The following is a 143221-nucleotide window of genomic DNA, read 5'->3' as shown; positions in this document are numbered from 1 at the left end:
CAGTGCTCCTCTCTTCTTCGAGGGTAAAGGCTGGGAGCAAGCAATGAAATCCTCAGGGATTTGTTGCCATTAAAGCACATAACTGGAAGGTCTCAGCACAGGTCACTGTGTCAAGAAGGCGTCAGACAAAATAATGAAGGGCCCCTGCATCACAGGGATCAAATCTCAGGGACCAAGTGATGAATCAAAGACAGCTTTTGGCTTAGAAAGGCTTTACCCTGCTGTGTATTAGAAGCAGAAATCCCGTCCTTTAATGTTACACTTAATTTCTTACTTCTCTTTTCCTAAGCAACTGCTGCTAGCCACCAGAATCCTACTTTTTGGTCAAAAAGAAACCCAAAAAACAAGCCAACAAAAAACACCCAAATAAAATCAAATCAACTAGACAGCTTTCTTTATCCTATCCCAGTGTGCAAGAAGGCATGTTTCCGTGTTTTTCCACAAGTGAGATTCAAATTCACTTTCCCATTACAGATCCAACAGCGAAACAAAGCAAAAGGATCAGGAAAGGGGCAAAAAAAAAAAAAAAAAAAAAAAAAAAAAAAAAAAAAAAAAAAAAAAAAAAAAAAAAAAAAAAAGGGGAAAAAAAAAAAAAAAAAAAAAAAAAAAAAAAAAAAAAACAACAACACAAAAAAAAAAACCACAACCCCAAACCACCAGGAAAGGGGCTAAAGCTCTAGTTCCTATGAACTAGAACTCGCAGGGGCTTTAGTGCATTTTGGGGGTAATCAGTGCTCAGCTCCTTTTCCTGGCACAGTTAACGATCATGGTTTAAAGAAAGACACCCCTCAGAGAGGATGGGAGGCACTAAGGGCCCTCACTTAGCATTTGAAAGCCCCCAGCCTCCGGACATCCTTCCACAGGCTGGGAAGTTCACACGGCAAAGCCAACACTTGAACACTCTCCCTCCCTCCTGAACAGGGAAGGGCATTATCCGAGATAATCCTTTCTACCAATTTAAGTCCTTCCCTGGTGGCAAGCTCACAGGATTTCCAATTTCCCAGCCCTTCCCGGGGTTGTGACTGGAGTCAGCCGAGCCGCAAGGACCGCAGGCTCAGCGGGTGAAGCGACGCTCTTGGCTGCTGCTCTTCAGGCTCCAAACCTGCCAGGTGGCTTCCCGACCTGGAGTTTATGAGCCAAGGTGCATCCTGCAAGCTCTGCGGTCTGCAGCATCACATCAAAGCAAAATACCCCTCCTCTATATGCAGGGAATAAGGACACTAGAGCTGCACAACATAATTTTCAGCTGGTGCCAGCTAGTACTGCTCTGCTGAAGTCAGCGGCACTACTCCGTGCTGGCCCAAGAGCCAAAAGCCTCACAAATTTGCATTACATTACAGAAATTAAACAGAAGGGCGGGGGGGGAGATGATTTTTCGCCTGGTCTGTGGGCGATTTCTTCCTTACGTAAGTGAGGTATCACCTCGCCGAGATGCGCCCGACTTCCACGCGGCAACTGCGCAGCATTCCCGGGAAGGGCGTGTGCTCCTAGGGCAGAACAGCATCGCCCACTTCCAGCCTCCTCCTGGAAGAGCTTGGAGACAGGCGGTCACTGCTCCCTGTCTTTTGCTTGTTAATGTCTTGTACCTCCACCCCGGGCTGAAATTCCCTGCATACAGAGAGCCAGCCAAGGCCAGTTCAACGATTTCCTCCCCCACCCCTGAAATGGTGTTTTTCCTATTTCCAACCCCCCCCCCCCCCCAACCCCCCATTCCCAACTAGTTAAAAGTCTATAATCATATTGGTTTATAGGGTATATTTATAGACACAAGATTTTGTAAGCAGGGTACCCAATACATGCACGTTATTCACAATTACCCTGTGGGAGGTTTTGGAGCCTGTTCTGGAGAGAGCAAAACATTTCATTATCTTTGTTATAATTTAACATCAGCACTGACATAAGACACCAACTACTTCACCACCACAAAATCACCATCAGGCTGCTGAAGAAAAAAAAAAAATCAAAACATAAAATGCAAAGGCATTTTTCCATTAATATAATACGAGACAATGAGAGCCTGTATTATGCAGCATGATATCCGGTCAGTTTTCCAACTCCGTGCTTTAAAAGCAGTTCATCCCTCCCCTTGGGATTAAATTTGTCCAAATGCATGGCTGCTGAAATGTTTTCAGCTGAAACCATGTAAATAATGAGTAGCCAACACTTCTGCGCTGCAGGTGTGTAAAACAGTTCCAGTAACAATTCACCTTGTGACTCCTTGTAGATTCAGTAGAATAATTAATTACTAAATGAGCCAGTCACCCTCAGATACACAGAGCGATAAGAGATCTCCAAATCTCAGATAAGAAAAATGTCCTCAGTTGGCCTTTTAACTTTTAATCTGAGGTTTAATCAAGCATGATGAATGCATGCATGTGCAGATATACACCAATACCTGCACCCACCTGCATATATCCACTAATTAAATTTGTCCTGACGGGAAAATATCAATATACTGAGAAAGGAGGAAAAATAAACAGGAATAGCCAAAAGACAGGAAATATCCTCTTAGTGTGGGGAGATGGATGAAAAAAAATAGAGGAGGGAAGCCTTCTTTCTCATGTGTGTGTTCTTACCGAAAAAAACAAAGTTCTGATTTTGAATCATCTATCTCATAAGTGCCTGTGACTTTAGTCCTAAATCACAGCTGATCATCATCCAAATGAACCCAGAAATTTCAGCAGTTTTGGCAACTGAAACAAGAGCAACAGTTTCCCAGATGAGAATTTAAAAGCCTGAGTGGTTATTTTTGCAGAGCGAGGCTTTGACATTACAGAAGGGAGCAAACACAGACCCCGTGCTGCTGCTTTGAGAAGCAATTTCACCCCTCTCCCCCTTCGTGCAGTATGACAGAAACAATACTTTGTATATTTGCATCACAAGCATGTAAGCAAGATAAATTAATTAACATCCTCTGCTCCACACACAGGTCTGTTCTAGGGCCCTGGGAGGTTTACTAATTAAGACATTTGCTAATGACAGACTTCCTGAGATGCTCCTGAACAAGCACAGGTTTTCTTCCAGGGTCGCAACTGTTATAAAATGCCCAACTCGGGAGCCAGGTGGAACTTCTGTGTTCAAGGCTGACCCCTGTAGGTTTGTCCCAAAGTAATTATTTTTCAAACAAGAACAGCACCAGGAGTTCATTTAAAATTTCAACACAACTGCTAGCAAACTGTTCTGACAATTAAAGCCACACCATGTTAAAAACACTCGCTCCAGCTTGGGTTTCTGCAAGCCTAAGCTTCAGACAGCACCTTAACAGAAATTTAAGAAACATCTATTACCATGTTTTCTCTACATCCCTTCCTGGATAATGAGTTCAAGACAATTCTCCATCATCCCTTGTTTAAGTTCCATGAACTGAGCTCCCAGGCTGCCTCTCTAAAATGCATTACTCTCCATGGCTCATCTCTAACTTCAGAAACCAGAGCTAGGGCCAGGTTTAAATATTTAACACTGCTGCTATTCCTAGAATGCAGCATCGTCCATATCCCTTCCTCCCTTCACCAGCATCTCCTACCACTTCAGCAGTTTAAATAGCACAAGGCAGAGATGGATACTATCAATAATCAGAAACAAAAGGGTAAATTATCATTTGGCAACATATAATCAATGAGATGAGCGCTCAGTTGTTGGTGTGTTTTCTACTCATCTAAATGATGGTATGTCAAATCTTAAAGGTGCCTAAACACCTTTAGGCATCTAATGCATGCATAATTGCATCAATACAATTTACTAAAGTTGTGATTTCACTAAAGAGCTATAAGATTTGTTATACACTGTGTTTTTCATAAACCCATCAAAATTCATTAAAAAACCCTCAAGCAGCATAATGTAAATACTAATCTATCAAACAAAACAGTTGAAAAAACTTGGGAATAGTGCTATGAATTCCACTGAACTGCAGGGAGATGCCAGTTCCCATTGAATAATAGGGTGTTTCTGAAAGTCTTCACCAGGAAGAATGATCTTGGTCCCCTAAGACTGAAATTTGGCCTATGGAAATTGCATGCATTACCTTAAACATTTATAGCATGATGTTAATCACTTTTGGAAAGGAAAGAAGTCATATCCATGCAAAATCTATTTCACTCATTTTTATAATGCCAAGGAAGAACCAACTCCAAGAAAAAGCAGATCACTAAGACAAAAATCACGTGTTTCTCCATCTGAAAGGCTGATTTACCCCAGTACAAGACAGAGCATGTTACTCATTGTGGAGGACAATTAAGTCCCAGAAACATTCACTGCTCTGCTGAGAACAAATGACACCATTATGTGATCAACAAATCTGTGTCTTATGCACATTCCCTACCACCACCCTTTTTTTTCCTGCAGTCATCCAATATAAGCACAAGGAATGGGGGTGGGGGGGAAGGCAAAAAGCTCAGATGGTGAAATTTTCCTCCAGTTCCTGCTTTTTCCTCATGTATTGGTATACAGTACATACCCTAAAATCACAAGAGAAGATATCAATCACAAGACATCAATACAAGGACCCTGAAATTCTAGAATATTAATTGGCTCTCTCATATGCCTTTTGATTTTTTCTACCATCAAAGATTAGCACTTACAAGATTTTTCTACTGAAATATGAAGGGTGGAGGCTTCAAGATGAAAAACAAAACTGAGACAGTCACAAGAATTCCCAATCCCCACCTTTAACATCCAAATAAAAGATAAAACTCTCCAAATATTCCACAATTCCAAAACATCATCAAGCAACTTGACAATACAGATAATACAGGGATTTGGAGTCATAGAATATCCTGATCTGGAAGGGACCAAGGATCATGGAATCAGCCTGATGTCACCCTAATTCCCTATAACCCTTCATGCCCAACCCATCAGACAGGTACTCACCCCTCACAGACAGGAGGTAATGGACAATGTGTGTATGTTTCTCCACTGGACTCTCCCTAGAACTATGGAACTTTATAGAAATTGCATTAAAAATTAAAAATACCCTCTAAGTTTGACTTGATTTAAAAAAAAAAAAAACCAAAAAAAAAACACCACACCAAGTAGTCCAATCTTTTTCAATTTGCCATGGGATAAGAACTGTACAAAACTGCATCCTAATAAAAATTTAGTTTCTGAACATCTCAAAGCTGAGAGGTGCCTTGAGCTCACTATTTTATGAGCCCATTGCCAAAGATTTTATCTTTAGAAGCACTATAAAAAGACAGGATCTTGTTTGTGTTTGAATAACAAAATCATGGCCATAAATTGTTCAGAAAACACAAACCAGTTAAAAATTAGGCTTCCTTTCTTTGTCAAACAAAAGTAATCGGAACAGATTCCTTTCTCCTTCTCTTGTTCAGCAGAAAAATTCACGGTATTCAAAGGAACAGTGCCTGAGGATATTAGCAAGCACAAATATATCTGTATATTTTATTGGCTTTTTATTTCTGTTTACATCCTTCTGGTCCAAACAGTTCTTGAAATCCTCAGGCCCCAAGGCATCTACACACCTGAGCTATGGATCCCAGCAGTCTGCCAGGCTTTCTGGAAGGACAGATTCACACATGGATATCGAGAGATCTCAGGAACGTTAAGGCAGATTTTACAGAATACACAGAATGGCAAAAGTCAGGTTTAATTTGAAGCTGGCGGGAGGAGAGGAGAGTGCACCCCCCTTGGGACTTGGTATTCTGGTGGATTACCATGGTGGCTGCAGTGCCTTTCCTGCTTTTTCCCATCCCACCTTCCAACACTGGGCATGAAAATCATCTTCCCTCAAATTTCCTTCAGAAAATGAACACCAAAGGTTTCCAAAAGTTAACTCACCTGCAGCCATTTTACTTTAATACAAACTTTTCATTAACGTGCTGTGACACCCATGCATTCATCATTCCATGTATTATTCTTTTTTTCCTCTCCTGGTTCTTCTGATTTAGGAATCACATCCCAGGTCATGTCATCATTCTCAGGTGACAGAAGGCAGAAATGCACAGTAGGCACTGCTAGAGGAGGTGCCACACTCATTGCATAAAGACAATTTTATAAGTCATTACAGTGATAGCAGAAGTGCCAAAACTGCTTCCTCACTTTTTCCTCGCTTACAAGCCACTAGTTTAATTACAACTGTAAGCCATAAACTAAAACAAGTTTCACCTCAGAATTTTCCAGTGATAATGCTACAAAGCCTCTGACCAACTCAGGAACCACAGCTCCTCTCAAGCAGTGTCCCTTCTCAGCAATTAATTTGCTTAACAAGTAATGCACCAGGAGAACAAGGAGGCCATTTGAAGGACTCATGGTGGGGACAAAGAAAGGCTTGCGAACTTCCCCAGAAATGAGGGAGAATTTCTTTATCTTGGAGGTGGCAGAGCACTGGAAGGTGTGGAGTCTTCCTCCCTGGAGACATTACAAACCCACCTGGATGTGTTCCTGTGTCACCTGCTCCAGGTGATCCTGCCTGGGCAGGGGTGTTGGACTGGATGATCTCCTGAGGCGCCTTCCAGCCCTAACTATCCTGTGATTCTGTAAATAAACTACTTCTTTAAGATGCAGAGCCATCAATTACTCTACACAGGATGGTGGCAAAAATAGAACAAATTCTCTGTAAATAAAAAACACTGAAAATACTTTATAGCCATTATAAAACATTATAGTATAGTCATTTCTTTGGGAAAACAGAAAAAAGAAAGAACAATAGCTTTTAATTCTCTAAATCAGGACCACAGTCACATCTTGTTTATTGAAAGACGTGGAACTTAGTTCTCATAAACACACACTGATTTTCCTCCAAACTCAAAAGCAGGGAGCCGATTGCATAAATCTCAAACTGAAAAAAACTTCTACACTACATTTTATTTATAAAGAGGAAAGAAAAGGAGTTTTATTTATTATTTTTATTACAGAGTTTCATTTATAAATAGGAAATAAAAATATCTCAATTTTAGACCTCTAGGAACACCTCCAAGACCTACAGCCCAGCATCCCACTATGTTAAGTGCTGCACAAACTTAGGACAAAAAACTGTCCAAACCAAAGCACCAGTAGGAGCACCACAGAAAGAAGGCTTGAGAGAGGAAGTTAGGCTAAAAAAATTACACAGATCATTGAGCAGACCTCAGCATGGCGTGGGAATCTACTGGCTTTACAAGTAAATTAAGCATTAAATATTTTAACACAACTTTCAGCTATTTGTAGCTTCACAGTCTAAAACATGTAACTTGAGTTAAAGCAAAAAGGACTGTTCAGAGAAGGCAAAGCAAAGAAAGCATTCCTCAACGAAAAGCTGAAAAGCACTGGAGCCTGAATTTCCAGTAACTAGAATCAACAAGAATCAGCCTAGTGTTGAGAACAACAAAATTCCTAAATCACAGATTTAATCCCTCCAGAGACTTAGAAACATCCAGGTGTAATATTTGTTAAGCAGCAGAAAACATCTCATATGACGTTTTGTTATGCCCAAAGCTCTGTGTGCCACTAAACTATGGAAGGGCTCAGCCGTGAAGGTGGTTCTGGGGCAGTGAACTCAAACTCATGCTGAGCTCCTCACGTGGGACCAGGTTCTTTCAAATCTCTTGGGCTCCTGTCTGACAGCTGGGAATTAACAGCACTGGAAAGTAATATTCAAAATATCCTGAAGATATGTACTTAAAGCCTAGTTTAAACTTTATTTATATACATATTTTAATATATATTTAATTCTTCAGCCACTTCTGACCAAATCATGTGCTTTATGTACTCCCTCAGCAACCTTGAGGAAAGAGGGAATCTTGTTCCCAGAAAAGGAAAACTGAAGAACCCACTCAGCAGTTACCAGCGTTGCCTCACTACAAATCAGTCCATGTTTGGGGTTTTCCCCCTGACTGAAGCTTGTAAACAAAGAAGGGATATATAACTCTGCTACTATTTCCAAAATTATTTATATATGAACACACATTTTTTAGTGCTCCACCTGGAAAATCTGACATGGGATTTGCAAAGTTCCTGTCTTGCCTCCTGATCAAAGAGGAAGAAGCATGGAAGCACAAAGTCTGGAAATTCCCATTAGACATGTAAAACTCCACAATCTGGTGATAACTGAGCTAAGTTGGGGGGCGGGGGGGAGGGAGAGAAAAATTAGGTAACTTTGCATTTCCAGAAAGTTTTCATCCCAGTTTGGGAGGCCTCCCGAGATCCTTAGGAGTCTAATCAAACGGTGTGCTGAAAAATAAGGGAACTAGGCAACAGGACAGATGGATACCTGAACCAAAGGTGCCACAGGCACATTGTACCCGCTGAAGAGCTAGAATTTTCCAGTGATAATGCTACAGAGCCTCTGACCAACTCAGGAACCACAGCTCCTCTCAAGCAGTGTCCCTTCTCAGCAATTAATTTGCTTAACAAGTAATGCACCAGGAGAACAAGGAGGCCATTTGAAGGACTCATGGTGGGGACAAAGAAAGGCTTGCGAACTTCCCCAGGAATGCCACTCAGCCATGCAGGAAGATAAATCTGATACTGATGTTCTGGACAGAATAATGCTTCCAGCTGTTCTCAGTCTGGTTTTATCTGGTCACTGCTGAATTGTACCAGAGCTGAGCAGTCCAGCGGCACCAAAAAATGCAAATACTACTCAGAACATTGATCCTGACAAAGATTAAAATGTGTCATGGCAGGGCAATCTGCTCAGACCATCACCTCATCATGGCAAAAGGATAAAACAGGACTGCAAGGATATGTACAGTATTGGTTCACTAATTTCTGTGGTCCTCCTGGCTACCATGAAAATTTGTTTTGTGTTTTTCATACACTGCAAATGATTTGAAGCTGGCACCTTGGTGCTGTTTTCAGTTTGTGCAGCACTTAAAGTGGGAACTGGGTCCACAACTCTGCCTTACATCAAAATAGCAATCAAATATAGCATCAAACAATATATAATCAAACAAATATAATCAGCACCATACTACACGGGGAATAAAAAAAAACTCTAGAACAAAAAGTCAAAACTGAGCTCTGCCACATGCACTGAACCTGTCAAATTTAATCCCATAGAATGGAGTGAAGGTAAAGCCTTCGCAAGTGATGAAAGACACATTCATACCTAGGCTAGAGTTTATAGACACAAAGGAGCTAATCACACAAATGACATAAATCCGAGTCTAGACAAAGCTTTGTACACTGAAAGGAGTAAAAATACAGTGCTATGGCATGCAATACAGCTTCACACCCTTCAATAACAAATGCTGTAACTATTTCAGAGAAGACTTTAAGCACCAGAGGCTCATGCTGGCTTCCCCCCTCCTTGTCAATACACCAAGAGCCCCTCAGATAAGAATCTACCAAGGCTACCTCAGTTATTTACAAATAAGTCATTTACAAAAAAGGTCATTTTGCATATTTGGGCCCCAACACTTTGGGACACTGCATTTGTTAGCTATTGCAGTGAAAAGATGATGGTCCTCAACCATATTTTCTAAAAGTCCTTTATGGCCTCATTGCCAGACCAGCCCATGCCCCTGATTCTTGCTCTCTTTGACCATTTTAACCAATTAACACAACCTAGGATGCCCCATGTGGGAAATAACAAAGTGTTGCACTAAGCCAGAAGAGGGAGCATAACAGATCAAGAAACAGGAAAAAAATGAGCACAAAGATAAAACACTGTGTGTCCCACACAGTCACTGCCAGGAAGCCAGAGACTCCAAAATAGTCAGCCAGGGTTAAAGAAGTATCCTGAAAAGCTCCCTTCAAAAAATTTACACGCCTGTACAAAACAGCAATTTTCAAAAATCCTTGTTCACGGAAAGGTAAGGATGGGCAGCAGTAAGTTTTTCCCAGTGTTAAAGAAATCTCCAAACCCAGGGCCTAACAAGATGCTATAAATGCCATCTGCTGAGAAACAAGAAATATGGAGTTAGATATTGTTTTGTGGGGAGATGGGTACTTCAAATCCATCCTGCTCTATGGGAAGCAGAAATAAATTTAAACTTCTCTTGCTGGTGTTAGAGAGGCTGCCCAGCAGTCATTTCTGGCCTTAATAAACCATTTCTACCAGAGTAAGAGCAGAGACAGAGCAGGAGAAGCCCAGCCCCAAGCACCCTGAGCTTTCCAGACCAGCTGTGTTCACTGGCAGAGGGAGGAGGGACAAGGTCTGAAGGCTTTCCCTTGCTCAGTGCCAGGATTTTTCTCCCTGACTCCTCACTTTTCCTACTCTTCAGCAAGTGTGTACACTTCTGCAGCTCCTGATGCCACAGAACCAGTCTTGCTGTGGGCAGGATCTTGGCACATCTTCAGATACAAGGAAAACTCCCCTTCTGACAGGCACAAGCCCTGCAGCATCATGAGACCAAGCCCAGCAAGGGCCAGATTAAACCTGAGGTTTATTAATACCAATTTTGAGCAGAAGCTTTGCTCACTCGACAGCACTAACTTTGCCAGCCCAGGATGTGCCAGCGTGAGGTTGTTCTGAAGCACGACTGTATTTGCTATAATCCCAGATCACATGCTGCTGTATTAAGATAAAAATGTCTTTGAACTTTTAAATTTATTTCCCTGGATTTCTTTTTGGTACTGATTCAACACCAGCACTAGGATCACTGTGATAAGAGAAGGCAAGTTACATTATTCTAACTGTGCAAATACAATTCCAGCTGGTTTGGAGGAATATTTTATCTGCACTTTTAATTGTGAAGTTTTAAAATTACAAGAGCACACCTGGATTTAGATCCAGTGGAAAAGTACCTACTGGGCTGCTGCTAGCTGTGCTGAGGAGCATTTGAAATGAAAACAAACCAACCACAAATCACACTAATGGGAAGGCTGTCACTTCTGGATTCAACCCTAGGAATGAAATATAATAGGAGAAAAGAAATATTTGCTTTAGTCCCAGACACAGAAAGTAAATCATCTGCAGAGAGAATGACATTCCTCTCCTCCCCTTCATCCCAAACTAGAGATCAGGTCTATTGATGTGAATAAAAGAAAGGAGAAAAGAGAGAAAAGACAAACCCATAATACAACAAACAGAACAGCTGTATATTCCTTGCAGACTATACATAACCATTATATCTATTAAATACATGAGACAATTAACCAGAAAATCAGACACCTCAGTTTAGCTGCAAGTTTTCCACACATTCCTTGGAGGAACTGGGGTGGGGGTGTTCCATATAGAAGGCACTTTGTGAAATTATATACATAAACATCTGAGGATTGAAATAGTCTCAATTTCTTGATCTCAAACTGGAAACCTAAGAAATAGAAAGTCTCCCACCCTGGGCCTGAAACTCCTCAGAAAGCAGAACTCCCCCTCTCCATTCCCCACCAATTCCTGACCCAGGTCACAGCAGCCAGGGCAAGGCAAAGAGCTGCCACCACTTAGGTGGCATGGCCCCTGACTTTGAAAGGACCAGAACATATTGAATGGCAAAAAAACTACTAATAAAATCCATCACAAATATCACATCATTGGCAGTGTGGTTTCTAGATTATCTAACCCCAGGCTTGAGCCCTGTCATATCAAGCACTTGAACAACACATATTTAGATGTCAAAATTAACAAATTATATTACATTAATGTAATTTGAATTACATGTGGAGACTTTTTGAAATATGCATTTCTAATCCAGGTACTCAAATAGGATGTGGGACTTTCCTAAAAGTTTTGCTTCCAAGTGGCAGCTGAGCAGTGAAAAACTCAGCTTTGACACACTTGTTAGTTCTGTGGTTAGAAAAGAATAGCTGTGTAGTCAGACCTCACAGCCTTGTGAAGAATATATTCCAGCCATCCAGAGCTCTGGCATCTGGCAAATCTTCAATATCACATACTTGCTGACTATCCTAGTGTGCTCCAGGATAATGCTGAATTATGAACCCAGCCCTTTGCACAAAGTGTTCCTGTATTCTTTTCAGAAGACTTCCCTCCTCCACCCAGAAAGTTAAAGAACCGATTCAAGCCCCGCTGTGGAAATACAAAGTTTGTGGTTTAGCTAAGAGAAGTGTAAAGCAGGGAGAACAGAATTTCATAGAGAATAAAGGGATAAACCAGCAGCTCTGATGAGAAATTAGAGCAAGGAGGGTGCTGAGGCTACAAGGGGGAAAAAAAAAGCTATGTCTCTCTTTCTTTCCATACAAAGAATTGAGAGTGAAACGCTCAGGAAATGACAGTTTCAGGCATAGTGACAACTGCTATGCCCTAAACTGCAACCTCAAGCCATACTCACAGGGAATATACCTACTCCTGAGATATGACAGGCATCAGGATATCCATGCCAAGTAAGAGGGTCCCATTCCAAGTAAAAGGGTCCCATTCTGCAGGTCACTTAATTTCAAGGTGGAGTCACAGTAAATCCATTGTTACAACTCATACCACACTCCATTCATTTCTGATCTATTCCCATTCCTGTCTCTCCACTACATTTTACGATTGCTAAATTCACAAAGGTAATCTGAAAGAAAATCAAACACCCTTTTCAGATTATTTTCTGTGATTTGCTTCTGAATAAAGATACTTGGCAGAATCGTCAAGTTTAGCAATTCCAGTTAAGCCCTTAATTCCAAGTATAGAAACTTAAATTCAGATATCCACACACTGAGTCATTGCTTAACATTGTTAAGAGACCCTTACTTTTAATGAGAGCAAAACCCTGTGATTTGAGGACATCTGAGCACTACAGCCTAAAGTCAATACCAAACTCTGCAACTCAACAAAATAAACCCTTTCTTGTTTTATATAGAGCTGGCAGATTAGAAATTCCAGCCGAACATTCCCTCAAGTTTCTGTGATGAGTCACACCAAACACTGGTTACCTTCATGGCAACAAGTTTTCATGCAAGTAATGAAAGGCAATAATGAAAGCACTAGAAAAAAAATCACAAATCCACAGTATTTATACAAGACCTGTATCCACACTTAATATTAACTGGACATATCAAGTTTTACACCATATTAAAGACCACACTTAGGCAGAACTAAGTATGAGGTTTGTTTTGTGTACAGGTGTGTCCAGGTTCAGATACACAATAGGTTATTTTCCATTTTCAGGAACAAGTTAATTTGCTAAAATCAAACTGTAGTATCAAGGTACTCACAAGGAACCACACAAAGCCCCCAGACAAGTAGGACCACAGTATTCTATTAGAAAGCTGACTTATTACTTGGCATTTCTTGAAAATTTTGAAGCCATTGATAGACTAAAACCACATGCCAGTTTTGAGACACACCTCACAGTCTGCCTCTGCCTGCTGGCATTGAAGACTTGGTTGTTAGAATTAAAAATTCCAGTCCTCTTTTTCCCAAGGCTCTCTAAAAGGTCTACTGCTCCTATATTTTTCTTTTTCCTCAGGTCTGGATTATCCAGCTCTGGGTCTATTTTATTTCAAATCTTTATCCCCTCTGTGATCTGAAGAGACTATCCCTCCTTCCTCAAGAAGAAGTTTTCACTTATTTTATCAAAGCAGCCAAAATATTTTTAGAAAATAAGAATACCTAGTGTAGTTCTGAGAAAGCACACCTTCATCTATTTCACAGGATTTCTGAGGAGGGAATTATTCTCCCCGCCTCAGTTATACTAATTATTAACATCTTTCCCCCTCCGTATTATAGTTATACACAGTATAAATATAATTTCAAATTTAGTAGCAAACTGAACAAGATGACTTCTTAAACCCGAAGGATTTTAACTGTGTCAATGCAAAAATAACCAAAATAATATAATGATGCTTATTTACAACCTCTTCAACTTCTCAGGTGGTGATTTATTTCAGAAAATATTACAAGATTTAAGATAAGAAAATAAACAGAACTTCAGCCCAGAGAATGCAAGGCTACCTCCTTGCAAAAGTGAAAAGAAAAATTCAAAAATTTTTGGCACATGCCATTTCTAAGGATGCTTTCAGCCCTTACTTCATTTGATAGCTATAAAAGGGATGATCTTTGATTATACCTTATCTTGACCCTTGTTTTTATCCACCAGTTTCATCAGAGGTTTAATCAAAGGAGGTTGTGGCACTGCAGTTATTAGTGCCAAATTTAAACCCACCTATGGGTTCACCAAACAATCAAAGTCCAATAGTTTTACTCCTCAATAAGAAAGCTTCAACATGCTATGCCAGCATAGAACATAAATAGAGCAATAGCCTTTACAGGAAGATTTTCAGTTTAACACAACTCAAACTGAAGTTGCGAGAGGAAGAAACACAATGCCAAAAGCTTTAAAAACATCCCCTAGCCTCTGAAAACCTCCCCATGAAAACAAACTTTCCCAAAGGATACCACAGGGTATATACAGTCCCAACTCCCTTCAGGAGGGTTTAACTAATCATCATTTAATTACTGGTGATTTGGAGCACTTGGAGAAGTGTGTCCATCATTTCAAGGCAGTTCTTTCTTGAATATCATGCTTAGTTGCTGGATTTAATGAAAATACACTCACTGACAGGACACTGAGCAATCAGCTGAAATTTGGTGTGACTTCCCTTGTCTAAACTGAATCACAACATCCAAAGTTTCCCCATCTTGGCTTTTACGCTTTTTACCTATTCTAAAGAGCAGCCCCAGTACATGATGTATTCCTTTTCCACGCTATTTGCTGAACTCTTAAGATTTTTACCAGGAAAGGTGGGAGTTGTTGCCATTTTACAATACTTGACACTCACAGATTGACTGTAGCAGCCTTATTTCTCACTTCTGCTCTGGAAGACACAGACTGGTTTGCCTCAAGCAAGTTTTGATGATCTGTGCTTCTCTGTTTCCATCACTGAAATAAAAAAATAAATGCCCAAGGAAGCACAGGCAGCAAAAGAATCAAAGCAGATGGATTTCAGCTGGTAAAATCACATCCATCACCTGTACAAAGTCTCCTGGAAGAAGTTCCCAGCTGATTTACATTTGACAACAACAATTGTGATTGTTCAAAGGCTCCGAAGTGCTGAGAGCATGCTTTTCATAGCAGCTAGGGCTAAATAAATTACATAACATGTTGCATATACTCCCTGGAGGCCTGCCCACTACACTTTGCCCTCCACTCTGACAGCATTAGAAACAAACAAATGTAAAGATGGCAGCACTGTGTGACATTGGCATTATTCACCAAAGCTTGAGAAGGTAGTCAAGTACCTCCTGGTAATTTCAGAGATGAATGCTCACCTGCACTTTAAAAGATGGGCTCACAAAAAGCACACTCTGTCAGCTCCTATTCAACATGTAAAAGAGGTGAGATGGTTAGAAGCCTCTCTTCATTAAAAGATAAGCTGCAGCCCAACACCACTGGCAATTAAAGCTCCGTTAGCAGTTTTCTTATGGATAATAACAGGTCTCCTGTGACACCAGCTGCGATGACCCATCCACTGTGGTCTAAACGGCACTTCCCACCTGAAAACCCTGAACATCGTTCCAGGTCTGCAGGAAAAAATTTATGAAGTAAAAAAAGAGATCCTGGTGGAAAGGGGAAGTGATTTTTCACAGGCTTCCCAAGCTATGGAGCAATCTGTGGTGTGATCAGCAGAAAATGACCACAGACCTCACGAGGAAACAAAGACTCTGTAATCAGAAGTATTTGGAAACCCTATTCTTGCTCATTTGACCATCTCACAGAAGCTATTAAAGTCAATGACCTCACTAGAATGGCAAAAAATAGACAGTTCATTTTGAAAAATAGTTCCATACCATTTTTTTTTCTCAGACACCTCGCAGGACGTCTTAAGAACTGACAGCTTCAAAGGAACAATATTCAATACTGCAACTTCTATTCAGCAATATTTCCTCCTCAGTTCTCAAAACAGTTAGAAGAAACTGAAGGGAGAAAAGAAAAACCACCAAGAAGAATTTAAGAACTGAATTGGAGTGGGGAGGGTAGGAACAAGAAAGAAAAGTCAATAGAATAAAATACAAAGTTCAATCCTACAAGCAGCTATTTTTTAATCCACACACTTTAGGCCATGCATAGCTGCTTTAATTACCAAAGAGTGAAATGCAATCTTAAAAACCAAATCCATGTTTGGAAAATGAAGTTGAAAACAAACCCAGAAAGCAAAATCAACCTTATCTACTCCAACATTATTAGACCTGTGTTGGAATATATGTTTAGATCGGCTCCCTCAGATGAGTGCTAGTTTAGAATTAAAACTTATTTTATTTCATCTGCAAGTGCTATGTGGTTACCCAGAAATAAAATCCTCTCCCTTGCAGACAGGGAGGAGATTACTCTGTGACAGCTTATCTAAAATAGCCACTAAATAATTAAGTTCTGCTAATTTTCAGCGAGGACAGAGATTAAGGAGCTTTTTTGTGTACCAAAACAGATCCTAATATTAAACCATTACTGCTAAAATTGAAATGCATTTAGTGATTTTTTTTTTTTTTTAATTTTCATGTATGACTTTTTGGGTTTTGGATAATTTTTTTAGTTCTTGGCATTTGCATAAAGAAAGCTTATTTTCGTTCTGAGAGGACAGGAGGAAAAGTGTCCTGAAACACTTTTGGATAACTGAAAAACTGGGGGGAAACATTCCCCCTTTCTCCATTGTTGAACATCATTACTTTTCCTGCTTTATTAAACTGACTGAAAGGTAACTCCCCAGCATTTCAAAGCTCAGTTCCATAAGTAATGTTTCTAGCTAGGTATGAAAAATATTTATACTTACACATACAAAAGGATTTATAATACAGTTAATTGAGACTCTGCCAGAGTGTGCAGATTACTTAGCCCCAGAAATTTAAATTGTAAAATTCTTAATGGAACCATGAATCTGATTTAAAATAATATCTTCACAATTTCCTAGTCATCCACCTGACAGCACTGGGAAGAACAGCCTGAGAACCCCCTTAACCTGCACTCTATGGATCCATGAAACTGGGACTGCCAGCGGAATTTAAGGAAAACACCTGGAAATCCACCTCTGGCTGGAACAGAACAAAGACCAGAAATATTTTCAGATTTGGGACCATTGTTACTAAACATGTTTAGGAGGCATTTGGACAGCACCCTTAATACCATGCTTTAATTTTAGGTTAGCCCTGAAGTGCTCAGACAGATGGTTGTTGTATGTCCCTTATAAATGAAATATTATATTCTATTATATTCTGTTCCTTTGAAGAGGGAAATAAAAGCATATCTAGAGAGACTATTAAGACTTGGCTATCAGACACAAACCTAAAGCCATCTCACTCTTTTCTGATGCTGCCTGCATTTCTCTCTCGCATGTGCTAGAAAAGCCAGGATTATTTTTCCACAACAGTCATAGCTGAGCCTCACATAGCTGATTTTTAATCTGGCACCTAGAAAGGTTTGTCCTAAGTCCCCACACACATCACAGTGCTGTATGGTGGCAAGGGAGATGTGTTACATCACAGTGCTCTGTGCACAAGAACCTGCCTAACCTGCCAGCACCTCCCTCGACAGCAGCCACAGCCTGTGGCCCCACTCCTGTCCCCTGCTCCTAAAATAACTTCACCCACACAGAAAGGTCTGACACTTGCAAACATCAACATAGCAGTTAGATGAATCACCCTTGGAGCTGCACACGTGTTACAGCCATGATTTCCAAACAGGCATTTTGCAATATTCCAGAGTCGCAGCATTTGTTTGGGGAAGCTTTGGTCCCCTGTCCTCCAGTCGTGAGCCTGCTCTCACACTGAAACCAGGTACAAGCACTGCTATCTGTAGCATGAGGAGCTGAAATGGTAATTTAACTTGAAGTTAAACCATGGGCTACACTTCCAGTGATGTCAAACTGCTGCAGTGAAAAATTAAGGGGCATCCAGACTATTTTTTGGATTTCACAACAATTAAAAAAGCAAGTGTGTTTCCTTCTCCCTAAGTAATGATGACGTATTCCACATCCCAGAATGGGCCAGACTGGAAGGGACCACAGTGACTCATCTGGCCCCACCTCCCTGCTCCAGCAGGGCCATCCCAGAGCACAGGGCACAGGATTGTGTCCAGAGGGGTCTGGAATATCTCCAGTGAGGAGACTCCACACGCCACTCTCTGAATAATCTGTTCAGTGCTTGGTCACTGCACAGAGAAGAAGTCCTGCCTCCTGTCCAGATGGAACTTCCTGGGCATCAATTCCTATCCATTCCTTCTTGTCCTATTGCCCAGCACCACCAAGCAGAGCCTGGTTCCATCCTTTTATCACTCTTCCTTCCTGAAGGAATCTACTTTCATCATTGGTAATAGTAAGGATGTCTGAATTGTTTTGAATGGATGCTTTGTGGAATTTTTGGAATTTTTGCTTTTTATCCCATACATTTTATCTCAAAATTTGAAAATTATAACTGATTACAAAGCAATTTCATAAAGGTTCTTAAGTTCACGCTGAGATTTTCCAGTAAAATTATAACTGATTATGAAGCAATTTTGTACGGGTTCCTAAGTTCTTATTGAGATTTTCCAGTTGCTCTCCTGACATCACTACTCATGCATCATATACAAATGTCTTATGCCAAATATTTGCAAGGATGTGCCCAAATCTCTTCTAAACTTCTTCAATCTCAGTTTAAAAAACCAAAAAAGTGTTTTAAAAACAAGGAAAATGAAGAAGTCTGGCTTTGAGTTTTCACTTCCAGATACACCTCCAGTTATAGCGGAAGACCTAATTTCTAGTGAAATGCCCCAGGGCTTTGTGGTTTCTTCAAAGCCTTTCTCTCTGGCGGAAAGCAGACACACTTCCAGGATGCACAGATTTACTCCCAGCATGAGTTCTTCCAGAATCTCTCTGCTGTGGATACCAAACACCAAACACATTTCTACCCGCACTGGAAAAAAGTGCCACATAGTGTTATCAGTATAAGTGACCCTGTGAGTCATTTTTGCAGTGACTCATTCCATTTTGCAATGAAATGCCAGTCCCTCCCTCACAGCCCCAGATGTGGAAGGAACCACTCACCCATCACCATTCCAAAATATTGCTGTGTTGAAATAAACCAAAGTACCAAAAAATTTGTTTGGAAAGGTGAGACCAGAAGTAAGGCACTTCGTGTTATGTTCCGTGGACAAGCTCAAGAGTTTAGGATGACCCAGATGACATCAGCATTGGGTCTGTGACTTCCAATTTCCTCTTTCCCCTCAAAATCCATCCCCAGCTCCCTGACAGCAGAGAATACATGTGTTTGTACAGCTCCACCCTTCACCACATGGACAGATTCAGCCCAGCATCACAGTCACTGCTAAAAAAAAAAATCACTGAAGCTAAAAAGCAAGCAAAACAACCTTTAGGTTTTTTTCTCTTGTGTCTGGCTTGTACAGTCAGAGATGTTATTTCTCTACAAAGAACAAAATATTGTTATTATATTTCTCCTTTAACAGACACTCAAGAAATCTGTTAATCCCTGTCCTTTGGTGGGGAAAGCTTTGTACTTTATCTGTCTGCAGTTCCAACCATTTATGCCTGGCTTTTTAAGGAAGCTGAAACCTTTTAAAAGACTTGGAATTGTTTACGCAAAGAAGGCTAAAGGCCTCAAGCCAGCTGACACTGGTCCTTCCACATGTTCTAAAGGTAGTGATACGGGGAAAACAGGTCAAGGAGGCAAGAAATGCTGCAGTTCTTACCCGAGAATCCCACCATCCTTTAAAACAGACAGGAGAGAAACCCCTACTCTCCTCTGCCTTCCTATATTAATCAAAGGATCAGGGTCCTTTGGATTGTGCAGTCTGAGGAGAAAAACTTTCCTGGTGAGAAGCAAATGCTTCTCCTCTTCACTACTGGCCCAAACCAGACATTCAGTTTCACATTTAAACAGGATAAAATAACTCAGCCTACCTGTAGAGAAAAGCTCTACAAATAGTTAGTGCTGTGTCTAAATTATTAAAAGTGTAATTTTAAAAGGGTTCTGGTAAACTCTGATTTCTTTTTATCAGCAATATTCTGAATTTGCTTTGCTTTGTGCCAGGAGGACAAAATAACTCTTTAACCACCCAGGGCAATTTTAAGTGCAGATAATAAATATTTCATGCAAAATGCCTATTATCCCATGAAAAGACAAAGTTTCAAAATAATAAATCAGTTTGAAGTACTTCTACAAAGGTCATGAATTTCCATTAGTGATTTCTATTACGCAAAAATTTGGTTGATTACTATCTCATTCCACTAGTCAGAGAAATTCAGGTGTGGTCAGAGAATTGCATCTATCAGATTGTCACACCCTGGAAGAGTGAAACATAAATGTTCTCTACAGATCCTTCGCATGGAATAGGAAAAAAAAAAAAAAAAAAAAGAAAAAAAAAAGCCACAGCAATATTTTCCTTATTATTTTCCTTCCATACTCTCGAGAATACTAAAGATGTACAAACACATTTCACTTCCTTATAACTTAATTTGCCAGGTGAATGGGGAGTGCTTAATTTTTTACAAACTCACTGGAGGTTTTTATTGAACAGGTCCATTTCTTGCCTCTGATCAAAAGGTTACTGTCCATGAATTTTAATGAGAGTTGCTTTAATGCAGTATAAGCATAAAAAGCTTAATAATACAAAGGTAGGAGGGGAGTTATCCAAAGTTCTTCTGTGATCCTTAATTTTAGAAACTTAAGGGAAGCCATATTACTGATGTTAACTAACAGCACAAATTCTTAATGGCAAAGAGACAAAAGAAAACCAAGCCAAAAGTCACACAGAAAACCAGTCTGAGCTCAAGACTGAGACACAGTCAGTTGCTCAGTTTCCAGTTACCATGAGAGTTTAGTCACATGCATTTGTTAATTCCATCCTTTCTGGATCTATATTGTTGTGGCCAGCCTCCGTCCCTCTGCTTCCCTTTATTATATAGGAAAGGTATTCCTGTTTTGTAACCTGCTCTGGGAAGCAGCTGCCCAAGCCAGTGTCTCCCCATATTGCCTCTGGAATGTGCTGCATCTTGTAATTTATTTTGAGAACAATATGTTTTTATTTGCACTTCAGCATGGATTTTCTGTTTTTACTGTTCTGCTTGGGTATTTTTTTTTTGACTCTTGATACCTGATTAATTTCTAATCCCACAGTATGAAATTAAGGTGCAAGCCCTCAGTTTTCATCCCTGAGCTAAAAGGCTCAGAAGCTGAGTGCTGAATGCCCTGTTATGATAAAAGGGAAATTCTGAGTTGAAATTTAACATGTTTTTTCTCAAAACTGTGGTGACCTAAGGGCACGTGTACAAACAGTTACCATGGATCAGCTGGTGGGCTGAAACTTATCCCGCCTTATTTTCCTAAAGTGGATGTTTGTAACTTCATACAGACATATTTGAAAGATTAAAGGAATTAAACTATGCTCTAAGTTTATCTTGTATGAGAAAACACCAATTTAAGCTAGACTGATGCATTCATTTTAAACTAAACATCCAGCAGAGGCCACAAAGGTGATGAGGGTTCTGGAGCATCTTTGTGGGAGCTGGGCCTGGTTAATTGGAGTCGTCAGAAAGGGGATCTCATTAATGCATATAAATATCTCAAAGCAGGTGTCAAGAGGATGGTGCCAGACTCTCTTCTGTGGTGCCCAGTGACAGGACAGGGAGCAATGGCCATAAACTAAAACAAGAAGCTTCACCACAACACGAGGAAGAATTTCCTATAAGGCTAAGGATGGCAGAGCACTGCAACGGGCTGCCCAGGGAGGTTGTGCGGATTCTCCCCCTCTGCAGACATTCCAAAGCCACCCGGAAACATTCCTGTGTCACCTGCTCTTGGTGAACCTTCCTTGGTAGGGGGGTTGGACTAGATGATCTCCAGAGATCCCTTCCAATCCTAAGGATTCTGAAATATATGCAAGAGCAGGTCGGGTTGGGGTGGGGGGGCGTTGATTAGACATTAGGACGAAGTTTTTCACCCAGAGGGTGGTGGGGCACTGAACAGGCTCCCCAGGGAAGCGGTCACAACCCCAACCCTGCCGGAGCTCCAGGAGCGCTTGGACAACGCTCCAGGCACAGGGTGGGATTGCTGAAGCGGCGCCGTGCAGGGCCAGGAGCGGGACTCTGACGTTCCCCGTGCTTCCCCTCCATGCCGGGACACTCCGAGCCCCGAGGACGGCCGTGCCCGGCCCCGTGAGGCGCTGCTGGAGCGCTGGGAGCCCGCCCGGCCTGGGGCGGAGCGGGGCGGCCGCAGGTGCGGGGCGCGGCCGGGGGCGGCCCCAGAGGCGGGCGGGGGAGTCCCCGAGACACCCGGGCAGGGCCGCATTTAAGGAGCGGCGTCGGAGCCTGGGAGTCTGGTCGCCGTGTCTACAGCCGCCACCATGCCCGTCAAAGGAGGCACCAAGTGTATCAAGTACCTGCTCTTCGGCTTCAACTTCATCTTCTGGGTGAGGCGTCCCGGGCTGTGTCCCCCGCGCCTCCCGGCGGGGAGCCCTCGGGACAGCGATGGAGGGGAGGGGAGGCGCCGGGAGCCGCGTTTTGTTTGCTTTTCTGATGCGTGGTTTTGGCTGTTTTCTCCACTTGCTGCCCCCCCCGAAAGGAGAGGGGCGTGGGCCCGGGTGCTCACCGCTTTATTTTTCATGTTTTTGGGGTTTTATCGTAAAGCGGGTTGAGGGTGCTGCCAGGCAGGGAGGGGGTGCTGGGTTTGTAGCTAGCCCGCCTCCACTGAGCATCCCCCAGCACTTCACACAATCCTCGCCCTGAAACTGTGTGCAGGTCGGGCTCCCTGCTGGTTTTCCCAGTGTCGGTATGTGCTCGTGGTGAGCCGGTTCCTCGCAAGCCCGCGGTTGTCGTGTGTGTGAACTCCTCGTGTTGGTGGGAACTGTGGCTTCCCTTCTGGTTTAATCTCTCGGAGCAGACCGGCACCCCTTGAGATCACGTCTCCGATGTGCTTCCTGGCCCCACTACGCCTTGTTGGCCAGGCAGCGTGAGAAAGCATGGCTGAGCCGAGTGGTTGGGTCTGTCTTCAAGCACTCGGGGCGTGGGCACCTGGATTTAGCGCTGGCTCCTACATGGAAAAGTAATACGGGAGCTGCTTGTGTGCCTGATGGATAGGAGCAAAGTGTGCATGGTTTAGAAAGCTGGATTTTCTCTGGGCTGTTTGCCACGGTGGCGAAGTGCGTGTGTGGCTGTGATGTGGAGGAATGAAGTCGGAGCTGCGGGAAGAAGCCGCGTCTGGAGTCAGTCGCAGCACTGCCCGTGGGACGAGTGGAAGTTGCCGTGTTAATAGGTGAAGTGCTCGGGATGTCTCGATGTCGAAATGGGTTGCAGCAGAGTTGAGAATACACAGCTGGGCTGCAGTTGAGGGACGTTGTGCAGAACTTGACCCAGGAAAGCATACATTGCCACCCGGGACTCGCTGGATCGTGAACAGGGCTGTCGCATTTGCAGGATTAGAGCTGATCAGAAAGAAGAGCCTGATAAAGCACTGCCTGAAACTTACAGTCAGTGAGGTTCTGAACTTCTTGTTAAAAGAGGCTGGAGTACTCGTGCTTTGCCTTGTGCTTGTTTTGTTTGTTTATTTCAAAGCTGCAGACTTTCTGCAGAGTATTTTATGGGACAGAAATTCTTGTGGCAACGGCATTGCCTCAAAGAAGCTCTTAACCTGAGCTTCACCACCTTGTTGTCTGGGGGTAGGCTGAGAATCGGGAGAGGGGTCTTGTTTAGCTCGGGATGTACCTGTTGCTTGGGAGTGTCATGGTAATAAAGTGCTGAGGCTTTACTCCTACCTTTAGGGGTGCTCGTGAATACAGAATTGTACTGGTGACAGAGTGGATGGAAGAAAAGTGGTGCTGCTGCCCAGAGGAGCTGAGAGATGTGGCTTTTCAAGTTGGCTTCTTGAGGCTGGCAGTATGCAGCTAGGATGTGGGAAAGAGGAAGAAAAAAGAATTAAAGGGAGATAAATAAATACATCCCAGAGATGGATTTCTCTGGGATGTATTTATCCAGGGGTTGGAGATCCCAGTAAGTGTCTGGAGGCCCCAAGAGGTAGTAAAATGCAAGCAGTTTGGCTCAGCCAGAGATAAGTGTGTGTTTGACCAGCTGGAGTGATCCTTGGCTCATGGGGACCACCACGTCATTGTGGCCTGCTGAAAATAGTTGGAGGGGCGTTTAGGGGGTGCAGTGTTAGCAAACCTTGTGTCCTCTATGGGGAAATAAAGTAGCTGTAATATCTTGGGTTATTCCACACTGAACAGCATAAAAAGAAAGGTGTTCTGGGTCTGCCAGCATTAAAAGGCAAGAACCACCCTAATAAGAAAAAAGGCTTTAATGTTTTTTTTTTTTATGGCTTTACAGATGTGAAAAGTCTGTGAAGTAATGGAAGTATGTTGACAAAACTTGTGCCCAAATGCAATTCTGTACCTGCTTTGTTTTGAAATAAGTTGACTCAAAAGGATAGGTCAGGAACTTCAGTGGTCTGCAGCAAACCTGCAGATGGCTGTGGTTGCCACGTTAGGTGGAATGTATTTACTTCCATCGGAGGCTTGAACAAGGGTAAGAGGAAGCAAAAAGGCTCAAACAGCTTGGTAAAGGAAGTTATTGAAATAAAAAAAGAAACTCTCAAAGTTGAAGCTATATCCAAAGGAAGGAGATAAAGGTTCATAAATGCTGGTGAGCCTAATAAAATAACAATAACGTTAGCCAAAGGAAAGCTTTAGGAGTAATTTGCAAAAGCAAACCCAAGTAACATACCCCTCTTCAGACACATGATGGAAAGGGGGTTTCTCAGGGAGTCCTTCCAGGCAGTAATAGCTCCAGGTATAAAAGTTTCGTGAGCCATGTTTGGCAGGACTTTGTTAAAATCTTCCCCAGTAAAATAGAGTTCTATGCCATAACCTGTCTTTGACTCGGAATTCTGCACAGGCTTGAGCTGACCTCTTGATGCAAGGGAGGTGAAACAGGAGGAGCAGCAAATGTTTGATTAACAATTCTCCAAGGTCACAAAACACTTCAGAACTCTTCAGTGAGTTGTGATTAGGTAACTCCCCCTGCTCACCATCCCTTTTCCTTGCTGGAGGGCTGGAATGCAGCAAATTGGAGGCTGGGTTTTTGCTTTATGGTTGCCTGGGATACCCAGAGAGTAGCACATGTGGAGTATCTGAAAAGAGCCTAGGAGAAGATTTTTTTAAAAGCTGGTGTACATGTACAGGAGGGACATTGGCTACTGCAAGGGGAAGTGAGACTTCATGAAGCTGCTGCCGTGGAGCCTTTAAAAGCCTGAATGTTGGAGAAGGCAAGAACTGAGTGATGTTGGTTCACTTCGTCAATGTCTCTTGGAAATCTCAGGCCTGTCGTGAAAACCAGGTTGTCCTGGAGTAAGATCCTGGCAAGAATGAGATGGCTGTTGGAGTGGAGGCAGGCCTGTGGTGAGGTGCAGCTCTGCTATTGAAGAGAGAAGCAGTGGTGCTGGTACAAACTCTGTGGTGGTCAGGATAGCCCTACCTCATCTGGAGGAGCACAGGGGTGCTGGCTGGCACCCATTGTCCAGGGTGATGAAGGTGATGGCTGCCTGCTGACACAGCAGGGTGAGATTCTCACCAAAGGCAGGCATCAGGTAATTCCCATGGGAAGCACCAGCAGGAAGCTGCCTGAAGATAGGAACTAAATGATTCAGGGGCAGCTGCTGCCATGGAGCAGTGAAGCCTTAGGAGAAAATAATATATGATGGCTTTACAAAAGCACCAGGTGAGTGCTTAGTGTCAACAAAGCAAAACCAGCCTCAGAAATGGACTGAGAGAAGATGGAATATGGTGTGTAAAGCTCCCAAAATCCATGGCATGCTGGTGTCCCGCAGTGCTGCAGGCTGCTCTGGTCATCTGCCTGTCTTGAGAGGATCACAGTGAAACTTCGTAATCTTTGGGAAAGAAAGAGGAGGGTTTCTGTTATCAGCAAGTCTGTCTTCAGCATGGAAATGTGCTAGAGATCCTTAGAATCAAGATTGTCCAGGCAGTAGGTAGGGCCTGACTGTGTTGAAAGAGGCAGTGAGCAAGAGCTATGGGATATTAAGCCAGGAAAGAGGACATTTTCAGAAGAAAAGTATCACTGTGAGGACAGTGGTGATACTGTCTCCTCAGCAGATGCTGAGGAATAGGTTGGTGAAGGGATACCTGGCTAATCACAGATTGAATTAGGTTGGAAAAGACCTTTAAGATCATCTAGTCCAACCTGCTAACATGGAGTTCAGCAGCCTTTTGTTAATTTTTCTTCTCTCAAGATGCTGTGTCTTGGCACAATCTTGAAGCACTCGACATGTAGCCCAGGAGGTTGGTCCTGGGAAACACTACCTTCTGTTCTGTTCTTTTAACCCTTCCTGAGGATCTTGTGCTTGATTGATCTGATGGCCTTTCTCCAGCTGGGAAGGCTGGGCACTAACACTGTATTCTCTGAAACTTTTGCGGCTTCAGAGTTTAGCTTAAATTGTGCTTGTGGCCTAAATGAAAGGAAGGGGACATCTTTGGATGTGTGCACCAAGTCCAGTTAAGCATGGATCTGTAAGTTTTGGGGTTCAGTCCCCTCTCTGAGGTGTAGAAATTAGGGATGGCTGTGTTTTCTCTTGAGATGGAGTGTTGCAGCAGGCACGAGGCTCCTTGCTGCTGTTGTGCTGTCCTTGCTGGGGCTGGTGATCTCCTACCCAGGTTTGCTAACAGCTCTGCTGTCTTGGCATGGCCAGTGCTGGCCCTGGCATCCCTGACAGTCTGCTTTCTAATAATACAAATTTGGGGGCTGTTTTGGGGTGTGGGAGGGAGGTGTCAAGCCTGATACAGAACTAAATTTTTTTTTCCCACCAGGCTGGCTTGAGCTTGGCAAGAAGTCAATGGAAACAGCACATTTTGTTCCTTAAACCTGAGCAGTGGAGTGGTCTTAGCAAAGTTGCCTTGGACCAACCTTAGTGTGAGCAATGCTGGATTGCCTTGAGTTGTGTAATGAGTGACTGCCTTTAGCTGTGCTCCCTCAACTCCCTGGGTTTGCTCAGGCTTGTTGGTTCTGGTAACGAAGTCTTTTCCTAGGAAAACTATGGGCTTCTGAGCAACTTGGATCACACCAGGCAAGTGCCTGCCTGTTCTCCCACTGGCTTCCTGCTGCTGAACAAAAGCAAGGTCTTGCATTGGTAAACTTCAGTGCCAGGTTTTCCCCTTGTGGATTTGTGGAGTATGAAGATATCTGCTGCTAATATTTATGGTTTGATGTATTTTAGGCAAGCAAGTGCTGTAGCACAGAGGCAGAGTTCATGTTGAAGTTTGGAGCAGTCATTTTCTTGCTGCTTTCCACTATTGGGCAGCTCTGTTGTCCTGACTTCCCACTCTCCAGAGCTCTGTGTGTTTTATGAATAAAATGCATTTGTGTGTTGTAGTGCCTGCTAAAGTAAGATCAGCAGAATTAGGCCTGAAGAGCCCTTTTCCTTCTGTAGCTTGAAGATAACTTGACTTTGTTTTGAACCATAATCTCAACTGCTTTTGTGCACCAAGAACAACAATTCAGAGGGTTTTTTCTCCTCCAGCAGAGGACTTGCAGGATGGGCAGGGAAATATGCATGTGTCAGTTAGTATGTATATATGCAGGTGCATATGAAGAACCCACAAATTAGTTGCTTTTGCTTTCTGTAATGAACTGATGCAGTTGCTGGCTACAGTGTGATAATCTAATGCTGCATGAGCTCAGTGTATATTGACTCCGGTAAGTTCTGTGGAGTCAGGAATTAAGTTTGGAGTATGTTGCCTTGAGAAATCTGATGTGAAGCTACTTAGAGTTCCAGCACTCCTGGATCCTATTTGCAATTCTAATTGCAAATATAGCAGACTGGTTTCTGAATAGGAACGTGTATGAAATGGGCACTAGTCTTGGCAGTGGTTCAGGAATTTTGTAATGCTGCTCCTACTGTACTGGAGCACCATTTTATTACAAAAAGTGCTGTGGCATTAACGTAGGCCACAACATTCTTGAAACTAGCTAAGCAGAAAAAAAATTCTTCCTTTCCAATCCACTATTTTCCAAACTAATTTGAAAATAGCTGCAGTTTCTTATATAACTGCAAGCCCCCATAGCACAAGTGTTAGGGGAGCTGTTTCAAAACTCTGAAAACCTGTGCTGTTGTGGATAACACTAATTCTGTAATTGAGGGTTTAGAGTGATGTTGAGCTTCACTTGTAGTTACTGTTTATGGGATTTTATTTATGGAGTACCAGCCAGTAAAAGGACAGAAACAGTTCATTACTACTCATAATGTTCTCAATTTCTTTGCCTGTGCTTTGCAACGTTATAGATCTGATCCTGGCTTTCTTAGTTCAGTCTAAAACAGTGAGAAGTAAATTCTTATAGAGTCAGATTTTTAGCTAAAAGTTCAAGTGTTTATGAAGATTATGACTTTTTGATGCCTTCTTGTCACATCCTGGTGTAAACCTATATATTGAACAGTAGTGTTGAGCCTGACATACCTTCTTACTTGAAGAAAAAAAAGAAAGTGTTGTGTTAGATACCATACTTAGCTGACAACACTGAAAGTAGTATTTATGACTGACTTCTTTATTTTCACATAATGACTTAACCTTCTGCTGGAGGTAATGCCATGAACTTGGTAGAAGTTGTATGTAAACTTGGCCTAAAGGTGTCAAAATGGCCAGACCCACTTTTTTCTGGGTTTTTTTTCCTGTTTTTTTTTTTTTTTCGGGGTTTTTTTTCGGGGTTTTTTTCTGTTTTGTTTGTTTGTTTTTTTGGGTTTTTTTTTTTTTCTGGTTGTTTTTTTGTTTTTTTTTTTTCCTTGGTGTAAGGGCTTTTTTTTACAGGCTTTGAGCCACTTATCAGGCATTCTTGAACTGTCTGATTTCTTCCCTATCCCTGCCTCTACCCTGTGGAAATGGAAAAGGGCTAGGGGAGGGTGTCTCCTTCCCAAAGCTTTGTTTGCCAGGACAGACAAAGGACTGTCTGAGGGCTTGGTAAGTGCTTGGACCTTGAGCTCCTTGAGAAGTGATTCTGCCTGTGGAAAGGTAGGATGCTGTAAGATGTCCGAGGCAACTGGGGTGCTTGTCCCTTGTCAAGGTGATTGTCTCTTAACAAGGGAACAAGGTCAGAAGGGACTGAACAAAATGATCCTTGCAAAATAGTGGTTAAATCCAAAATAAACTTCCCAGCTTTCCAAAATAGTGTCACACATTGTGCTGCTATGGGATGCGTTAACACAATTGCTGTTCTGGGTTTTTCTTTTTGTTTAAACCTCAAGGTTTTAATACGTGTTTACGGCATTATCATTAAATCTAAGGGTTTCCGGTGCAAGCCTTCTGCTGGGGGAGCCGTATCTGCAAAACCTCGGGTGTCGGAGCGGGGCAGAAATCCTGTGGGAATTTTGGTAGTGTTCAACGCTGAGGCACACTCTGAACTCATACGCAGGTTAGCCAGGGACTGTGAGGGGAGGAAGGCAGAGTGTTCTGTGTGGCGCCTGCCTCCAGGATACACAGGTTTTCTCTTCTCAAGTGTATCCTGACTGGTTCAGGTCCTTTGTTGGTTGTATCTTCTCACATGGAAGGCTGGGACACACTCTTAGATGTACCCAGAGGCCAAGCAAGGGGGACGCACCAGAGCCGTGGGATGGGTGAGACGAGGGAAGTCCTGCACAGGAGCCTCACGAGGGAACGTGCAGGGCTATGTAAGAAAGGAAGGTAGACCAAAAAAAGCTGTTTTTCCTGTTGCAACAGGCAGAAAGCTGCATGCGGGAGTGAGCTTTAGGGTCCAAGGGGGTGTGGTTGCATGTAATGAAAAAAAAAACAACCTGAGGAGCCTCCACAGGGCTAGGAGAGGAGTGGCCAGGTAGTTTTATCATTGTTGCAGCCGTGCAGCTCGAAGCAGAGCAGGAATGAGCTGGGAGTAGTGGTTGGGGAAAACAAGGAAGCCTGGTCTGCTGGAGTGGGAAGCCAGTAGTGTAATTGTGCCAGGACATGCCCTTGCTGGAAAATCACTGCCACAAACTTCTCCAAAACAGCGAGTAAGCAGTATCCCTTTAACTTCACTTTTTGTCCAGAGTGGAAAAAAACCCCAAACCTGAGCTCTTCTGAGCTCTTTTTGCTGTACTTGCCACTATAGAAACATAACTACTTACCTGTCTGATAAGCACACAAACCCATTCTCTTCTTTGTGTGTGTGAAGCCAGACAAAATGGACTACTTTCAGGAATACAGTGTTGTTCTTTTCCTGCTAAGTTTCTCTTTCAGCGCAGGATAGAGCTACTTAGAAACGTATTGCTCATCTCCTGTGATAAAATAGGTCTGTTAGGTGGGGAAGCCCCTTGGATTACCAAACAAAAACCCAACAATTAGGTTATCTGGTGATTTGCTTCCATGCAGCCGATGCTGGGGGCCTTGCACCCCTTTCCCAGGAAGGAAAAACACAGTTCCCAAACCATCCCAGCACAGATCCCATCTTGCTGGCATAGAGTGGGTGAGCGGGGAGGTGACAGTGCCTCAGCCTCTAGTGTGCCACACTGGCCACAGGTGCTGGCAAGTGCCCGTGGGGCTGTGCTTTTCTCTTCCTCAGAGGCTGGTGTTGCTGTGTCCTCGTTTCTCCCTTGTTTTGATGGAAACTTGAAGCTTCAAGTTTCTTGTCCTCTGCTTTTAAAACTGCCTTTTTTAGTTCAGTGGTCAGTCTGGGTAGGAAGAGCACAAACTGAGAACATAAGTCTGCTTTCCTTAAGAAATGGAGACAGAAGGTCTGTTATTCTTGCATGAAGGAGCTGCATTTTATTTCTCATCCACCATGCAGAGAATTATCACTCTGTTTAATTCTACCACTTTTTTTAGTGCTGTGCAGCAGTTCACTGGCATGAAGTGTTATCACTTTTCTGTGCTCCTGTAAGTCTCTTGTCTCCCTGGCACGTTCTTAATCTTTCCCACAGAGTGACTGCTTTTCCAAGGAGAAAACCTGCCGCGTACCTCTGTGTGGTGGTGGGGAAGAGTTAAATTTGTGTTTTGAAAGGAGCTATATTAGGTATGTCTCTCTGCCCAATGTGAACAGACCAGTTTGTTTCTGGAGGGCATTAACTGAGCCTTCTCCTTTGCTTGGAGTTTAAAGATTATGTGCATGGTTACAGTATGGCTTAAGAGTTTCTTTAGTTTTACAGTCCTTTTCTGTGCCCTGCTCCAATTGCAGAGCTCTCTACTCAAGCACTGGAACTTGTCAAGCTGTAAATAAATTTGGTAGGTGAGACGAGCTGGGTGTTCAGGCTTGTGGCTTCACAATTTGTGAGTTCCTGGCAAAACCAGCAGAGGCTCTAGGCTTCTTCTAATGATGGGGATCTGAATCAGCTATAAAAGCTGACGACTGCTGGACGACCAGGAACGGGAGCCTCAAGCAGAGTGTTATTAAATAGTGGGTGACTTAACAGCAGTCTCAAAGCAGAATTTTTTCCATCACTAAGCCTTTTTGATGTTTGAACAGAGGCACTGAGGTGAGATGAGGTGGCAAAGACTTTTTGAAGTGATGCTGCAGCCAGGAGAGCAGGTAGAGCAGCAACCCTTCTCTCTGTCAGCTCCCCTTTGCGCCTCTCCCTCCCCTCGGGGTGCAGCTGTGGCACAAGAAATTGAAATAATGATGCTGTTGTGGCATTCTGTGTCGTACCAAGGTGATCCAGCATAACTTAATCATATTGTCAGGGTAGCCCTAGCAAGGCAAGCAGGAGGTGTGTGCGGGTGTGCCTTGAGAGTAAGGGCCAGAAACACCAACAAGGCCTTTTGCTTAGGTCTGGAATCCTCCAGGTGGGTTTGGCTCTTTGGGTTGTGTGTCATTTGATCTGTTTTCCCAGCTACAGCCCTGCAGCTCCTCTTGGAGGCAGGCCTGGCACTCCAGTTCCTGCCGTACAAGAAAAGCTGGTTTAGGAAAGCTGGGGCTGTCTGTGAGCAGGAACTCTTCCTCAGCAGGGAGAAGGGGCTCACGGGCTCCCACCTCTCAGGTAGGCTTGGTGTGGAAGGGATGTGGCATCCTTGGGTGCTCACCAAGGGAATGCTGCCCATATTCCCACTAAAAATTGCCATTATTAAGCAGTTTCCAGTTTCTTAGAGGTAAATCAGTAATGTTTTTTCTTTCTGCAAGGACCTTCTTATCAGAGGTCAGGCCTTGTTGGGATTTTATTTTTGCTTTTCATGTGTGCTTTGCCTGGCCAAAGCACCAGACTTCATGAGCTTATTGCTCAATCTTAAGTTTAAATTTTTAATGTCTGCTGCAGTGTTTGAGATTTCTGTCCACATCTCACTTTTGTAGAGCTTTTTTTAATAGTTAAATGGTCTTCAAAGGAAGAGCTGAGAAGCACACTCCAGCTTTATACTTTGTCCTGGTTTCTTCATTTTTTTACATGCAATAAAACCCCTGCTTTTTTTTTTTTCTTTTTAAAGGAGGATTCAGTCTCTTCAAAGCAAACTCTTGCCATTGGCCTTACCAGAGTGCAGTTCCCTCTTTCTTGCAACACTTTCGGTGGCTTTCACCAGATGTTTCATCCATAGGCTAATTTATACACAAAGTGACTTGCTGCAAACACAGGCACCAATGTTAAGAGGACCCTGGAAGTATGCAGGCAGAGATGATAATGAAATAAAAGTAAATATTACCTAAAACTTGATTGTATTGCTCCAGATCAGCAACGTTCTACTGCTGCAGCTGGTATTTTCTTATTCCTGTCAGTGTGGTCACTTAATGGGTTGGTTTTATCTTGTTTGGCAAGAACAGCAGTCTGCTTGAACTCCCTTCCATGGTACACTGAACTCTCAGCAGTCTGCTTAATACGCTAAAACTTCCAGCTGGCCTTACTAGGCACTTTTCCTTGTGATACACTTGCTCTTCAGTATGAAGCTTTAAGGTCACTAAGCCATGCAGTGTCTGCATCCACCCAGAATAAAACAATGTGTGTAAGGATCAGTGTCAATACTGACACTTGGCTAAACCGTGGATATTTTCAGAAAGGAACAAGAATGGCATTGTTCTCCTGTGGGATTGGAGTTTATATTATGTAAATAGCTCTGTCAACAAGGTGCCTCATGTCTGGGACTTTGTTCATGTGTTGATATCCCCATCCTTTTATGCTTGTCCTTTGTCACCAGCTCTTTAAATAAAAGCTGTATCCTTTGTTTGCTTCTGATTTTGTTATTAATGCAAAGCTGGGTGGATTAGTTGGTATCCTTTAACAAGCCTTCCTTTTTCTTACAGCTTGCAGGGACAGCAGTGCTTGCAGTTGGACTATGGCTTCACTTTGATTCACAGACCAAAAGCGTCTTTGAACTGGAACCTGACACAAAGTTTTACACAGGTAAGCTGGGGGATCACGCAGGAGATAGGTCACACTTTTGTGCCATGATTTCCAGGCTGCTCAGAAACCTTGGCCTTTCTTAAAGGATAAAAAGGCAAAACAGCCCTAAACAGCCAAAAAGCAGCTTCCCCTGGCTGGTGTTGGGGGCAGCTTCCCCTGTGAGCTCTTGTACAGACAGCAGTGCTGCCATGTGAGTGGTTTCTTGGCTCTTCAGCCTTTTTCCCACAGTAGTTTGTCTCTGCTGCTGTCAGTAAACATTTTGTAATCCCAGGGGCTCCTGGAAGACACAGAGGATGTTTCTTCCTGATGCTTATCACCATATGCGTCAGCAAAGTTTCACGCTAAACTAATTGAGTAATTAATATTTTTTCTCCAGAGTGACCAGCCTGAGCTTACCCAAAACACAACTCTGTTGCCTCATCTCTCAGAAGGAGCACGTGCACTGTTGTCTAACTCTTAAAGCCCCACGTCTCCTAATACATCCTGAGCTGAATGGGAAGAATGCACAAGTATCTTGGTATATATGAGAATTATTCCAGCCAGCATGGATCAATGTAGCTTTAGCTAGACCATGTGGAAGGTGTTTGTAAGGTCATTAATTAGGAGACACACACATTTTTAGTTTGTTAATGTCACAGGAATTCCTAAATTAACTGGATTTTATCTGAACTTCGATTTTGATCTCTACAGTCACTTTTAAGGTTGGGCAGGGGAACACACATAATTTGGTTATTGTCACCTGTAGGTGCTCAGACCCTTGGAGCACCTCTGCTATGAGGAAATGCTGAGGGAATTTGGATTGGTCAGCCTGGGGAACAGAAGATTGGGGGTGACTGGACTGTGGCCTTCCAGTACCTGAAGGGAGCCCACAGGAAAGATGGAAAGATACTCTTGACAAGAGCCCGGAGTGACAGGACAAGGGGGAATGGCTTCACACTGGTTTAGATTGGATATCAGGAAGGAATTCTTCCCTGTGGGGGTGCTGAGGCCCTGGCCCAGGTTTCTCAGAGCAGCTGTGGCTGCCCCATCCCTGGAAGTGCCCAAGGCCAAGCTGGATGGGGCTCTGAGCAACCTGGGATAGTGGAAGGGGTCCCTGCCCATGGCAGGGAAATGGAATTAGGCAGTCTTTAATTAGGCACTCTTTAAAGTCTTTAAAGGATAGCTTCATCTTTCTCTTGCCAAAAAACTGGCTCCTGTCTCTGGTTACTCAGCTGTGACAGCTCCCAGGCTGGAGTCTGTAGGTCACTTGCAAGGAGGTGCAATTTAACGTTGCAGCCTCTTAGTCCTAGGGTGACCTGTGCCTGCAGGGAGTACTGTTAGAAATGGTGTAGAGGCCATAGTTAGGAATAGTGAGATGCTCGTGGGACTTCACAAAGAAGCTGCAGGTATGCAGACAGGTTATGTGTGAGAAAATTCGTGGTTTATACTTGATATGATGGCATCTTAGCAAACTGGGTGGTTCTTAGAGCTGCCAGGGAGATTCCCAGACACTTCTAAGTGGATCTCAGAAAAAGAACAGAAATCTAAACTTGGCTGTTGAGCTGAATATTTAACAAGTCTTATTTTGGGTAGTCTAAAACAACTCTTTCACCTCCTAAAACATAAAATGTTTATGGTGTGATGCTTAAGCTATTGGCTGGATGCAGCCAGTGGAACCTGCTTGAAATCTCTGTAGGTTCAGCTGAGTTTTAAAAAAAAGCTCAGTAGGAATTTCTGCTTTAACATAATTTTCTGGGAGTAATTACTGACTGCAGTAAGCTACAAAGCAAATTACCTCAAAGGCTTTCTGTACAACTCAATTTGGAATAAGTGGTACTGATGGACTCTTTCCTATTTTTTCAAAATGGAAAAAGGTTAAGCTGAGGTTAAAAAGTCCATATTGGAATTTCCTCCTGATAAGAAATGTCAGGCTTAATCCCTTACAAATGCTGCATCAATGAGCTGTTTATTTTGGCAGCTAATCTTTTTGGTTTGCATCTAGAATACCTAATTTGCAAAAGCTTACATCTAGCTCCCTTTAATTGGTATTGAACTGTTTTTATGTCCCCATTGATAGAAGTGTCCTGCTTGTTTCATGTGCCTTGTGCTGATTCTTTGATGCTTCACCACCCCTGTAATACCATCCTTTGGGAGTTTTGTTGCTCACCATGTCTTGCTGCTGTCTCCAGCTCACAGCTGTGATGATTAGGCTGGTTGTTCCCAAGTTCAGGATCCAGAGGCTTTGACGTAAATGGAGCCTTTTACCTCAGAAATGTTGGCTTTTTCTTCTTCAACATACTACCTTATTTCTGCGTAGAATTGTTTACAAGCTCTGACACTTTTTATAACCTGAAGAAGCATCTGCTTCAAGACTTTGCAGTTGTTGATAAATCACTATTCCAGTTGTCTCTAATTCCAGTTGTCTCTGTCTTCACCTGAGGAGAAGTTGATAACTCTTGGCTCTGAGCCTGTTGTAAAAAGTGTCTTACAGGTTGTCTTAGATGGCTTTATCTTGCCCATTTTCTAAAGCTTGTGAAACTGCAGTAAGGGTACACATTAATTGTGTCAAAATGAAGGTTTTATATATCAATTTTTCAGATGCATTTGCTTTGAAAATTAGGCACAACCCCCTTTTTTTTTCCCCTTGAAACACCTCGGTAAAGAAACTTAAACCTTGGCAAAAGCTATCAATGCTATTTGTGGAGCAATTAATTTCATACCTTGCTGCTGAGACCTCAATGACCTGCACACCTTTGTTTTCCTCCTCCCTAGGTGTTTACATCCTTATTGGAGCTGGTGCCCTTATGATGCTGGTTGGTTTCTTGGGATGCTGTGGTGCATCCCAGGAATCTCAGTGTATGCTTGGCCTGGTAAGTGCTCAGGGTAATGCTTAAATTCTTGAGCAGCATGATGAGAAAGGAAGGAAAATACTACTGTGTAGTTCAAGGGCAGCAGATTGTGGACCCTGAAAAATTAGAGTGTTTAAACTCATGGCCACCTACATAATGCTAAAGTGTTAAATAATAGTTCTCATTTCTGGCCTGAAATCCAGATGCTCCTGCTGCATTTGAACAGAGGATGATATCAAGAGGCTGGATGTGTCTGACATACACTGAAGTGTCAAGGCTGGGAGTATTGTGAACACAGAACTAAAATATTGATAACAGCAGTGCTGTCGTTGCTAGACAGTTCATCCTGGACTCTGACGGTGGTGCAATCTTTAATCTCTTGAGACTAGAACTGTGGTATTTGGTGCTTGAAACAGCAAGACTCTACTGTTCATAATCCCAGGCAGGACGAGCTCTTCTAGTTGACAACTGCTCTGCAAGCCAATTACTGGAGAGCAACGTCCTTGTTTTCAGACGAGGCGGGAGGCAGTAGAGCTTACTGGGTTCATGCACGTCTGTGCACTTGCATAACTACTCATCCAAATAACCAGAAGACTTAGTTAATAAAAGTCAACTACTATATGTAAAGGCTGATCTCTCCTGGGCATTCAGGTCCTATCCAGCCAGCTCTGGACCCTTGGCCCCTCGCAGCCTTTACAAGGACAAAATTAAAAGACTGGAGGCGCTCTTCTCCTCGGGACCAAAGTCCTACTTTATTCCTTGATAGGAGTCACCTCAGGATCCAGGCAGTGTCCCAGGGGGAAAAGAGACTTGGGGGTCTCCTCCTGAGCGATTTTAAGCTCAAGGGAAGGAGCCAGAGCCAATGGGATACAAGTGAGGAAGGGGCGAGGGGAGGAGTAAAACTGGGACAAACCATTACCACTGGGGCTTAAGGGGGGAGGGGGGAAATGGGACAAACCATGTGATCAGTGCAAATTACCAAACACTCTGCAAAAACAACAACTAGGTAAACTATTTAGTGCAATACAACAACTATAGCCACTGAAAGAACAACTCCCCTTCTGTGTCACAGAAGAACCTAAATTCAAGTATTTGTTGCAAAATTATACCTCTGGCCCTTTCCAATTCTGAGTATCTCTTTAAAGTGCTCCTGAATGATACTGGTGTTTTGGATCCGGTAATCAGTGAGAGACAAAACACTTTCATTTGTGTTTTATGGGATATACAACAAAATGACCATTAGCACTCTGGGAGTTGGTGGTAAGCTAGGAATTAAGTAATGACTCCTAAAGCAACAGGAGTGACAAACCAGAATAAAGAATAGGTGCCAGCTGTTGTGGTGTGTCTGAATGACTTATACAGCTTCAAAGTTGAAGTTAACAGATGATTGGCTTTAATTAACACTGATCAAAAAGCAGGTCTGGTGCTTGGAGAGCGCTGCCAGACTTTCCGACGCTCCTGGGAAGAAGCGCTGACCCTTTTTCCTGGTGTTACCAATGTCTCAGACTTCCAACTGCAACCTGGTTGAGTGACAGCTCCCAGAAGTCTGGACGAACTTGCAGCGTACATGTGTGATGTTGGTTTGTGGTGCTGTGGCCTTCACGAATAACGTGGTCTTTCTTTTCTAGTTCTTCTTCTTCCTTTTTGTGATTTTTGCCCTTGAAATTGCTGCTGGGATCTGGGGATTTTCAAATAAAGAAAAGGTAGGTTGCTCTTAAAAGTTGGGAGTGGTGGGATGCTGGAACAGGTTTCCCAGAGAATCTATGGATGCTCCATCCTGGTACTGTCCAAGGCTGGGTTGGATCGGGCTCTGAGCAGCCTGGTCTAGTGGAACATGTCCCTGCCCATGGCAGAGGTGCAGGACTTAGGTGCTCTTGAAAGCTCCTTTCTGACCCCAATCACTCCATGATTCTATGAGTGTGCCCACAGTCAGCAGTCTGCTGACATCTGTACCAGTACAAGTCAAATCCTTATTACCCAGGGAGTTTGGGGGAGAGGGAAAAAGGCTGATTCAAGCAAAACAACACAAAAAAAATCTAACTGTAATATTTAAACACAAGACTGTAGCAGGGAAGCCAGAGTCCAAGAGGCTGTTGCATGCTAGAGGTGCCCTCCAGAGAGTACCTGACTGAGCTGTGAGGTGAAGCAGGCTGGCTGGGAGGCACTACCACTTCCAGAGAGGAGCTGGGTCAGCTGACAGCTGCATGTATCTGCACCTGAAGCATGACTGATATGGCTTGTTCCTCCCAAGCAGTCAAGATTCTGTCTTGTTTCAAAATCCCATGCTTAGTGACCAGGGTTGCTTTTCTGCTTGCATTGTATTACACAATGGGGAAATATAGAAACTTCAGTTTCTATACAGTACAGTAGAATAGGGAATATTTTTGGGCAGCCAGTGGGCAAAGAGTTGGTTCTCTCACTCCTCTTAGAAGGTCAGAGATTTGGAAGGGGAAACAGTCTTACCTCTTTAGGTGTGGCTGTTAAAGTGAGTGTACAGTTATTTCTCACCTGAAACAAGTGAGCCTTCTGTCCACCCTCTGTTTGTACATGGCAGAAGAATGGGTGTTGTAGGCTGCAGGAGTTTTGATGACTGACTTGCTGAAAGCAAGTTTTTCATAATTAATACAAGGTATGACATTAACACACAATTGTTAGACAAATCTTTGCTTTTCCTTAGATTATTGATGAGTTAAAGGAGTTCTACATGGACACCTACAGAAAGAGAACTCAGACAAGTGCCAGAGACACCCTGAAAGCATTTCAGTTTGCTGTAAGTATATGGTTCTGCTTAACCTAGACAGTAATGCAGCTGTTCCTCACACTGTTCTTCATGCTACCTAGTCCCCTGTACAAATTTTTTACTAGTTAGAAGAAACCAAAGATTGCAGAGATGGTTTTGTGTAGTATAAATAAATTCAGGATATCTTTTTTTGTCCCTCTGAAGTGTCTAGAACTAGGTGGTGGTGGTTGTGTGAGGGGTTCAGCCTTGTGTCTGTAAGGAGCATAGGCTGTTGCCAGAATGATTTTGTGTGTACTTAAAGAGGTCTAGCTCCTCCTTTCAGAACCTTGTCCTTTAATTTAAGGCTTGTTAAAATTTGGTTTATAGCAGTCATGTGACAGGACTTGATCTGTAATAAAAACTAATGTAAATTATTTCCTTTTTTTTTTTTTAACAGATTGCTGAATAAAAATAAGGATTGTTTAACCTGAGTCTCTTTTTGTGTCTTTTGTTGTAGCTAAACTGCTGTGGCCTTACTGGAGCTGTGGAGCAGCAGTACATGGACACCTGTCCAGCAAAGACACTGTCTGAGTCATTCTCTGTCAAGGTAAAACTTGATGTAATTCTCCATCAGCTCTGCCCAGTGGGTAGAATGAGAAACGCACTTCAGGAAACCCTCCCAGTCTGTGGGAAATGCCCATGTCACACTGGTGTGGCAGTCTGTCTGTGATCAGGCTGGTTATGGAAAACAAACCCACTATTACCATGGAAAGAACAAGCAGGAAGTGTGACCTTGCTCAGGAAATGTGCAGTCTGTGTGTCACAGACTCACTGCTGGGGTGGGCAGTGGAAGAGCAAAAGTTTGCCTAAAAAATACCCTCACAGTGCCTTGAGAGCTCTATTCTCCTCAGTGCATTTTCCTGGTTCTTGCTTGGAGCTGTCAGCTCCCTCCTGGTTAGGGAGAAGTAAGAGTTTGGGGTGGTAGCAAGTCTAAAGCTTCAGCAAGGACAGGGAGCGGGGTAAGGCATTGGTAGCCTGCTCAGGTGAGTTGGTGACTGTGAAGGCAATTCTGTGAATGAGGTTTCCCTGTTGGAGTATTGCTGCAGAGGTGCCTGTATAAATATACAAATAATAGGAGAAAATACAAATAATAGGAGAAAACAGCTTTTGTAGTTTTGAACCACCCCTCTTCCTCTTTTCCTTACAAACATCCTGTGCTCTTGCTTTATGCTCCAAGATGATTTGTATGAGTCCTTCTATGGTTCTTAACGTGCAGGAATTCTGACTTGAGTTTTTTCAATTTAATTGACAGTTCACGTATCTGCCCACATGAGACTGTTCAGTCTGTATCTTTAGTCCTGTCCATGCAGTCTGAGTTGGAGTGTGTGGGAGTAGCTGAGACTGCGCACAGGTTTTGTTTCTTTTTATTCTGCTGTGTATTTTAGCTTTATCTGTTGATTTCATCTTGTGATGCCCATTCCCATTTTCAGCTGTAGAAAAACAGTGGATAGATTACAAGATCAAAGAAATGTAGTGGAGTGTACCTCTAAGAAGCAGTGCTGTTCTGATTGAACTGGCTCATTCTTACCAGTATATCCCTTTACTCTCAGATACAGTCTTTCTTTCTAGACTGGATAAAGAACAACAACATAAAAAGGTAGCTTTCAGCAGCTCACTGATGTTTGCTGCTGAAACAAGTAGGACAGAAGCTGGGATAAGACTTTGACCAGCTACCAGGCTCTTAAAGATTTATACCTCTGTAAAAGTGCCTTGTTCTTCTTATTGGCCAGCATGTATGTGTCTGTTCTGGGAAAAGGACTATACTTTCTCTTTTTTTTTTTTTTTTTTTTAAGTTGCAAGGGTAATTCTTTGTCCAGGGAACATTAAACTGGCCCCTCTATGAATCTGCTCCTGGCATGGATCCTAGCCTAGGTGTCCTGCTATTCCCATGCACTGTGGGTTCATGAGGTATCTGCAAAATTACAGTAGCAATTGGCAATATCAAGAATGGCTTTAAATCTGATTTGATAAGGGATGAGCATCATCTGAAGTGCTGACAGCCAGATTGAGAGGGGAATCCTGCTGTAGTCAAGGTGCTGTTAACAAGTCTGAGGTACTTGAAGAGTAGATTTAAACTTCTCCACCAACTCTTGTGTAGGACCATCCCTGGCTCTCTTTAAGGATGTGACAGTAAAGGCCAGATCAAAGCAGCTTTTAAAAGATGAGTCTTCAAATGAACCTTGTGCATGTAAAACACTAATGAACCATCTGTTCCATTTCAGTCCTGCCCTGATGCCATTGATGATGTCTTCAAATCCAAATTCAATGTCATTGGAGCAGTTGGCCTTGGCATTGCTGTAATGATGGTGAGTTTCCAGTTTATTTAGAGGGTGGTCAGAGGATACACAGAGCAGAAGTCTTGTAGAACAATGCCTGGCCCTGCAGCTCACAAGGCCATTCCACTGAGGACAAGTCACAGCAGGATCAGGGTGTGTGCTGCAGGGCCCTGAGGCAGTGCAGAGGCTGGGATGTCTCAGGCTTTCCTGCTTCTGTTTTGGATTCAGATCTGCCTCCTTGCACTTTCAGCAGTGGTGAAACCTTATCAGCAATGTGTGTAGATACGGAGTGAAGATGTATTGGTCATGTTGCTGGCCCACATCTTAATCCTAATATCTGTTAGGGATTCTTCTTCTCTTTCCTTTATAACAATTACAGGCTCTGCTAGAGGGCTGAAATAACAGGGCTGCTAAAAAAACTTGCACTTGTTTGACCTCTCTGGAGAAAAGCACATGTTGGGATGATCAAACCTTTCTTAGGAGATATGGCAGTGGTTTATAGCTGCTGGTGCTGTGCTAGGGCCACAAGTTGGACCTGAAGATCCTTGTGGGTCCCTTCCAACTTGACATATTCTGTGATTTATTTTCAAGTACTGAGGTGAATGGGATTCCTGGGAATGAACTTTGGGGATTGGGGGGTGGGGAATGGCAGAGTGAGGTGTAAAAATACAGAATAAATGTGACCTCTGGGCTGTGAAGAGCAGCTTGTCCTCATGCTGATGAAAGCATGTTTGCTTTCCTGATTTCTAATCTGTTTGCTTTCTTTCCAGATTGTTGGCATGATATTCAGTATGGTTCTGTGCTGTGCCATCCGCAGGGAAAGAGAGATGGTCTAAGAGCTGTAAACCTGAGATTCCTGCACTATAAAAATCCTCACCATTAACTTCTGCGTTCTGAGAGCATTTCTAAAATGTTATATATTTGTTACCTTTTTAATGCTTTATTTGGTACTGATGTAGGTTTGCTTTTTACGTTACAGGTTAAAACGATAAAGGTTTATCTGACTCAAGACAAACATTGTACATAAAATATCTGACTTTATTGAAACTTGCATAATTTGGATGTAATTTATGTTGGAGACAATTTGATACTTAATAAAGACTAAGATGTATTGTTTGTGGGGGAGAGAAGATGTTGCTATGTTGATTAATCCCACTGTTCGATGCATAGCAAGGAGTTGAAGTTGTATAACATCTTCAGTGTTTTTGGGATAACGCAGGAAAGCACTCCTATTCCAATGCCCCATGTTGGAAGGGAATGGGAGATGCTGTCAGAGCATGTCAGGGAAGGTGTGGTCATTCCTCTTTCCTTGGTGTGTGTGAATGAAAGCAGGTCTTAAATACATTCCTAAAATGTCACTGCTGTAACACTTTTACTGTCACCTCCCTGGAGGGTGGAGAAGGCTGGCTGTCACACAGGTGATGTGCAGGCAGTGATAGCTCGATGCAGCCAGGCTGGGCTCTGTCTTGGGGCCAGCTGGGCTTCCTGACATCAGCCTGTCTGCTGCCACAGCTGTCCCCAGGCATGGCCTTGGGCCCTTGGCAGGGCACATTGCCTAGTGAATGCTCAGGATTTTTTCGCTGGCCGGCTTTTGGCTTTGTTTTCCTAAAGCCAGTGAGGTGCAGTCTCAAGGGCTTACAACAAGTGTGCCAAATCTCAGGTTTCCAAGTGAAATAAACCAAAGTTGCATGAGCAGTTATATGTCCAGCTCTGCAGTTGCAGAGTTGAGGCTGTCCTGTTTCAGTTTAAATATGGGTATGGGAGAGAGCAGAGACACCAGTGTGGAGCCCTTAGCCTAAAGAATTACCAAGTTGTCCAGTATTTCTACTCTAAATGGCTTTTAACTGCTTTTTTTTTTTTTTTGTCTTTAAAATACTTCCTGGTGGGGGCTACATGTGGGCTTACCAGCAGATTGATGTGCTTTTCCTGTACCTGGTGCTCACTTACTGTACAATCTCATATGTGTTCTTGGAAGCTTCTGGTCTCTGTCCTCTGGGTAATACAAATGTCTCTGAGTAGTCCTTGCTTGTTCCCCTCTTTCTCCTGTGAGGAGGTTGGTATTTATTATGAGAAATACCAGAATTGGTGGGTGTCAGGCTCTGCTGATGCATGAATGTATTGTCACCTTTGTGTTACCTACTGTCACTTGTCTAAGGGAACCATGCAACTCTCCTCTGTAACATGTTGCACTGTTCTGTGTTCATAGGCCTTCTTTAAAAAAAAAAAAAAATTCAAAACAGTCAAATGGTAATCATGATTTTGTGTGTCTTGCAGAGACTGAAATTACTCCAGAAAGGAGTTGGTCTGATTTTCTTTTGTGGCTATACGTGACAGCCTGGAGGGGAAAATCTCTCATGGGAATTTGAGAGCAGCCATGTCACCACTGAGCTCTTGCAGAACTGAGAAGTAGCATTTTTGTCAGCTGGATAGTTCTGGGGATGTGAATGAACCTGGCACCTGGAAGAGCTGGAGTGAGTTGCTGTCAACCATCAGGAAAGTTTACTGCTGACATTTTACGTCTTGTTCACAGAATCATTTAGGTTGGAAAAGACTTCCAAGATCATAGAGACCAACCTTTGACCAATCACCCACTTGTTAACCACACCAGAGCACTGAGTGTTGTGCCCAGTTGTTCCTGCATGGGAACACCACTCCTCCCTGGATAGGCCCTTCTAGTGACTAATCACCCTTTCAGTGAAATTCCTCCTGATGTCCAACCTGAACCTCCCTTGGCACGATTTGAGGCTGTTTCCTCTTGTCCTGTCCCTGGGAGCAGAAGCCCAGCCCACCAACTTCCCCCCCCTGCCAGTTCCCTCTGTTGCCCCTTATCACAGTTTTGTTCCAGACCATTCCCCAACTGTTTTGCCCTTCCCTGGATGTGCACCAGCACCCCAATATCTTTATTGAACTGAGGGGCTCAAAATGGATGTGGGATTTGAGGTGCCAAGTACAGAGGGAAAATCACTGCCCTGGTTCTGCTGGCAACACTTTTTGATGCTGGTGCATGCATTCAGATTGCCAGTATCTGCCGAGGCTGAAGTCCAGCAGCTTTTGGCAGAGTCCAAGAAATTCCAGTAGTTTGTAACTAGGGGGAAGAGAACTCAGCTGTAGGCTCAGCACCCCAGATCATGAGGTTTGGGCAGTAGCTGCAGAGGCAGTTCTTGAGCTGGCATCCAGGTCAGCTGAAGATCCAGAAGTGAATATCTGCCCCTGTTCTTGTGTTCCACAGAAGCTGAGGAGGGGTTTTCTGGGATTTAGTCTTTAGCTTGCAGTGCTGCTGCCTTCCCCACACTGTTTATGCCACGCTCTGCCTCTCTGATACCTGCCCTCAATCCACATGTGGTTTTTAAGTGCTATAGCCCAATCTTTTACTCTTCTTTTGAACATCTCCTGCGTGTGGGTGGGTGTTTTCTGAGGAATCAACATATGGTTAAGTCTTACTTTATGTGAGAGGGAAGAACTGATCTTTATTACTCAAGTATTACTTTCCTTTAAGCAAGAAGTAATACCTGCAAAACATGGATTTCCTTTAAGCAAATCATGGATTACAGATGCAAAAACTTGGCCTCAGACCTGCAGGCTAGTCTGGAATGAGTACTGCTTCAGTAATGAATATTGATGATATCAAGTTTCACCTTACTGTGATGAAATTTACTGAAGAATTGGGATCTAAGGAATGGTAGCCCTAAAAATCTGTGTGGCACTGACTGTCTAAGCAGGGAGCAAGTTCCTGTCTTTGAATTACATCAGGAATAGAATGTGATTTGTGAGGTTAATACAGAGAGGCAAAAGGAGCAAAAAATAGATTGTTCTGGAAAGCAGGAATGGGGGGATCACAATATTGAAGGGGAAACAGTGCTTAGGACAGTGTCAGAGCTGTGGCAGAAGTGACTGACCCTGGTGAAATGCTTGTGGAGGGCGGGAGGGAGGGAGAGAAGGATCCCTTTGAGGAATACATCTGCTCGGATTCAGAGGGTCAGCAGAGAAGCAAGTATTGATGCTGGGAAAAAAGAAGGAGCACGGAAAAATTATTCTAGAGATGGCATGTCTGTTGGGAGGAAAAGATAGGATGGAGGAAAACATACAAAAGTAAAACACTTTGTCTTTTCCATGTCATCCTTCCCCATCAGTAAACAAAGGTGCAGCTGTGTCAAGACCTTAAAGCCTGCCTGGAATGTGAGAAACCACTCCAGAAAGAAAAAGGGGCTTAAGCAGCTTTGTTTCCAAACAAAAGCAGATTTTTCCTTTACACACAGGTGCTGCTAATTCTTTGTTGTAAATGTGCTTAAAATAGTTGTGGTTTATGGCCAGATGTGACACTGTATATTACAGTATCTATGGGATGTGTTTTGTGGATAGCAAAGAGCTGTGGGATATGAGCAATCCTGGTCTAGATATTTTCTTGGATTTGGATGGTAGAAGAGATAACTGGTAATGTAAATCCTGTAATGGACTAACATAAAACACTGCCTGTAAGTCTGTTAAATCATGAAATCACAGAATGGTTTGGAGTGGAAGGGACCTTAAACATCTTCCAACCCCCCCTGCCATGGGCAGGGACAGCTTCTGCCATCCCAGGTTGCTCAGAGCCCCTTCCAACCTGGCCTTGGACACTTCCAGGGATCGGAATTGCTCCGAGGCTGCTCTCAGCTGTGCCTCTTGGCTGCTGGGAGGAAAATAAGAACAGATAAAACCAAAACACTAAAAGATGTGGCTATTTGTTTGTTGTAACAGAGCACCATGCAGAATATGGGAGTTTGTGCTGGGAAACAGCTGGTACAAACAAGCTTAAGAAAATAAGTGTTTGACTAAGGGGAAGGACATAGTAGTGGAAGTCCTGAGGAAGGCTGTATTTGGTTATCTACAAGGTAATTTTGCCACAAGATTTTTAGACTTATTTTGGAAAACTGGAGCTAGCCTACCTCAGGAATGGAGGGAGTCTCAAGCTTGCTGCATGGTCAGCTCCGTGAGAAGTGTACCAAGGCAGGGAAAGACTGGTTTTCCGGGGGACAGAGTTTATTGCTCCTTTACAATGGAGGTGGGAAAGTCATCTGTGGTACAGCACGTTGTCATTTTACAGCAGCCCTGGCACATGAGCACCATAATTGATTACAGGGTAAAAATGACAGTGGGCCCATGAAGTGGAGGGTGTGGGAAGCAGCTGGCTACAGTAGAAAGAGAAGGGTGGGCCTGACACATTGGGAGGGTTGGAATAAATGCTTTCCTCATGTACACTTCAAAAACTTAAATCCCTATGTTTCAGCAATTAACAGTCTTACTCATAGAGGGTGTAGAGAGTGTTTGCAGAAGGGGAGGATGCCATTATCTGCAGGGTGACTTCCAAAAGAGTTCCTATAGGAACTGCTCCAGTTGGAAAGAAAAGCCTGGATTTATTTGACAGGCTCTCTAAGTCATGACTATACTTCTCCCTCTCTACCCACCAGGAGAAAATAGCAAGTGCTTGCAGACAGCTTTTTAGGAACTCCCTGTACCTCTCCACTATTTTTCTTCAGATGAATCTCCAAGCCCAAGCAAGCCTTGCAGAAGGTGTGTTCAAAGCAATTGCCCTGGAGGGGGAGGGGAAGCAGTGAGGCCTAAAATCCCAGTGATAAATATGAGTCAGGCACCATTTCCATGGGGGATGTGCCTGAAGTTCAGGCTGAGCCCTGCTCTGTTCTCTTGCAGGCATTTGCAAGCCTCTGCTGCCTAGCCAGCCTCCATCTGCAGGCAGTGATTAACACAGTGCAAAGGCTCCCTCCGACTGCTCCAGCATCTTTTTCATCCTGAACTGCCTGAGAGGGATCTGAGAGTCCCATGAGGGATGTCCCATGGGGACCAGTGCCTGCTGTCCCTGGGTGAGAGATGCTGCTCCAGCTGTGGAGTGCAAGAACAGCCCAAGCTGGGGTTTGTTTGGTTTCTATGTTTAGGGGCTGGTTTATATTTCTGGCCACTGTATAATTATGATTATAAAATAGCCACCTCTTCACTTTCTGCCTCTTGGCAGCTCTCAGGAAACGACCTAATTTGAACTGCCAGCAGTGAGGACCTTGAACCCTGTCAAAAGTCATTTTTAACTGAACCTAGAACCTCTAGACATTTGCCACACTCTGCTGGCAGTGACAAAGATAGTTAAGTGAGATTTTTCCAGTGCTGGACACAGGCTTCCACATGCGTGGCTCCCGCAAAATGAATCCACAAGGCAGCCATTCATGGCATCCTGAATGCCTCCTCTCACTGCTGATTTTGGGATCAATAGAAATTCAGGCTGGGGCTGAGAACTGGCCTTTTATGCCTTGTTCTAATGCTGGCCTTTAGTCCTCACCTTGCCATGCATTGGGCGGCTGCGCTTCTGCTCTGCCCCACCAGCACCACCCCTCCTTTGCAACACCAGCAGGGCAGGTCCTGCTGGTTGAAATGAGCTGCCATCTCCAGCTGCTGCTCCGTGGCTCTGTGTGGGGAAAGAGCAGGGTGGAAGAGAGCTGAGGAAGCTGCACCACAGACAGGTTTTTCAGCTTTGGGCTGGCTGCACCTCCAACTTACGCCAGCATCGCCTCTGCTTGTGGAGAGCTGGGGGAGCCCTCAGCAGCCCTTTCCAGACCCACAGGCTCACCTCAGCTGCAGGTCCGTAATTAAAAAAAACAGCTTTAAATATCCTGGAAGTGGAGATGCAGGGCAGAGCGAGTTCTCAGCAGGGACTTTGGCATGGCCATAGCTCAGGTGATGTCCCACCATCATCAGCAGCACAGCAGAGGAGAGATGAGGCCAGCGTTCAGCAAGTCAGAATTCGTGGCTTGGTCCACTTAGTGCGAGTGCAAACAGATGGGGAAGGCTGCAGTGGGTGTTCATAAAAGCTCCTCTTCTTTTGTGGAATAGCCACTCCTTTGCATCTCTCTGTGACTTTATTCTGTGTGGGAGTGAATGCAGAAAAATCAGGGGTGCCATGGGGTCTATCATTGTTTTCAGGTAGAGGCCACATAGCTGTGCTGTGCCGTTGGGTGAGATGGCTGCTCCACAGGTGGGGAATGGCTTTATTTGCAGTGTGAGTTTGAGGGGCAGCTGCTTATCCTGAATTTTAATACAAGGGGATTCTGCCCTTGCAAGGTGGTTGCTTTGTAGCTTGGGGCCATTCTGATTTGTCCACCCTCAATCATTAACATCACTAGACCGCCAAGAAAATTATTTTCATTGTGGTTTTACTACTATTTTCCTTCCTTTTAAAAATTTACTGGAAGACCTATAAACATTCAGCTGTTAGGTGAGGCACAGAAAGGGACTTTTTCCCCTCACACCAGTCTGTGGTTGCAGCCTTTGTCCTCAGCGCTGAGCTGAAGGTTGTGTGTGGTGCGCACATCAAAAATGCTCTAGAAAAGAAATCAGGGTGGCAAATATGGTGTAAATAGATGGAAGAGGGAAGACTGAGTCAAGTCACCCCGCTCCTGATTGTGCAGATCATGTTTTGATGGCAAGTGTGTGAGGTGAATGAGTGAGGCCTTTCCTCCTGTTCATAGCAGGGTCAGCCATGAAGTCAGAGCAGGTTACTCAGGGCTGCACCTAACCCGCACTTGAAAACCACCGAGGATGGAAACTGCACAAGCTCCTGGTCCCCAGCTGGGTGGTGTCCTGATGAGAAATTTCTCCTCATGAGTTTGAACTTCTCTGGTTTCAACCCATGCATGTTGTCTTGCCTGGCTCTTTTTGGTTGTCTCCCCACAGCTACTGGAAGGCTGCCGTGAGCCCCCTCCCAGCCAAACCCCCTGTTTTCCAGGCTGGACAAGCCCTGTAGCCTGATCATGGTAATTCAGCCCAGGCTCTCATCATTGCTTGGTGGCCCATTATTAGCCAAGGCCAGAAGAACTTTATCAGGGGAAAACAATACGCAATTCCTTTGGTGTTTTATGGCTTGGTGAAGGAGAGTGTGTCCTCTTCCGGACTTAATTGTGGAAAAAGAAACAAAACTGAAGGTAAAAATGGGGCAGGAAAGCTGAGCAACCAGCAAACACCACTTGGCAGGTTGTTCCCATCAAGGACTGTTAATCCCACATGCCAAGATCCCCTACACAGAGTGAGCTGCTCCTCCTTGTGAGGGCCAACCTTGCTCCACCCTTGGCTTGGCACTCAATTAGGAAAAGCTGATTTTTGCTGCCACCAGTTCCCCTTCCTGAGCCTGTTAGTGCATCTCGTGAGTGCCACCTCTGTTTTTCCAGCCCTGTAGACACAAGTGACCACATCCCTTCCCAGAACAGCGAGCCTCCTTGTTCACTGCCGATGGCACCTCCTCCCTTGGGTCTGCTGGCAAACCTCCCATCTCACTCCTGGGGAATATTTCTATATCTGTAAAATTAGCCCTGCAGCCAGTCCTGGCAGTTCCTCCCTGCTTTTTGTGATGGGACTCTGTTGTCAGCACCTCATCGTTTCCAGAGTTCAAGTATCTGGGCTAAGACTTTCTCTTCTGCCCTCTTCAAGTTGAGTGGAGGACTTTTTTTGTATGTACTGAAGTATCTTTGGTTACTGCCAAAAATTATTTTAGCAGAAAAATGTTGTTTAGCCTGTACCAAAAAAAAAAAAAAAAAGTGCATCAGCCATTTAATTGAAGCTCTGTTTTGGAAGCAGTGCAGTGCCTGAGAGTTGTGGATGGTTTCTGCCTTCTGTTAGAGAGGTGCCTATAGTTTTTAGAAAGAAAAAGTCCTGGAAGTGTGAGCTTCTGGGAAACATCTTCATCCATACAATCCTCATGGACCAGGAGGGGAAGTCTGATCACCTGGGCACCTAAGCTCGTCCTCAAGAGCTTCCCCTACACTCAACCTCCAGGCTCTGGAATGTGCAGATAGCCATCAGGCTCTGCCTGGGAACAGCAGCTGTTCCCTAATGCAAAACAAATTTCCTGAGCCTGGTCAGAGCTGAATGGCTCTTGCCTCAGGCTTGCCCTCAGGAGGAGGGGCAAGGTGAGGCTTGTCCTCACTTACCTCCCTGGGAAGTCTCCCTGTGTATGAAGGTGCTTCCTAGATGCTTATGGATTTGCCTGGAGGATGGGATGTGGTGTAGATGCTCCAGAGGCAGATTTGCTCAAGGACATGGTCGGAAGAAGTGCATTTTATAGAGCAGATTCCCCTTGTCTGCCTAGGGAGTACATCCCCCTCATCCCTGTATACACGAGCACCCAAATCCCTTCTCCATGTGCAATCAGTGGAGGAGACCAGGCTTTTTTTCCTTTTTCACAAGGGTCTGGTTCACCCAGGTGCCCTGCACACCTCTGCTATCAGCTTTGTGTGGGGGAACACAAACTCTTCTGGAGGAACACCGTGATGAACAACAACCTGAAAGCACCAGACCTGGCACAGCCCAACAAGCAGTTGGCCTTCTGCAACATATCATGAGCTGCCAGTCTCTCAGGCACACCTGGAAATAGCCCTCTGCCCTGGGACAACACCCTGTGGATTTGCTGTTTTCATTAGGATTTGCCCATTTTCCTTTGCCACCCCCAGGCTTGTGAAACACAAACAGAATGGATGTAGCAAGACTTAAAGCAGGGATTTGTCCTTAGGAGGAGGAGTGTGGGAATGTGAGGTTTCACGAAAGACAGTCCTGGTTGGTCACTAACCTTTACCTCTCCTGGTTGGGAGTCACCTGGTGCCAGGCATTGCCCCGGACCTGGGTGCCTCACTCTGGGCTTTTTGGAGCTAAGGCCATCCAGGAATATGGGCTTTGGGGATCCTCACTGGTATCCCAAGTGCTCAGCTGTCCATCTCAGAAGGTGCATCTGCTGTGCCAGACCTACTGGTCTGGTTTCAGGTGACCTGGTAAGGCAGCCTGGAAGCTTTCTCTGCAGTCAGCCCTCCTGGTTAACTGGTTCATATCAGTTCTCTCAGCTTGATACCAAACACTTCACGGCAGCTTCCCAGAGAAGTAAAACTCTCATTGTTTTTCCACAGAAAAATACAAAATCCCATGGTAACCAGTGACCCCTTTGTTTGTGCCAGTCCCTAGAGCTACCAAGCAGCAACAGAGCCATTCCAAAAATCCTGGGAGAGAGCCTTAGCCACTGTAACCCAAAGAGGATGAGCAGGGGCTGAGGACACCACATTGCCCTTCCACTCCTACTCCCCTTTCTGGCACCATTTTAAAATACAGCAACACATCATTCCCTGTTTTTGCTAGGAGCAGCATGGAAAGCTTCCCTCAGGTGCCCTGTGCTGGGACCTGGAGCAGGATGTGTTGGGAACAAGGTGGGACTTAGATCAGGGGAAAAGAAGCTGAGACAGGGTCTTGGAAAGGGAAGGGAGAAAATAGGAGAGGGTCAGTTCTAGAAACAGAGCAGGGAAGGCAAATGCAGATCACAGATATGAGGATAAAAGTGAGGGAAAACAGCAAGTTGTGAGAAATAACAGGAACAGGTCACATTTGGAAGAAAATGTAATGGCCTGGGCATACAGGAGGTCAGACAAAGTGTAAAATACACAAAGGGCTCTCCCAGCTTGAAATGCTGGCAGCACAACAGGATCTAACGAGTGGTTCTTTAGTTTAGATGATGAAATCAAAGACTCCAACCTTCTGATGGTCAATATGTGGCAGCACAACCCCACACGACAAACTAGCTTTTTCCATTTATTGAAAAATAGAAAACCAAAAAAAAACCCCAAAATCAAAACCACCAAAAAACCCCAGACAGAAGCAGACCACAAGTGAGATTAAGACTGCAGTCTCAGGTGATGCTGGCATGAAGAGGAATAGGAATGTGCATTGCAATAAAGATCTGCAAGATCTGTGCTTCTCTTGTGGCAGGATCTTGGAGGCTCTATGGAACAAATCTAGGAATTCAAGGAAGAGAGAAAATAGTTTTGTGATGAAGGTACATTGATGTTGTCCTGCTTCAGTCCCAAAGTGATGCAAGGCAAGTCAGAGGTTCTTGAGATAAAAATAGTCTTTATTTACCAGACCAAGTGTGCATAGGCACAAAAGAAGCTGAATAAGAAAAAAAAAAAAAAAAAAAAAAAAAAAAAAAGTTATCCCTTCCTTGCAGCCTTTCCTTAATTTATTGACTGATTTTCTGCATTTTTTTAAATGAAACATTTACACTTTTCAAAGTGCTGTTTTACCCTCTAAAAAGTGGCTGTGTTAGGGCTTCCTGTCACTGCCTGCTCCATGGAAAGTCTCTAAATTGGGTTTTGTGTGCTGCCTGCCAGCTCTGTTCCAAGCAGGATATTTTCTATTTTGCACGCAACTGCCAGTAAAAAAGTCCCAGAGAATTCCACGCATGCCTCTGCACCTCTCCAGATAACAGCTCCTTTTTATGTTAGTGCAACTATGTTGAAGCTAATTTTGTGCAAATACCTTTGAGGCCAAAAAGTGCTCCTGAACCAGAAACTTAATTGAGTTGGTGCAGTGTGGGCTCAAGTGTTGCTCAATCATTTTCCTCTGGCTAGGCTGGGTTTTGCAGATCCAAGAAGTTAAACAAACAATTCTTATTTTACTATTTTATTCGGCAGCATCACATTTATATAGTCACTTTTCAGAGCAGAATAGGGAATTCCCTCTTTTCTTCTTCTTCCTCCTTCTCCTATTTTTTTTTTCTGTGCTTACAGTCCCTGAATCAGGGCAGGACAGAGGATGTTGGTCCAGCACTTCATTGACCGAGAGTTTTGCCCATGGGAGGAGTCCTGCCACCAGCCTGGAACCTGCTCAGGCTCCAAAGCAAACACTCCTAAAAACAGCTTTCACAAAAGCCAAGCCTGATGAAAATGCCATTGCCAAAACCAGCAAAAAGATTCTTTAAATCCCTGTAGAACTCAGCAACCTTCCTCCAGCCTGGAGGGCAGCACCTCTGTGCTCTCTGTTTTCACAGATGCCATCACCTTCTGCAATGCCAGAGGTGCTGCTGGAGACTCTTTGGCTCCCAGCAGCCAAGCACAGGAACAATGTCACTGGAGTCTGCACACACACCTCCACAGAATCCCAGGATGGCTCAGGCTGGAAGAGACCACAGTCACACAGGGCTGGGCAGAGGGGCAGGATCACTCCCTGACCTGCTCTTCCCAATGTACCCCAGGCTGTGTGTCCTGTCCATCCACCCAGGGAGGCTCAGTGTAGCTCAGCTTTGGGGCACAAATTATTTCATTGCACAAGGAATTGTCAGAGAGAACTAAACCCATTCCTGCAATTCTTAATTTGTACTGTCTGTGACCAGCCACATGCTGCCCACTTCACCCTCATTTTCCACCTTTACCCAATTGCTTCTTAGCCACAGTACAGAGAGAGATATATATTCCTTCAATTACTCACTCTTTCCCAATGGAGAGGCTCTCCCATGGGAGCAGCTCAACACCAAGGGGCAAGTCTCACCTATAGGGAGGCAGGGAGATGGGGATTCCTGTTCCATTTCCTCCCTTCGTGCAGAGAGAGTTTAAAACAGTGTTTACAATCAGTGGAATGACTCAGGAAAGCAGTTCTGGCAGGGTGGGGAACCTAATTTGAAAAAATAAATAAAAAAAAAGGCAATGACTTCTGCTTTATACATTGGCTGATATTCAGCCATCAGTACACAAAGGACTTTTCTTCCTGAGCCATTAGCTAAATGAATCAGCAGAGATTTCCAGCAGAGTGTTTCTCCCAGCAGAGTCCCATCTCCTGTTCTCTGCAGGCTGGGAGGGCAAGTATCCCTCTGCCACTGCAGAGACAAACAGGACACAAACAGGAAGGTGTCTTTTCAAAATGTGAGGTTACTGTAAAAATAAATCATGACTCTTCTGCAGAGAACAGCAAACACAAATTATGGGAAATATTTTCAGCCTTTGCTGCTGCAAAGGGAGCAGATGTAAACAGCAGATGTAAAAGGCTGACACCAGCTGCATGGCTCACAGCCCTGCAGCTCCAAGGCTGCCACAGCTTTCCCAGCTGCCAGTGCTGTGGTGAGGACAGCCCCCTGTGCTCCCCAGGGCTCTGCTCCAACCAGCCCAGCACACCCACACCAGAGCACAGGACCCAAACTTGGAGTGGGGATATCCCCGTGAGGGTCTCCAAATAATCTTAATTTCAGTTCCTTTGTTTCCAACAGAGGCTGAATGACACAGCTGTCCAGAAGTCATTGGAGCACCTTCCCTATGGAGACAGGCAAGTAAAGCTGGGGCTGTTCAGCCTGGAGAAGGCAAGGTTGGTGTGGGGACACCTCACAGAACCTTCCAGTAGCTGAAGGGGCTACAGGGAAGCTTTTCATCAGGAACTGTAGTGAAAGGGCAAGGGGGAATGTCTTCAAACTGACACAGACTAGGTTTAGATAGGATATCAGGAAGAAATTATTCCCTGTGAGGATGCTGAGGCCCTGGCATGGGGTGCCCAGAGAAGCTGTGGCTATCCCATCCCTGGCAGTGCTCCAGGCCAGGCTGGATGGGGCTGTGAGCAACCTGGGACAGTGGAAGGTATCCCTGCCCTTGGCAGGGGAATGGAATGAGATGATCTCTAAGATCCCTTCTGACACAAAGTCTTCCATGTTTCTGCAATTCTAAGGCTCCCAAGGCACAAGGAAGGTTTGTGCACCTTCTGGAGCATTGGGTGCTGCAAGGAAGAGGCTGTGCAAAGGCAGGTGGGATTGACATGGGAATATGAAGGTCTACCTCCCCACGCTCCCAAAAAAGAAAAAAAAAAAAAAACCCAGAAAACAACACCCAACTTCCCAAAGCAGCTGGGTTGAGAAGGAGTGGCCATGTGACTTCCCTGCTAAAGGTGAGAAAGGCAAGGATGAAATCATCTTCCTGCAGAAGAAAGGGAGATTGGCTCCCCTCCCCAAAAACTAGAGAGGCTTTTATCTGTCAGGGAGTGCTGAAGGATCTGGGTTCCCTCTTTGCCCCAGCACCAGAAAGTGAGATGGACCCAAGTGGCACTTTGCTCCAAATCCCTGAAAACAATCAAGGGACAAACTTCTCCAGCTTGTTTAAAGTACTGTAAAAATCTACAGTGAGCACAGAGGGCACAGGAAGTAAGAAAGAGGATGGCTTCTATAGTGTATATAACTGGAACTTTTAAACTCCTGGCTATTTAGAGCTACCTTGCTGTAAAATCAAACACTTCTCAGCAGTTTTCTCCAGCAACAACCCTTGGGAGACAGTTATCACAGCCCTGGGCTCTGAAAAGCTATTGCCTTAATGTTCAAAATTTACCAACCCCTTTTTCTGATGGATCAGGCATACATGGGATGTGGGACACACAAGATCAGGAATGTATCCCTGAAGCTGGTTTGATGACTAAGCCGTGCAGGCTCACCTGGCAGATCCATTATCAGTGCTGAAGGTGTGATTATCATTAAGCTAAATGAGGTCTCACAGGTGTTTCCATGCTCAGCACTTACCTATGGAGATGGAGGGCACTGGCAGGCGATTGACTTGGGTTTGGTTTGGTTTGGTTTGTGGGGGTTTTAATGTGTTCTGCTTAGCACAGCTGCATGAAGGGGAATCAATATTTACCACCCAGCCACAGATGATTGTCTCATCTGATTTGTAGCAATCTTTATAATAAATGCAAAAAATTATTCCTGCTGTTGAACTAAATTAATGCTGATACTTTCTAATGTATCCCACCTTACAGAAACTAAGAGGCCTGTAAGGAAAGGTTTCTCGTAAAACTGAAGAGTTAGTTCACATGAGTTCATGTACTCTCATAACATAAAACAGGACTTGTTTGTAGAAAATAGTGCCTTTTTGCTGGCCAAGGCACACAGGAAAAGGTTAATATACCAAATTTACTGGGTTACACATCAGCTATTTAGAAGTAGCAGGAGTTTAAAAATTAATTATGCTAAAATATGCAAATAGGAGATAGACACACACATATATGCACTGTCAGCTTAACAGCCACAATTTCAGCAACTGGACAAAATTTCACCATGCTTTTCTTCTGTGAAAGTAAGTTTGTGACAGTAACCTCACTCCCATTTCCAGTCTTAAAGCCACAGTACTGCATGAGTCCAACAGAAATACATCTACAATCTACCTTGTCAACTCAAAAAACAACCAAAAACCCAACAACAGTTGACAACACACAGAACTTTCTCTATTTGCACCAAGTCTGACTCATTTAAAAATCCTGACTGCCTGGCACTTCCAGTTCAAATGACAATACAGAGGCAAAACAATTCTCCACACTTCAAGGGAGACTCCAGTCAGGCAGCCATGGAATTTGGAATTTTGATCCTGCTCACCCTAACAAAATGAGCCTTCTTGACACTTAACATGAAAAGGGAATAGGTAATTGTTAGGAATGTAATTAGTAATTCGTCAGGGAAGTGCATCGTTCTATTCCCGGATGAAGGCTTTGTGCAGCCCAAGCCAGAGAAAGATACCAACATGAATATGAAGAACTCCGAAAGAAACAAAGACTTTCTGCTGCGGGCGAAATAAACCCGTATAAGAACTGCTGCCTCGAAGCAGTTGGTGTGGACGGGGAGGTCAAGGCACCAGCGAGGGGGTGCTTTCCTCTCGTTCACCCGTATCATCGACCGGGGGTGATACGCTGTCCGTTTTTGGTGGTGGCTATCAGACTGTTATTACGGTCGCGAAATAAATTTTATTTTTCATATTTTTATTAAAATTGGCTGACTCTCAATTTTCATTTATAACAGTAATGAAAGTACCTATGCTGTCTTGTCCAACACACACCTAATTCCACTACAAATTGCAGCAGGGAGAACCGCATGAGGAGCCTGGAATGCTGGGATTCCAAGACACCAGTGCAGCGTGGATTGCAGATGCAATAGGGAGGGTCATATAAGGATGGAAAGCTCTTCACCTTAGTGGGACACCTGCCACATGATCAAGGGCTGTCACTGCTTCTTCTAGAGGCAGCACTGGGAAAAAAATCCTGCCTGTGGTTAACTCTGGTTTGGCTCCAAAGCCAGCAAGAGCACAGAGAGGATGAATCTGGCCATCCATGTGTTCTGAGGTACCCACCCTTTCCTCCTCTTTCAGATAGGAAAGAAATCACCATTCAAAAGTCCAAGCCCAATTGTACCTGGCAAGTTTAACGCATGAGCATGGAAATAAAACAGACCATTCCCAAAAAGTTTATATTTTACCCAAAAGCTTAAATGCAAAGGATTGGCCACTTCAAAAATTTCACTGTGCTCATTCACTCCTCAAAGCTTTTGAGATTGCAGCACATAAAACTCAGTGTTCATGTCACATTTCAACTGGGAATGCTGTAGACAGATTATGTGAGCTGGGGTGGGGACTGCCACCAGACCACGTACCAAAAGCCTATTTCTGAAAATGTGCATTTCTCAAAAAGCACACTGAATTATTTTCTTCTTCATTCTAGGAGAAGGGGCAGGTAGGGCTGAACAAGCTGGCATTTTGTTAGTTTTGTCCTCTTCCAAACCTGGAAGGGCTGGTTTGGGATCCAGGCAAGATTCCCAGCCAGCCCTCACTATGATGAATTTTGCAGTCATCACCAGGAACAGCTTTCAGAGTGGCTCGTAATTGCAATGAGAACTCCTATTCACACGTCTTGGAAATATTTGTTTAGGCTGTTCAGCTGAGGATGAGTGAAGCAAGTGTGAACTAATGAACATTCCCAACCATTCTCAGCTTATTACAGGTAAGAACTAACTTTTGCTGTAGGAAATGGAAGTTCTGGAATAGCCACACAAAGCTGTAGACTCAAAATCTGTCCCTGTCTATACTGCTTAGTCTTTCAGTAGTGTAAAGCACTGCCAGACATAAGCCAGTGTTCTACAGGAGGAAGAAAAAGGAGAGGAGCTGCAACATCCAGTTCCTGCCAGACGTTCCATGGCGAGACTGAAACAATAGGCAGTACCAGGTCTTATTTCACAAGGTACAAGAGGGACACCCTCATCACAGTAAATATAAAAACTATTTGGGCATTGTCTGTGTCTAGAAGCCAGTGGAAAGACTCAGGGTTAAACACAGCAAGTAACAAAGGAAATGCATGGCCCTCTTCCTACAACATGATGGTCCTTCCTCACAAGAACAGAGCCTGATATCCATTTTAGCCACTCATATTACACATCCAGGTGGTTACAGCTCCTCTGGGAAGCACAATTCCTGGGGACTGCAGCTCTCAGAATGAACAATCTCTTCACTGGAATCCTCTGCTGCTTACCACTGATTTTAGAGAAACAGATGAAATGTGTCCCAGGCAAAGCAGGAGCCAAGATGATCAAGCCAAGTTCAAACAGATCAATTCAAATGGGATACTAAAGCAATTAGTAATAGACAGGGATCTGGTTACACTGCCAGCATTTATAGTTACAGTGCTGCTGTTTATTGTTATAGTTTTACAACAAAAATAATTTTTTAGAAGTAGTTCAAAGCTAGTACCAATCGGTGGTGGACTTCCAACAACACTTTTCTGCTGTCTGGAGCCCCAGTTGCTGGAGTTTCTCCTCCTGTTTTGCATATATCTCATTCCTTCTGGTTTATCTTCCTGTGTATTCCAGAACAGCAGCCAGACCTTCTGACACTTGCATGATCTGGAATTTTCACTCATGGGACTCTGGTTCCTGTATCAGCTCTTTCCCGTCTGAGGGTTTGAGGGCTGGTCAAGACTAGAATTTGTTAAGAAGGATAAAGCCAGGAGATTTGCAAAAAAACCAGAGCAGGAACTTTTATTGAGCGCAATATCCCTGCTTCTTTCTTCAGCAAAAAAATAATCATGGCAACAAGAAAAAAAATACAACCAAAAAAAGCAATAAAAAAGTGCATCTGTTGCAAATATTATCCTTGTCTCTTTTTGACTCTTGTTTTGCAGAGTTTAAAACAGCAATTTTTCCTCTTCCTTTTTTCCTCAGAGTGCAGCTTCAGTCATTCGTTTCTTCTTTAGTTTCTGAAAAAACCCCAGATTCGTAAGAAAATGTGACACAAAATACTGTGAATTTTTCAAATGTTTTACATCTCGAAATCAGATACGCACCCCCCACAAAGACATCCTTTCAAAGAATATTTATGGCATATGACACCTTTCAACAATTCTAGAGTAAGGTAATTCTGTTTCCAAGACAGAAGCCTGAGAATCCAAACAGAAAACCCTCCCTTCCTCTTCTCCCTTCTTGGTGAAGTTTCACCTTGAAGAGAAGTGTCCATGCCTCTGGAAGTCTTAGAAACAATCAGTTCTGTGTAGCCATACAGCTCACAACAAATGATGTCTGAGAAAATACAGAACTTTACCACCTATTTTAGTGACTTTTCTGTCACCATTTCAAAAAACAGATGGATCTAAGAACTAGGTATAAGATAGGTGTAGCATCATGGGAACTGGCTCAGGCAGCAGCTCACAAAAAATATTTGCCAGAGTTTTCATCCTACATTCAGGGGAGCTACTGCTGTCTTGGAACTCTTTCCCCTCCTCTTTCTCCAAGAAAACATTTAGCTGATTACCAACAACAGTCTCTCCTTTCTTGCTGCTGCTCTCTAAGTCCTCTTTTTCAGCGAGTGCTGCCAACTCTGGCTCTGTTTGGTAGCTCTGGTTGGAACTTTGCTCTGGTGGTGTCACTCCCTTTTGTCTTCCAGTCTCTGGCATGGATTCCATTACTGTTCCATTGGGCACTTGAAGGAGATATGGCTCTGTGAAGTATTGCCCTCCTGCCACACTAGAAAAAGGCATTTGGGAATGCAGCTGATTGGAGAAAGGAGCTCCCTGCATGTAGAAATCACTCCAGGGCACAGCTGGATAGGCAGGGATATCTGCTGAGGAAAAAGCCACCAAGAAAAGAAGAATAATGAAAATAATGCCTATGCACAAGATGTGTGCGTTGTGCTTTACTCAGCGCAAACACAGCACTGCCGTGCAGCAGACACCACACACACAGAGCAAGGATCACTTTGCTCTCTACGCTGCAGTGTATTTAACCAAAACATGGTTCTTAGGAAGAAAAGCTTATGAAGTTCATAGCATTGTTATAATCTAAAAAAAAATCCATGCCACTCAGCACTGATCCTGAGTGTATGTGATGATAGTAGACACCCCCTCCATTTTTTTTTCCCAGTCCCATTTTCCAAATTAGCTCTGCCAGGCATAAGATGGATACTTAATCTTCACTTTCATTTATAAAAGCTGTAAACCAGCAATATTTTTTAATTAATATCCATAATTCAACTAAGCTGCTCACTTGCTTATGTGCTGATGTAAGACTCACAGGTGTGTCTGCACTGATAGACTGCCCTGCACTTTGGGAATCCTGGAACCTTTTCAGAAAGAAATTCTTCCCTTGTGAACTCCTCTGGAACTCAGAGGAGTTGTGGCTGCCTCATTCCTGGAAGTGTTCAAGGCCAGGTTGGATTTGGCTCTGAGCAGCCTGGGATAGTGGAAGGTGTCCCTGTCCATAGCAGAGGGTTGGAACTGGATGAGCTTTAAGGTCCCTTCCAAACCAAGCCATTCCAGGATTCTATGATTCTGTGAACTTGGTCATCCCCACTGCATAACAGAAAAGCCATTCACTGTTGATTGTGCTCTGGACAAAAGTATGGAGTAAGAGAATATCAACTCTGCCTCTGTTCCTTCGACAACCTTCCAACTTCACCAGCTTGCACCTTTAGAAACCCCTTGATGCTCATACAACATGCCCCACACACTTGGGCATCAAGCTAGAAACACATTTAATTTGATGCACTTTGGGGCACAGCCCTCTTATTATTTCTGGCACTTCAGACTGAAAAACCACAGAAAATAATAATTATACCTTGGAAATAGAGCAGGCAAGCAGGGCCACGTGTGTTAGATAGTATGGGTGCTGCCAACCTGTCTTGAACAATGTCAGCACTGAAGAGTGGGGACAGGAGCCAGCTTGCAGCCTGATGTGAGTCAGACTGAGTCAGACTTGCCTCCCTGACAAGGTCCACAGAACTGGTACAAAAACAGCAGCAGTATCTGTGGGCTAAAACTCTTTGTTCTCTCACGTCATAAGACAAGGGATGGAACTTTTGGAGCATGACCTTAATTTAATAAACCTGTCAGTCCAAATGAATTAACTACAACAGTTTGTCATTTGATTATACTTGGGCCTGAATAACTTCAAAATACAAAGCCCTAACACAAAACAAGGAGATCAACAATGCCATTTCTACCTAGGAGGTTTTTTTTTCAGAAAACTATGCTGGACTGCCTTCATCTCAGTGCTGTTGCAAATTCAAGTCAGAGGAAGAATCTGTGTCCATACTCTGTTGGCTCCTGTCTCTCTCTTATTTTGCACTACCCTAATATACATAACATGATCTCAAACTGGTTTCTGCAGAAGCCAAACAGAGAAGGCTGTTGGCTCCAACTACCTCCAACTATCCCATCTGCTGTAGCACCTTTTCCACTTTGCACCCTTGACTCTCACCACATGCAACAAAGGGATGTTTGTGTACACAACAGGACACTCCTGAAAAACTAAAGTTACTCTCCAGTGCAGCCAAAACTTCTGCACTGTATGACACATTCACCTTTTATGCTCTTCCTGACATGTGCAGTCTGGGTAGTAACTTTTGATTCAAATGAACACGTTACTCAGCACTTAAAGAAAAAAAAAAACAACAAGCATACAAGGAAATTAAGTGAGAAAAAGATGGCACATCTATAGATTTGTGCAGGCATGTGGACCATTCCTTCTTTCTGTCACAGTCATCAGTGAACCCACTGATCATGCTGAATGTTTCAGGGTATTATTTAGTAACTCCAGAGGAGCGGGATGCCAAAATAGTTCAGAAATTTACCTGAATTGTCACTTGGCTGCTGTGGCATGACTCCCCCCATGTGGTTTTGTACATAGCCTTGTGTGTCTCCATAGGTTATGGCTCCACTGTTGCCAGGTAAGTCAGGGAAAGCTGGATGGGACTCCAGGGGTGTTGGAGGAGGAAAGTGGTCACTGGAGAACATATTGCTGGCCAGGTGACCTTGGTGACACAACTGGGAGAGCTGATAGATTCCCTCCTGGCTGCTGTACTGAGAGTAGGTGGCCTCCAGGTTGTCTGCAGGCTCCAGCTGCTCCGGATAAGGGCAGGAAACTGGTGAACTGAAGCTGCAGAAGCAAGGAGAGAGGCAACCCAGAGATTAAAGGAGGGTCAACAGCTACATCAACCTATCCAATTAACAACTTTTTTATTGCCAACCCTTCCTCCCAAATGCCAGGCACAGGACAAGGGCAACAAAAGCCACTTGATCGAAGTGCTTTCACAGCAGGGTCCCTGAACAATGGGAATCAGTGGGTATTATCTTCCCACTCTCCAAAGCACCCCCAAAGCTTGAACACCCTCACTTTCACTTGACAGGCATGCAATTCTGAGAGCACTCTGAGTACAGGTAGCACCTGTCTCATAGTAGGCATCCTGTCCTATTATGCACTCTATACAGCTTTCCATACTCCCTTTAAAGGATATCGTCACATCTGCCTCTCACTTTTCATTAATGCTCCCACCTAATTCCTCATCCCCCGTCCCACGTTCACCCTCCCGAGGCTTCTCCCAGGGGCTGCTTTTTTCATCTCTCTCAAAGACACTCTCATCTGCCCCTACCCTTGATTCTGGACGCTGTAAGAGAAGGCTTCCCTGGAGCCATTTGCCTGACGGGCCAAGTTGCACTCACTGCTGGGCGTGTCCAGCATCAGGGGAACAATGTGGCTGTGGGGGTCAAAGGCCAGGCTGAGCGACAGGCTGGCCCTGCGGATGGGAGGAGGGCTGGGAAGATTAGGAAAGCACTCCACACCGCTGGTATTGAAGAGCAGCTGCGGCAGCACCTTGCTCTGCGCTTGCGCTTCACAGGGTGCCACCATTCCTGCCACCGAGGAGGCTGTGAATAAAACAGACTGTCACACTGGGAATCTGCAGGAGCAAGCAGAGGGAATGACAAGAGGAGCAGGACAGAAAAGCAAGATGCCAGTGAAAGAGTGGACGTTATTGATGGGAATAAAAGTAAATTAGTACTAGCACTGCTGTTGAGAAGCAAAAGGGAGTAGTAGCAAGCTCTCTGGAACACAGAATGATGTTTATTGGTTAAATAAAATTACCTTTGTGATTTCAGTCTCTGCATACTATCTTTATCCAGCTCTCAAGAAGGCAGCCAAATGAAGCAAAGTACTTTTTGGAAAAGAGCCAGGAACAATCCCCCAGTCATCTTCCATTTCTACTGTCCTCTGGGAGGAGTGTGCTGCACAGATCACCCTTTAGAAAAAATGAACTGTGCTTTGAAAGAAACAAAGCTGTGCCTTTACAAATCCACTGTCTAGGCTGTTTTGAAACACATTTTCACTCCCGGTTTGGCCCCCGATGAGTCACGCCAAAAACAAAAATTAAAAAAGTAGAAATGGCAGCTGAAGGTCCTTGGGAAAAAGAAGATGGGAGATGGGAAACACCTTTTGGTTGGCAGAATCTTGTTCAGTGACCTGTCTCCTCAGTGACTGCTGGAAAAGAGAGAGGAACAGTCTCCTACAGAACAGCCTGTGTGGAAAGACACAACAGAGGAAACTGAAGATCAGAATCAGGTATGCTGGTGATCCAGAGTAGCAATTATACTCGAAGCTCAAGAAGCTTGGGCATGGTGCAAGAAAATGAGTTTCTCTCTTATTATGGCAATTAGCAAATGGTTTCTCTCTTCACAAATGCAGTCATCACGTGTGCAGGAAGCTGCAATGATTTCTCCAGTCTAGCTAGGCTGAACCAGCCCAAGGATGAGGAAGAGAAGAGAAAATATCACCAGCTGCTCAAGTGAAGCTCTCCCACACATGGCAAAGCTTTCATGGAAAGTCTCAGCTGCACTTCACCCCTGCAGGCATAGAGAGTAACATCAAATGCACTCCACCAGGTGTGACTCAAAAGGCCTTAAACACAAACCTAAACATAAAGATGCCACAACAAGTATTAGCAGCCTTTAGAGAATTTTGGAACGCATGTCCAGAGAGCTGATTAGGAGTTTCCACTTCAACATCTTGCAACTTTTCATCAGCAGTTTCTCAGACTGCCCAGTGTGCTGGGCAGTTTTGTGCCTCTCATTGCACCTTCCCACATTCTGGTTTTTTTCCATCTCTCTGCAGCCATGGAGAGAAGGAATCAAATGTTTCAATGAAAACTTTTCAAGTTTTCAATAGCCCTGATTTTGGGCTCAGTCAGAAAACTGAAGCAAAATCTAGGATGGCATCTCTAAAGCATTCACATGCCCAGGCAGTTCTCAGTCGTTTATTTTTTCTGTTTGACCACACTATTTATCCATGCCAGGCAGCATCTCGGATGTACCTGTTGCATTCCTGGGGTTTGGCTTAGTTTCATTTCATTTCAGAAATGAAACTGAAGATCTCTTTTGATTTTTTTTAAACCCTTCTTTAGCACTGGTTGCCCTGACCACTGTGCCTCAGAATGTTCACACAAACATTATGGAACAGCAGCCACGGGGGGCACAACTTACCTGAAAAGCAGTCTATATCCAGATAAAGCTCCAGTTCAGTAATGACAGCTGTTCTGCAGATGGCCCTGCTCTTCCTCAGGATGAACACAACCAGCCCAGGAAATCACTTCTAAACCCACTTCCATACCTACTAAGAATAATTTAATTTTTAAAAAATATTTGCAACACTTAGTGCAGGTAATCTTTGTGGATCATGGCAATAGGATCCTCAGGCAGTGAGACTGTGAGACAGCACCCTCGATCTCCAAAGAGCTGGTTCAGCCTTTTCTAAAGTTTCCTCTGCTTCTCTGTCCTTTCAAAAAGACACTGACATTTTGCCTTCTAAATAAAGTCACAAATGCAGTAAGAAGAAACAATTCCCAGAGAAGTCATATCTGCTGAATCTGACATATCTACAGAAGCTTCCAGAGTTGTTCCATGAAGAATTCTGACCCCTGGTTTGACAACGCTTACATTGTACAATTCTGTGGCTCTTCCTGATGCTGATGTAGAGAGAGAGAGAGAACCTCAGAAAGCTTTCCAGTGAACATGGGAATGTAACAGTAGGACTTTTATTTCTTGCTTCCATTACTTCTGGGTTCTCAGTCCATGAGACAACCTTGGGAATTTTTGGAGACCAATTTAATCATTTACACCTTCAGATCTCTGAACCAGTCCTGGCACTACACTTGACTTAACTCTAGAATGGTTATTCTGTTTGCAGCCTTTACTGGAACATCAAGGGCCATCACAAAGCTTTTGACAGACTCACCCTTGTCTTGAAATTATAAGAAAAGAAATTTTTTCAAAATTTGTTTGAAAGCCAGAGTCGTATTAAGTCAAGTAATTGGACCTTGTAATTATTCACTGTTCTTTGACAGGCCATATCCAGCTTCATTTGCTTTCATTGCTCCCAAGATTTCCATTACAATCCCATCTCTGCCAGTGAATTTAATCACCTTGCTATTTGCTTAATAGAGTAACCTGCACAGGCTGGGCTCCTGACAGGTGTCTCAGCAAGGCAAACATGAAACAAAGGATTTCCTGCAAAAGCACCAGTGGGACAGAAAAATCTCCTCCCACAAAAATCTCTCTACCAGAGGTACAGAAAGGAACTTTTCTTTCTAATGGGTTAACTCTAAAGAAAACATAAGCCAATTAATCACAGATACATATGTATCAGCAAGAAATCTCAGAAGACCAAGCTTCAAATAATTGCCAGCGTCTAAAAATGCAGCTATTAATTTCAATCATGCTGTCTAGCAAAAGTGAAAAAAAAACACCAACAAAACATTTCTAAGATCAAAGCAAGCTCAAAATTGAAGTTTTGAGTCACAAAAGGCTCTTATGGCAAGTAGTGTGGCTACTATATCCAAATCAGAAGCCGTAACTGCCAGCAAGGTAACACACTCCTTAAATACAACTCACTGACATGTGAAATTAGCTTGTTTGGGGAACTGGTAAAAACAGTGAGACATTAAAAAAAAACCACCAAACCCACGCACCAACAGTCAGAACTACTGGATAGAGCAAGGAAAAACAATGGAAATTGCAGCACTGAACACTCTGCAAAGGTCTCATGCACTTAAGTAATTTTCTTGTCCTGGTGAAAGTGGTTAAAAAGGAAAGCACCTGAATAGCCACTCCAGCAGGCCACACTCTGTGGGCCCAACTGCACCACAACACAGAAATCACAGAGGCTTTTGCTGAAACCATCCATGAGCTGTTTCCACAAGGGACGCCATTAAGCAATTGGTTTTGCCTTGTAAATTGATAACCTTTTTCATTCATCTGTTTCCTCTTTTGTTTTGCTCCTGTTAATTTGGATTTTATCCTATCCAAGTTTTGTCTCCTTCATTTTCTGAGATACCCTAATAAAGAAAAGGGGCAGTCCATGGATGGCCCTATTTCTAGGCAAGCTCTTTTTTTCTGAACAAGGATGCTGAATGGATTCAAGTCACATTGGCTTTCATTTTCCTTCTGTTTCATTTTTTGTTTTCATTTTTAAAGAGAAGAAGTCTGACTTTGCAATGGTAATCAACAACAAAAAAGTGAGTTTTGTTTCCCATAGCTGTGTTATCCTGCACCTAGTAAGGCAAAACTGCAACTGGAGCTTTCCAGGTGTTTGTGCCACGCAGATCTCTCTTCTACAAGGATTCTCTACAAGTAATATCAGTCTTTTCTCTCAGAGAGGACACTTGCCCTTTTTCTTCCTTACACATTGCACCAAGAATTCAGATGGGACCTTTCTTTTCTATCAGAAAGAATTGCTTGTGTTTTCCACATGGAGAGCTGGATCCCAGTGCGCAGATTCCCCAGAAGGAAATGGATCAATGCAAGCTGAGGACAAGATCATGTCCCTGAATTAAACTTTATTTCTCTGACAGACATTATCTAACAGGGCAAATAGCTTCATGCTGAGAGACAGTAGGTTTAGGTTGGATATTAGAAGGAAACTCTTCCCTGTGAGGCCCTGGCACAGGCTGCCCAGAGCAGCTGTGGCTGCGCCATCCCTGGCAGTGTTCCAGGCCAGGTTGGATGGGGCTCTGAGCAACCTGGGATAGTGGAAGGTGTCGCTGCCCATGGCAGGAGAGATGGAATGAGATGATATTTAAGGTCTCTTCCAACCCAAACCATTCTCTCATTCCCTGATATTCTCTCCTGACTAAACAGTGTGTCAGCAGAGGTACTTTAGGAACCGGGAGAGGTTCCTAAAGCATAAAAATCACATTTGGTTTGTTTCCTTTAAACAAACTGTTTCACAAAACAATTGGTTTCTATCCAATTAAATACAGGGCTCAACAGACTTCACCACTTCATCACTCTGAAAGCAGTGAATTACTCAAACATTTTGACCATATACTCAAACATTTTGACCTCTGTTGCAAGAAGTGGAAAAACTGGAACTGACTGAATAACAGTTAAAAAGGTCATTGGATTGAGTAAAAGAGTCGTTGCCTTGGGACGATGGCAGGTAAATTTAAATGACAGAAGTACTAGACTAGGTTATAAAGCAAGTATTTCAATTACATACTTTTAGCAACACAGGAAGCATTCTAAGTTTACAGTTGATTTCCACCACACCAAAATACCTTTAAGGTAAAAGCACTATTAAAAAATTTGAGTAATTCTTAGAAAATGAGTTGCAGGAACTGGCCTTAATACTTACAATTAAATACTGATATATTTAGAATACAACGAGGGGAAAGACATAATGGCATGACATTCCAAAGAATTAATTATAGTGGGAAGCAGGAAAACACACACAGCAGTACCATATGTCAGCATATCTACTGCTTGGGATATCCATCCCTAAGGAAGTGGCGGAGTCCTCATCACTTTTGTATTGTGCCAACTTGGAAACACAAATATATCTAGGAAATGCTTTAGGGAGCACTCCTGACTCTAGGGAATGCTCTTGGACTGCACACATCAATAAACAATTAGACAAATCCTCTCTCTTTCGTTGCCATCAATCTTTTAACAGAGATCGGGTAGAAAACTGGTTGAACAGCACACCCCACTGACTTAAAACTCCATTGCAACAGTGATTAAATTCATCCCTCAGCTTTGGAACTCAGCTACTCTCACTCCCTCAAGGTCTCGCACAAAATGGAAACCTGCCCTGCCTGGAGAAGCCAAGGAAGCCCCTTAGGATGTTTTAAGGTGTGGTGTAGCTGATGGAGCCTTCACAACAACAACAGTTCACAGAGTTCCCCTTCCTTATGCAGCTCACGTGGCTCAGGCTGTAACCAGAATGTTTCCATCTAAACCACAATATGGGGAGTGCGTATCTGCCATGGAGAACATCAGAACCAGAACAACACTCCCCTCATCCTTTACAGCAGCAGGACCAGGGTCAAACACCTGTTATAGAAGAATGCCCTGCTCACTTATGCTTATGAAGTCCTACTCAGAATTCCTTGCTGCCTTGTGCTAGGACAGAAACAAGGACCGCAAATTTGCCTCACAGAGGGACCACCATGCTGGTAGATAACTGGTTGAGACTCAATCAGCAGTGAGCTGCCATACCTGCAGTCACAGAATCATTGGAAGAGACCTTAAGGACCACCTCATTCCTCCCCCCCTGCCATGGGCAGGGACACCTTCCACTATCTCAGGTTGCTCAGAGCCCCATTCAACCTAGCCTTGGACACTGCCAGTGATGTGGCATCCACAGCTACTCTGTGCCAGTGCCTCACCACCCTCACAGGAAAGAATTTCTTCCTATTATCTAACCTAAATTTCCCCTCTTTCAGTTTGAAGCCATTCCCTCTTGTCCCACCACTACAGTGTCTGATGAAAAGTCCCTCTGCAGCTTCTCTGTAGGCCCCTTCAAAAACTAGAAGGCTCCTCTGAGGTCTCCACAAAACTTTTTCTCCTTCAGGCAGAACAGCCCCAACTTTCTCAGCCTGTGGAGTGACGTGGTGCTGCTTTTTGCACTGATGGCATAAGGCTCTGACATGGCCTTTCCTAAAGCCTTTGGGAACCTCCCAGCTCCACCAGCTAATGCTGCAGCTGTGCAAAACACACATTCTGGTCAGGGTCTCACCTGAGGCAGAGGTGGGTGATGGAGGGTGTGTGCTGAGCAGGCTGGAGGAGTTCCCAGCTCCAGGGTCTCCTCCCAGCACACCAGGCTGGTCTCCAGCAGTGTCAGTCAATGGAGGCACAGGCAGAGGAGGTGCCCTGCAGCAGACACAGAGGACAAGGCAGGGCATTATGACCAGTCGTGCACTCCTCTATCTGACAAGGGGCAGATCCTACATCACCAGCAGGTGCAAAGGGAAAGCACTGGCTGACTACAAGTGCAAGGAATGCTGTATCAAAAGTCTTTGGGGAAGCAGCCCCAAGTCACTTGAATAGGAGAGGCAGCAGAAACAGTGCAATGGAGTAATGTGCACTCCAATCTTCCACTTTAATTTCTCCTCTTCCACTTAATTTTTCCTCTTTTCATTCTGTTTTCTTCATAAGAAGACACTCACTCCAGATTGCCATAAATACATCCCCATGGAGATTGATTTCTCCCCTCAAGCATTCACCATCCCTTGAAAGACCCTCTTAAATATTCCCTTTCCCCCTATTAATGTCCTCTGCTCACATATGAGAAGTGCTATCTTGGATTTCTTCAAAGAAATCTATGACTTTCTAAGACTGATGTAATCAAGCAGCATTTCCATCACCAAGTGAAAATCCATGGAAATGGAAAGTAGTGGTGGGAGAACCAGGTTAAAAGAATCCCCAAGCACACCCAAAGCACCTGGCTGATGCATTCACAGACAAACTAAAAATGAAGAGATGATTCCATAAACTTCTCCACCTCATCCCTTGCTCTTTACATGATTTCAGCCAGAGCAATTTCAATTGTTTTATTTCAAAATTAATTTGATTAATCTGTGTTACAGGTTAATTAAAAGGACTTTTAAGAGGGTTCATCACAATTTGCCCAGAAATCTGACAGGCTACTTAGATCCAACTCAATGCTCAGCTGTTCACTGTTAAAAGGTGAAGGGGAAATGGCAGAAGAAAATATTTAATTGCTTAGGTATCAGTTGTGGAGAAATGAGAAAACAGAGTAAGTTCCTTACCCATAGCCCTCTGATCCAAAGGGGACAGACAGAGCTGATGATACTGGGTATTTTCTGTTGCCTTTTATACTCAACTTCTGCAATTTCCGCCACTTTGCCCTGCGATTCTGAAACCAGACCTGAAAAATGGGAAGAAAGGAATGAATTCAGGGAAGAAACCATCTACAAATGGGAACTCTGACAATATCCCAGTCCCTGCCCATCCCTTTTCTGCACAGAACCCACAGGCAGCACTGTCCCCCAGCAGACATTACCAGGATACGCCGTGGTGTCACACCAACCACAGCTGCAATCTCTCTCCTCTTCTCATTGTCAGGATAGTGGTCTTCCTGGAACATCTTCTCCAACTCTTCTAGCTGCTCTAGAAATGATGCATTGTCCAAAGAGAGAGAGAGATGGGAAGTATGTGACAAGAAAATAAGAAAAACAAAATTAAAAAGAGAGGGAAACAAAAACAAAAAAAAAAGAGAACATTTTTACTATACTAGAAATACATGAGTAACAAACGATTTTTTAAAAATAAACCACAAAAATAAACAAAAATCTTCGGTTGTTTCAAAAGCAAAGAGCATTGCTAGTGATGCTTCAAATGAAAGACACTCAGCAACCTTTATTAGTGGAAGTCTTCACACACTTAATGGTGTGGAGTGCAGTGTGATACTAGTTAGAGCAGATCTGCACGGGGAAGGGAACACCAAGTGCCACTGGCACTGCCAATGTCACTGTGTGCCCTGGGATCTACCTGCACTATAGAAGGTGCGGGGTTTCTTCTTGACAGGTAAGGATTTTTTTCCCTTGGCCACATCACAGCTGCCTCTAGACTCCACGACTGAAGAGCCCTTGTAGGAATTCTGAGCTGCAGTGCTGGTTGGAGCACCTGTGGATTGGTGAGGGGCCAGGCCGATCTCCTCCTGCCTGCAGGCAGCTCCAGCCACTCCACTGGATGCTTGCGTAGTTTTTTCCTTCTTTGCCTCCTTTTCAGTCCCAGCAGGGCAGTAACTGTCAGAGTGTTCTTGTGACCCTGACTGATCTGTGGGCTCCTGTGCTAATCCAACCTTCGTGTCACCGCAGAAATCCAATGGTTGCTCACAAGCCAAGGCAAAGTTGTGCTGGCCATCAAGGCCAACAGAGCCTTTGGAAGACAACCCAGTTGCCTGCAGGGTGCTGCATGCCCCATCTTCTTCCACCTTCTTTACAGAGCTATTCCTGTCTTCTATTCCGAAGTTATCCTCAACTATTTCTTGTCTGACTGTGCCTGGGAATGCAGGTAGCACACTACTCCCTGCACCAAGGCCACCAACAGCATCAGCATCCACCACAAGGTGCTCTGTATTCAGCAGCATGTTCTCCTTCTCATCCTGGCACTCTGCAAGGCAAAAATGAGGGAAAAAAACCCCAAACCCCACCCCACATGCCCATTGCCTAAGCTGGATGTGGCTGTATCGGGAGTTTCAGTTATGGGGGAAGGAAAAGCCCACACAACAAAACCCAACAAGAACCAGAGAGCTGAAATAAAGACAGGTGCTGGCAGGAAAGCAACAGCAAAGAACCTGATACGGTCAATATATGGAGATATTCAAACGTGTGATGAGAAAAGACTAATTTTAAAAGCAAACTGTAAACTACAGAAGAGGGTAATTCCAGACACAGAGAATAAAGGGAAGCTTGCACATTACAAATATAGTAGTGGGAAAACAGCCTCAGGGGTAATACAGGTCTCTGGAATAAGCAACAGAACAAAAACCTGACAAGATCCTGCCACCTTATTAAAATGAGCAGAAGAAAGAAGCAAAATTCTGGTCTGCTGTGTCAGCAGGGATTACCTGACAAATCTCATCACTTTTTTACTTTTATAGAGTTCTATCATACCAAAGCTGGCCAAGCAAAAAACCATTAATTGTACAAACTTCTAACAACTGCCTTAAATTACTTCTCTGAAGCTTCAGCCACACTTCTGAATAGCAGACTTACGGGATAGAGAGTGAAATAGGGGGATAAGGACAAAATTAGGTACAGAAGTCCAACTAAGTTTAACAAAAACCACATACTGTGTTACAATAAGACAGACTAAATAGTAGAAGACAGGTCAGAAAGAACACAGCAAAAGAAATAATTAAAATAGGCAACAGAATAATACAGAAGCCTTATACTTTCCCAGCTGGCACATACATTTCCAAATAAAAAGTTCAAAAAATCTCACAAGTGGCTCAGAATGTGTGAGTCTGCATGATTTCTGCTACTTATTTTTTTTTTTAAAGTGATGGTTTCGTAAGAATGGGAAGTAGAATAATAAACCCAAACCCATGTATTCGCCTTTGTCTGGAGAGAAGAAAGTTTGAGCAGACTGTTGGCAGCATTTCAATAGCACATGACAACAGATAAACTTGATAGTTTAATTTTTTGGCGAAAAATATAAAAATAATTTCATTTCACTGTGCTCTGCTTTTGATATATATTAGTGCAATGCCAAAATAAAATATTTGCTTCTGCCTCAATGTCTCTTTCTGAAACAACTGTTAATCAAGGAGGAGCCCCACAATTCCAAGCAGACCAGAGAAACTTCACAGAAGTATGAGGGAATGGCAGGCTGCTCCAAGAGCACCTCATTTGCTTTTTATAGGATTAAGTGAACCAAATTAGTTGCAGGGGAGAGAAACAGAAGCAGGAAACTATGCAGCTATAATAATTAGCTCTTGTTAAGCAGCAACAAGTTTCCACTGCAGTTAAATGAGATTAAATATCCTGATGGGGAGGGTCAAGAATTGAATGAGGAAGAAGATGTCTCTGGTCTATATAACTCCTTTTTCCACCATCCTCCTGGTTGCATCTGAGCTTATCTCACTCATTATATGAAAAAAAAAGAGTATGTGCCCATTATTTGAGCAGGGTTTTTACTTGTTTCTACATAAACCCCTGTATGTGTTTACCGCACAAGTGTCCAAGTCTTATGTGGGTACCTTGTATCTGTAGAAGAAATGGATACCTGGGAATTTAATATTCTTTACAGAAACAGTCCTCCAAGTGAAAGTAAACTGCTGTGTTTTATTTCTAGAACAGATAGCAAAAATCTCACAACCATTTGGGACTGCCAAAGAAAAGAGATTAAATGAAAACCAAGTTTGGAGAGAAAGATGGGCCTTCCTGGTAAAAAAGGGAGTTGAAAACCACTCCCTTCTCCCCTCTGTTCAGAGACCAGACTGAACATCACTTTGTCCCACTTTTAGAAAAACAGAATGTTAACTAGAAGGGATTTTAACGAGTGGGAACATCAGGAATAGGTAGTCTAGAACACCTGGTGTACTTGCAGCAAGTCAAGTCCCCTTTTCCATCTCACAGCCACCTCCTTAGACATTCCTCGGAAAAAGCCAAGCACTTGAACCGCAAGGTTTTTAGGGTTGTTTGGGGCATTTGGTACAACGCCACCTGAACAGACACACAGCAGGCGAAAAGGAACAGCCTCAGAGGTCCCTCCACACACGGAGGGACAAAACTGGACAGCGGGGGAAGGTGCAAATGAGAAACCCCGAGGCAGCGGGAGCCGCCCGGTGTGACACAAAGGAAAGACCCCCTGCCCCTGGCCAGGTGCTTTTACAAGCAGGAGCCACGAGTGCCGGAGAATCCACCATTCCCAGCCGCGAGGCCCAGGACATGGAAGGCTAATGAGTGCCCAGATAATATCGCTGAGGAGCGATTATCCTCCCCTGGGGTTGCTCATTAGGCTCATTGCCGGGTGCCTCCCCCCAGTCATTAAGTCGAGCCAGCATCACTCATCCCCCCTGCCCTCATCCGCACCCTTACCACAGCCCATTCCAAGCCCTCCAGCCGCCCGCTGCTCCGGCTGCTGCTCCTCGCCCGCCCCGTCCATGGCGGCTCCGTGGCGGGCCCGCTCCGGCCCGGCCCGGTTAATGCCCCGCCCGGCGGCCCGTGCCGCCCGGCGCCGGCCGCCTCATCAAGGGCACCTGGGCACAGCGCGGGAGGCCGCCCTGCCCCTCACCCCCACCACGGGAACCACGCTGGGCCCCTGGCCTCCACACGGAGGGAACGGGACTGTTCCAGCCTCGGTGAAGAATGCTCCTCGTGAGGAGCTGGCCAATGATGTCGTTCTGTGCACCTTGGTGTTTCAAAACTCGCCACCTATGAATGAGGGGAACCTCCTTGTCAGGACTGCTAGACCCGGTCTGGGCTCCTCAGTACGAGGATCAAGGAGCTACTGGAGAGGGTCCAGCGAAAGGAAACAAAGATGATGTGGGGTCTGGAATGTTACAAGGAGAGACTGCAGGGTCAGGGTCTGTTCTGGCTGCGGAAGACTGAGAGGGGATCTTGTAATCCATGTAAATAATCTTTAATGGGTGGCATGAGGATGGTGCCCGACTCTTTTCACTGGTGGCCAGCAACAGAGCAAGGAGCAATAGCCATGAACTAAAGCACAAAAAGTTTAATCTCAATATGAGGAAGACCTTTTTTTTCCATAGAGAATGGCAGAGCCCTGGAATAGCTGTCTAGGGAGGGAATGGAGTCTCCCTCTCTGGGGACATTCCAAACTCATCTGGACATGTTCCTGTGTCACATGCTCTGGATGACCCTGACTAGACCATCTCTAGATGTGCCTCCCAGCCCTAAGAATTCTGTGATTCTGTTCTTTTCCTGTGGCCTGGCAGGAACGCATTTGTTTAGGTGTCCAGCAGCTTCTGGTTCTTCAGCAGCTGGAGGCTGCAAGGAACAAATGGCACTTCCTGACTTATGGGCGCTGTAATTTGTGTCCTTTCAATGCTTAACAATTCTTACTAAAAAGAAGGCTCCTAAGAGAGCAGCACCAGGCATTGCTTGCATGAAGAATGAGACTCATGTTCTGATGCACCAAAACAGAATATCCTTCATCCTCCTCCTGTTTATTAGCTCATCATCGTGTTGCTGGCACAGTGCTGTTCTCCTCCTGACTCAAAATTCCTGTCTTTATTTCAAGGTTCACTTTTGGCCTCTAAGGCCTTGCTTCTGCACATGCTTTCACCTGAATCGTTTCATCAGGTTAAACGAGCGTAAGCTGAAAGATCTGCGCCAACATTTTGGAGCCAGTATAATTGGTCTAACAGTGCACCTAGTTCAGCCATCAGCTGCAAGAAGTTGGGACTAAAATGGCATTTAATTTGTTAACAGGATTCAGCTGACAAGACACAACGTGTTGGAGGGTCATGGGACCTCTTCAATATTAGAAAAAAATGCAAATACAAAAATCACTATCTGCTTCAAAAGTTGTTTCTGAGCAAGGTTGTGTTTATTTACTGAACTCTGGTCCCAATATCACCTTTTTTGTGAAAATAATAAGAACTGTGGAAAATGCTTTCATTTATTTTCCTTGAGGAGGGACCAACACAGGTCTCCAGCACCAGGAGTTTTTGGGGTTTTTTTGAGCCATACATATATGTTTGTGTGTGTGTGTGTGTATATATATATGTATATATAAAACCACATATACATATACACATACATATATTAAACTACTTTATACTTATATGTATTTTAAACTACTTTATATGAAAAACGTCAGCCATCATAAAATTTGATTTTCAGACATACACCCTGACTTCTCAGCTTCTCAACAAAACTTTTTAAATGCAGCTCGTGCTTGTACTTCACTGCTGTCCTTTTCACAAAAAGAAATTAGTGTAACCGCCCTCTGAGAGTTGTCTGTAATTATTTCTTTTTTTCGGAAATCCTGAATTTGTTTTGTCCATATACACTGTGTCAGTCTCCACAGGTTCCTGGGGAAGATACAGTGGCACCTCTCACAGAATCTTGGCAGATAGCAGGAAAGTGTTGGGATTTGCATGACATACCCTATGCTTCTGTTTAATACTGATTTTCTGGTAAATCAGGTAATCCACATTAGATAATGTGGGGAGAAATTGTGGCACAATTAAGACTGTCATAGGACACAGTAGGCACTCCGCTAACTTGATTCCTGTATTGTGAATGTGCAGTTGGGAGGGATATTGTACTAGTTTAATTAAGTTTATACAAATCAAAGATACATCAATCAGTTTCAGTGTAGATTTGTTTATGGATTTTGGTGGCAGGATGGTGCTGGGGCTAGAAGTTCAACTAAATATTGAGACGTTGAGGCCTGTCTGAAATGGTAAGAAATCAAAGTAACCTGGTGTATAAGCATTTGTTCTTAGAAGCGTAAGCTGACCTTGAAATGCTCCTCAACATACAAAGGCCTGACATCAGGAAATAAAGGCTGTACCTGTGACAGGGACAAGTTAACCTTTGATCCAACTAGTTAAAAGGAGTATAGAAATACTGTCAATCATGACAACAGTACCCTTGAAGTTTCCCATGTCAAGTGGAATTTTAACAACATACGGAATTAAGCATAGAAACCACTTTGGGAGGCTCTAACGAACAATCTACTGCTTGCTTTCAAGAGCAGAATTTGAAAGAGTAAAGAACTCTCAACCTGAAGCGTTGAACAAGATGACGTCTAATTTAGAATGGGAATATGTATGGCTGGCTCTTCCTGGATGAAGCTGAAGTGGATGTGGGATGCCTCGACTGCCTGTGTGAGATGACCTTACACAGCTGAACTGATCCCATGGTAGCGTTCTGTGTCCCACCTGACACTGACAATCCTGGGGACTTGGAACTGAATAAATTCATGACAGCCTGGGACAAGCAGGCATTTGGGATATCTCAGTATTCTGGGTCTTGCGAAGGATTATAACCCTTCTTCTTTGAGTCTGAGGTAGAGCTCTGCTTTGGCTTTTAGCTCGGGACCAGCTCCAGTCCTTCTGGGGGGGTGGGGGGGAAGTGTTAGCAGACTGTTGTCTGACCATAGATTACAAGTTGAATAACTGGGTCCTGTCCTTCTGCTCTAGTGGGCTGTAGTTCATCCCTTCAGTTTACCTTCAGTTATGGATGACTAACACCACTGTGGAAGAGCTGCAGCATCAGTTCTCTAGGGCTGGGGATAATACTGAAGAACCTTAAGGCTGGATAAACCCAGCTTTCCTCACTGTCCTTGCTAAAGAGAACTGTTTGTACTTAACAGTCACTTAGAAAGGAAAATTGTAACAAAAAAAATACTGCATGTATATTCAGTAAATTGAATTACTTACACTTGAGAGGAAAACCTAAGTAACAAGGCAAGGAGAAAGCTTTTTAACTGGAGAAGTGCATGAGTTTATTAGGACTAAAAGCAACGTTTTTCTTTTAATCCAGCTAAAATTATTGATATAAATAGGCCATAATAAGCTATTCTAGATACAATGTAAATGGGATTTAAAGGCAGAATGTTATAGAGACAGAAAGCTGGAGATACAAAGGTAACTAATTCTTCAAATATATTAAATGCAAGAGGCTACACGTGGCTTTCTTTGGTGTATTGATTCTTAAACTTGATCTTGCATTGACTGAGCTGAACACTTTTAACACAGAAACAGTATTTTACACTTGAAGGCATATCCTCAAATAGACAGGTTCTGCACAAATGCATGTAAACTGGACTTAAAACCAGAGAGTCCTTAAAAGAACAAAGACCCTGGTGCATATTTTGCCTTTATCTACAGTGGCTAAATATCTCGGTGCTCTCCATAAGTGTGCAAAATGGTGCATGCAATACCACATCAGCAATCAGAGTAAGAGCAGCACTAAAGTGCCACTTCATTACATGTGCCTAGTCTTGGTTATTTTGTATGGGGCATGTACCAACATCAAATATTAATCTTTGTCAAAGTCACTGATCTTCCAGGGGGAGGCAGAAAAAAAAAAAAAAAAAGGTCAGTTCAGATGGCTTGGTGGGATGCTTGTTCAGAAGAGAGGTGACCTTTGTGAAGCAGATTTCTCAGCATGATACTTCTTATGTGGGGGAAATCATCACAGTGTCTTCTCAAAACTCTGCTTAATTCCAACGGATTTTGTAATGCTGTCAAGGACTCTTAACAGCATTTGGGTACAATGAAATATTTGCCTATCTAAACCCCTGTAGACTTGCATGATCTAATACATAAATTGCCCTAAATGGAAATTACACTATGGAGATCAATGCCATGAAGGTATCCAGAGGATATTCAAATGGAATATTCTCCTCAGCTCTGTTGTGGTTTGCACTTAGCACCTTCCTTCTCAGGAACTCGGAGCTCTCAGGCTGCTAATACTAGTGAATTTAGCCTCACAACATGCAGTGAGGTAGGTAAGTTTACCCCCATTTTGCAGATGGCAAAACTGAGGCAGAACTCTGAAGTGACTTGCATAAGGTCCCGCAACTTGTCAGTGGCAAAACCCGGAATATACTTCCAAAAGTCCAGACCCCAGACCTCTGTCCAATTTAAGTCCCTCCCTACTACCACAAAGCAAGCAATACATGCAACCTTTATCCTTCCTCTTGCTGCCATAGTCCTGCTGACACAGAGGAAGTTTTTCCTGATTGAATTCCCGCTTTCTTTGGCAAAAAGCGCCTGGTCCTGTCAAAGTGCTGTGTATTATGCTCTTCGCAGAGGCATTTCTTCTGAGGCACAATGGAAAAGCCATGGTTTCCCCATGGCACAGAGACTGTACAGGTCCAAACAGAGTCTTATTTCTTGCAGAAGACCTGCTGCTTGGCATTCTTCACCCGTTGCTCCTCCTTCAGGTTCTTCTGCCGTACGTGTTTGCTGGAGATGTTTTCCACATGTTCCGAGGGGAACCAGCCTCTCTCCCGGTCTGAGAGTTTTACTCCTTCTATCCACCCTGTGGTGTAGGGAAAAGCACAACATGAGGCAAGTCACATGTTTTTTTCATTGTTTCCCATTAAAAAGCCCCCTTCAGAAAGACCTTAAGGGCAAAGGAAAAGATCCCCTTTTGGCTTCCAAATAAAGCATACTAAAGAAGATGAAGAATTCCTCTGCCCTCTCAATCCTACAGTTTAAGACAGGCACTGTTCATTCTGCTCACCATCATTGCTGTACTGCATAACCATGATGATATCTGCCTTCTCCAGAGCCAGTTCATCGTTTTCCCGAGCCTTGTAAGTCTTTATGCACTGAACCTGTGGTGCATCTGAAGGGGAAGAAAGATCACACTGATATACTGGAAAGCAACAGTAAACCTGTGGGCATCAGCTCCAGAGGAGGTGGAGAATAAGGAGCTGCCCGAATAAAAAGCAGAGAACTGGAAGGGACGCTGCAGGACTTAATCTAAAATGAAGCCTTAAAACATGTAAAATAACTGCCAGCACCCAGCACTGAGGGAAAGCCCATGAGCATGTTCTTTATCTACAAAACCCCAAGTATTTTGCATTGGAATCCTTCTGGGGTGTCCCACCTCACAGTGCTTGTGACTCCTGCGAGCCAGCCCACCCCCATTGCTGCAGCAGCAGAGCAGTCTCACCAGGGCATTCCAGGAGGTCCGGCTCTCCCCCTGGAGGAGCCAAAGCAGAGATCCACCTCAGCTTCTCACTGCTGGAAAACAGCACAGAATAGGTATCAGCATTCAGTGTGAGGGACGACAGTCTGGTGACTGAAATGGGGTGTAGTGGAGGGGTGTTTGCTCACACAAAGGGAAGCAGAGAAAGGAGGTGGGAAAAGGCAAAAATTCCCATTTTTGGAGTCTGATGGTATGACATAATGTGGTAGTATTGTATGAGCAGCTATGATGAGAGAGGAGGAAGGTGTTTCACAAGGAAATAGTTATAGCAAGAGGATGCTTTTCAAGACTTCTGCTTAGCAGCTGCATTTGGTATTTCAGCATTTGAGTAGATGAGGGACAACCATCAGGCTACTAGGAGGTGTCTGGCCATGGTAATGAGATATACTAAAGGTAAACCTGAGCTCTTACTGTGTCTCTGTCCGAAACAAGAACTCCACTCTTTTTCCCTGGTTATTCTGAAGCAGAAAGAGACGGAACAGATTCTTGTTTGCCCCGTGGAGTTTCATCTCACACTTCTCCCCGCGCACGTAAGAGAAAGCAGCATGGTCAAACACAACAAAACGTCCACCCCTGCAGGTCAACAGGAGGAAGAAAATAAGGTGAGAGTTTTAAGGTGATGAGGGTTACACGTAGTCTGCAGAAAAGCAAAAAGCTTTTAATGAGTCTTCCTCTGCTTCAGACATCCTAAGCAGTGCTCTTGTTAGAACTCTCAGGAGACCAAAGAAGAGAGAGAAGGGATTTAATGAAAAGGGTAGAAATACTAAGCTCTGTCCTGTCAGAATTTTGTTTGGTAGCTTACAGCTTAAAAACAAACCCACCACCCTCAAAACCCCGACACAACAAACCAACAACTCTCTTGACAAACCAGTGATTTGCACATTCACCAGTCCGCATACGGTGCTTTAGGAAGAAATTATTTACCAAGTAAAACTAGAATAAATGGAACACTTGTTCAAGTGTTTCACATTATAGAGATGCAAAGGCAGAATAAAAGTGTTGTGCTAGGGATCACAAGATATGTTTTTGTATTACAATATGTAATTAAGCGCTGGCACTATCAATTTCCACATACTTGCATGATACTCACATCAGGTCGGGACAGGAGAGTGACTTGACAAAGGCTGCCACTTGCTGGCAGGCAGAGGGAAAGGACTCTGTCACCAAAGCACAGACCCCGAAAGAGACAGGTATTTTAGAAGGGGCAGCAAGAATTGTGTTGAAGCACTCACTCCTTGGGCCGAGACAGGAGCAGACAGTCATTGAAAAGGTGTAGGTAGATGGGCCGGGTCGTGACTTTCCATTTTGGACTCAGGTTATTGAAGTCCAGTGCTGTCAACTCTCCACACTTCACAAGTCGTCTCGACTGTGAGATGAGTGGGAATATCTGCAAGACAAAAATCAATATTTATGCACAAGAAAAAGGGTCCCTGTGAGTTTTGAATTTGCATTTTTGCCTTTCTCTTGAGGAATTGTGCTTTCAGTTCTCCAGCTGGAGAAGTGTAAGTCATGGCAGACACTTTCATGAGAAGGCTGACATGAATGACTGGGCAAGGGAAGCACTGATGAAGAGCTGGCCTGTGGATGATGTTCTGGTTCAACAGCTCTGTGTACATCTGAGAGGAAAACAAAAAGTGGCTTTGTGAGGAAAGACAGAAAATACATTAGGCTAGAGCAAGGCCCAAGGAATGGATGAGCTCACCTTACACTCAAATTCAATCTTCTGGCTGAGGTAGATCAGCTCTTCAGTGCTCTTCATGCGCTGGACGTTCTCATTGCAATCCTTGATGAGCTGCAGAGGAAAACAGATAGCAGTGAGGTGGGAGCAGAACTGCATGGTGGGATCAGTACTACTCCCAGGAGCCCCTCAGGTGTCAGCGTAAGTGACAATTCCTTAGGCATTCTCCTGCAAAAAAAGTATATATTACAATCAGAGAATGTTCTGAGTTAGAAGGGACACACAAGGATCATTGAGTCCAACTCCTGGCCCTGCACAAACACTCCAACAATCCTACCCTGTGCCTGAGAGCATTGTCCAAACGCTCCTGGAGCTCTGGCAGCTTTGGGGCCGTGACCATTCCCTGGGGAGCCTGTTCAATGCCCCATGACCCTGTGGGGGAAGACTCTTTTCCTGATATCCAACCTAACCCTCCCCTGACACAGCTCCAGCCATCTCCTGGGTCCTGTCCTTGGTCACACAGAGCAGAGATCAGGGCCTGCCCCTCCTCCTCGTGAGGAAGCTGCAGAACTGCTGTGAGCTCTGGCCTCAGTCTGCTCTTCTCCAGCTGAACAGACCAAGTAAAATCAGCCACTCCTTTTGTCTTCACCTCCAGGCCCTTCACCATCCTAGTGGCTCTCCTTTGGAAGGTCAAGGCTAGTTGCCTCTGCATCAGAAGAGACACTGGAGACATCGATAGAGGACAAAAGGCTGACTCTCAGCAGGGGGCCAGTCCAAGGTTTATTCGGAGCTCCCCAGGGAGCCCCATACCTCAGTGGTATGCCTTGCTCAGAGTAAAACAAAAGGAATCTCAAGGTTACATTTAAAGGGGGGGAGGAAACCAAAGGTAGATACATTTGCTGACCAATAAAGACCCTCCAGGGATGCAACCTTAGGGATGGACATTTGAGATAGTGTATAAAATAATACTTAGGGGGCTGACCCCTGGCCTCGGACTAATCACTCGACGACTTGGACCAAAAGTTCTAGATAGAGGGGATGGGATGCTGAGTGACTGACAGAGAGCCAGGACAGGGATTTGGGGATGACCTCAACACAGGAGAATCATTATACAGGTAGAGGAAGGGGGTACAAAAAGGGGTACACCATTTGGGGAAAATAAGGGGATACAAAACCAAAACTACTACAAAGTATTACAAAGTATAAAAGCACACTACAACACTTTTGTCTTCACCTCCAGGCCCTTCACCATCCTGCTGGCTCTCTTTTGGAAGGTCAAATCATCCCTAGACAGAACAATCCACCTTATGAAGCTGTACAAATTTTAGATAACCATTTGTCCCAGAAAACTTTAAACCTTGCCTCTATAATAAACAGGATAAGAGGAAGGGATGCAATGGAGTAATGCTGTGGGTTTTTTTAAAGCAAGATTTTCCCACCTTGCAGGGACAAGGGTGGGAGTTGATGATTAGAGACAAAGGTAAGACTGCAGAAAGGATAGGCACCTTTACCTTTTCAAGTGCATCATAGGCCTGCGTTGCTTGCACTTCCTCCTCAGACCCGGGCCGAGTTCTTTTCAGGATGTTCTGTGTGAGAAAAGATGATTTTCACGATGCAAACAGAGAAAGGTGGACATTACCACCTCTGAAGAGCAAAATAAATAATAAAGCAGAAGTAGCTGATGAGACATGTGGAGACAAGAAAGCCAAAAAATTGAGATGCAGAATGTCACTGTTAAGTCATACTGACAGTACATTCCTGTAAATCTAAATTGTATTAATTATCACATAGAAGTTATATGGCATACAAAGCAACCACTAGCTAAACCACAAGTGGATGTATGAACAGAACAGAATTGTCCTTTTCTCCTGTTAAAAAGAAGCTCAAATAATCAAAAAGAAGAATTTCATAGAAAGAGCTCAAAATTAATTCTTTAGGGGCTGGCTGATTCCCTGTCTGGATGGCTCTTTATTAGTCAAATTTGCAGGCAAAGCGTAGACACAGACTGTCTTCAGGGGGCAGAGCCAAGGATCCCTTGCTTTGTTTTCCTAGCAGGAAGCCAGAAAGTTCAATAAAATGTAAATCAGCATGTTCTGAGAAGACTCCATAAATTCTTCATTGGGGTACAATTAAAGTAGTGTCACAACAAAGCCCTAAATGATTCACAAACAGCAATGCCTCACGCAGTGCCACATCCATAATTTCCTGAACACCTCCAGGGATGGGGACTGCATCATGTCCCTGGGCAGCCCCCAACCCAATACCTCCCAACTCGTTTTGGGAAGAAATCCCTCCTGATGTCCAGCCTGAACCTTCCCTAATACAGCTTGAGGCCGTTTCCTCTTGACCTGTTGCTTGTTCCCTGGGAGCAGAGCCTGACCTGCCAGCTGCACTCTCCTGTCAGGGAGCTGTGAAGAGCCACAAGGTCCCCCCTGAGCCTTCTTTTCTCCAGGCTGAGCCCCTTTCCCAACTCTCTCAGCTGCTTCCAGATCTCAGGTTCCCTCTGGCTGAGATGATCCTGAGGTGTGTTGAAAGTCTCTTTTCCCCAACCCAGCCATCAAAGAACTGATCAGGAGTCTTCGGCTCACGTTCTCAAGGTTGTTTATTATTTTTTATCTAAAACATTTTCTGTCTGGCCTGCCGAGATCTGTTCTGCAGGTCAGTCTGAGGCACACTCCCCGCCCACGGGGCTGGTGTTGTCTTTTATATTACAAACTACGTATTTGATATGTGTCCCAATACCCATCACCTATGTTAGACAAGTGACTTTCTAGTCTAAACCAATCCCAAAGTGCCACCATCACCAATAAAACGGAGGCCAGGAAGAAGAAGGAAGAAGGACAGGACAATGCCCAGATTCCTCCATCTTGTGCCCTAGACCCCCATAGTAAAATTCTTCAAGATTCCACCTTTTACCCTGTGACAACTACTGTTATGCTACCTAAACTTTTGTGACCTTTAATTCTTCATACAGAGGTGGTAATTTGTTCCATGGGTCAAACTCAAAGCCACAGGGGTCTCTGGCTGCATGCCAGGGTCTCCAACCCCCCTGCTAGGGCTTTGAGCCATCCAGGGCATCCAGAGGCATGTCCTGGGTTCTGATATCCAGACACAGCTTGAGGGAAACTTGAGGGAAGGCAGAGAATCACCACAGTTACCTGTAGGAGGAGTTTGAGTCGAGTGATACGCTGGAAGGGGAGGATCAGGAAGGATTTAAGTGAGAGGCGCTGGCACACTGGATCACTTTCTAGTCTCTCCAGGACTTGCTGGAACCCTGCATTTCCATTTCTGTGGGAGTGGCAAAGAAAAAAAAAGACATCCAGGCATCAGAGTAAATAAATAACCTTCCTAGTATCAGATTTCAGGGAATGCTGGAGTACTCCCAACAGTCAGGTTTTGTCCCTGGGGCAAGAGGTGTCAAGAAACTGCACTACTCTGCTGCTGAAGAGCAACTATGGGTTTCTAACAGCTACAGGATGGCAGTACAGCTGTTATTATCTCTCTCCTCTTTCCACAGCTCTCTGGAGTAAAAGCCAGAAGTAACATCTACATTACAACTCCCTCTATCAGAAGTGCTCCTTTCATGGAGACAATGGTGATTAGCACTCTGGCTCTCAGAGATCCAAGCCTGAAAACCATTACCCAGGATGGTAATTTTTGCTCTCTTCAGTAGAGGGCAGACAGAGAACAGGCTGCAACAAGATCAGACATTACATATTATTTTCCTCTCCAATGCTATGGGACAGAAGCCTGCAGGAGCTCTGTCACAAATGCCATTGAACTGAGGAAGGTTCTTCTGGGGGGTGTAGCAACAGCACTGCTCAATAGCCCATTCCTGCAGTATTCCCCATTGTTTGAAAGAGTCAATATTCATGGAAGTAAGGGGGAGAAGGGTGCAGCAAATGAGAAAAACTTACAGTAACCTCTGGAAGGTTTGCTCCTGATATGTCTGGTTTGTCACATATGGCAGATACACCCGGCGGAAGTCGGGGGCGTGTTTCAGAGCCACATCACACACATGGAAGGTGAACATGTCCTCTTCAAATTTCTCCTCCAAGTCAAAGAGGAAACTGCAGCACATGGATGTGGTGCCAAAAAAGGAGAGGGAAATATCAGTGTCGTTTAGTTTTCTAAAACCCTGACGGCCCACAGACAAGCACAAGTCAGCTCTTTAGTTCTAGAGAGAGTGTAATGTCTGGATAATAACAATAGGGCTTGGTATCAGCAAGGAAAAAGCAGAGGCGAAAACCTCTGTTCTTGAGAGGTCATGCTTCTACAGGCATGGTCAGGAAACAGCTGAAAACTAAGACCTCACCAGAATAATCTTGGTGGTAGAAATGGAAAAGGTAGCAGCAAACCTTACCAGCTTAGTCATTTATGTAGTCAAGCTTTGCAAGAGGAAAAGCAGAACAGAATCCTACAACACATAGGATTCTTTGCATGTGGGGTCATGTTCACATTTCATGAATTACGCTCTATTGATTCACATTAGTTTCTGTCAAGTGATGGTTATAACTTACTGTTTTCCCTTTTTCCCCCCCGCTTTTCATCAGGGCTCATGCAGCTGCCCCTTTTGTCTTGTATTTGGCAGGAGCTGGTTTGGGTTGAGGTCTAGTTAATCAAGTTTAATTGTAGTTGAAAACAGTAGCACAAGGCTACATTACCATTTTGATCCTCTGCAGTGAGCTCTGTGCACAACTGAACCATAATATCTGGGATTTAACACCAGAATTCACACTGCCCTGTCATCTAAAAAGGTGAATATTCCTTTCCAGGCAGTGTTGGTGTGTCATCACTAGGTGCTGTATCTGCCTTGAACAGTGAACACGCAGAAGAGGAGTGAGAAACCTTCCTGATGGAAGCACCATGTGCCTGTTAGACCTGGAAGCAAAGGGCCACGTCTCACCTGGCACTGACATCGCGCACATCAGAGAGGCGTGAGAAGAGCCACTGGCGCTCCTGGTTGGTGAGCATCGCCTGGAGCTCTGCCGAGCGCTGGAAGTGATCCACTGCCACGTTCAAACTGCGCAGGTAGGAAGCCTCAGATATTATCAGCTCAAACTTGGCCTTGGGAGAGAAACCCAGGGAGCACAGCATCAGTACATAGCACAAGTCTGTGAGGAATCTTACAGAGAGGAGACGGGGCAAAGCAGGAAAACCTCCCAGCACATCTTGCAAGGAGTGTGTAATTACAGAAGAGAAGCTTTAGAAAGGAAGGGCAAGCATGCTATTATAGACTTTCTTTAAAAAACAGACTTGTGGTATGACTTAAAAATAGTTACTTGCTCTCATTTTACTTTTTATTTCCCCTCAACACCACTTTCACAAGCTCCCATAAAGTCCAGCATCTGTACCACACACCTTTTCTCCTTCATCACGCTTCCCATGCTGTTGTTTTCACCTCTTTCTCTGAGTCCTCCTATCCACTTCTCAGATCCTCTTATTTTCTTTACCCAGTTTCTCTGTACCATTGTGCTGAATCCATACATCTCCCAGTCTCCTCTCAGCCCTGCAGCTCACACAAGTCAATTTGCTAAATTCACACAGGTCAATTTGCTAAACTCATATTCTACCACAGAAAATAGAATTTACTGTGGTTTTATTAGCATTTCTCACAAGCTTATGTATGGGAGAATGCTGCAAGTCTTCTACTTTTACACACCCTTTTGCATTGAGCATACGCAAAACTCCTTATCTTGTTCCCACTTTTCCCCATGTCTGTTTTCTTGGAGTTATTTATACAGTGCAGAGTGCGTCCTTCAGTGCTGCTTTTCTCTAAAATTCAGCACTTCGGCATTGCTCTACTTCACACCCCATGCTGCTTCCAGCGGTAGAAGTGACCTCTGCCTCAACCCACATTCACATTCTGCATTCCCACATCACAGATTTTGCCCTCTGCTTTAACCCCTCTTCCAGAGACTCTTTCTTGACTACAAGACCACCCATTTACTTGTCACATCTGTCTCCTACCTCTTGCAGCCTCTGTTCCTCACGGGACATGTTAAGCAGTATTCTGCTGCCCCGTACCATGGGGATGTCCTGCCAGAGGGATGCATTGGATGAGACTGACAGACGTTGCAAATATGAGTCCTGGGGAGACAGCACTTTCCTCCGTAGCCTCGGGGAACTTGGGAAACTTGATTCTATATCCTCTGGATAATCCACCCTCTTCTGGCTTTGGATGGCCTTGTTCAGAGCCACATCACTGTACTCCTGATACAGCAATCTTGCTGTGGAGAAAGATACATACATTTATCTTTTTTGTTGTAGCAACTCACCCTCTGCTTCAACCTGGAGAAAACTCTGCCCCAGACTGGGACAGCCAAATTCAGGCAGAGCTCCCCAGCTGCCCAAGTGTACTGCAGGATTCCAGCTGCTTTCCTTGCTCTCTACCACTACATCCTCACAACCACCACGTGGCAGGAGTCCCTCTCCTTTGTGCTCACTGCAAGGGGGAGAGGGGACTGCCACAGCACCCCAGGCAGGAGGCACTTACAGGAGTTGATCAGTTTGGAGTGCCGGCGCTTGAAGTTCTCTGTTGTGTCTGCAGATTTTTTCTCTCTGCCAGGGAATAAGGATTTCAAAACACAGAATGAACGAAGGGCACAGCACCAGAGATGGCTTATCCAAGCTGCTCTGTCACAACAGGGACCTCTTATTTTCCAACAAACTCAAGCCCCACAAGCTTTACTTGACACAAAGGGAAAACTTTGGCTTAGTGGAAAGGCTGTCCTGAAGGCACAGAAATACCGCTGTTGCCGTAGGGTTCTCTTCAAGAGAGCATAGACTGAAACACAGGCCTATGGCATTTAATTAAAGTTTTCCACTCCTTATCATCATCTTTGGTAACTCAGAAACAATGGAGGTGTCTGTGCTGCACAGGGATTTGGGCAAATTCTACGGGTCTTTGAGAGACTCACCGCATTGTAACTGTTTCTGAGCTGACTGGTGGTTCCCTGTGTGCCTTGTGAGCTTCTTCCTCTGAAGGAACAGAAGAAACCTCTGCACAGAAGACAGTTGGAAAGTAAACACATCAGTCAATTTTTAGACTTAATCTACAATCCAAATGACGCAGATACCACTTACCTATACCCCACCTAAGTGGCAGTCTTGAGTTGGAGTACAGGTGCCCTCATGGCATTTATTTCTGGGTCAGAAACATTCTAGTTTTCATAATCCTTGACATTACTTACACTTTACATCTGTTAGCCACATTTACTCTTCACACAAAGAAAAAGATTGACATTTTAGGCAGCAACAGTAACTCTAAGAGCTCCAGTTATGCAAGCAAAGACATTGCCTGTGTGCCCTGTTTGGTGCTGTCCTTACATTTTGAGCTACTAGGGCCAGGCATGAGGAGATCAATGGAGATGAAGTGTAAAATTGGAGAAGTCCTTTTGATCTGTGAGGGATTTAAGCAAATAAGGTGTGAAGAAATTCTAAATCTGAAATAACTGGAAGCAGAAAAAGGAAGAAAGCCCAGAGACTGAGCTGCAGTTATGGATAAGTGGAAAGACAGTACTATTGCCTTGAATATTTTAAAATTTGGAATCAAGAAATTACAGGTCAAACATTAACAAATCTTGAGATTCAAGTTCTGCCTAACCTTTCACACCCTTCCATATCCCTCTCCTTTTCCTCTGTGCCAAAAATACAGCATGTTTCAGAGCTTCAAAAACAGACTAAAGTAAGAGCTAAAAAGAAGCAATTATTTAAAGTTCACGTAAGATATAGTAAGGAACAGACATACATCCTGATAGCAAGTACTGCTGAATGAGCTGCATTAGAGAAGATGCATGTTTTCCCCTTGTGACATCAGTGATTTGACTTCTGTGCAAGCTGGGACCTTGGGTTTGACAAATTTCCATTCTTATCTGTACTCTCAAATCCTGTGCTCACAGGAGAATCTTCTTTTTTAGAGGCCAAGTGGGAACCTAAAAGTGCCAGTTGCAAAATAAGGGGAGGCAGCAAATAAACTGATAAAGAGATATGGGCTACTGAGGGTATGTGCGTGGCTCGTTACTGCCTCAGGGATCCATGAAATAAATTTATTTTAGCAGGTATTAGTGTGGAATGGGGAGACTGAGCCCCAGAGTGCATCCCTCAAGGATGCATCACTCAAGGGAACAAGCAGGATTCACAGGGAAGCAGAGAGGAAGGAGGGGACAGCTGGAAAGGGAAGCTTGGGGCAGGATAGGAGAGGGCTGTAGGGCTGGAGCAAGGAATATCACTGGCAAGGCAAAAGAGCCATGCTAAGCTCTCAGCTCTCATGCCTCTCCAGCACATTGTTTATTTAATTTAATCCTACTTCTCGATAACTGTTCTAAGTTGGAGGGGGGAAGGAGGAAGGGAAATGGAAGAGAGGACTCACGCCGCAAGATGTCTGGTGGTACTGACATCCTCTTCAGGCCCTGACGGTGCCAGTCCTTGGTTTTTACTCGGCTTTTGACTGGGTTTTCTTGATTGGCTGCTGGGTCCTGCACAGCTACCCCAATAGTTTTTTTGTCTGGCCAACTTGATGATTTTTCCAAGGGTGCATGTTTGGCCTTTTCTTCCTTTGGCTGGTGTTCTCCTCCTTCCAGCCCTTGCCTGACCCTCCTCTCACCTTCTGTTTTCTCTGTGACTGCCAGTGGAGCCTGGATGTTCTTTGTGTCCCCACCGAAGCTACCTGCGGGCTGCTCCCATCGCAACTCCTTGTCCTGGCAGGTTGTTCTGGTGGTCAGTGGCAATGGAGGGCTGAGACGGAGGAAGTGGATAGGATTGGTGAATGCAAGCATTGGAAGGAGCTGTGCAGAGTCTCTGCTTTTGGAGTCTGGGGATGTTATCAGGCCTTCCAACGAGGGCCAAGAAGGGTGGTCAGGTGAGGATTTTCCACTCTCTATATCCATGTGGTGATCTGCTGTTTCAGGGCTGGTGTCAGAGCAGCCAACCAGCATTTCGTTTCCAAGAGCCAAAAAACTTTTGGTCAGCAAACTGACCCCTGAGTCATCAGAAGTCTCTGTATCCTGGGCACCTGAGTCACCAAGATCCCACTCTCCACTCACTGGAACAAGGTCATCTCTCTCTGCTAGACTTTCTCCATCAGAAGCAGAGGCTACGGAGTTGGCATCAAATGCAGAGGTAGCAGTCCGGAGAAGACGGCTTGGAGCAGGGTGAATGGCTCCCAGCTTACCATCATCCATCCCACAGCTGAGGGGGGGCCTGGAGTGCGGTCCAGGAGCCACCAGCTGGTAACCTTCAGGGGCTGGAGGTGGAACAAGGTGATTTGCATGGAGTGCAGGGGCCTGAGCTTGACTGGGCATTTGGACATGGGAAGGAGGATGAGGAAGCTGTTTGGCATCAGGCTCAGACACCAGAGGTAGGCTTGAGTGGGACACAGGGGACAGAGGTTGTCCTTGCTGGTTCACAGCAAGGACCGTATCATCTTCGGATGGCCAAGTTAGGGTGCTCAGGACACTGGAAATTCTGGATCCAGGCTCTTTTTGGTATAAACTGCAGTCGGGCTTATCAAATAAAGGCACTTGTACTTTATGATCCACATCTGCTGCCATTTCTTTTCCTTGTATAATGGCACTTTTTTGAGGAGAGATTTGCTGAATTGTCTCTGGGTGGCTCAGGGGAGTGGAAGTCCTTCCTGGTGTTTGGGATGCTTCCAGAGGTCCTGCAATACTAGCCACAGACCCCCTATCCCCATGAAAGCTCCCTTGTAGAGGAAGGGAGCTCGTGTACATTACAGAGAAAGAAGATGGGCCACTAAGGTCCTCATGAAAGCCTTCCTCAGAAGTAAGGAGTTCATGGGAAGTCTTGGCCTCCTTTGCATCTGTCCTTACAACAGCGGTTTCTGCTGGTGTTGGGCCCCACCCTTGTGCAGGAGCAGCTTGGTTGGGTGGCTTCCCTGCAGAGTCTGGCAGCTCGTTCAGGCTGGTGCCAGGACAGTGCTCGGGGGTCACAGAGGGTATTCTGGCACCCTCCTGCTCGGGAATAGATGCTGACACCACTGGGGTGATCTCTGAGGGGGAAGCTGGAATGAAGTCCCAAAGCTGAGCTTTTCCTGTTACAGGATGAAGATCTATGGGATCAGGTGGCTCCAAGTTACTGGTAACAGAGGAAGGGTGTGCTGGAACAAGAGACTCTGGGTTCTCTGAGCTAAAAGGTGCTGTCACCCCTCCACAGAGTGATGCATCTCTTTTATCAAACCTCTGGACAGCTTTTCCATGACCATCACTGTGCTCATTCTCTCTGCCCAATCGTGTCTTATCATCCCAGTGAGCTTCTCCAATATCCTGACCACCGATGGAAAAGCGGCCAGAGTCCTCCAGGTCTTCTGCTTGGTCAGAGACATGGCATATATGTGGAGTTTCCCCCACTGGGTTCTGGTTATTTGAGGACAGAGGGCCGACAGCAGGTGGCTGACATCCAGAACCTGCTTCTGTGACATGAGCTTTCAGCAGCACGTCCTCACCAGGATGCTGATCCACAGAGACAAGTTCCCCAGGAGGAAATACTGATCCTGTTTGCTCAGACAAGGAAGCATACTCCAAACCACACACATCCACATTATGCCTGGGAACAGAAGGTATCTCTGACCCAAAAGCTGATGATAGAGCCTCTAGTTTCAGCTCTTCCCCCAATCTGAGCTCTTCCTTCTGCAGTTGCTCCTGCTCATTTTGTTCCTTGTTTTTCTGATCTTTGAGCTCCAAAGGTCTGCCTTCTTCTGGCAGATTCTGCTCTTTGCACTCTTCCTCCTCCTCTTCTTGCTGAAGTTCAGACACTGCCTCCTCCCAAGCTGGCTCCTTATGCCTTGCCACTTCCTCTGTGCTTTTAGAAGTACTCTTTCCTTGGAAAGCACTCTCTGCTGAAGGGGCAAGTCTGCCCTCAGTTTTTCTGCGATCATCCTCTTGATGAAGGCATTTGGACGCAGATGAGATCTCTTCAGGAACCATTCCCTGGTCTTTGACCATACTGGAATTCCCTGTTTCACCAGGTGAGTTGTTTCCTTCTGCTGGTAGTGAACTTATTTGGCTGTCACATGTTAAGGTGGAAGACAACTGATGGAAAGAGGCAGATTCTGTATTCTTTTCCAAACCCTGGGGTGCTCTTAAGCTTTCCTGAACATCTTCGGAAGTGTAAGGTTTAGCTTTAGTGTAAGGTTCTACTGCTCCCTCTGAGGCAGGCTGCTCATCAGGTGCTGGTGCCAACTTTTTGGTGCTTTGCTTCTGCTCTGCACCAGCATCAACCTCCTGCAAAGAATCCTTGCAGATGTTATCCAGAAAGGGTTCAGCCTTATAATGTCCTTCTGAAACAGTTTTACACACCAAAAAGCACTTAGGTGTCTCTCTCTGAGAGGAAACGGCATCAGCCAAAGGGGATTTAGTTTCCTGGGCCTGAGGGTCTGAACCATGAAAAGCCAGTTCTGCCCAGCACTGAGGAAACTCAGTGCTGAGCTTCACAGCCTGCAGGATGGGGCTGCCAGGGGCTGGCTCATCCTGGACTCTGCTGTGAGAGGAAGGGTCCTGGTTGGTTTCCAGGTCAACCAGTTCCAATTGCCTAAGTTTAAGAGAATAATCCAGTCCACCTCCCTCCAAAAGCATTTCTCCTTCCAGTTCTGAGAGTCCCTTTTGAGGCTCTGTATCCCCTTGGCCTTGTTCCAGTCCCGCTGGCACTTTTTGCATAGAGTTAGAGGGCCTGCCCAGCATCTCTGCTGCTTTCCCTGGAGCAGCAAGGCAGTCCTTGGGCGTGCTGAGCTCTGGTCCCTTTGCAGAGTTAGATGGGCTGGTGCTCATTTCGGCTGCTGTGTGAGTGGCATGATGCTCTCCTTCCACGGCTGAAGAATCCCAGGCTTCCCCAGTGATGCTGCTGGCTCGTGGGGGAGTGGTAGCTCCCTCACTGGTTTCTTCAGACTCCATCAGTGACACATCCTGCTGAAGAAAAATGCATTTTTCTGTTACTACTTCACAATGACATGATGGATCTAATTCACTGCTTCTACTGCAGCTGATAAAAACCAAAACCAACAATGCACACCTAGTGGTCTTAGTGATCTTATCTTAGTGATAAGAAACACAAAGACTGAGAATGGCAAACACCACATGTAAGCTTGAAGTATTAGAGTAACACCAAAATAACCCCACTGGTGTCTTTTTAGTTTCACATGCAAATGCAGAAAGTGACTTTGGTTGAAGAGCAGAGGTGCTGAGCTCTCTGCAATGGCCACAGGGCAACTTAGGGAAAGTGGTGGCCATGGCTGGTTATCTCAGATGCAAAAGGGGGTACCAGAAGGCATCAAGAGAACAAGAAAATTTTCAAAAATCTCCACTGATTTTCATGGGGCAAGGTAGACAAATACTCCTGGCCTCTTCTAGCTGAGTTTAAAAGCTCTCTCTGATTTTTGCCTGTTCTTTGGAGCTGATGGCTCTCTTTGCCGATCTCTGTGTAGGTCTGGAACTCATTGCAAATGATCACAGAAATTAATTAACAAAACATAGGAACATACAAATTTGATTAACAGGTAACTAGGACATGACACAAGATATTTGCAGGCTGTAAACCACATGGGTTGAGAGGAGTAGCTCTGGTGTGTGTGTGGACTAATCTACAGACTAGGAAGAGAAACTACGTCATCATTTAGTCTACTCTTTTAGGGAGGGGGAAAGGAAAAAAAAAGCCATCTCAGGATTGTTGGACAGTTTGCCAAAGGATATAGTGGAATTTCCCATCCACTATTCCATTTGAAGTTCAGACATGACAAAGCACTAGACATTTGGGGTATGTCTGTGAAACAGACAGAAGAATCTGATTCACGACTTTTATCTCTCTGTCTTCTACCATGACCCACAATCCCTACCTGGAAAAAACCTGAGAAAGAGACAAACTGTTGTGGCTCCCTCTCTTCTTCTACAGTGATTTCCTTGTGCTAGAGTGGCTCTGTAGTCACAAGTACCAATCTCTGATCCCACACAGAAAGTAAAAGCAGTAAGGGCACAATTACATCTGAACTAATTGTCCCAGTTAGATCCACGGCCAGGGCACGCCTGGCCTGAAAGCTGGTTTAGCTTCTGTTTTCCCTTACATCAAGCGAAACAAAACATCTGCTCTGAAGGGAAGGAGCGCATGCTCTGGAGTTAGAACTGAAGCATTTTTAAAATCTTCATTACAGAATTGTATTGTCATCACAGAATGGTTTGGGTTGGAAGGGGCATTAAAGATCACCCAGATCCAACCCCCTGCCGGCAGGGGCACCTTCCATTATCCCAGGTTGCTCAAAGCCCCTGAGCAAAATGTGGCCTTGAACATTTCCAGGGATAGGGCAGCCACAGCTTCTCTGGGCAACCTGTACCAGTGCCTTCCACCCTCATATTAAAGGATTTCTTCCCAGTATCAAATCTATATCTCTCCTCTTTTGGTTTAAAACATATCCCTCTTGTCCTATGACTACCTGCCCTTGTAAAAAGTAGCTCTCCTTATTTCTATACACCACTTTTAAGTACTGGAAGGCTGAAATGAAGTCTCCCTGGAGCCTTCTCTTCTCCAGGCTGAACAACCTCAATTCCAAAAGAAATTAGGAAAATAATTGAGTTAGCTAATTGACTTAACTCATCAGCTAACTACTTCCTGTGTATTTTTTCTCACGTAATCTTTGATTTTTGTTTATAGTGAAAAGACAGTCTTTCTTACAAAACCAGGCCAAAACCAGGGTTTTTCAGCAATTTGGACTTTCCCTCCCAAGCACTGAGTAGTTGTAATAGCTGTAATTTTAACAACCAGTTTGTTTCAAAGAGGTATGTCCATTCAGGGAGTTCCCACGGACTTTCCAGCTGCTGTCAGCTGCTACTAAACATCCTGGATACTGCTAAACTGTCTTTTCAAAGGTTCCACATCAGATCCCTCTTGTACTACATTGCTATTGGCTACCCCACCTGAGTCTGCTCAGCTCCAGACCTAGAAAAGTACTACTTCTCACACCTAACACAGACAGTCTCTCACACCTAACACAGTCAGTCTTCAAACACAGGCTCCCCAAGAGCAGAGAGACTGTTTAGGGAGACAAGCTGCTGGCTAAGGAAGGTTTACTATTACCAAAGGTAGGATGGCTCATAAAGATCTGAATAGTAAAGTGCTCAATCCCACACTTTGTCAGGGGAAGAACTCTTGCTCACTGTGCTGTTTCACAGATGTACACTGCCCTGAATTTCCTCTTAAGCTCAAAATGCTAGTTTCCACCACCATGGCTCTGTTGCAAGGGATTTGGACAGGTGAGAGGACAAGTTTAAAGCTGCATTTGGAGCAGTTCCATGATGATACTGGGAGGCAGGGTAGAGGGAGGTGCACAGCACATCAACACTGGAAGCTGCCAAGTGAGATTTGTCTTATCATATTACTGCTAGGTGTTTTGCACACCTCAGGGAGAGCAAGAGAGGAGTTTTGAGAAGTGAAGCAAGAGAAGGAGCAGTCAAACTTTCTGCAGAGACACAAGAGGAGGACTTATGCATCTTGCCAGGGAAACTGTTAACCTCCTGGTGGAAGGCTGGGAGCACCATAGTAGAAGACATGTCTGCAATTAGGATTTCATGGAGATGGAACAGGAAGTAATAAAACGAGACTGACAGCACCTGTAGTCTTCGCATGCAGAGGAGCTATGTACAAGAGCCCAGTAATTACCAGAAGAGAGTGTCTGTGGAGCACAGTCACGTTAAACTCCCAATGCAGGTCTTCTCTATCAGAGGAGGGCCCAGGAGACCCCCAGGAGCTCAGCTACCCAAAGCAAACTTGCAATTAGCATTTTCAGCAGGGCCAATAATGTGACAGAGCAGCACACAGGACCTATCTAGCCTCTGCCACTAGGCAGGATATACAAACTCTCCAAGATAATTCACTGTTTCCCCTTTTGGGGCTTACTGATCTTTCACATCTCTCACTGGATCAGATGATCAGCTGGCCATCACTCCCTCATATCCTCTGTCTGTGAAGCAAAGTAAACTGATGCTCCCTGTTGAGATAAAGCCAGGCTCTCCTCTAGAGAGGGCCTAGAAACACCAGACTTCAGCTCCCATGCACTCAGCTTTTAGGTGATTCTGGGCGCACAGGACCCCTCCAAGCTGGAACAGTGAGAGGGAGCAGCTGGCCACACGCCAGCACAAAAACAGAGGGGCAATGCTTGGTCCTGCTGCAGTCACAGGCACAAAATCTGAGAGGAGAAGGGTGAAGGAGGTGGCCTGGTGAGCAAGAAAAGGACAGCAGTGAAAGCATGAGGGTACAATCCATCCGCAGCTTTCCCAGATTACAAAAGGCAACGTGAATGTTGTACTTCCTTCCACTGTGGGTTAATTCACCTGGACGGAGATGACAAACACTTCTGGTTTTAAATAGAAAGTACCTCACCTTCCCTCCCCCCCCTCCTCCAACAAACAAGAAAGGAGCAATAACAAGTACTATCAAGCACAGACAAGCCCTTCAGCTAGCCAGGAAGCAAGGCTACACACAAGTGGAGCCCTGAGATCCTCCTGCTCCTCCAAAAGTGGGGAGAGATGGAGCATTCTGCCTGCCACCCTGGCCCTCCCGCATGGTGCCAGGTGCCGCCTGGCCACCCTTGGCCCCACTCCCCATCCTGCTCCCCTGCCGCAGGCCATGGAGCAGCCCACACGCCCAGGCTGCTGTGAACACGCTCCCAGCAGAGAAAGTCCTGCCCTGTGACGCAGGGATGGAGCTGCTCCGGCCCAGCTGCAGCCATGAGCTTCTGGCAGCGAGAGGAAAGGCGTTCACAATAATGTTTGAACGGCATGGGCGAGGACACCCTTTTTCTCATTGAAACAAAGGGTTTCCCAAGTAGTCCCTAGTTTGGGTTTATCCTTGCTGGTGCAGCCACACCGTTGTGTAGAAATGCCAAAGCTGGATTTAAGGACTGCAGCTCAGGCAGGAAAAGAGTTTCGTGTTTGGCTCTAACACCCACCCAAAAAACAACAAGGCTGCCCTGAGCCTTTTCCTGCTATCTCAGCTTGGTTTAATCATCTTGGTCACACAGTTCAGGTACACTTTACAAGGAGCTGAAAGAGGGGAAATTTATGTTAGATATTAGGAAGAAATTCTTTCCTGTGAGGGTGGTGAGGCTCTGGAACAGGTTGTCCAGAGAGATTGTGGCTGCCTCATTCCTGGCAGTGTTCCAGGCCAGATTGGATGGGGCTCTGAGCAACCTGGGCTAGTGGAAGGTGTCCCTGCCCACAGCAGATGGGTTTGGGACCAGGTGATCTTTAAGGTCACTTCCAACTCCTTATCATTCTATGATTTGAATCAGCTCAGAGCCAGCCTTTCTCCTTACAAAATCCAGACCTCAGTGTGCAGGACAGCACCATCTCTCCCAGGAAGCAACACACTGGACTTCAGTTTGGTGAGACACCCAGGAAACTGAACACAAAGCCTGCCCTGCCACAAGCCTCAATTTTTATACTTCCTCAGCTAGTCCTGCCATGCTTAGGCTGGCTTCCTCAGCTGCATATATTCCTGCACATATATCCCACTGCACATATTCCTCTGCAAAGAAACAGTCACCAGTCTTCACACACCAACCCAGGCTGCTCTATCACTGTACAACCCATCAAGGGAGGTGAAGGAGGGGGGTCAAAATTCTTGAGCTCAGGAAGAGATAACACAGGGTGCTAGAGATAAGAAGGAAGGAGGGAAATAATGCAACGTGGAGTCAACTTTGAGAGCATAGAGAGCAGAAGGAGCTTGCTGAAGGAAAAGGCTTAGAAGGAAAGTAAGATGATCTAAAAGAGCAAAATAATGTAGAGTTTACTGCTGTGCTACACAGCGCTGATAATGTTCCGGGAACCAGGAGCTGCCTCAGGTGTCTTAGGCAGGGGAGAACAAAACACAGCCGCCAAAAGCACCTGACCTCCTGGAAAATGCATCTGAGCTGCTACTGAAGCTTGAGAAACACAGGTGAGACCTCCCAGTCACACCAGTGCAGAGAGTTTGCCCAAGTTTTAACATACCCAGTCGCAGCTTTCACTCGTCATAGGCACACTCAAGATACGCTGAGCCTATTAATTATCCAATGACTCACTAACTGAGGGGGGAAAAAAAAGAGGATACTTTTCCATACTTTTCTTACATTGGTTGGTATTTAAGTAGATTATAATACTTAATGCTAACAAAAAAAAAAAAGCGTCAGAGAAACATAATTTTGGTTGAACACAATTTCATCTTGGAAATTGCTACTGAACATTTGGCAAACAGCAAGTGAAGAATGGGGCTTGGATTGTACATTGCACTTCCCAGAGATGCAATAAAAGTGATTCATTCTTAAGATAAAATGGGGTCACCTGTAAAGCAAAAAACCCAGTTCACTCTAAGCAGAGGTTAAGTTTATATTCGCAAAAGTAATGGGTAAGCCTTGATATTCTGCAGTTTTCTAATATGAGAATAAACAAGAATAGTGTGTGATTCTCATTGCTAGAGCATCCCTAGAGCTCAGTAGAAAGATAACTGACACTACTTGGTGAACAGCAGAATTCCCACAGTGGAAGTAATGTATTGAGTCACTGCAAGTTGCTCTGTGCAGGTCTCTCCATAAACACTGAGGATGGAGACACAAGTGACAGAAACATCTAGAGCACAAAAAGAGGCAAGAACTTCCCAAATTACTTTCCCCGTGACATTTTATGCAGAGGTGGCTGCTAGCAGCATGCTGTACACATTCCTAGATGGCATGTCTGCCATGAACCCCAGGAGTTCTCAGTTCCTCTTTGAGCAGGATGATTCAGGACCTTCGTGGGACAGATTCTCCAGTTAGAGGCAGAAATCTGAGAGTCTCTCACTACGCTATGGATGTGTGAGCCAGAATCCCACACTGCTGGTTTTGAGTATCAGATTAAAGAAGGCTCATGTTTGCACCAAACCATTCTGACAGATGCAAATGCCCTTAAGACATCAAAGGACCTGGAAACACACTTGAAAGCTTGGCCTTGCCCAGTCTGCACAGTGGAGCCATTTGTGTAACCTGTACCCATTCTGAGCACAGTTAAGCTACAGACAGATAAGGATGAACAATATTCAGCAAACTGAACTGGGAAAAACTGTCCTGCCCTGCAGAGAGGCCCTCCAAAGTTATCCTGTCTGATGCAAACAGATAATATAACCTCTTTCACAGTCAGACCAAGTTGCACCTGGAAAATTGTCAGATTTCTGGTAGCTGTCAGAGCCCCAACAGAAGATAAAGCTGGAATATTTCAGCAGTGTGGGATGACTCACAAGCTAAACACTGATATATACCCAGCCATAAATAAACTGGCAAAATCCTGCTTTTGTATGAATAGGTAAAGCACATCCTATGCAACTAAAAAAATGCTAAAATACCCATAAAACTGCACTTTCCATGGTAGTGATAGCACAGTGTCATAAGCCACAAGAACAGCAGAAAACCATCATTCTCTGGCTTCAATATCGTACCATCAATTGGGGAGAACAAGAAGAATTGTTGGATTCAGAATCCCATGAGATAGCAACCACAACAACAAAACCACACATTTATCCTTATGTTGTGCCCTTAGAATGCATGTTTTCAGCCTTAGCTCCCCATATCAGTTTTAATTACCTTATGACTCCAGCAATGAGATTTATTTTAAAAAGTTATGAGATGTGTATCACAATCAAATCACAAAACTACTTGGCAATACTGTAGCAGTGATGGAGCTTTGTACTGAAAACTGTAGCTAAAGAAAGAAAGAAAAAAAATCCATCCAAAAGGGATGTAGAGATGTATGTGGGAAAAACAGGTTTTGGTACAACCCTCCCCTAACCCAGCTTCTCAGGGAACAAACCATTTTTTTCTTGGAAATTTAACTGGTGTCTTTAGATCGAAGAAGCTACCACGAGACAAGTTTGGTATTGGAAGCAAAAAGTATTAGATATAAATAAAATGTTATAAGAAATGTAAATGTGGGAAAGCACCAGCAGGGACCCCTTGCCTCGCCCTCATGGAAAAATAGCTTCACACACCCAAAGCCACAGGAATTGTGTGGGTGCTGAATAGGAAGGTACTAATGTGAACACACAGAAAACTTGTTGTTCCTCACGGTCTAAAGCTTGTATGGCCAACTGGCACAGGTTTATTGTGCACATCACAACATTTTCTGTTTCTCATACAGTCCCACTTCCTAGAATCATGTGGTTATGTGAGAGTTTTGGCTTACAATTATGAAAAAATGGATGAATGGCCTTTAATGGGCATGGAAAAGGCCAGAAAAACTAAGTATGACTCAACAATTAAATCTCGCTGTCTGGGTTCATTTTAATTTCTTAATCCTAAACTTAAATTTGTAACTAAGGAGAGGAAGGGCAACTCCCCATTCCCTCTCTGCCTGACCCCTGTTTTTCAAAGGTTGGGACTCACGACACTGCAGAATATTTAGGCCTGATGCAGTGAGTTACATGAGCTACCAGAAACTAAAAAGGGCAGTGAAATACACTGTGATATAACTGTGATATAATCAAATTTGTCAGGCCCAATTTAGGTATTTGCAGATATCCTGCAAAGTTCATTTGTTTATATTCCATTCCTTAAAAAAAAAAAAAAAAAAAAAAGGAAAAGAAGAGTTTCTTCAATTCCTTCTGCTGCTGACTGTACAAACTTCCAACACCACTTGGATCTTAATAAATCTCAATTAAGACCTGACATGAAACCCTGAAAATCCAGAACACCTGAAATCCAGAATAGACCAATTTACTATGCATCCAGGTTGCTGCCAACATCTCCCTCATGCCAGTGCACACATGACCATGTATGAGCCATCCCAGGGAGTTGTCAAGACAAAAAAAAAACAACCCAGGAGCAGAGTGATGTGAGCAGCCATAAAGGTATGACACAGGAGAAAAGATAAGTAGTAAAGCTAAATCTGACAGCTTCCTGCAGTAGTTGTATATGGAATCAGAGAATGGTTTGGGTAGGAAGGGTCTTTAAAACCCATCTCATTCCCACCCCCTGCCATGGGCAGGGACCCCTTCCACTAGCCCAGCCTGCTCAGAGCCCCATTCAACATGGCCTGGAACACTGCCAGGGATGGAGCAGCCACAGCTTCTCTGGGCAAACTATGCCAGGGCATCACCACCCTCACAGGGAAGAATTTCTTCCTAATATCCCATCTAAACCTACTGCCAGTTTGAAGCCATTCCCCCTTGTCCTGTCACTCCAGGCCCTTGTCAAGAGTCTCTCTCCACCCTTCCTACAGGCTCCCTTCAGGCACTGCAAGGCCACAATGAGGTCACCCCAAAGCCTTCTCCTCTCCAGGCTGAACAATCCCAATTCCCTCAGCATGTCTTCACAGCAGAAGTCCTCCAACCAGCAGGTCCATGTCCTCCATGTGCTGGGACCCCAGAGCAGCTGTATAAGCTGCACAAGAGGACAAGAACACAGGACTGGGCAGCAAAGCAGGAACAGGAAAGCAGAAACCTGGACTTAGCCCTACATTCTGGTGAAACCACACCCAGGATCCACAGGCCAGTCCCTGCCACTCCAGTGTAGGTGTCTCTCTGTGTGTGACTGCCAAGCACTCTGCACACAGAGCCAGAGCTCCCTCGGCAGCCCACACACACCAGCAGCAGCAGAGCAGGGGGGTTTTATACCCTCAGTCCTGGCCCTCTGCTAGGAACACATCTGCTGCTCTCCCAGGTGAGAAGCAGGCACCGGGGGAGCAGGATATTCTAATTGGGTTCACAACCATTTCCAAATGAGCGATTGTTTTTATGGTTTTATGTTTCCTTCTCTAGTTATTGCCACTGACTGAGCCATTCTGGTGAACCCACAGCCAGCCTTCTTCCAATAGGAAAGGGCTGGCTCTGAGGGGATGTTGCATGGAAGAGAGGTGAATTAGGAGACAGCCCCTGTCCAACTCTGAAAACAAGTAACAACATGTAGGAGATCCTTGGAAAAGCCCTGGAAACCTCCTCAAACCACCTGGGAAGTCTAGCAGGGAAATACTCCAAAGGGAAGGGAAGGGGAAGACATTCTTGTGATCTTGTCTTTCAGATCAAGCTGTGAAAAGTTGTGTAAATCAGAGGTTTAAATGCTGTTACTGATATACATCAGTCTTAGAAAATGCTTTTTATAACCAGCTTTACCAATTAGTACTACCTTATTTCAAGGTTTATAGTAGTAATTACAGCCCATAGATGTTGTAGTTAAGATTTAGCATTAATTCCTAATACTGTCATTAACAGTATATTATAAAAATTTAAAAAAAAAGGTAGAGACCCACAGATACAAACTTAAAAAAATTAAGGAACAGCACACACAGATGAATACTGATTTTCTCTATTTCAGTATTATTTCCCCTTCTTTGTCAATGTGCAAAAATTACATCCACATACTTTCATGTTCAGTACACCTCCAAGTGTGGATTAATTAAAAGCATTCATTTTATAGCAGCTCAGAAATATTACTAACGTTTCTTTGATGCATTAGTTAAAATATTTTTCCCACTTTAATAATTAAACAAGTTTCAATGCATAAGGAACAACTAGAGATATTTTCATCCTTCCTCCCTCTGTTTTCATTTTTCTGCACATGAATGAGGGGGCAGAGTCCATTTTCCACCACCACCCTTTCAGATTCTCTAAAACTGCACTCCTTGCTGGCTTCATGATCTTCAGACATTAGCTGAGCAATCAGGATCTTAAGATTGCCTTTGGGAGTCTTTGAAGACATCAACTCTGCCTCTTCTTGACTGGCCTACGGCTTCCTTTTGCTCAGCCCTGTGGCATGTAACACCACCTCTCTCTTTCCCCTCCCAGGTCCCACCTTATCAGATGGCAATGCTGAGGAGTAAAATAAGGTCTGTGTGCCTCAAATTCACCCCAAGCTCCTGAATTCAGTGTAGCAGTGAGAAATCAGAGGATGAGGCAACTTAACAGCGGCCTGTGAGTAACAGTAGAAAATCGAGCTGATAAAATTTCCTTCACCTCTTTTATGACACGGTCACAAAATGATAGCTCTGGCTGAGGAATGCCAAGTCCTCGCATCCCCCGGCCTACACAGGCGTGCATGGCATATTCTAATTGGACTGGTGCATACCTTCCCATCCATGAGAGACTTCCCCCAGGAAGCCATAGGCACCAGGCAAATGAAATCAGAGACTCAGCTCCTTCGCCTTCCCATTACCTGCAACACGCTTTGATCAGCGGGGCATAAATAAACACGTAAACATCCCATCTCTGCCAAGGTCAATGAGATGCAGCAGAGTTCCTCCAGTTACCTAAAGGAGTTCATTGGACTTGGGATGGGTCAAAAGGCTTTGCTGTGCTTAAGAAAGAAATCACTGGACGTAACAGCAAAGCACATGATGTGGTGTGACGACTGTAGCTTGGGAAAGCTAAGAGCAATAGAGAGCCTGAAGGGGGAAGGGTTGGGATTGTCTGTGGACCATGCCCAAGAAGGAGGGAAGAGCCAGAACTCTCCTTCTTGGAGTCCTCTTCCCAAACACCCTCCTGTATGGAAAATTTGGTCTAACCTCTGCCAGACTGATACACCTGGGAAACCCAGCTTTCAGCACAGATCTTTGCTGCCTATTACTGAAGCCAGCACCTCACCTCTTCCATTCGTGCCATTGAAGGTGCAATTACAGCTATCCCCACAGCAGGACACGCAGCATTGCTGCTTTTGATGCAAACATTCCAAACCTTTGGCTATTCCTGCACTTGCCCTAACAGAAGGTGGCAAAGATGCACCCTGCTGTTTTACGTCTTGCCTCTCCTCATGGCTAGGGCTTATGAGCATGGGTGCAGTCACTAGAAATTTCAAGCCAGTGGGGCCCACAAAGGATATCTGTTATCACCAGTAACATAATCCAGGCTGGAAGGGGAACACACATTAGGATATGGGGGGGCTCTCCTTCCTACAGTGCCTCACTGCAGTCATTCACTAAAAGGAGTCTCTACAGAAGACTTAGATTGTAACCGGTTTTGGCGTATTTTTAGGGCAATGAAGAATGGCCCCCATCCAGCAGAATTTCCAGTTCTGTATTCTAGCTGTTTGCAGCAGTTTCTGCCTGACTGAGGGTCATCTGTGCAGCTGGGGTAATAGTAAACTCTCCTACCTCCCAGCCATACTCAGAGGATAAGGCAGGGAGTGGCTGCTCAGTGTACTGAATATGCAAAGGCCTGTTATAAACACCATATCTGATTGCAACCATAAGCAAAGTCTTATTTAAGCAATCCCTTCCCCAACAAAAATATATCAGCTGCTCACTCTATTCTTTCCTTCCGTGTCTTTCTGCCTCCAAGTTCTTCCAGATAACAAAACACATTACTAAGATATTTTCCTTTTGTGCTGTAAAGTTGTTTACTACCAATAAGAGAGATTTTTCCCACAATGTAGTGTACATACTTGGTTGTTTTGGCTCATTCTGGCATCGCACTTTTACTGGAGGAGTCTCACTGCCCAGTCACTGAAAACCCCACTCCCATAATCTCACGCATGTCAGATATTCACATTCTAATAGACATATCTAATAGATATGTCTTATTTCTCACTGTGCTCACATTCAGGGGAGACCCCTTCTCCAATTCCATCAATTTTATGAACTTAGGACAGAGAGCATCAGTTACTTCTTGCTCCCACTAAACACAAAACTGTATTTCTCTACCAAACTATAGTTTAAAACCAAGCTGGTGTTTTTGCACGTGCTTTGCTTGACACTTCTGTATTTGTCTCCCACATCAGTTAATACCTTTTTCGCCTTTCAGTGCACTTTGTTCACTCTTTTTAGCAATCACAACAAAACTTTTTACAATGCCACCATTTAAATTAAGCTTTCAAAGGCAACATTCTAGTAAAATGCAGTTATGATACATTTCAGGGCAGATTTGCTTCCACACTGCCTTGCTGAATGTGAGATTTCTGATCATGCCAGTTTTCACTGCATACACAATGCAGCACATCTCACCTTTTCTTGTTCTGGTCTCTTCTAAAGTCATTTGGCTATGACTATCAGAGTCAGAATCAATCCATCTTTCCCCTTTTACACTCAGATGCTTATTTTCATGTCTGATATCGCTGTTATCACCCACTCAGCAACTGAATAGGCAAAAATGACGCTGGTAGACAACAAAGGAAGAAATGTCTGTGGTTCATCTGGATAACACCCACTGGGCAATTCAGCTCTCATGATTCTTCTAGACACACAGACACAGTTTTTAGCTGCTTTTCACAGCCCTGACCCTCCCTTGTGACAGAGCACACACTACAATGACATAACTTGCATGTCTGGCCTTGCTCTTCCAGGATAAGGCATATTTCATTGCTCCAGCATACCTCCAAATTGCTCATCTTCCTCTCTCTGCCCTCTCCGAAATGAACCAGCTCAGTTTACTCATTGTGCAGGGGCAGAAAACAAGGCGAACGGTAGGACTGATGCGAGAGGACGACTGCCTTCCCAGATGGCACCAAAACAAGCAATGTTCATCCTGTGCCTACAGGAACACCCTACAGCCTCCCTTTCAGCCTTCCCCACATGCCCTGACAAAACATTTCCTCTTCCCAGCTGTGCCCAGGGATGAGAAGAGAGTGACAGTACAGTCATGTATTCCCTATACACATCACCAGTTGCTATTAAGAAATTACTTGGTGACTTGAAGGGTAAACCCATTTCCCTCAGTCACTAGCACATTTAAGAAAACATGCCACAACCTATAATTTGTTGTAAAAATATGGATGGTCCCACTTCCCTATGTCTGTCTCCCCACAGCATCCTCTCTCTGTCCCACGGTTTGTCACAGCAAAGAGTCATAACAGGGTTGTGTGTTGTACTGCAGCCTTGTCAGTGCTACCACCCTTGCCCATAGTGAAATTCTGCTTTCCTGTACCTGGGACATGCCTCTCCAGGAGAACACACCTTGCCTTGGGTCCCTTCCAACTCAGGATATTCTACAGTCTTGTGGGGAGGAGTAGAGAAAGGAGAGGAAAGTGCAGCATTCTCAAAGCACTCTAAGATCTACCAGCTCTATTGTATGCATACTCAAGCCTGAAATACCTTCCTGTGCAAAGCAAGTCACAGAAAAAGAGAACAAACAACGAGAAGAGTTACTTGAGCCATGAGCCATACCAACCATCAGGACTGAATCCTCACTGTTCTAAATATTGTTCACTGTTCCTGTCCGAAAGAGCTGGCGGCATACTCAGAACACCCTTTCTTCCCTAAATCCAGCAACAGAATGGAAATAGATACACTGCACCTTCACAACTTCACCAGCAGCTTGGCAGCCCTCACCTGTAAAACCAGACTGTGATCTCGGAACACCTCAGAAAGAAGAGTGACTCAAATGTTGCAGATGGATTACATTTCATAGTCTAGAGTTATCCTTGGATGCCTGCACTATGGAATACCTACAGCAAAACTTCTGCATCTAAACTCAGCCTTAATCCAAGGATTTAGCCTGGAGCCTAGACCCACTAAAGACATCTGATGCTACAGCATCAGAGCTTTGCTAGGCACTGGTATGGCATCTTTTTCCTGTGAAAGCTATAATCTTCCCATCTACTCTTTCCAAGTTTCCACGAGACCCTCATCACAGACAGCAATCTGTAGTGAAGATTTAAGGGCCCAAGTAAGATTTAAGCTATTCAAACAATCTGTGTGGGCATTTTTGATCATTACACCTGTAAAGGTGAGTGTAAAGCACACATACCATATAGCTTACACATCCTGATTTTTTGCAGTTGCCCAGCAAGATCACGGGCAAAGCATCTTCTTCTACTCCTCCCAACAGTGGCCTTTGTGTTAGTTTAACATTGCTTTGTGCACCTATTTCTATTATCAAGTGAATATACAAGTGTAGCTATGGCAGTCACTTTGTGGCAGATATGAACTTGTCCCCGGATTATCCCTGGGCTTCTGCAACCTGAACAAATCATGTCCTAACATGACCAGGATCCTAATCCCCTCCCCTGCCTCCAGAGAAGTGTATTTTGGATTCATAAACTCTACTGCTGGATTCGTTGATGAAGCAGGAGCTCTCCCTCCCCTCACCTCCTCCAGTCACACCCTGTGCAAGGCTGGGTCTGCTCACCAGTGCACAGCTCTGCTCTGCCCATGGAGGTGACCACCCAGCTCTTGGATCCCACTGGGCACCACCCCTGGTGGAGATTTGGGAATTTCTGTGTATGATCAGTGTTAGGAACCCCAGTGCTTAATGACTCTGAGCACCAGCAAGGCTGTGGGCAGTCACTCTCACACACTGAGCCCCTGCATGCAGCTGGGTGCTCAATCTGAGATCACAAAAAGGTGGTTTGGTGTCCAAATGTCACACACTTCTCTGTGACACTGCAAAAAGGATATGTTTTTAGGAAGCGACTTTATGACCATCTCTGCTTTAACGCAGTATTCTCCCAGCAGGAGGTTCCTGTGCTTCCTCCCACCTCAGTTCCCTCCTTGTCTACTATCCAATTACAGTTTCTTCAGCCACTCCTCCTCAACCTCTCCTAGCATCAGAACACCCTCTATTTTGTATACCTTTACATATGTGTGTCTATATATATACATTTGTACACATGTCATGGTAATCACCTTTCCTCTTCTAAATTTTTCCCACTATCAAAACCAATAGCCCTCCCCCTGACCTTACATTGAACTTGTACTAAAGTCATGGGAATTTCTTCTTTGACTTCATCTCGCTTTTAACCCAACCCCCCAAACATCAGGTCAAAACAAGTCCCCACCATAGGCTCTGTTCCTCATCCTGCAGTGTTCTGCATGGGACTTGAAGGAAGGGCGTCTAAGAATAGATGGGGAATGGATTTTGTCTCGGCAAACCAATTCTACTCTAAGGGCAAGAAAGCCGGAGTCACTTAATGGAAAACACAAGATTAATGAAGCTTTCCCAAAAGGGCACCCCACCTTGCTCAGCACTGAGAACTCACATCTAGAGCACAGGAATGCATTAACTTAGAACTTTTCTGCACCACTGAACCCTTCATAGGTAGCAGTGTGTCACAGCCAAGGCTCAGACCTTCTTCTTACACTACATGCTCTCTCCCACACAACAAATTTCAACATGCGCTTCTTGACCAAAGACATAAAAGCATCTGACCTAAACCCAGTCCTGGCTAAACCCAGTTCTCCCAAGCCACGCAACAGAGTTAATCTGCATTACTGAGTAAATCAGGGCAGCTGCTCTCACATGTCAGCTGCAGAGGGAAGGCAAAATGATACACTGCCTTCTATGAAGATTTAAAGGTAAGGCATGCTTGTGACAACTCCTAGTTTCACCAACTCTTCACCTTGCCAAAAGGAGTTCCATCCTCTGCCCTTTCTCTCCTGGTGGTAGAGGTGCATGTGTGGTCTCACAACAAACCACAGCAGAGAACCAGCAGAGATGACAACAGGCAGGCACGACGGCTTCTTTCAACAGCAGTGCCAGCTGAGAGGATTTGTGCAACCACAGCCTGTTTACCCAAGCACAGAAATGTAGGAACTAAATGTGTGATTCCCTCTGGCATCTAATCCTGCTGTTGGAAAAGGTGGTCCCTCACCACATTTCTCATGCCCAGTGTCATGCTACACTTCAGCAATCTCTCTGGCCACAAGGCAGGCTAATCCAACTTCTATACTTTTTTTTTCTTTAGGGAAGGGGGTTAATATTCAGTTGGAGCAGTGACTGGACTGATCTGAGGCCACTTGGTCACCAGAGAAGGTGACCAAGTGGCCTGGGTGATCCCAGGGAAGCAGCAGGAGCTTGCAGTCAGGACTGGATGAGAACTGGATCATTCCTTCAGCAGCAGCCTGTTGTGGTGCTGGGCTGCTCATTATGTGAAGCCCAGCTCCAAGCAACACGAGTTACTTAAGCACAGTTCCCAGGAAGCCTTGCCTGCACAGAGACACCAGGCCAAGCACCCTCCATCACTGCTCTAAACCATGCTGATCACCCAGACTCCAGCTCCATGGCTGCCCTCTTCCCAGAAGGAAGAGCTCAGCACAGCTAGCAGCCATGGGCTTGCAGTAAAACAGACCATCTTTTAGCTGGAATGTGTCATCCTGGCAGCAACAGGCTTTCATGTCAACCTGGCATGAAAATTTGTAGCAAGACTTTGTGGTTAGAAGCCAGGTTGGACAGATGGAGATAAGAAATTAGCAAGGGTAATCAGCCATTGGAATAATTTACCCAGCGAACCAGTGCAGCCTATCACCTGATACCTTGAAATCAAGACTGGGTACTTTTCTAGTAGAATTTTGGATTCGATGCAGAGATAACCAGCTGGGAATGTAAATACCTGCCAGGAGTCAGGTCAAGGTATCTGTCCCCAGCTGGCTGATACTCTGAACTGTGTGATTACCTCAGGAAAAAGGGAAATAACCTCTATGTAGAGCCCAATTGTCAAAACAATAGAGCATTTGCACTGAAGTCACTTCTGAGTACTTCATTAAAAGATTCAACAGGAGCTCAGTGAGGAGCTGCAAAGCGGAAAGGAATTGCAAAACTTCCGAGGCATGACTACTGAAATAAACTAGCAGTGGATAATTTAGCCAAACAGTAACTAAGCAAACAACATCAACTGGAAAGATACCAGATGACAGAAAGCACAGTAAACACTTAGAATCAAACATCCTTGGAAAAAAATGTGATTCCAATTAAGAACTGGAAATCCCTTGCGGGCTGTTCCTTAAGTTTTGCCTGGGACAACTATGGAGAGTGAATGTAATATGAATACAAACTAATTAAATAAAACAGCCCATTTTAAACAAGACTCGAAAGTAGATTACATAAAAAAGAAAAAAAAAGGAAATAAAAAAATAATCAAAAACTATAGCATTATTTGGCTCTTTCCTGCTAGAAAGCACATGGAATAAGCGTACCGTAAGAAAGGATAAGATTCAACAGAACAAGCACAAGAACATCCATCTAAAATTAGCAGAATGAAAAAAAAAAAAAAAAGGCCTGCAGAACAGACTTACTGTCAAAATCTACCAGGACGCACACAAAGTTCTCAGAGGAACTATTTGTGTCCCACTATTTCAGAGAGCAGGAGCATCAAGCTCAAGCCCAGTTGCCTGCTGTCACAATCAACTGGACCCCACTGAAACTTACCCAGACCATGAGGCTGCTGTACAGGCAGGACAGGATAAATGCCACCCTCAACCACAACCTGGCAAAATAAGGTTCTACACAGAAGACAGCTGAGCTCTTCATAACATTAACAAAAACTAAGAAGAACTCAGATTTGTTACAACTTCAAGTCTGATTATGGATGCCTCCTCCTCACCCAATTCAGGTGCAGTTCTGAAATCTGGGTCACCCATACATTATTCCTCCAAACCAAGCCACCTCCCTCTGGTGCAACCCTTTAAAAGTACTCTGCCCTTATCCAAGCCATCTCAAAGTCATTTAGGTTATGAGAAACTCCAAAACACCAGGGAATCAGGTCACAAAACTTCTAACAGCACATTACACATGTGGCTTGATCCAGGAGGAACAGGCACCCAGCTCCAGAAGAAGCCAACACAGGCATCCATATCCAGCAGCACCCTGGTAAAGTCTGCAACAAGTCAACACCGATGAGCTGAGCTCAGATCTCTGACCCCATAATTCCTACCAGGTTTGATGCAGTCTTAGCCAATATCTGGGAATAAACGAAGCATCCAGCAACGACAAACGTGGGTGCTGGGAGGACGATGGGTCAGGTGAGAGCCGTGGGAGCTCTGGATCCCCCCCTGGCAGGTTGGTTGGGGCGCTGGGGTTGCCATCGGAGCTGCTGCGGTGGCCGGGGCTGCGGGAAGGAGGCAGGAAGCGAGCAGCAGGCAAGGATCTCTCGCCTTTCGTTCCTCTGCCTTCCCTCCGTGACAGGCCATAAAAGTCACGAGGCAAGGAGGAAAACAAGGAGGTGTCCAGAGTTCAAGCACAGCACCCCCGCGACTCCCGGTCCGCAGCTCCCGGCGGGAGCTGAAAACCCGGCGAACACCGTGGGATCTCGCTCCTGCGTGGGAGGCACCATTTCTGCGGGAAGAGGCTCCTGCTGCTGCTTGGCAGGCGAGCCTGGGACCGGGCCTGCGCTCCGGGCCCTCCCTGCTGCCGGCAGCGGGTGGGGGAGCGGGGGGCAGCGGGCGGGACGGGCGCTGCCGTCGGGGCCCGGAGCCCCCGCCAAGGATACGGCCCCCAGCCAAGGATGCGGCCCCCCGGGGCGGCCCCAGGCCGGGCGGATCGGAGCCCCCTTCGCCGTCCCCTCGGGGGGCACCGGAGCTCCCGCGGCGCCCGAGACCCCGAGGGGCTCCGCGCCCCGATGGCGTCCGTACCGCGCACTCGCACCGGGCCCGCCGCGGGAGGAGCGACGCTCGCCTTCCGCGGAGATCCCTCCTCCCGTCCCCCTCGGGTCCTAAAATGGTGGGTCGGCCGCCCTCCCTCCCCTTCCTTCTCCCCCTGGTCCCGTCCCCCCCGCCCCGCGCTCCCGGAACCCGCCCGTCACCCCCGCCCCGGCCCCGCGGGGCAGCCGCCCCTCTGTCCTTCCCGGCCCGGGCTCCGCAGGGATCCGGCGCCAGGCCCGCGCCTCTCCCGGGAATACGGCAACGGCGATCCCGGGAATACGGCAACGCCGCCCCCGGCGGCCGCCCTTACCTGCGCTGGGCTCACATCGCGGGGCCGGGGCCAGCGGTGACCCCCCCCGGCGCCCCTCGGCCGCCGCCTCGCCGCCGCCCTGCGCGGGGCCGCAGGTATGTCATGAGTGCCGAGCGCGGCTCCAGGTGAGCCGGGCACACCTACAGGAAGGCAGGCGGGCCGCCCTGATTGGCGTGCGGGGCCGGCGGCCGCGCTCCGACGGCACCGCGGCGGGGCAGGGCAGGGCAGCGCAGCGCAGCGCAGCGCAGGGCGGCCGGGGGGCCGCGGCGGACACGGTGGCCCCGGCCCCGGCCGGCCACAGGCCCTGACACGTCCGAGCGGAAGGTACCCCCCCGGGGGGAGGTTTTTTTTTTTTTTTTTTTTTTTTTTTTTTTTTTTTCTCTTTTTAATTCATTAGTTAGAATATGGGTGAAGGTCCTAGAGGGAAAGACGTACGATGAGTGGCTGAAGTCGCTCGGTTTGTTCACTGGAGGAGACTGAGGTCAGAGCTCTCAGCAGTTCTGCAGCATCCTCGCAAGGAGGAGGAGCTGGCCCTGATCTCTGCTCGGTGTTACCACGGACAGGACCCAGGGAACAGCTGGAGCTGTGTCACGGGCTGGTTAGGGTGGATTTTAGGAAATGTTCTTCACCCAGAGGGTGGTTGGGAACTGAACAGGCTTCCCCAGGCAGTGGTCACAGAACCCAGCCTGACAGAGCTCCAGGAGCATTTGGACAACGCTCTTGAGCACGGGGTGGGATTGTTGGGGTGTCCGGTGCTGGGCCAGGCGCTGGGCTGGATGATCCTTGTCGATCTTTTTCAGTTTCAGACTTTCTGTGATTCTGCAATAACTGCATCCCTCTCAGGTTTCGACACAGCACTTGTTTGCTTTGCCTCTGGAGTGCAGCTGACCCACCAGCCTAGGTCTCTGGTCCAGCTTAAGACTCAGAGATGCTTTTTATTTTTAAGCTTCCTTCATTATCCGAGTCTCTTGTTTTCCCACTCCTTAACTTCACATGTGTGAACCCTTTGTGTTTTCTCCCAGCAGGCAGCTGGGGGTTCAAGGAAAAGTGTTGGCTTTATAGGATTACAGGATCCCAGGCAGGATTACATCCAAGATCATCAAATAAATGTAAATTAATGAAACACCTGAATTCAGAAGAAATTGACCAGGCCATGGGTAGAAAAATTCTGTAGGCCGCATTAAGAAGCTGAGTCCACAGATAGAGTTCCTGGGCTTTCTGTCTCTTGTAGGTACACAGGTGCTTAAAGGGATACAGGATTTATGTGAGGATGCACTTTGCCATAGGTCTTTGCTCAACAAAATCACAAAGTGTGCAAAGAATTATCTTATACAGGTGGCTGAGGAAGGCATTACCTATATTATTCTGTCTCTTCAAATTGATATCCAGAGTTGTCTCCTTGCTAAGTCTGCTTTTTTCTACTAATCATTTCTTGAGGCTTACAGGTGTGTATCCTCCAGGATGTGCTCTGAAGATTTCAGCAAAAGAGAAAGAGGAGGCTTGACTCAGCCACCAGAGAAGCCCTGCAGCCCACATCTAGGCAATCCTGAACCCTCCCTTTCCTGCGAGACCTGTGTGGAGTCTCCCAAGCAGGAAAACTCCCCTCAGAAGTGGCACACTGAGAACTCTCCCCAGCCAGCCATGGAATCATCCTCTGCCTGCTGCTGCCTTCTGAGTCCTCCTTTCATTCGTTTGTGTGGGTGCCTTTTTTCAGCAGAGTGGATCAGCTCCTGCAGCTGAGATTCAAATTGCACATCACTGCATTTACAGTCAGATGGAAGGAAAGGGATGCTTCAAATTCCCAGGAGTTGACTCTGGATCATGTCTCTCTTGGTTTGGTGTCAGACCTCAGGGAGATTATATAAATAGCTAGTGCATCTTCCCATTGCATTTTCTAAGTTCCTAGGAGCTGGCAGCAGGTTGGAGTTGGTCATCCTGACTGGAAAACTGCTTCTCTTCTATCCAGAAAAGGGCAACTTACTGTCTGAGGTGAGCTTTCCCCTGTCCTTGGCACCTCCAGCAGCTGCAGAGGCAGTTTTCTGTTTGATTTTGTGAATCATGTCTTGAGGTACCTTGCTTTCTCTGCCTGCTGTACAGAGTTTGAGTGCCTGAACACATCTGGAACCCAGCAGAGTGTGAGCCAGGAGAGGGCTTGTCCCATGCTGTGAGTAGCCCATGTGGATTGGGCTGCACTGTCTCTTAGCCCACAAAACTCTGGGCTACAGCAGTTGAGTATGCTCCTTTCCCTTCAAGGACATACCTCCTTGGTGTGTATATATATATTTATCCCTGGTGTGTCCCTTCCCTGCAGAGAGGCCCAGCAGCACGAAGAGCAGGGCCCTGTACCCTGAAGTGCTCCTGCTTTCTGCAGTGCCGGGCTGAGGGGCAGTTGGGACATTAACCTCCCACTCCAACATCCTCCTCGTAAACATCCTGTCCCGCTCAAGTCCTGTGCTGTCACATCCTCTGTGCTCTGCCCAGACACTATTCTGGGTTTAGTTCTACATGCAGAGCACACAGCTGGGCATTCCAAAATTCAGGCAGGCAGCAGGACAGAACAGAACAGTAACTTGGTTCAGCTGCTGACATACTACAAGTACTGCAGAGGAGGAGAGTTGTTTAAACGTCTTCTTAAAACTAAAATCATCTGCTTGAGCCCTCCTTGGAAAGCCAGTTTGCTCCCCTAGGTGTGTTCAGCAGCTGTACCTTACTCCAAGCAGATGCAAACCTGTGCATATGGCATGAAAACCCTTGGTAATAATGGAAGGGAGCAGAAGAGAGAGCTTGGAAACTGCAGCACAGTAAGTTTACACAAGCAGCAAGTAAAACACCCATCCCCGGTGAGTCAGTCCTGGCCGTTTCCTTCATTTCCTCCAAGGCTCGCTGTGAACATCCAGTGGTACCAGCCCTTCTGAAATCCAGTCATCTCCTTTCCTGCCTCTTGTTTACAGCCTCCAGCACTGCATTTTCACTGCAGCAGGCTGAGAGAAGTGCAGACTCTCCCCTGGCCTCAGCTTACCTTTGGTAGCGCAGTGCTCTTGTTGCTTTTGGGGGTGCCAGCACCTTCTTGAGCTACAGCAGGTGCTGAGTTAAGAGAGGAAAAAGTGTCACAGTTACACAGTAGGGTTTTTTAAAAAAAAATCTTGAATGTAGCTGTATCATTGACAAAGGTTCTTTATCCCTACAGCCATACCTTTGGATTCAGTCTGGTAGGGTAGAAAGAAGCAGTGGGGTATTAGGTTGTTTTAAGTGTGCAGACATCCCTCAGAGATATGGGTTGAATCTTCCCTGCTTCAGATTGAGATGTATCTCATGCTCTGATTTCCCCACATGACAGCAGCTAGGGAGGAGGACTATTTTGAGCTTTTGTTTATTGGTTTGTTTACAGGAAATTCTTCATTTGTGGGAGTGAGCTTGGGTCTGTGTTAGTCTGAGAATCCACTTCAGTGCCAGTTGTGGATGTATTTACAAGGGTGAACCGCTGCTGTTGTCTGGGAAGAGGCATCATTTATCCCAGGTGTTCAAGAAACTATGGGTTTTACACAGACAAATATTGATTTCTGGGATGTTTCCTGAAATTTTCTCAAGGAGATGTCCAGACAGCTGTGACAGAAAAGTTTAGGAAAATACAGAACTAGGAAATTCTTTTGGGTGATACGGATAGAAATGCTTTTCTGGGTGAAACTAATTATAAATCTACATTGCTGCCATAACCTGAGTTAATAACAATAGCTCTGAGACAAAACCCATATTGTCAAAGAACACGAACATCCCAAGACAAGAACAGACCAAAATGGGCTTCCTCCATTTCCTTCTCCAGTATCCTCTCCTGGGAATTCTGAATAGCCTCCAGCCAACAAGTGACCTAGATACAATGCTGTGTCTGCTCTTATGGAGTAAAACCAGGAGCAAAATAATCCACCAAAATTATATATCTTTAAAATCCTTATTCAACTTCACCCAGGTTTGGGTTTTGTTTTGTTTTGTTTTGTTTCTTCCATGCAAAAAAAGCAGTAAGAATTGTTTGTACAAATGGATACCTGCATATGAAGCACAAAGGGATAGTTTCTTGTCATGATGAATTTTGTACCAGTTACAGGGAAGGTGTACATTGGATGGATTAAGCGTGAATGGCCTGTTTCATATGTTGTACAATTTTTTTCCAAAGTAATTGCAGTGCCTGGGCTGATGTGCATGTCAGGCCATTGTCCTACACAGCTAAATTCCCCTTTTTTAACAGGGTCTGCCAGGAAAATTTAAACAAATGGACAAGGCTGCAGACTGTCTTGAGACAAAGGCTACTCTTAGAGGCATGAGAGTAAGGAATGGTCTGGAGAGTCCCTGCCTGTCAGCCATGAAAGGTGATAAAAGGATGTTTTTATTTGCACACATCCTGTAGCCTGACATTGCCCAACAGTTCACTTGATTATAAGCTCCTGCCTGTTCTAAAAGGGATGAGGTGGTTCTGAACTTGTGGATGTCGGCCTGGGGGAGGCTGATGTGCCTTCCCAGCTCAGTTTACAGCTGCAGTCCAGACTGATATCAAAGAAAATGACTGCTCATGCCACAGCTTCAGAACGGTGTGGGCTGCACACATGCAAATGTTGGTTTTGTTGACCTTCCCTGATTTGGATGGAATTGAGGGTAGGGATGGCCAATCTCAAACAGCAAAAGTAGGCAAGATCACTTCAGATGTTACTTCATTCTTGCCAAGGATGTAAAAATCATCAGCTGGGCAGAAGGGAAGACAAAGTACCACTCAAAGCATAGCTACAAACTGAAGAAAGAAATCCCCACAATGTATCTCCTGCTCAAGATTTCGCATGAACAGCTGCAGCAAAACATGACTCAAAACTTCACATGTATTTGCTTATATACTATTTTTCAAAAGACAGAAGGAAATAGCTTAAAAGTTAGTCCAATTCCATTAAAATCCTTTTATTTGGGATTAATAAAATATGGATTCCTTTCACAAGCAAGAAGCTCCTTTGAATAAATATTGGGGGAAAAAAGGGAGCTATGCTAAAGAGGTTATAGTCTCTGAAGCAGTTACCAGCCTTTAATGATACATACTGTGGTTAAAACCTGTTTCCTGCTCACCAGTAGCATTTGGCAGCTCAGATGGAATTCTCAGTGGGACAGTAGTAAGCTCTTACATATTTAGAAGGATTTCCTTCAGCCAAACTTGCAAAAATTGCATTTGATATATGTAATGCAGTGTAACATCACATTCTTTTCTTCCTGTTGAATATATGGCTTTTTAAGCCCTATTCCCACCTGATTAATATACAGAGATTTATATGGAAGTGTCCGTGCAGGTAAATAACACAAACTTGAATTTAAAGGGTTTTTTGAAAATATATAGTGCAGGGAAAGAATGGTTTATGAGCAAGAACATTAATGAGAGTATTTTTAGTACTTTACACTGAATGTCAGCAGTGTATTTTACTGAACAAAATTATTGCAGTAATTTCTGGCCTGGAGTCCACACATACGAGGAGGTCCATGGGCTACCTGAGGAAGATTCACAAAAGATACCCAGGAAACACAAGGCAATACCTGTAAACAAGGATCCAAAAAAAATAAAAGCAGGTTGAAAAACCCCAATGCTTCATACTATTAAGATGCCTCCAAAAGGGCAGAAAGACATTATGGAGAAAAAAATATTTACTGGGGGAATGAGTAGTCAGACAAAGAGGAAGACAGGAAAGCTTTTAGTGGGCTTTGACTTTTCCCCATCATCCAAAGTTTTAATTTTTGGTAATCCAGGATCACAACATTGATATGTCCAGAAATACCACACACAAATTTTGGAAAATCTTAATGAGAACTGGTTATGCAAGCATTTCCAAACAGCTGCTCTTTTACAACAGTCAATGTAGGCAATTCCAAGCTCAGTTACAATTTCAAGGAAATCTTCGGGCTTATCTTTTTTCTGCCCTGAGATGCGCCATGCAAAGGATATCCCAAGCTGCTTGTTCCTGGCAGGTGCCTTTCCCAGACTGAAATCCCCAGTTGCAGCTCCCAGGGAGCCTTTGGGAGGCAGCCCTTGGTTTCTTGCAGTGCTTTCCATTTCTGTGTTGTGGGATTCTGAACTCCACAAAAAGCTGGATTTTTCCCTAAATCCATCTGTGATTCTTCTGTTGCAGCTAAATCCTTGTGCAAATCTGAAGCAGAGCCCTCACACTGCAGTAAATTGTTGCCCAGCCCATGATACCTTTCACATCCCTGTGCAGGTAATTGCTGGACTGGGGTCTCAGCCTTACCTGCACCTCACACGCTGATGTTTCCCTTCCTTCCTTAGCAGTGAGAAAAAGCCTAAATAGAGAGGATCCAGGATAATGAGCATTGTCTGCTTTTCCCCTTTGAGAAGTCCTGGAGTCCTGGACTCTTGAAATACTTCTACTCCATTTGGAAATGCTAAAGCAAGAACTTACCAGAGTCTTCCTCTGCACTTTTATATATGGGTGTTGATGGCAATAACTTCAGTTGGGCTGGGGGGGTGACACTCAAGGACTTCTGTAGAAATGATTCTGAACAAACCAACCCACTCACTACCAGAACATCTAGAACACTTCACTGTGCTTTTCTGTTTCTTTCACATTCAGGTAGTCCACTTACCCTGTGGTCATTTCTTCAGGCTTTCTGCTCCACTATGAACTCTAGAAATAAATTACTCTAAGGAAAAGGCAGAATATGGACAAAGTCACACCACTGCAGGTACTCTTATTCTAGTCCAGACATGCTAAAATAGTTGGGACCTCTACAAAACTAAGCATGGAGAGCAGAAATGAAATCAGCATGCTGCCTTCAAGGGGCTTGCCAAATATTCCTCTGGTTTCAGCTGAAAGAGAGATGTGGCTGTGTAGGAGCTGTACGTGTACAGGCTTTTCCCTATGCAGGCAGCTGCAGCACCTGAATGAGTGCAGCCAGGTGGGAGGATGACACTGAGCAGCTTTGCCCCATACTCAGAACAGCTGCCTCTGCCCCAACCCCACCCTGCCCATCCCTCTGCACTCGGAAACCTCGGTGCAAGGAAGTCACTTCTTCCTAGCTAAGGTCCTCATATGATCATGTCCATTTAAGTGTTGTTGCTTGTGGTGTAGGTCAGTAGTAATGACTTGGGCCAGCCCTTCACTTCCCTTCCTCTTGTTGGCTAGACACAAAATCCAGCCCACAAATTAATCGGTCCCATTTTCTAATAAAGAAGAACCCCTGTTCATTAAAAAATTGCACACAGAAGTCATTAGTATGTATTAAGGTCCTCTTCAGTAACTGTGAAATCAAGCCCTTAAAAGTTCAGAAATCCCAAATTCTCCCTGCATTCCAGATTTGTGTTTGGGATTTTTTGTTCTGGTTCTCTTGCTGGACAGAATTACACATAGTAGTGTAGCTTTTAACAGGATAAACACAGTAATTCTTTTTGCAGAGGAGGATAAACAAAGCTGAAATGTGCTTCCCTCTCTGTTCAGTGTCTTTGTACAAGTCCTGGAGGTAGAGATCTCCAAGCCTGGATGTGTGATAGTGGAGTGCCCCCTCATGGGAAGCTGTTCCTGATGCTGATTCCTGGCTGCATCCAGGTGAGAGAACGTGAGCCCAAACACCATTCTGTTTGCTGTGCCTGCTCCTCTGTATTGATTGTTGTCACAACAGCAGGTTTAGAGAGCAATTTCCCTTTTCCTCCCTCAGGTAGTTTTTGTTTTGGGCACTGGCTTAAGGCTTTTTGTCAGAATGTTGAAGAAACGTCCACCATTTTATTGTAGTTTCACCTTTTTTAAAAAATAAAATCTCTGGGATTTTAGCCACCCATGGTGGCTTTCCTGGCGGTCCTAAACTTACGTAACATGAGTCCTGTAATTAGATAACAAATCTCATAATAGAAAAATGAGCATATATTCCTGAATCACCTCCGTGATGTTGGCCTGTTGTATACTGAGAGAGGATTCCCTGTGCCCCTCACTCTCCTCAGTTCTCAGAAAAGTAACCTTTCCATAGGAGGGATTATAATGATGAATGTAAGCTTGCACAAAAATACAATCATGCACACAGGGTGGGGAAGCATTGTTTGTTTGGAGTTCTGATGCTGTTGTTGGAAGGGCAGACTGAAGCAGGATTGTTTCCTATGAGCAAAGGCACGTTTTTAATGAATTGAGCTTTTGTCCTTTAAACACAAAAAGAGCCTTTTTGTGATTCACACTGTGTGATATTTTCTGTTTTATTTGCATTTAGTTAAGAACAGCACAAGAATAATCCTACAAATAAAACATCAAAGCAGAATGACCCTATAAAAAGAGTGGGGTTTCTGCCTCAGCAAAAAAACTTGCTGCATTACTGTGGAGGCTCAGGGTGTAAAGTGGCTGTGGTAGAGGCCACATTCTTGTCCGGTGGTCAGCATGCATTGTCACACTCTTCTGACATTTTCACACCTCCTGAGACACATGAGTTGAAGTCCCCAAGGAATCAGAGAATAAAGAAACAAAGATCAAAAGGTTATTTAAAAGGTACCATAAGTAGATGGTAGACCTTCCATTCCTAGGACCTCCCCCATCTCTTGTTAGTGATTCTCAAAAAAAACATATGAGGCCCATCGTCTTAGTAGGGTGTTCACATCCAACCCCTGCTACCTCCGTGTCCTGGAGCATTGTCACATTGTTCTCTGTGATTTGGGGGTTGTGCCTCATACTCCCTGCAGGATTCCTCACAGTGGCTTGAATATCTGTGCCTTTATCCTACCTCTGGTGCTGGAATGCCTTCCTGGAAGATCTCACAGTGAGCACATTTTTTTTCAAGGGCTGGTTTCCTGCTGAGGTGCTTTCACTGATGCTGAGTAAGGACGGGGTGAATCCTGGTTCCAGCTCTTGTCAGTGGGAGCAAACAGATTAGGCTTTTCTCTGGGGTCAGCCAGCTGATTCTGAGTCAGGTCAAAATTCCCATCAAAACCCTTTCCACATATATGCCCCACGGGAATCTGCCTAGATTGTTTCGGCTTAGATACCCATTCATCAACTGAAAAGAACCCTAATTCTATGTCCTTTAGGTACTCCATTACAAGAAGATGTCCTGGTGGCCTTAATTACTCCTGATGGACTGGGAAGGTCAGAATGCCTCTCTGTCTTGGGAGTATTCTCTGCAGTGGGTCCCAAAAGAACCATATGGTCTGGTTTCTTCCAGTGCCTGAGGTATCTTATGGCCCTATATCATCAAATGGTGGAGAGATGACTCTGTGATCTTGCTGTGAGACTGGCCCAGGCCACAGACGTTTCAACAGGAGTAAAAGTGCTCCACAGAATATAAAGTGGCTGCTGCTTCTCTACATGGGAGCAGACTATAACAAAGGAGAAAGGTTGGTTGCAGGAAGGAGGTGCCATGGGACAGAAATAGCACTGAAAAGTCTTGGCAGCATTTACCTGCTCAGCAACTGCAGGTTTCTTTGAGAAGAAAGATCAAAGTTTTCTATCCAAATAGTGTTTTGAATTTGAATACCTGCATTGAAATCAGGATTTGTAAATCTATAGTAGCTTTGTTATCCAAATGCAAAACTTTTTACTCATCACCCATATGTTTAATGACCCATGTGACATACATGGGTGGTTTTTAGTTTATATTTGAAAAGGGTAGATGGATTTTTGCTTTCCAAAGGCTAGCTTGGGCAATAGCTCTTGGCAGTCCATCCTCTACTGAGAGAGCATGTTGATGTCTGGTTAACTTCTGGTGCAGGGGGTTTCACAACCTCCCAGATAATATTTGCCATCTCTGGCTTACACAGAGAAAGTTTTTGCAACATCTACTCTTGTTCTTTTCTCTTGTCTTCTTTCCTGGAAATTAAGTTGGTTAGATCTTATCTCTGTCCTTCCAGCAGTGTAATCACTGCCTCCCTTAACAGCAACCTCTCGTGTACTGTAACTGCACTGTCATGTCTTGCCCTATTTCCAGCCTTCTCCTCTAGACTCAATAAAACCCCGCTGCCTGCTTTCTTCCCAAATGTTGTTTTGGAAACCTCTTATCGCTGCAGATGTGTTCCCACACCCAGCCTGCACCAGCCTGGCTGTTTGCTGTTGCCTGTCCTGTGCCAGCGGTGGCTTCTTGCTTCCCTCTGGCTGTGTTCTGCTGCACACCCTTCCCTGTTCCCAGTGGCTTCCCGTGGTGGGGTTGGCCAGGATTCCTGAGTGGGTGTAGGGGGCCCTGCTGGGCCAGGTGCTGGGAGCAGGTGCCAGGCCCCCAGGCCCTGCCGAGCACAGGAACCGGTATGTGCAGCTCACTCCTTGTGCATCCCAGTCCTGCCAGGAAACCAGAGTCCCTGTGGGGCTTCGGGGCTTTGTCCTCAATTCCCAGGTTCGGGAATGTCACCAGCTCTCTCCTCAGGGGCTCCCAGATTACAGCATCAGAGAATGGTTGGAAGGGGCATTAAAAGCTCATCTCATTCCAACCTCCCGCCATGGGCAGGGACACCTTCCACTATCCCAGGTTGCTCCAAGCCCCATCCAACCTGGCTTTGAACAGTTCCAGAGATGGGGCAGCCTCAGCTTCTCTGCCAGGGCCTCACCACCCTCACAGGGAAGAATTTCTTCCTCATACTTAATCTAAACCTGCCCTCAGTCAGTGTGAAGCCATTCCCCCTCATCCTGTCACTCCAGGCCCTTGTTAACTGTCTCCATCTTCTTTCCTCTGCATATTGAAAGGCCACATAAGGTCTCCCTGGAGCCTTCTGAACAACCCCAACTCTAGGCCTGTCCTCACAGGAGAAGTTAATTAATTTCTGATTGATTTTTGGTAATCTGCTTTAGAGACTCTCCTAGGGGGAAGAGGTTCCCATGTTCTAAGGAGCGTGAGCATTTCAGGAGCTCCTGAGGAGGAAGGACTGCCAAAGAACAGGTGTAAATCATCTCCTTCGTTTCAGGAGCACCAGCTTCCATGTTCAGTTGGAGTTATGTAGCCTCCTTGTATCACCTATTCAGGGAAATCATGGTCACGTGCAGTGTTACAACACCAAATCCTTCCAGTCTAAAGAGCACAAAGAGTATCTAGAGAGCTTGTTATTACCAGTAGTCTAATTTATTACAAAATTGACACATTCTGCTGTCATTTATTTCACTCTCTTCCCAGCAACCTTCTCCCCCAGATTATCCTTATATCATTCCCATGTTCCCAAGAGATTCAGTGACTCCAAAGCAGGTATTTTATCCCTACTGCCTGGACAAGATACCACTTAAAATGCCTAAGAGCATGGACAAGGCAGGTTCTCCCTGCTGATCCTCCCATGGGGATGCCAGTAAGAATTCTCTGCTGCACCTGGCCTCTGATCCCTGGCTATAGGAGCATTGATCCCTGGATATAAGAACATTGATCCCTGGATATAGGAACCTGCTCATCTCTAATTCCTCTACATGCTTGTATTTGATTGAAATAAGACAGTTGGTTCCTAATGGGCAGCTGACAGTGGGATAAAAAAAAAGCTGTATTTCCTTCAAAAACTAGAGGAAAAAAACATCCCCAAGCCTGTCAAAACTACACCATGAAATTAATCTCCAAATCTGAAAATATGTATTAAAATCAAAGAGAGCTTCTGAACTGTCTTTGATTTTGAAAATTCTTGGGAGAAATGGACACTGTTAGGTGGTGATTCATCTGACCTGTTTTAGGTGTCTACCTTAGGAATAGGTGAATCATGTCCTAGAAAGGCTGCTTCAGTATTTGAAAAATGGGCTTTCCTTATTTTGCTTGATGATCTATTCTCAGTTTGTTATTACTGATAATATTTTACCATTTTTTTAATACTCAGTTAATCTTTGCTCAGGACAAGAATAGGCTGATAATAAATCTTTCTCTGAGAACTGTGATTTCAAAAAATCAGCAGTTTCACTCTTGTGATTTTGCAGTTTGTCTTCTGAAAGGGATGTGTGGAATAGAAACAGTGAAGTCATAAGACCAGAGAAGACAGAAGCCCAGAGGGGAAAAAGGTGAGCAAGTCAGAATCTGAAACAACACAGTCAGGAAACACAGATTATGTGGTTTCTCTAAAAAGCTTGTTGGGTCAGTTAGAGGAAAAGGAAATGTGTATATGTATAGCTGTAGTTTTGCTAACTGTATATGAAAAAGGCAGATTAATTTATTGCACACACTATCCAATGCCATTATACTAGATATTATACAATACCAGGATATACTCTTAGACATTTTATATGTGTGTGTGTACTGTGTGCAGATATTATGTGCAGAGCAGCTTTACAGAAAAGGGCCTGTGTGTGGAAAGTGGTGGAATAATTAATTCTTTTCTTACATCCAGTGAGCCAGCTTTTTTAAGTTGCTGAGACAACTCTAATCCTTCAATATAGCTAAGAGACACCTGCAGATGGGACCTCACTTAAGGGATGGTCCACTAACGTAAAGATTAACTCAGTGAGATGTAGACTTGTGCTCTAATTCATGTTCCTGTGGTTGTCTCCCAACCCTAGGCCAGGTTTAAAGGTTCTTCATCACAGATATTTTATTCTCTCTGTTGTATTTGCTTTCCCCTCCCAGTGAGCCTTTGTCAAGAGCAACTAATGAGCTGCATTAAGTGTCCTTTTTCATGTATAGGCTCTTATGAAGTCTGTATTTTAAAGTAGAAATGTGTTCATAAATCTTATGTATGAAAAGGGTGATAGACTGACAGATAAAAGTAATTTCGTTGGGCAGAAGTTAATTTACAGTAGATGAACACACTGTTATTCAAAGTAAACAGCATCCAAGCTATTCATGGAATGGCATTTGTCTTCAGTAAACATTTTACATAATACATGCAAGTTATTCATGGAATGGCATTCATTTTTCATAGAAGTTTTATGTAATGCTGGCCACTTGGGACTCCCAGGAATTAAAGATTTGATAACAACATGGTCTCTCATCTTATTTTCCATTATTTTGATCTCAGAGCTACAAAAGTGGTGGTAATGTGAGGGTTTCATTGTTTTTTTTTTTTAATTCCAGACTCCCTGAACATTTCTGCTGTACATGCAGGTGTACTAATAAACCTTTGCTTTCCTTTGTGACCTCTCACAGATCACTCAGTATTTGTCCTAATGCCCTCCAAAAAGTCAGCAGCTTGTAAATTGGGAATTTGCGATGTGTCTGTGATGACTTCAGTTTTGGGAGGTATGGGATGCTATTTTAAAGCATAACATAACTGGGGAGGGGGAGCTTTCTTTGTTGCAGGTACTGATGACAAATTCCCCTGCAACCTCAGACATTAATCCTTGGGAAAAGTGAGTGTCAGGAGCCTGGTTATGGAGCCATGGGGCCATTTATGGACAGCCTTTGCTGGAGGTGGGTGTGGGCCACCACAAACTTCAGCCAGGAGGAGCAGGAGATACTTTGCCTACTGAGTCATGGCACTAAATGTGCTTTTTACAATTATTAACAGTGAAATTCAGTGGAAGAATGAGTCAGGTCATTGGTATTTAGTTTGAACCAGAGTTGTGAAACTTCAGGTGACTGTGTAGGAGGGAGGTTACCATGATGATGTGCATCATTCATGGAAAACACTTGCTTACACCTTTCCTTGTGTTTCTTCTTGCTTATGTAAAAATCCTGTAGGTATAATCACCTGAAAGATTGAAAGGCTTTTAAAAATTTCCTAAATTAAATTGCTGCTTGCCATCCCTGGATGCAATTCTGAGATAAAAAAAAGCATCCGTATTTGCACAGCTTTGTAGAATTTCCTAGGACAACCCCAAAATAAGTGGTGGCTTTGTCCACATTTTCAGAGTGCTGCTGCAGTCATGATCACCATAAAAAAAGGAAAATACATAAATGGACCGTGCAAAGTAAGATGGTTTGTGGTTGGACTTAATGACCTTAAAGGTGCTTTTCAACCTAAAAGATTCTGAGTAGTTTTGTTTGACCTCATTGCAGCCTTCCAGCATCTGAAGGGAGCCTGCAGAAAACATGGAGAGAGACTATTTACAAGGGCCTGGAGTGACAGGACAAGGGGCAATGGCTTCACACTGACAGAGAGCAGGTTTAGGTTGAATATGAGGAAGAAATTCTTCCCTGTGAGGGTGGTGAGGCCCTGGCACAGGTTGCCCAGAGAAGCTGTGGCTACCTCATCTCTGGAACTGTTCAAGGCCAGGTTGGATGGGGCTTGGAGCAACCTGGGATAGTGGAAGGTGTCTCTGCCCAGGGCAGGGAGGTTGGAACCAGATGACCTTTAAAGGTTCCTTCCAACCTAAACCATTCTATACTGTGAATCCTTTCCGTACTTCTGCCTTTGGATGGTACAAAGTCTTGATGGAACAACATCTCCACAATTCCCTGCCCACAGCAGCAGTTGGTCAGGCACCAAGGAGCATGTCATATGCCTCAGTAAGTGATTTTAATTGACTAAATAGATTTTTTTGCTTCTGAATAAATCTCTAAATTTCTAATTATTAACTTTCCATCTTTGTGTCAGAATCACTGTCTTTTGGTAGTGGCCAGTATTTAGCCTGTGTCTCAGGCATGGTTTTTGACCACTATAAACACATTTTGCACACTTCTGGATAGCTGCTTATTGCTCAGGAACTGATCCAGCTAAAAATAACCAAATTACTTTTTAGCCACTGAAATTTCAATCTGAATCCCCCTGCAGCTGCACACAGAGCTGCACTGACACCACAAGCAGAGCTCAGAAGGAAGTGACCACAAGTACACACAGACGAGGCGATGAGGCTTTTGGAAGAAAAGAAAGTGGAACCAGAGCTCCAATGGGATGAGCAAAGTAGTACAAACCTGGCAGCTCCAGTCCTCAGAGGTACTTAGCAAGACATGAGCAACGATTTCAGCTGTGTGACATCCACTTGGAAAAGATGCCTGAATTGAACCTCCTCTGAGGATACTCCTCGTGTGCAAAAAAGGGCACATTTCTGTTTAATGCCTTTGTTCTGCTTTCTCTTAACTCCCTGCTGCTCTCCCTAGGTTCCTGTTTTATGGCATGGATTGCATGGTTGGCATTACCAACTTAAGGAATCCTGAGATGTTCGTTACCACCCACCCAAGACTGCAATTTTCCCTCACTTGTGCCAGCCTTGCTGTTTGTGGAGCTGTGCTGAGCACTGGATCAGGGAAGCAATCCAAATTAAAAATAACCCAGTGGTGTGGCTGGCGATGGCAAGAGCTTTAGCCATCCAGGATAATCTGCAGTCACAAATCAGCAAGAGCTGCTTGCCATTTCAGCTGTCATGAAAGCCCAGCCTCAGAGATGCCTATTTAATAGGCAAAAGGAATATGAACCTTTCAGCCAGTGAAGGAGCCTGGGGAATGAGGAGGCAGGAATCCTTTGCCCATGTTCATAAAGGACACAAGAGCAAACCTCATTGTGCCCAGATGGCAGCACAAAACATTTTCACACAGGCTTTGCTTTAGCAGTCCTTCACATGATGCTTTTGAAACAAAAGTTAGTGGCAGTGTGTGCCATTCCACTGATGGATGTTCTTTATTCTGTGGATTAGGGAGAAAGCGATGTGGATTTTTAAGTGTACTGCAAATACGGGGGCTGTGCCATCGCCAAGAAAATGAATAAAAAAGCCTTCTTCACAGACAGTTTCATGGTACAGAGTGAAGTAACAATTTGTGGTTGCATTCCAGAAGAGGATGTATTCCTCTTCTCTGCTCTAGAGAAACAATGCCACGGCTGTGATGCACAAGCACTAACATTCATGATCATACCAGCAGTGACTTTACTGTCACCTACTGACAGACTTGGAGGAAGCATCTGTAATTAGTCATTCTCTCTTGTATTCCAAGAGCCATGTCTGGTTTTCTTCTGGCATCTCTCTTCAGTTCATGCTTCATGCCTCCTGGGTTGAGTATTTTTAAGTACCAGTCATTTCCTTTTTCTTTCCCTCCTGCTTCTGACTTGGCACTTCACCTCTGCTCTCCCCAGGAATGTTCCTGCTGGGAGGTGACTGACTTGAGCACTGATGGCAGAGGTGGTGAATTCAGAGACTCAGAGCCTGAGGAGTTTCAGGATCTTCTCAGGTTACATTTCTAGAGAAAGGAACTCTCTTTCCACATGCATTCCTGGCTCTGGTCAAAACAAGGTGGAAGATGCAGGTGAAAGCCACAATCACGTTGGCAGCTGCATCCCAAATTAGCTAAAGGAAAGTGCCTGAAGCTTAGGGCAGGATGTGGCTGCCCTGAGGTAAACCCTGAGTGCTTTCACAGCAACCCCTGTCCTCAGGACAGCCCTGACAGGTAACATCAAGGCTGACCATGCTAGGGAACTCGGATTCAAGGGTCCAGACCAAATACCATCATGTTTTACCATCTTCTTTCACCTCTCTAAAAGTATGAGGAGCTGTGTTCATTGATCTTATTCTTCCTTCTCTAGACACGGGAAAAATGTTCTGTTTCAGCCCCTTGATCCCTGCATTCCATTGCTGCTTCCCTTTTCCCAATAATTGTTAAAATACTTTTTTTTTTTTTTTTCAGTAAAGCATCTTGTGGTTCCTGTTTCACCCTGTGTTCACATAAAGGCTTGATCATATGTCCAAAGAATTGAGAAGATGCCTGAAATCCCTCTAAAGTGTACTATATGTAAACTCTGTTTTTCCTGTTTTGTTTGGTATTTCTGCCTGAAGGCATCAGGAGAAAACCAAAGGTCATCTGTTAAAGAAATCAGGCAAGAAAAGAAAGCAATTGACCAGCAAAGAGGCACCTTCTTAAGCACAACAGCCAGGTGCAAAGCTGTGGGAAGAAACTTCCCAGTCCTTGTCCTGGAAGATATCTGCTAAGGCTGGGAGAAGGGACATGGAAGGATACACACAGGCCTGTCAAAAGCTCTGCCGTCTGTAAAAGCAGGGGCACATTCTGTGTGCTTGGAGGTGCTCTGGGGTAAGCAGGGCGAGGCTGCCCTTTTGTGAGGGGAGACACTGACAGAACAGGGACAGACACAGAGAAGCCTCCTCTGTGGTTCTGTGTTTGAAGATGGGAAAGCACAAACAGCCACAGGCAGGCAGAGTTCAGCAGCATTGTGGGGAAGGTCAGCTAGAGGGAGAGACAGAGCAGAAAATGTCCCAAGGCAACACATGAGCAGCAGGGCAACTGTAAGAGCTCTGGAAAGCAAAAAGAAGCAAGTCCAGGTATGAGGGATCGGTGGGGGATCTGAAAAGTTGTGACCCTTCTTCCATGCAGCTATTATCACCCCCAAATTACATTTTCCCATCAGCTTCAGGAAGTCCATCCCTCCCCCAGTCTTCCTTCCTAGTTGTTCATCCAATTTCAATCCCTTCTATTCTCCCTTCCCCTCACGTGGCGGCCTGGTTCAGCCATTCACCACTGCAATGGGAAAATGCTTTGGGACACCTTGACTTTGGGTCTGTTGCCTCTTCTGGCCTCCCTTTGCTCAATCTTCTCAAATTTCCTTTAGTTCCTTTTTTTTTCCAGAGAAGGGGCTCCTGCTGATGTGTCTCTGGCTATTCAGACCAGTGTTGCTGAAGTGAAGAAGAAACAGAGCCTGAAGTAAAAGTCTCCTGTGCATGCAGGGACACTTTTTTTTGATATATCTCAAAAAATGTTTTAGAGAATAGGCATAAAATACTTCTAAAATTTACTGAACACACACACACAAAAAACACACCTCTTGTCAAAGACCAAAAGAAATCTGTTTTTCCATTCACAATGAAGCAGAGTGTAAAAAGCTGTATTTCAGTCATCACTATTACATGTATTTTTTTCCTAGCAGTGGACTAGAAAACTGGATCCCATATATCCCAAGCAGCACTGAGAAAACAACCTCCTCAGAACTAGGTTCTTCTACCAGCAGGATGGTGTGTCACTGCAGAGAAAAAAAGACAAACCACTTTCCATTACAAAGGAAAGGTGAGCACTGAGTGCCCTCCTCTGGCTTTTCAGATTCTTTCAGAAATGTGAGAAAATTAAGCCAAATTCCAAGAATGTCCCTCAACTCCAGATTCTTGGGCTGAGACACTGATGGGAAACTCACTCCGGGGAGAAAGAAAAAAAGCAAGCAAGCAAGCAAGAAAAAGGAAAGGGAGGGAAGGGAACGATAAAAAGAAGGGGAGAGAGAGAGAGGGAGAAAGTTGGGATAACACCAGGGTGACAGATTTTATTTCAGAGACGTCATTCATCCATTTGTCTCTCTCAGGTATTTCTCAAGTGCCACAGTCCCACTGAAGGACCTGAGCGCTGTTAGCACAACAGAAATTTGCAGTATTCTACATCCCACAGCTGGCAGGACCATTTGGGCACCAGCTGCTGACCATAGGTCTGGCATGGAGTGTGCTAGGGGTGCTCTGCTGGAATTAGAGTAACTAATTGGCTTTTTCCAGTAGCCTCCCACTGGTCCTGAGGGAGGAACTGGCTGGTAGAGAAGCCAGTGAGGTGGCTGCTGTCAAAGTGAACCTTCTGGTTCTTTCCTTGTTGCACATCTCCAGTATGTTCTGAATTTGTCTTGTGAATTTATGCTGCCGACAAAGTGATTAAATCCCAGGAAGAAGAGGAATATACCCTGTAACTTCTGCAGCAGCAAGCGTTTCAGATTCTCAAGCTACATGACCACAGAAAGTGAAGTGCAAACAGGCCAGGGGAAATTAATTATTTCAGCCAAGTGACACTGAAGAGGCAAAACTAACAGTGGCTGTGCAAAGGAACTCCAGTTATGTGCTTAGACTGGTGAGCAATCCCATCATCCTAGCTGCTAGGGAACAGCTGTGAACCCTAAGGGCACCTCCATCTGGCATAGCTCAAAATAAATTAATAAAGATCTTAGAAATAAATCCATGTCAATCCTTTTAATTTATAGAGCATTGCTAAGTATACATAGTGCTTCACAAAGCATGGGGAAAGGAAAATAAATGCTCTGAGGGTTGATGTGAAGGGGCAGACACCTATCATAAGAAAGGGTGAGAAAACACCTGCACCTTGGCCATGTGGCAAATGGCATCGGATTCTGGTACCAGGGAAAGAGGATGGCTGGGCTTTGGGATGCAGAACTACAGCCTGGAACCCCCTGCACAATTCCAGTCCGTGCTGGGGGTGTGTTGGGAGGAGGTGACTGAAAAGCAAAGTGTGGGCTAAGGGCATCACCATGTCCAGCTGTCTGGAATCCAGGCAACCTGGTGTGGTCATGCCCTTGACCCCCACCTTGTACCTCAGACCTGGACCAGGAGCTGCACACCTTGGCTCACACCCAGACTACACCCAGGGATGCTACCAGCACCTGTGCCACTCTGGTGTGACATAAGGAGAAGCTGTGACTGAAGCCCTTCCCACTGTGGCAGCATCTGAAAGGTTTCTCCCGCAGTGGGTGAGGGCAGTTGTCACTCAAGCAGATTCCACCCTTGGCTGACTGCTGTCCCGAAGCATCCCTGTTCCTCTGAAGCCTTTCTGGGACCAAATCTCCAGGAGAAGGGACATGTTCCCATCACAGCTTGGAGGAGAAGCTGCCCTCATGAGAAAGTTCCCACAGAGCTCTGCTGCCCCCAGCCCATCCTGCTGGAGACCAGCTTTCCTTAAACACCTCCAGCTGACTTCACCTCCTCCCTAGGCAGCCCATTCCAGTGCTTCATCACCCTTTCAGTGAAAAGTTCTTCCTGATGTCCAGCCTGAGCCTCCCCTGGTGCAGCTTGAGGCCATTTCCTCTAGTTTTGTCCTTTGTTCCCTGGGAGCAGAGCCCAACTTCCACCGTGCTGTCCCCTCCTGTCAGAGAGCAGGGATAGAAGGCCCCCCTGAGCCTCCTTTTCTCCAGGCTGAGCTCCCCCAGCTTCTGCAGCCACACCTCACCAGATCTGTGCTCCAGACCCTTCCCCATCTCGGTTCCCTTCCCTGGACATGCTCCAGCCCCTCAATGTCTATCTCGCAGTGAAGGGCTCAGAACTGGACACAGGATTTGAGGTGTGGTTTCACCAGTGCCCAGTATAGGGCTGTCCTGCAGCCCCTCCTCTGCTATGCAGCCTTCACAAGCTCTTTTGCACTGCCACATTTTTCTGTTGTCTCTCTTGTTCTCTTCACCTGACACTCCCTGGCATCTCTTTATATCACAATTGTTCTCTGATTGGGCCCTCACAATTCCTCATTCCACCTCCAGAAAGAAGAGAAGGCTCTGGGGAGACCTTACTGTGGTCTTTCAATATCAATCGTTTCCATCTTTCACGTAGGCTCCCTTCAGATACAGCACAGGGTAAATCTTACCTGTCTTTTCAGAATTTGCCAATGTTTTAAGAACCTTCTGGCTTTTCAGGTGGGGCATTTTGGACTTATCCCATGGCTTCAGTGGGTTTTATTCTGCCAGCTAGCCCTGGCAAGACTGCGATGGATGTCTGCCTGCATTTGAGTGCAATGCAGTTTCCTTGAGTACCCAGGTGGTGGCAGATTTGGAGTATATTAAATCAGTCCTTTCAACCTGTTTTGCAATGGAACCAAACTTTTTCTACACGGGTTGAAGATGAAACTGTTACTCTTTCATTTCTCTGACACCATTTGAATGGTTTCCATTTAAAATGGGAAATCTCTGCTTTCAAGTATAATTAGTCTCTAAACCCAAGTTATCTTCTATCTTATTCAATTTCTGCTAAATCAAACTTTATTGACTAGACTTGTTGGGGAAGGGCTACTTATTATTTTATGTTTAAAGTAACTAATTAAGTACTGTTGAATTACAGCATCTGTGTGTGGATTTAATTCCTGTGTCTGCTGTACGATGCAAACTATCCACAGTATTTATTAAGGTTTCCATAGAATTTACGGGGCTACCAGCACAGTAAATAACATGGGGCTTTCAGAGGTACGGTGGGCACAGAGGATGCCGGTGATAGTTTGATTTCTTGCTTTCATACATGCCAAGGAATTTATTTGGTTTAGTTCTTTCTTCAAACCCAGCAACTAAGCTGTGACTGCTGTACAAATTTTCCTGGGTGACAAATATAGGGTGAATATTTTGAGTCTCTTTAGGTTTGTACAGCATTCCCTGGTTTTTGCTCCTGTGGGCATCCCAGCAGCACCACTGGAGCTTATGTTGTGCTGATACTCACCATGGCTTTTGAAGTCTTTCCCTGAGTCTGTGCTTCCCATGACAGATTCTCCATTCCTGTAAGTCTAGTCTACCATTACAGAAAATGAAATCCTCTGCCTCTGAAAAATTCACTTCATTATCCTTCTTTGAAAAACAAGAAAATCCTCAAAACCAGGGAGCCTGCCAAAGTGCAAAATGCATCTACAATATACTACCCGAACCAAAATGCATGGAGTAAAAATAAACGTGGTAAATCAAGCTTTAATCCCAGTCTTAGATCCCTTTGATGCTTTTCCAACTGTTTGTTCATCCCAATTTTTCAAGTGTTTCCAGGAAGCATTCATTCCAATAGCCATACTGTGTGTAACCATGCTTTGTGCAATTCCTTCGTTTCCTTGGGAATATGGTGGGCTCTCTTTTGTCCTGGAGATTTTGGAAAGCTGAAATTTGGGCCATATTCAATGACAAAAGGCATCATGCAATAAATCACACTAGAGCTTATTCTCTATGAAAGTGCTTCCCATTTGAGGGAATTGCATTAATGCTGCTCTAGACTGAAAGTTGTTTGTGATGGGAAACACCATTTCACTTTGTATTTGTACAATATCTAAGTGCAGCTGCCTCCGCCCAGTTCAAGGTCCCTAAGAAGCTGCTGTTGTATAAATAAAACACAGTTGTAGATCCCCACCTGCTGGGTTTTTTGCATATTGCTGCTAAAATTAGACTGAACTACTGAATTTGAGAGGAAAAAGTCTGGCCGTAACTCCTGCTTGTTAAGGAAAGAAAGAACTGTATATAATATTCAAGCTGGTGAATTTGTTATCCACTGGTGACCATGCCATTGAGATCATGGGCACATTCCCAATAGCTCTGCTGAGATGGAAAAGCAACCACTTTGGCCTGGGCTAGAAGGGCCCTCAAAGATCATCTAGATCCTGCCATAGGATCCTCATCAGGGAAGACAAGCTGCAACACAGCCGTGTCTCTGTTCTCCGTTTAAGCTCTGTGTAAGTGAAGGGCAAATGTGCAGCTCCTTCCCTTGCTGTTGTTTCAAGTTTTATCATTTGGCTCAATTTTGCAGAGAGATTAACAAGAGAAGATGATGAATTAGAACCAAGGCTGCCTAAAGAAGCAGCAACATATCCACTCTGTAAGTTGGAATCCCTGCACAACCAACTTGACAAAGTGCTTGTTCCACAATGACCTCTTATTAAAACTGAATGAGGATTTGAAAGATGAAACATCTCAAATTACCACAAAAGGTACCCCATATACAGCTACTGAATTGTCTAAACTGAAAAGGGAATATAGCTGGGAATGTGCTGAATTTATCTGGAACTGAGTGTTGCATTACCCTCCACAGTGCCTTATCCACAAGCTATGACGAAAGAACTAAGTGATCAAGCTGGAGAATTATTTCAGTCTATGCAACCACGAGCCTGGTTTGATGGATTAGAACCTGGATCATGGGTTACTACCCTGCTAAAGCCTTTAGGGCTTACAGGCCAGAGAAAATGGTTAGCATGAGTTGGAATTGCAATTGTCACTGGAGTTATATTTTTAAATATTGGCATTAGCCTAGTTAAGTGCATGATAACATGCTTATTTATCCTTGGCATTTTCTACTTTTCTATTTTCTCTCTTCTTTTCTCCTTCATGAGGAAAAAACATAGGTGAATAATTGCTTTGGATGTCAACATCTAACCTCATTTGTTTTCATCTCACTTTTGCATGTGTTGAGAACCTAACTCCTTTCAACAGCTGTGGATTCAGGCAAAACTTGCCTTTTTTTCCCAGCAGAGTACCAGAAAAACCCAAAACTGATGCAGAATGGAGATATCTTCCCCATCACCACTAATGAATGATCACTTTCAGCCCTAGAAATTTTACACTGAAGAACCTTTGTAACTTTTAGAATATAATTAATTAATGTCTTATATGCAACCACACCACAAAAACCACAATGTAACCTAACTGAAATAATTATCCTTGTCTTACATGATTAAGAAATCAGGATCCAATCCAGATTAACAAGGCTAAAAACCTTTAAGGACTGCTGGGCCACCAGCCACAACAATCTTTAAATTTATGGATCCACGTTAAGACCTCAATGTCATCCAGGATTAGTATTTCACACTGGCTGTCTCTTTTTCCAGAGTTATCTTGCCATAATAAATTGTGTGACTAAGGTGTAATATGGGGCTATGTTAGTTCTTTTTGAAATTATTCTAGCTGTTGACCTCCACACAGCTATCAGCTTCAGAAACTTCCACTCACAATAGAAACATCTCAATTACCTGCCTGAGTGCATAATTTCTTCAGATGCACTTTAATCAGCAAACTTTTTCAAAATTCTCTCCTGCTGTCAGCTTAGTAACAACTTCATGAGTTATTTTATTTTCTCTGATGAGAAGAAAATGCTTCTGAAGACTGACAGCTTAAAAGCAAAATTGGGCAAATTAGTGCCAGTTTTACAGATCTGGAATTCCAGCTGTTTCTCAAAAAATTGCCCTCAATTTCCTGTATTTTCAGATCATTATTTCTTATACTTGTACCATTCCATTGTTGTTATTATTATTCAAAGAGAAGAAAATGGACATCTCCAGATTTGCGATCAGCAGAGAAAGGGAAAACCCAGACAAAAGTTGCCAGGAACAACAGCTCTGGCTGGTCTTGCACTCCCACCTCTAGGGGCCACCTCTATGTAATATTTTAAGAAGGACAAAACCTCAAAGATTCATTTCTAACAGGAGTGAAACATTTTAATAATGAATACCATAAACCCAACTGAAATACAAACTTCAACCACTGACTTCACGAGGACATTCTGCTTTATGCAGAAGGACATTAAACATCACAAAAAGTTACGAACAGTACCCCTGAGTTTTCAGTTTCTGAAATGCTCAACTGATGGAAATTACAGCTCAAAGATACCACCACAAGATCACATTGAAGGGATGTCCTTTAAGGCCTCTTCATTTGCCTTAAATTAATATCCTGATGAATTAAGACTAATCCAAAATCCCACACAGTAGAAACAAGTGTGTGATTTTCAGAGTCTGTAGTCTCACAGCAGAAGTGACATACCTGGCCCCACAGTTTTAGCTTTGGGACAGAATGTGACATTGACAACAAGAAGAAGACTTGTTAAGAGAACCAGTCTTTCCCATCCCTAAAATCTAAACCTTATTTTATTAATGACTAGGAGTGCATCCTTTTAACAAGGTAACGTAAAAAACACAACTACAAACCACAAAACCAACCATGCACAAACACAGCATCAGTTCAAGAGGTAAGACTTTCTGGCAAAGGTACAAGCCCAAAGGTTTTTTTATCCCAGTTCAAAGGTAAAGGAGCTTTTTTTTTAACACTTTCAAAGCTTAAAAGTTCTGAGACTGCCCCAAGTCTGTCACCGATGGAACAAGGCAGGCCAGACCAACACGTCTTAAAACTCTGCACTTTCCAACCCTGACAGACCCAATGTCAGAGTCCCACAGGGGAAAAGAAAAAAGAAAAAAAAACCCAAGTTTCCTCTGCTGTTTTCACAAGATGACACACCTGAGCCTCTCAGTGTTCATTATTTACACCACTCCTACCCCTAATTAATACTTAACAGCCAAAACCACATAATGATCCAAACAGGATATGACAAAGTAAACCCAGGTTCAAATGAGTTCACCTTTGAACAAAAGAACAAGGGCCCTATAAATCAATTTGGCTTTTCCTCATGAACTCTTGATAAGCAAGGTAGACCTGAAAGGTGGTATTTTGTTCAAGGCTTTTTGGTTTGTGTTTTCAGTTAGGGTTTTTTGGGGTGGTGGTGGGGGGGTTGTTTGTTTTACACAAAAAGCAGAAAGAAGTACTTTCTCTTTTGAGCAGGAGTACTGACCTGAGAATCAGCTAAGTCAAGGACACCTAATTTAAAGAATTCCTAAAGGAAGGAAGTTTTTGCAAACAGATGCTGGGAACAGGGGTGCTGTTAAATTGAACATCTTTACATAAACATCCTGCTTCCCTCTATATAAATCAGACTTAACAGGAGAAACTTAAATCATCCCTGAGAACTTTATCATTAGTTTCATTAGGAGAGGTGCAATTGCCCAAGTACATGCTGAAAGACATACCAGGTAAAAAATACACTCAAGTTTGATAATTATCTTGTGCACTTCAGTGCATCCCAGTGATAAAGATCTCTTGAGCTGCCTCAACAAAGGTCATTCCTGGCCAAAATCCCTACAGGCTCCAGGGCAGGGATTTGATCAACTGCTGCTTGTTGATGGATCTGAGTGTACAGTCAGCACCTTCACAGGTACAACTGCAACACCAGAGCCCAGAGGTCACCTGCCCCAAGTGACAGAACGGTCAAGAATAGTCACAGATGTTTACACTGGACACGTTCACAGCACAATGCTGAGCAACCTGCAGAAGCCACAGGATCTTGAGAAATTGGGAGCTGAAGTGCAGGCAGAGCTCCAGAGGCAGATGAAAGGGATAAGGCACTGGCACCTTCACAGGAGAGGAGACCGCTGGGATTCAGAAGGGGGCAAGAAATGGATGCTGCAGCAGCCGCCTGCTGTCCTAACAGGAGTCCTAAGCTATAAACATTGGAATTTAGGAGAGCATTGCCTGGGAGCAGTATATTCAGTTGCTTCTGAATTTCCTGAAGCACCTGCAGCTGACTTCGTTGATTCAGGAGAAGCATATCCATGTTTTCCCTCATTTTCTTTACTGTACAAAGAGAAGGGAATGTTAATGCTTGCTATCTAAAAACACAGGCAGTTCAGAAGTCTTTTTCTACTTACACTCTTCAGAAACAAGATTCCAGTGATCCACCTCACTTTCCTCTGCACCACACCTTTGCTCTTCTTTCTGATGCAGAGATGTAAATTCAGGTTGATTTGCATCTGAAAGGAAGACATTGGAAGTCAAAAGCTGCAAGGTCTGCATTCCAAACATGGCAGCTCAGCAACAACCCTTCCTCTCATCCACATCTTAAAATTCAAACTTCATTCAAGTCACAGGTGGTCCAAAACCAAAGATTAGGTACATACAGGTTTGTTTTTGTTGGGTTTTTTTTGGTGTGTTGTTGTTGGTTTTTTTGGTTGGTTTTTTTTTTTTTGTTTTTTTTTTTTTTTTTTTTTGAGGTGGGGGCACAGGGAAAGGAGGAAGCAAAGCTGAAGCAAGGGATCTGCTCAGGAAAGGGGACATTGAGATTTAGTAAAAAATACGTTTGTATTTGCACACTTTCTCTAGAAGCAGATACAGTGTTAGACTAATCTGATACTACTCAGTGTCCAACTGAAAGGGCAAAAATGAGACTTTTCTTCAGAAATTATAAACTCATCTGTAGAAAAAACAAGGTTTAGGAGTGTAAGGTTCCATGTTTAGGGTTCTTCGGCCACCTCTCTGTATCTATGGACTGAGAGCTCTCAAACCCTACGTTAAGAATTCAGTTTTGCCATTCTATCACAAACCTGATTATAACTTCGTCATTATTCACATTGTTAAGGTGAAAGGCTTGTTTGTTTTGTTGGGTTTTTTTTTCCCAGAAGAAACAAACAAAACAAGCAAAACAACTCCAAACAAACCAACCACAAAAACCGAAGACCTCACAGGCAAAACACCTGCTTCTTAGGCCAACACCCACAACAATTCTGTGGGTGTCTAGGCAAGACTCAAGATGAAAATCTAGAATATTTTTGACCAAGGATAAAGGGACTTTCCAAATAAAGGTACAACAACAGGGAAAAACACCCCACAATGTCAGTTTTTATCCCTGAGTTTCAGGTCATTACTAGAACACAAAATATTGTAAAATCCAGAAAACTCCCTACTTGAAACAATCCCTTTGTCTGTCAGCCTGTGCTGTGCTAAGAATATTCCAGAGGCTTGCCACTTTAGACAACAAGCTAGGATTCAATATCCACATATAACAAAATTTGGCTGCTAGTGATGACCAAGGCACTGTTTACAGCCTTTTGCAAGTCAAAATTCCTTACATCTCCCTAAGCTTAGCATTTTGGTGGCTGAGCTCTTCTCAAGATCTAAGGCTAGACATCAGGCAACATTATGAAGCATGAGTTAGTGAGATCTTTATTATTAGTGGGATTTGAGAGCTTTGGGGAGTCTAAGGTGCCAGGCAATCATTGTGGTAACAACTAAATTTCAACTTTAGCTTTTTCAAGTAACTTCCTCAGGTGGCAGAGATAAATATTGGGGGGGGGGGGGGGGGGGGAGAGAAAAAAGGGGGGGAGGGGAGAGTAACAAAACCAAATCAACCAACCCCCAACACTCATATTCAGAGCAGAGGAAAAATTCTTTAGGAACAAACATAAACCAGAATATTTCATGTAACTCCTGACATTTTGTGTAACTTGAAATAAACACAATTCAGTTACCTGCTGTGTGTTCACTGGGTCTCTCTCTCAGATGTTGGTGTCTGATGAAGTTTGAGCTCACACTGAAGCTATTTCCATGCTCTGAACGCCTACAGGGCTTCTCATCTGTATGGACTCTCTGATGTTGCAGCAGAGCTGTGTTACCACTGAAGTTCTTTCTGCACGTGGTGCAGGAAAAGATTTTCTTTTTCAGATGGGTTTTGTGGTGAGCAAGGAGGCTCGAGGCACGGCTGAAGGTTTTCTCACATTCCTTGCATTTGTAAGGCCTCTCCCCCGTATGGACTCTCTGGTGAACCACCAGGTTGGCCTTCCTGCTGAAGCTCTTCCCACATTCTGCACACACAAACACCTTTTCTCTTGTGTGGATTTGCAGGTGGGTCAGGAGCCTGCAGTGCCCCTTGAAGCCCTTCCCACATTCTGGACACTTGAAGGGTTTCTCTTCACAGTGCAGTGTCTGGCCATCAGCACCAAGGATGAGCTTCCTGGAGCCTCTTGGTTCATGAGAGGAAACATCACAGGCTGCCCCCGTCTCTGGGCTCTGGGCTTCACGTACCTGAGGCAGCTCCTCTTGCTTAAGGTCTTCAGGGAAGCCTTTCTCCTCCTCATTGTCCCCCAAAACGCAGTCCCCTGATGGAGTAAGAGACCCATCTTAACACTCCTCTTTCCCTGAGGCAGATAGGCTGCTCCTTGTAAAATAACTCAATTTCTCAGGCCTACCTTCAGCTTACACCAGATTCCCTTTTCCCAAAGAGGAATGGAAATTCTAAAGACTGAGACAATAACGGGGAGAAAAGTGGCAAAGGCAAGAAGAGAAAGGTAGGAAATGTTCCTCTTCTCTTCCTTCCCCCCATTTCCTTGTACTGCTTCCTGTCAAAGAATGGCAAAACAGACTGCCAAGATGAAGGAAGGAAAGGAACATGCTGAAGCATCTCACCCATCCCAAATATCTACTTTTAGCTATTTGTTCCTGCAGACTTAGCTCAAAAGCTTTCCAACCGGCTGAATTATCATTAACACACTATTTCAAAGCTGGGCATTTGGGTGGGGATCTTTCAGCACAAAAGAGCCCATCCAACCTTCACTAGGCAAGGCCAGCAGAGATATTCAGGTTCCCACTTGTGTTAGTTCATATTTTTTTCAGAAAACAGTTAAATTATGTCTCTTGTAGGTTGGCACACCAGGTTTTTTTCTCTATCACAACACCAGTTGTAAGTACTATAAGGATACTGTATATTTATGCATCAGAAGGCTGGGCTCTTTATTGATTAAAAAAAAACCCAAACCATCAGCTAATTCCCAATTAACTATTACAATCTCTTTTCATAGCTAGATCTAATGCAACATTTACTTTCCTTGCAATGCCAAGCCAGATAAACTGCATTCTGAAGAAATGCATCAGAAACACTCAAACATGTCCCTTTCATTCCTAAAGAATGCAACCTCTTTATTTCACAAGTGTATATGCACCATCATACACCCCACAGTAAGCTCTAGGTATCTTATCCAGATGGGTAGATCTTACATTTACAGCTGTTCAGCACTTAACAGAATTATAAGGATCACCTAATGAACACTTAGCCAAGGTAGATTTTTGCAAGCACCTTCAGGTGTTTACTATTAATTCAAGCAGAGGCTTTAGTAACTAGCATCTCTGACACAGCATTAAAGTACTCACACATTTAACACAAGAAGAGTTTGTTTAATCCACTAACAACACCAAACCAGGCTTTCTACATTCAAGACAGAACTCTGCAGCGCAATTTCAGTCTTACCTTTATGATCCAAAAGAATAAAATTCTTAAGTAATGTGTCCTTGAAGAGGCAAAATGCTCTGTTTACATAGACATGGCTACCAACATCTGAATAGCAGCAATAAAATAAACAAACTTGCTGAGAGAGGGAGTCCTCTCTCTTATATCAAGGAATTACACCCAAGAAGAGCTTTCTCCCAGAGGGATGAAGAAAGCTCTCTCTGGAAGGAGCACTCATTCCTGACGCTACAACCACGAGACCGATTGTTCCCCGAGAGCCTTGCAGGTCCCTGACAGTGAGAGGGAACCACAGAATCCTCCATTCCCAAACACACCCAGAGCCAGGCACTCACACACTTTGGATTCAGCTCCACAACTCCCTCAGACCCTCCTCACCTGTGAGGAACCCTGGAAAAGGAGTGTGCTGGCTGCTCATCACTCCTAACAAACTGTATTGTCTCATTTTAGAAGAGGTGCTGGAAAACCGCAGCAGAAAGGAACCCTGAACACCACTGCAGCCTTGCCTCAGCCTGGCATGGCATCCCGGGGACGGAATGCTGGCACCACGCTTCCCTGCAGGATTTAACTAGCAAGAGTTTACACCTCACCTGGATATTCTGCAGCATCACTCCTCCCAGGGCTCTGGAAAATGGAAAATATGGACTCCATTGCTGGCTCCATCTGGAAGAGGAGAGGACAAGGAGCATGGAACCTTTCCCAGCAGATGTGACCAGAGGGGAGGGGCAGACGCTGGTCCAGCACACTTTGGCAGTGCCCGGCCTAAGGGCGGCAAACGTGCCGAAGTCACCGAGCCCGCCGGGACAGAGAGCAGCCCTGCACAAAGACCTGAAGCTGGGTGAGCCGTGAGCTTCATCCAGAAACTAGCCTGATAAGGAGCGCCTTTCCCTAAGCTCAGTCTCCCTGGAAGCACCGACCAGCCCTCGGGCTACGAGGCCCGCTCACCCACCTTACCTCGTGTTTCCTGCCACGCTTTAATCCCCGGCCCGCGGGCGCTCGTCCCCTCCCGCGGAGCCGCTCCGCCTTCTCCCGAGCCCCAGGCCTGCTCTGCGGGGCCCTCGCCTCGCCCCGGCCTCGCTGCTCCCCGGTGCCGCCGGCTCTTCCCGGCACGGCCCAGCGCTCCTGCCCGGGGCCCAGACCCGGCCGGGGGGTCAGTGCTGCTCCCCTCAGCCCCGGGAGCAGCGGGCGCTGCTCGGGTTCGCCCTTCAGCATCGCCAGCCCCTGGAAATGCGGCGGGAGCTCTTCCTCCGCTACCCGCGCGGCTGCAGCCCCGCGCTCAGGCCACGTTCGCTCGCTGGGTTCCCCCGCACGGAGCGCCCGGGGCACCACAGGGCTGAGCTGGCGGGGGTGCAGCTGGGCAAGGTGAGTCACGGAATGGTCATCGTCCTACCCCTCTGCTCGAATGGCACCATCCCACAGCACAGGATTGCATCCGGATGGTTCTGGAACACCCCCGGTGAGGGAGACTCCACTCCCTCTGTGCAATCTGATTGCGCAGCCTTAGGAATAAGGTGCAGCGATTGGCTCGTGGAACTGAGCAGGACTTGTTTAATGTGGTGCTGCCTTCGGTTTCAGTGCAGGCTGTGAGTGGGTGTGTGCTCTGCCTGTTGCTCTTTAGGTGGGGCAGTTATCATCTGTTAATGGGCCATCGAGTCTCACTGCATGACTGATAAAATCACATCATCCCCTTGTGAGGTACTCCAGCCAGTGGGAGACAAGCATTCCTACCTGGATAGAATCTGAGACTTGAAAAACCACAGGCAGCATTTTCCCACTGGATTCCTGGAGGAGCAGCTTTCTTTTGCACTGGATTCCCAGAGGAAGACCAGGCCCATCTACACCACCACCGGGCCTTCAGAGGAGAACTACACCCTTCTACAGGGTCCCTGCTCCAACAGAACCATACCTGTCATTCCAGGAGGACTGCAGCCACCATTTAATCAGACTGCTACCGACACCCTGACCAACAGGGTGTCAGGTTGTACTCTGTCACTGTTGTTTTGTATTACTGCATTCTTATTTTATTTTCCTAATAAAGAACTGTAATTCCTACTCCCCATATCTTTGCCTGAAAACCCCTTAATTTCAAAATTACAGTAATTTGGAGGGAGGGGGTTTACATTTTCCATTTCAAGAGAGGCTCCTGCCTTCCTTAGCTGACACCTGTCTTTTCAAACCAAGACAGGTGGGAAGAAGTTCTGTTGTCATTTACCGTTCTTTTGACATGTACTTTTGTTGTTCTAGTTTGGTTTTGAGCCCTTTTCCTGTTCTCCCTTCAATCCTCCCCTCCCCTTTGTGTGGTTGCAGCCTGTGCCAGGATCTCACGACGCTTACAGGGAAGAATTTCTTACCAATATCCAATCTAAACCTGCTCTCTTTCAGTGTGAAGCCATTCCCTCTTGTCTTGTCACTCCAGGTCCTTGTCCAGAGTCTCTCTCTATCTTTCCTGCAGTTTCCCTTTAGGTCCTGGAAGGTCA

At 44.7% G+C, this 143221-nt stretch overlaps 3 protein-coding genes and 1 long non-coding RNA gene across 7 annotated transcripts; 2 read left to right on the top strand and 2 right to left on the bottom strand.

Moving 5' to 3' along the window:
* Positions 1 to 22037: 22037 nt before the first annotated feature.
* On the top strand, positions 22038 to 42102 carry CD9 (CD9 molecule). Its single transcript, XM_041460356.1, has 8 exons — positions 22038 to 22211; positions 33004 to 33103; positions 35855 to 35952; positions 37560 to 37634; positions 38609 to 38701; positions 39168 to 39257; positions 40933 to 41016; positions 41757 to 42102. Exons 1-8 carry the CDS (start codon positions 22146 to 22148, stop codon positions 41820 to 41822), a joined length of 672 nt encoding a protein of 223 aa, XP_041316290.1. The 5' UTR covers positions 22038 to 22145; the 3' UTR covers positions 41823 to 42102.
* A 17106-nt stretch (positions 42103 to 59208) lies between these two features.
* NOBOX (NOBOX oogenesis homeobox) lies at positions 59209 to 73788 on the bottom strand. Its single transcript, XM_041460360.1, has 8 exons — positions 73722 to 73788; positions 70666 to 71289; positions 70178 to 70284; positions 69924 to 70042; positions 68891 to 69024; positions 62478 to 62751; positions 61680 to 61984; positions 59209 to 59672 (listed from the first exon to the last, which is right to left on the bottom strand). Exons 1-8 carry the CDS (start codon positions 73786 to 73788, stop codon positions 59209 to 59211), a joined length of 2094 nt encoding a protein of 697 aa, XP_041316294.1.
* Positions 73789 to 77097: 3309 nt separating this feature from the next.
* Positions 77098 to 111825, bottom strand: ARHGEF5 (Rho guanine nucleotide exchange factor 5). 4 transcript variants are annotated; one of them, XM_041460348.1, is made up of 15 exons: positions 111592 to 111825; positions 89372 to 92921; positions 87921 to 88002; positions 87497 to 87561; positions 86971 to 87230; positions 85907 to 86067; positions 84918 to 85070; positions 84159 to 84288; positions 82512 to 82586; positions 81025 to 81114; positions 80555 to 80709; positions 79734 to 79895; positions 79287 to 79357; positions 78852 to 78956; positions 77098 to 78647 (listed from the first exon to the last, which is right to left on the bottom strand). In XM_041460348.1, the coding sequence occupies exons 2-15, from the start codon at positions 92904 to 92906 to the stop codon at positions 78493 to 78495; spliced, it is 5199 nt and encodes a 1732-aa protein (XP_041316282.1). In that variant the 5' UTR covers positions 92907 to 92921; positions 111592 to 111825; the 3' UTR covers positions 77098 to 78492. The 4 variants fall into 4 exon arrangements, with proteins under 4 accessions (XP_041316282.1, XP_041316283.1, XP_041316281.1 ...); XM_041460349.1 differs by having other exon boundaries at positions 89372 to 92918; XM_041460347.1 differs by lacking the exon at positions 111592 to 111825 and adding an exon at positions 110576 to 111458.
* A 227-nt stretch (positions 111826 to 112052) lies between these two features.
* LOC121349675 lies at positions 112053 to 119259 on the top strand. The gene is made up of 3 exons (XR_005954577.1): positions 112053 to 115952; positions 118200 to 118311; positions 119064 to 119259. It is a non-coding gene; the product is annotated as an uncharacterized LOC121349675 (long non-coding RNA).
* Positions 119260 to 143221: the final 23962 nt, after the last annotated feature.

The sequence above is a fragment of the Pyrgilauda ruficollis genome, unplaced genomic scaffold, assembly GCF_017590135.1.
Source record: "Pyrgilauda ruficollis isolate IOZ18807 unplaced genomic scaffold, ASM1759013v1 scaffold142, whole genome shotgun sequence".
Lineage (NCBI taxonomy): Eukaryota > Metazoa > Chordata > Aves > Passeriformes > Passeridae > Pyrgilauda > Pyrgilauda ruficollis.
Note: the sequence above shows the minus strand (reverse complement) of the source record. Positions and strands in the feature narration are given on the sequence as shown.

Bases quoted from the DNA above. Each gene is read 5' to 3' on its own strand.
- CD9 (XM_041460356.1), top strand. From the start codon at position 22,146: ATGCCCGTCAAAGGAGGCACCAAGTGTATCAAGTACCTGCTCTTCGGC. The intron at 37,635-38,608 runs GTAGGTTGCTCT...GCTTTTCCTTAG, and splicing joins GATTTTCAAATAAAGAAAAG to ATTATTGATGAGTTAAAGGA. The intron at 39,258-40,932 runs GTAAAACTTGAT...GTTCCATTTCAG, and splicing joins CTGAGTCATTCTCTGTCAAG to TCCTGCCCTGATGCCATTGA.
- NOBOX (XM_041460360.1), bottom strand. From the start codon at position 73,788: ATGGACGGGGCGGGCGAGGAGCAGCAGCCGGAGCAGCGGGCGGCTGGA. The intron at 71,290-73,721 runs GTAAGGGTGCGG...TTTGCCTTGCAG, and splicing joins AGGGCTTGGAATGGGCTGTG to AGTGCCAGGATGAGAAGGAG. The intron at 70,285-70,665 runs GTAGATCCCAGG...CATCATTTCTAG, and splicing joins CCGCACCTTCTATAGTGCAG to AGCAGCTAGAAGAGTTGGAG.
- ARHGEF5 (XM_041460348.1), bottom strand. From the start codon at position 92,906: ATGGAGTCTGAAGAAACCAGTGAGGGAGCTACCACTCCCCCACGAGCC. The intron at 82,587-84,158 runs GTAACTGTGGTG...TTTCTCACACAG, and splicing joins GACTCAAACTCCTCCTACAG to AACATCCTGAAAAGAACTCG. The intron at 78,648-78,851 runs GTGAGCAGAATG...CCTACACCACAG, and splicing joins TATGCAGTACAGCAATGATG to GGTGGATAGAAGGAGTAAAA.